The 144,179-nt window shown below is 37.4% G+C and overlaps 5 protein-coding genes across 5 annotated transcripts in view; 3 read left to right on the top strand and 2 right to left on the bottom strand.

The window, feature by feature from the left end:
- Nucleotides 1-22,257, top strand: part of LOC140756830 (tRNA pseudouridine(38/39) synthase) — a 23,902-nt gene extending 1,645 nt beyond the window's left edge. Inside the window, 9 exon segments of the mRNA XM_073092361.1 lie at nucleotides 4,303-4,504; nucleotides 5,165-5,334; nucleotides 6,925-7,134; nucleotides 13,226-13,236; nucleotides 13,288-13,429; nucleotides 14,716-14,865; nucleotides 15,482-15,663; nucleotides 16,018-16,112; nucleotides 22,222-22,257. Coding sequence (XP_072948462.1) covers nucleotides 4,303-4,504; nucleotides 5,165-5,334; nucleotides 6,925-7,134; nucleotides 13,226-13,236; nucleotides 13,288-13,429; nucleotides 14,716-14,865; nucleotides 15,482-15,663; nucleotides 16,018-16,112; nucleotides 22,222-22,257 — 1,198 coding nt within the window.
- A 6,512-nt stretch (nucleotides 22,258-28,769) lies between these two features.
- Nucleotides 28,770-79,974, top strand: LOC140756998 (uncharacterized). The gene is made up of 7 exons (XM_073092548.1): nucleotides 28,770-28,860; nucleotides 36,889-36,945; nucleotides 52,561-52,648; nucleotides 77,297-77,366; nucleotides 77,839-77,916; nucleotides 78,330-78,742; nucleotides 79,687-79,974. The coding sequence occupies exons 1-7, from the start codon at nucleotides 28,777-28,779 to the stop codon at nucleotides 79,857-79,859; spliced, it is 963 nt and encodes a 320-aa protein (XP_072948649.1). The 5' UTR covers nucleotides 28,770-28,776; the 3' UTR covers nucleotides 79,860-79,974.
- An 8,773-nt stretch (nucleotides 79,975-88,747) lies between these two features.
- LOC140756943 (uncharacterized) lies at nucleotides 88,748-103,505 on the top strand. Its single transcript, XM_073092483.1, has 20 exons — nucleotides 88,748-88,909; nucleotides 89,880-89,974; nucleotides 90,612-90,825; nucleotides 91,859-91,913; nucleotides 92,325-92,352; nucleotides 93,300-93,369; nucleotides 94,302-94,359; nucleotides 94,744-94,777; nucleotides 95,389-95,467; nucleotides 96,300-96,355; nucleotides 97,100-97,166; nucleotides 97,769-97,821; nucleotides 97,900-97,963; nucleotides 99,415-99,470; nucleotides 99,770-99,833; nucleotides 100,366-100,395; nucleotides 101,199-101,279; nucleotides 102,461-102,531; nucleotides 102,959-103,017; nucleotides 103,432-103,505. The coding sequence occupies exons 1-19, from the start codon at nucleotides 88,905-88,907 to the stop codon at nucleotides 103,012-103,014; spliced, it is 1,236 nt and encodes a 411-aa protein (XP_072948584.1). The 5' UTR covers nucleotides 88,748-88,904; the 3' UTR covers nucleotides 103,015-103,017; nucleotides 103,432-103,505.
- Nucleotides 103,506-103,794: 289 nt separating this feature from the next.
- LOC140756810 (keratocan) lies at nucleotides 103,795-113,733 on the bottom strand. The gene is made up of 9 exons (XM_073092346.1): nucleotides 113,715-113,733; nucleotides 112,989-113,156; nucleotides 111,126-111,340; nucleotides 110,072-110,272; nucleotides 109,388-109,575; nucleotides 108,603-108,807; nucleotides 106,858-107,042; nucleotides 105,687-105,826; nucleotides 103,795-104,873 (listed from the first exon to the last, which is right to left on the bottom strand). Exons 1-9 carry the CDS (start codon nucleotides 113,731-113,733, stop codon nucleotides 104,743-104,745), a joined length of 1,452 nt encoding a protein of 483 aa, XP_072948447.1. The 3' UTR covers nucleotides 103,795-104,742.
- Nucleotides 113,734-125,669: 11,936 nt separating this feature from the next.
- Nucleotides 125,670-134,876, bottom strand: LOC140756979 (tsukushi). Its single transcript, XM_073092525.1, has 10 exons — nucleotides 134,736-134,876; nucleotides 132,577-132,660; nucleotides 132,229-132,336; nucleotides 131,092-131,309; nucleotides 130,485-130,682; nucleotides 129,899-130,098; nucleotides 129,062-129,269; nucleotides 127,495-127,676; nucleotides 126,639-126,772; nucleotides 125,670-125,809 (listed from the first exon to the last, which is right to left on the bottom strand). The coding sequence occupies exons 2-10, from the start codon at nucleotides 132,653-132,655 to the stop codon at nucleotides 125,670-125,672; spliced, it is 1,467 nt and encodes a 488-aa protein (XP_072948626.1). The 5' UTR covers nucleotides 132,656-132,660; nucleotides 134,736-134,876.
- Nucleotides 134,877-144,179: the final 9,303 nt, after the last annotated feature.

Here is a 144,179-nt window from a genome sequence, read left to right as displayed (position 1 = left end):
TTGAGAGTATGATTTGAGTTTAGTTGTAACATCCTCCTTTACAGTTGTTATTTTTAGGTCTCTGTGTAGTTGGGAGTTTGTGATGTACCATGGGGCACTAGTCACCATGCGAAGCATTTTTGATTGGAAACGTTGTAATATGTTCAAATGTGTGTTTGCTGCAGTACCCCACAGTTCGGATCCATATGACCATATTGGTTTTAATATGGCCCTGTAAAGGAGTAGTTTGTTGCTTAGAGACAGCTTTGATTGTGTAAGGAGCCAATAAAGCTTGCGCAGATGTGTACTCAGAGCCTTTCTCTTGGTAAAAATGTGCTTCCTCCATGTTAGGCGTCTATCCAGGTGAATTCCCAAGTAGCGCGCGTCGTCCGACTGGGGAATTGTTATACCGTTGAAAACAACCGGGGGACATGTTGCATGTCTGAGAGAAAAAGTTACTTGAACCGATTTCGTTTCGTTGGCTTTTATTCTCCAGTCCCTTAGCCAGGCCGAAACCTCATCTAGACTTCTTTGCAGCATAGCTGATGCAGCCACAGGACTGGCATGAGATGCAATTAGGGCAGTGTCGTCAGCGAATGTCCCCAAGAGGACCCCATCTGTGGTCGGTAAGTCAAAAGTGTATATTAGGTATAGGATAGGACCCATTACGCTGCCTTGAGGGACGCCCGCCGTGATTTCTTGAAGATTAGATCTGGCTTCTCCCTGCTTTACGTAGAAATGCCTTTGTTGGAGGTAGGACTTGATGATAAGAAAGAAGTTGATTGGTAAAGCTTTTAGGATTTTGTACAGGAGTCCCTCGTGCCACACGCGATCGAAAGCCTGTGATATGTCTAGGAAAGCTGCTGAACAGTATTTCCTGTTTTCGAATGCATCGTTTATCTTTTCAACCAGTCGATGTACTTGCTCAATAGTCCCATGAGCTTCGCGAAAAGCAAATTGATGATTTGGTATCAGTTTGGATTTTGTAAGTTCTGGAGTCAGACGTTTTAAGATAAGGACTTCCATTATCTTTGAGGCAACCGGCAGGAGGCTTATTGGACGATAGGATGAGACGTTTTGTGGGTCTTTGCCAGGCTTTGGGAGGCACGTATTTTCGTACAAGGATAGCGTTATAAATTGCAGTAAGTAGAGCAATTGCATTGTGGGGCAGTTCTTTCATTACTTTTGTTGTAATAAGTTCATAACCAGGAGCCTTATTTAGATTGAGCTTTCTGATGGTGGATTTGACTTCTTTAATGGTGAACTTTTCTATTGGAGGTTCAAGCTGGTATGGTTCTGAAAGTGCATCAAGTACTTCATTTTCTTTTGTCGAGCCCGAAATTGGATTTGGAGTGAACACTCGTGACAGGTGCTCAGCGAATAGTAAGGATTTCTCTTCATCACTTTTAGCCCACGACCCGTCGTCTCGCCGTAGAGGCGATTGAAAATCGATTGCTCTTTTAAGAGATTTGGTTATTTTCCACAACGAGTAATCTGTGGCAGTTGTTGCATCTATTTTTGTCAAACGATCCTCTAAGACTTCGGTGTTTATGTTTAGGAGGATGTTTTTCACTTGCTTAGTTAAGTTGTTAAGTATTTCTTTGTCTTTAGAGTGTCGAGTTTGTTGCCACAGTTTCCTGGCTCTTCTCTTTTTTTGTATTAGATCAGTTACGATTTGCGGATACAAAGGAATGGTTTCAGGGGCTCTCCCGGGCGGTGTGGCATCCCAAGCAGCCAATTGGACACATTTGTTAAAGATCTCAACTGCTGTTGTAATGTCCTCCTCAGATTTAAGAGGAATATTTTTGTCCAGGGTGTTTTCTACGGCTTCTCTAAAGCGTTCCCAATCTGTCTTTTTAGAGTGTAGTTTGCAGGGTCTGGTGACTTCCACAAAGCCGTTTTGGAGTTTGGCTATAATAGCTGTGTGATCCGAGGATAGGTCATAAGTAGAGTAACAAGTCAAGGCAGAATTTGCAAGGCCCCTGGTGACAAAGAAGTCTACCAAGTCAGGTTTCTTTTTTGGATCAGAAGGCCAGTATGTCGGACTCCCAGTAGATTTGAAGCCTAATTTTAGCTGATGGATAGTTTTCATTAGCTCACGGCCCTTAGTGGTGGTAAGTCTTGAGCCCCAGTCGGTATGTTTGGCGTTGTAATCGCCTCCTGCAATAAACTTGCTACCAAGCTGTTTGAAAAACGACGTATACAACTCGGTTTTCAAATTGTGCTTAGGTGGAGTATAGAGGGCCGATATCTGCATTGGGCCCGAAGAACTTTCTATGGTGATAGTGGTCGCTTGGATTTCTTCACTGCAAAGGTGATTGTTTATATAGTGTTTAATATTTTCTTTTACAAGTATGGCAGATCCTCCGTGTGCAGCCCCGTCGGGGTGATTTGTGTGGTACATTTTGTACTTTGGTATTTTAAAGTAGCTTTTTTCGGTGAAGTGTGTTTCAGATATTAGCATGAAGTCAATTTTATATGTGTGCAAAAAGGAGATCATTTCTTGAGTGTGGTTTGTTAGCCCGTTTGCATTCCATAAGGCGAGGGTTAGGGGCTTGAGGGAACTTAATAGCGGGGGGGCAGGGTTGCAGGGCTGCGACCGCAGTTCGGACATTAAACTTATTAGTAGGTTTGTCATATTAGTCATCTGTTGCATCATTTGTTTGAACATTTCGATTAGTTCCGTAAAGTCGTTATTGCTTTCAGAAGATTTTCCTGGAAGTGGTTTGTGAGTATCAACCTTGATGGGTGCTTGTATTTGAGCTATTTGGTTTTGTTCTTTTCCTTTTTGTCTTTTGGGCGGCAGTGTCTCCTTCTGTTTAGGGCCATTGCGAACAGCATCAGTGTAGGTGTGGCTAAGCTGTTTTTGTGGGACTGGAGTAGTATTATTGATAACTACCAAATTAGGTTTGACTACCTTACTACGCAGGGGGGGGATATTTCTGCTTCTGCAGCTCCTTATAAACGGAACATCCTTTATAATTTGCAGGATGATTTCCGTCACATAGAGCACATCTGACGTCGTCAGATCGTTCCTTCCGCGAACACGCAGAGGATGAGTGACTACCAGCACATTTGATGCATCTTGGGTTACGACGACAATAAGACTTTGTGTGTCCATAAGCTAGGCAGTTAGCACATTGTGGTATTGTGCGCTTTGGTCTCGGGGGTTCTACCTTTACCCGGCATTGTAGAAGGGATTTAATGTTGTAGATCTCTTTATTGTTTGAGATTGGCTGAAGTTCGATCACAAACATGTGCAGTGGTGTTTTGGTTGTCTGATGTTCCAGATGTTGTGAGCGACGTGTCCAAGCTTTGCCAGGGCTTCTCTTATTTCTTCAACCTCTGTTGACGGATGCATATTTTTGAGGATGGCCTTAAAGCTCCTGTCCTGCTTGGGCTTTTAGGTGAAAAACTCAGTTCCTTTAGCTTCCAAGTCTTTGACAATAGTGCGGTAAGCATCGCTTGTTTTTGGGTTGTATTTTCACTTGGTCTTTAGGTAGGATTTTAATCTCAAAGAGGTCTGGCACAGTTTAATTGAGCAATTTAGTTAAAGGACGGATGTTTGTAACTTTGTCAATGAATATTGGTGGTGGCCTGGGTATTTTTTCAGTTGGTAGAGGTTGAGTATCCTCTTTGTCTATTTCGTTGTCAAGGACAGAGAAAGAGTTAGACGTTGATACAGGCTGGCTTAGCCAATACGTGTTGAGTTTGGATTGCTTTGGGCTTTTGTTAAGTTCAGGGCTGTTTCGTTGCCTCTTGCGGTTGTGGACTTCGTCCCACTTTGAATTTACATTGTTTTGATTGCCATGAGTTGCCACAGGAGTGACAGGGCTGGTTACATTATTTGTGTTACGGCTGCAGTCAGATAATGACTGCGATCTGGGTCTGTTAAACAGTCCAGGGTGAAAGACTTGTTGCGTCAGTTTGTTGTGTGTGTTTTGAGAAAAAGAAGTGGTTTCCATTGTTATTCCCACGAGTAGGGCAGATATAAAGGTCGCACCACCGGGTTACTCCCATTCCGGCAGTGAAGGCTATATACTTCAACGTTGGGTGGTATGGGAGACTTTCCGTTCCAGCTTAGTCCTCACGGGTAACAGCGCCTCTATGGCCGACCTCAGGTAGGAATGTCTAATACTATCTAGGGTTGATTACAAATGTATAGGAATACCTAATCCTATCGGGTTGATTACAGACAGGCAGCAGTAGCCACTTACCATCAGGTGGACTGCATGCTCGTCTGCTACTCCGATATTATAAAAAAAAGGTGCAGTAACGTAAATCTTAATATACACAACTATTCTATATCATTACTTTCTACAGATGTCACTACCGAAGAATCCTCCTTCGCATAATGTACTTCGGTTGGGACTACCAAGGGTATGTGGTACAGGAAGACACCGCTAACACCATCGAGTACCATCTAATGCAAGCGCTGACTAAGGCCTGCTTGATAGAGAGTCGGGAGGCTTCGAAGTACCATCGCTGTGGTCGTACTGATAAGGGGGTCAGTGCGTTTGGACAGGTGATATGTAGCATAATATTTTATATGTTTGCATGTGACTTTTGTAAGGTTTTAACGCTATATTGCCCCAGTGGCTTGTGGTGAGTTCCCGCTACTCGGCAAGAGATGGCGCCATGAGTATCCTGAATCACGCTATCGAAGTTTTCCAAACATCTTGTATATATACAAGCTCCAAACTGTGACTGTAGCCCACAGGAAGATCTTTGCCGAAGTTACATTCTTCTATTTTTAATTTTCGTTTTCAAGCGTTTTGAATTATTAATAATTTTTATTAATTTATATATTTTTTTTAAAGTTTGTTTTTTTGTATTTTTAATTTTATTTTATCGTGGCTTTTTTCATGTATCCCATCCCATGGTGGTATTTGTATTTTTACAAAAATTTTGTTCACTTTTCACTTCACTTCACTGTTTCACAATTAGGTACATATCCATATGTATTGTGTATTTATTTGTATAATAATCAATCCTACATATTTATTTTGTGCACACTATGTTAATGCCTTTCATATAAACTTTCCGACCATAAGGCTGCTAGAAGAAATTTCAGTTTGAAATAAGTACTATATTTCTTTTTGATGTTGTTTTTTATGCCTCTGCATACACAAATTTATAAATTAATAAATAACTTAAAAAAACTTTGTATCTTCTGTATTTCCAGGTGGTATCCCTAACAATCCGGAGCAAGCATCCCCCAGAGGAGCAACACAAACCCGAGGCCATATCATCAGAGATTCCATACTGCCACATCCTCACTCGATTGCTACCTAATGATATAAAAGCGATAGCCTGGATGCCGATACCTGCTGATAAACCGGAGTACAGTGCAAGGTAAAAGGTACAGTAGGTCGGTGGACTCCACAGGTACCACCGTCACACCTTTTTAATAATATAGGAGTAGCAGACGAGCATACAGTCCACCTGATGGTAAGTGGCTACTGCCGCCCATGGACATCTGTAATCAACCCCAGATAGGATTAGATATTCCTATCTGAGGTCGGCGTCAGATGCGCCGCTACCCCTGAGGACTAAGCTGGAACGCCTCTGAAAAGTATGTCTCCCTTACCACACAGTCAAACCGGAACACAGCAGCGCCTTACACTGCTGTTATTAGGTACAAATAGGTGTGGCGGTGGTGCCGCCGGAGTCGAACCACAAAGGGTTCTACCACCTTCCAAAACTTCCACCTGTTTCTCTTATAACAGTTTAGTGCGCTGGTGTGGTGATGGTGCCTTTGGTTTCGAACTTTGGCAAAGGGAGATCTCCCTGTGTGTTAGGTGATCATGTCCGGACAGCGGCCGCGCTCCGACAGTCTCAGTTCCCAGCTTGTATATGTACAAGATGTTTAGAAAACTTCGATAGCGTGATTCAGAATACTCGTGGCGCCATCACTTTTCGAGTAGCGGGAAGTCGCCACAGAAGCAAAAGGTTACCTTGTTATGTTATATCTGCTATCATCTTTGGGATAGTGGAATAATACAGGTGCCCTTTTTTATTCGTAATGAACTCGTTGGATTCCAGGGTAGGGAAATTGTTTTTTTTTTAAAATCTAATAAGGCATTTTTAGTTATTATTACAATCGGCTTCGTAACTACTTTCAGAATTTATAACTAATCCTTATAGTTTCGGATTTGGTCCTAAAGGCTCATTTGAAATATGCATTCTCTATGTTTTAATCTCGGCCGAATAGGCGCTGCTGTCCGGTATCCGGTCGGATAGTGTTTAGGTCGCCGGATAGGCCGGATACCGGATAGTTGCCGAATATCGGTTGTAATAATGTCAATTAGAAACATTTTTTTATTTATCATAAATATGTACCTATGTATATGTTTTGTAAATCTTAATAAACAACTATGAAACCGCAGGTTCGACTGCACCAAACGTCAGTACAAGTACTATTTCCCCCGCGGCGCACTAAACCTGTCCGCGACGAGAGCGGCCTGTGCGCACGTTTCTTAAAAATGAGCCTTTTCCTTTAGTTTGTCATTTATAGTTACTTCACAGAATTTAATCCTTATAAGCCACACTATCCGATGATGGAATAATACAGGCTGCTTTATTTTTAATTAAACTCATTTGATGCCCGGTTATAGAAAAGAAACGAATGATGCAATTTTATTTTTTTTATCATATTTGACCTCGTAACTCCTTTCAGCATTATTCGCTAATCTTTATAGTTTCGAATTTGGCCCTGAAGGCCCAGTTGAAAAATGTATTCCATATGCTTTAATCCCGGCCGGATAGGCGATACTCACCGGTATCTAGCCGGATAGTGTTTACGTCGCCGGATAGGACGGATACCGGATAGTTGCCGGATATTTAATATTTTTTAAATTAGATACATTTTTTTATTATTATAATAATGTAGGTATGTATATTATTTTTCGTGAATTCTTAATAAAAAGGTCCCTTAAACCACAGATTCGACTGCACAAAACGTCAGTACAAGTACTATTTCCCCCGCGGCGCACTAAACCTGTCCGGGATGAGAGCGGCCTGTGCGCACGTGGCCGGTGTGCACGACTTCAGGCATCTGTGTAAGATGGACGTTGGCAATGGTGTCACTCAGTACACTAGAGAGATTGTACGAGCTGATGTGTTGCCTGTTGGAGAGGAGAGTGAAGAACGTGAGTAGACCGCAGGACATTTCCTTTTATTTATTTATTTACTTTATTATACCTTAACTAACACTGGTAAGAATGGCATCACTCAGTACACTAGAGATATTGTACGAGCTGATGTGTTGCCGCTTGGAGAGGAGAGTGATGAACGTGAGTAGACAACTGCTGGGCATTTTAAGGTTCTGTAGGGAAATAACAAAACGTGTGCACGTGACCGGTGTGCACGACTTCAGACATCTGTGTAAGATGGACGTTGGCAATGACGTCACTCAGTACACTAGAGAGATTAATTTATTTATTTTTATTTATTTAATTTTGAAACACCTTAAACTAAGGGTAACAAGGGAGGACTTAATGCCTAATGGCATTCTCTGCCAGTCAACCCTGGGCGATGGCGACATTATGTGGTAGGCATTTACACAAAAGTAAAATAAAATGTAATATATTATATACAGGGTGAATTTTTAAAACGGGCCTTCAGGGCCAAATCCGAAACTATAAGGATTAGCGAAAAATGCTGAAAGGAGTTACGAGGCCGATTTTGATAAAAACTAAAACTGCATCACTACTTTTTTAAAATAACTTTTACCCTAGCCGGGAATCGAACGAGTTCATTTTGAAAAAAAATACACCCTCTATATTATTCCACTATCTGATAGTGTTGCTTATAAGGATCAAAATCTGGGAAGTAATGATAAATGACAAACTAAAGGAAAAGCCTCAATTTTAAGAAAATACATATTTTTTTATATTAATTTGGCAGTTAAGTTCCGCCATTCATAAATTTTACGTTTCCGCGTATTAACAATTTTTTGGCTCAATGTTTCAAATCATTCGAAATGGACGTTTTGTTCTTCAAGAATTTATATTTTTATGTCCATATAGTTAAGGTTACTTTTAGGACCATTATAATAGATTTAACTTGCTATGGGCGGAGATTCCTTTAATACAGATGTAAAATTGACAATTTGCGAGAATGTCTTTTTCGAGTCAAATCCGAGTGGTAACTTAACAAAGAGATATAGAAAATTATATTTACTGTTGAAACGTAGTTATAAACAACAAACAATAACAATTTACTATTTAATCACTTATCTATTTTTATTAAAAAACAAATCCTAAAAACGGCGGTAATTTACTTGCCAAACTATTACTTTCTCATACTAAGCCGTATGTCACGGTTATAACATCGAATAATTAGTTGATTAACCAACAAATTCTTCAATGGTATGACTTATGTATGTTTCGAAATAATTACACATAAATCATTTGTTATGTATAATCCTTAAGGATTAGTATGGCAATGTATGGAAAAATATGTATTTTCTTCAAAATTTTCCTTTTCCTTTAATTTGTCACATAACATTACTTCCCAGAATTTGATCCTTAAAAGCGACGCTATCAGATGGTGGAATAATATAGAGGGTGTAATTTTTTTAAAAATGAACTTCTTCGATTCCCGGATAGGGAAAAAGATATTTTAAAAAAGTAATGATGCAGTTTTAGTTTTTATCAAAATCGGCCTCGTAACTCCTTTCAGCATTTTTCGCTAATCCTTATAGTTTCGGACTTGGCCCTGAAGGCCCGTTTTAAAAATTCACCCTGTATACACATACATATACATATATATATACATACTAGTAACAATAATAAATATATAAAAAACATATAAACAATAATTCTGATATATAAAATATATACAAAACAAGAACAAATTAAAAATATGCTAAGTATAAAAGATCGAAAGACTCAAATGCTAGAAGGTGGTCGTAAGTAATGTTCACGAACCAATCTATTGAAAGTGCTCCTGCTTGGAGCTTGCCTGATGTTTTCGGGTAGGGCATTCCATAGCAGTATTGCCTGTACTGTGAAAGAATATTGGAAGAAGCCACTGTTATGTGGAGGAATACTGACTTTCAAAGTTCTGGAGGAACGTAGTCCACTGTCGTGAGACGAGGTGTGGAGATTCTAAGCGCTGATGTGTTACCTGTTGGAGAGGAAAGTGATGATCGTGAGTCGACCGCTGGGCATTTTCTTTTATTTATTTATTTACTTTATTATACCTTAACTAACACTGGTAAGAATGGCGTCACTCAGTACACTTGAGAGATTGTACGAGCTGATGTGGTACCTGTTGGAGAGGAGAGCGATGAACGTGAGTAGATCATTGCTGGGCATTTTAGGGTTCTGTAGGGAAATAACAAAACGTGTGCACGTGGCCGGTGTGCACGACTTCAGACATCTGTGTAAGATGGACGTTGGCAATGGCGTCACTCAGTACATTAGAGAGATTCTCCGAGCTGATGTCTTGCCGGTTGGAGAGGAGAGTGATGAACGTGAGTAGACGGCTGGGTATTTTCTTTTATTTATTTATTTACTTTATTATACCCATAGATAAGTAAAGATATCTCACCGCCTTGTAATTGACGAAGTCAAAAAAAAATCAAACAGCTTACGGGTTTCATGCATGTACACGAAATTACGCACACACTCACGTAAAACAGTTTACGGTTTTTCCCATAACGTTTCCGACCGTCGTGGTGTAATTAACGCGGAAAAATGCCGACATGTGCAGTTAAATGGTGCAAACACAGCACGGAATCTAAGAAAAAGCGCGGAGAAGTATCATTTCATTCGTAAGTGGTCTAAAAACTACATATTTTTAATATTTCACAAACACGAAAATAGATAACATTGACAGTACTAAGTGTTGCCAGTACCTCATTGTGAATTACTTTACATGTGGGAAATAACTTGCAAGTAAAATTAGATATTGATTACACCGGTCTACAGAATTTTTGAGCATGGGTTATACATACGTTATTTTTATTCCTTTTATACCTAGAAATAAGAAAAAGAACAGAAAATAGTTCTGAATTTACTTTTATGTGTACAAATTGGAAAATTCAAATCAATGAAAATATAGGGTCTTCTAACAAGGACTTCCGAACTTTGAAAGTTGATAACGGTCATCTTACTGAAGCAACATCTGTCAAATTAGTTTTAATTTATTCAGTTTGTTTTACCAAATTACTATGGACGATTATAGCATTCAACAACACGAACAAATAATAAAATTATTGTATCAAAAAGCTATTCTGTTCGGGCAACGCGTGCTACAATCGTCAGTTACCGCGTGTTCGCCATAATCGTCTTACCGACGGGACTATTCGCAATCTGGTGGATAAATTGAATTATACTGGGTCATTAAATGATTGACTAACATCCGTATATCAACGAAACGGAAGATCTGCCGAAAACATCACCGCTGTCCGTGAGAGTGTGCACTAGAATCTGAGACAGTCGATTTCCCGTCGCCCATAAGAACTCTGCCTTTTGCAGACCATAACCATAAAAGCCGTGCGAACATTTGAACGATGTTATATTCTACACATAATGGCAGCAATAGGTCCTTCAAACGAATAAAAAAATCGATAATATATCACACACAATTTGTTTTATATAATTTTAAAGATAGGAAACGCTCAATGAAAGACCCTATACATGAAAAATGGACACAGTTGATTTATTAAAAGATACACAAACATCAATTAATGATACATTCTTATAATAGAAGTTTTAAAATAGAATCCAAGTATTTATTAATGAACACTTAACAGTCGTTGGTAGGATAATATGTTTTCTTTGATTTTTTATCTTTGAGCGGATTCACAATACAAAAATAACAATCTATGCGATGATCACTGAGTATCCTCCAAATTCTTGGCACTGCAAACTTCATTGCTCTTTTTTCACCTCGGTACCAACCTACAATAAAACGTACCGTATTATAACTTAATTAAAGTTATTATAAAATAGTTATTAAAATAAAAAAAAATGAATATAAACTCACCGTCCAGAATATTTCTGCAAGTGTTACCTGACACAATATGTGAGGCTCATTTTTTATCTTGATTTTTAACAGGTATACAGTATACATATGGAAGTAAGTTGTTATGCTTCGGAAATCTTTAAATTTGTACATAAATCGTACTTTTTCCCTCTTTCTTTCATAAATTCGCCGCAAATATAACAAAATAAGTCGGCGTCTCGTTTACAACTTCTCGAAGTCATTTTGTACAGACTGATACAACGAAAAAAAAAATTAATTACGTTATTCCACTGAAATAAGCTATCACTTACTTTCGTACACAAGGAGCGATGCAAAAAAACACTACACTCCGCCCCCTTGCCACTCTTTTGACAACGTAAGTGTGTAAGACCGACTTTATTGGACTCGAAAATAAAAAAATGTTAAATTGCTCTAATTTTTATAAAAGCAAATATTTTCGATTTGTAATTTCATTTATTTATATATATTTGCTTATATAATGAGAATATATTAAGTAAAACTCATGCACAAAAAAAATTAAAAAATTGTTGACCTATGTTATGTGTTTTATTTAAATTTAACAGAAATAATAGCTACGTACGATTAACATTAAATTGAAATATTATAATATTATTAAATTATAATTACATTTTTGAAATATTTTTTTCAGTCGAATCATAAGGGGTAAATAATAATAATAATCACCTTCAAAATATTCATACGTAAATATCGACGTAACTTTTGCGTCACTTTACTTTTGGAAGAAATACATTGTTTCTTTCTTGTCAGTAACTTAATCATGGCGGACCAAACACGAAAAATAATGAAACAGTAATATCTCCTCATTAACTTGTGATTTGTGATTCCATGAAGCTTGTTTATTTATTATTTTTTTCGTTTAATTTAATATATTTTACTTTTTATTGCTTATTAGTTCTGTATATTTTTAGTTAATTTTTAATATATTTTACTTTTTATTGCTTATTAGTTATGGTGTGCGTTGAGTATATTTCATAAATAAACATTACTTTCGTAATACACATTTAATTTAATCCCTTTTCCCTTGCTACTCTAAGCGCCTACTAAATTATACTACTAAGAGAACAATTCGTAATGTGGTGTAGATACAGACGACGGGATTGGTCATTTTATTGTTTGAATTCTTGACAAATAGAACCTTTTTAGAGAAAGTTTACGTATAAATAACGAATACTACGTAATTTACATAATAAATAAATACGTATTTCAAACATTTTAGGGAGACTAGAACGGAGACGTGGCAACACTTTATTATTACGCACACAATTCCAACTGTCAAAACTGGCTTCATTTACTTGTATGGAATGAGTTATCTTTACTAATCTATGATTATACTATACCTTAACTAATACTGGTAAGAATGACGTCACTCAGTACACTAGAGAGATTCTATCAGCTGATGTGTTGCCTGTTGGAGAGGAGAGTGATGAACGTAAGTATACCACTGGGCATTTTCTTTTATTTATTTATTTACTTTATTATACCTTAACTAATACTGGTAAGAATGACGTCACTCAGTACACTAGAGAGATTCTATCAGCTGATGTGTTGCCTGTTGGAGAGGAGAGTGATGAACGTAAGTATACCACTGGGCATTTTCTTTTATTTATTTATTTACTTTATTATACCTTAACTAATACTGGTAAGAATGACGTCACTCAGTACACTAGAGAGATTCTATCAGCTGATGTGTTGCCTGTTGGAGAGGAGAGTGATGAACGTAAGTATACCGCTGGGCATTTTCTTTTATTTATTTATTTACTTTATTATACCTTAACTAACATTGGTAAGAATGGCATCACTCAGAACACTAGGGAGATTCTATTAGCTGATGTGTTGCCTGTTGCGAGAGGAGAGTGATTAACGTGAGTAGACCACCGGGCTATTTAGGGTTCTGTAGGGAAATAACAAAACCCTTATAGGGTCGTATGTGTCTGTTCGATTGCTGCAACCAATTTGCTCAAAAACTACTAGACTAAATGAGTTGAAGTTTAGTTCTGATAAGCTTTAGAGCACTGAGGACCAAGTTTTTTTTTGAACTGAGTTAATCTATGCCAAGTCAATCTATTTATTTAAAACATAAAAGATTTTCAATGTTGATATGGTCTCATAAGATGTTAAGTTAGTTAATAACGAAATATTTATATAGGACGTCTCTTAAGGTGGAACTGAATAAATTAACCGACTTGGTAACACATGGATCTCACAACTTTACGGTAGAAGAATTAAGTTGTGTGACTTGTTTTTTTTACAAGTTATGTTCTTGATGTCATTTTTTTGTTCCAGCCACAGCTATGTACTACCTGTTAGTGGAAGGGAATGCGTTCTTATGGCATCAGATAAGATGTATAATGGCGGTACTAACGCTAGTCGGTGAGGGTAAAGAGAAACCTGATATAATTACAGAGTTATTGGATGTTGAGAAAAATCCTAGGTATGTGGTAAATACTTGCTTTTCTATGATTTTGAATTAGTGAACGAGCATGTAATCCACCTGATGTTAGGGATGTGAAAAAAATAATCGATTTTTATTTATATTAGATCTTTTAAATCAAAGGTTCTTTGTATTTTTTTTTTTAAAAAATAATTTTCGAATTATTTCATATATGTATATACGTATATTTTTATTTATATTAATATATATACCTTATTATTGCTATTTATGGAAAACATATTTAATAATTATTATTTGTATTTGATAGATTTATTTATTTTTATATAACGTCGTAGTTATGTCTTGAAGTTACTTTCTTGTCTACCCACATGAAAACAATTGTATGTAGGTAAAAATAATTTAATATTAGTCTATTTTACTACATGTATGTTAATCTGTGGATAACTGTAATTGGCGTACGCTGTTGTTATCCCTAAGAAATAAATAAATAAATAGATTATTTTAAATAAATGAGTAGCTTCACAGGGTCCGCGACCTATTTTTTGGGGTGTATTTTCAGGGAGCATTGACTACCAAATTTTTGTGTGGAATGAAAGGTTTTGAAGGTGGTAGAACTCTTTGTGGTTCGACTCCGGCGGCACCACCGCCACACCTATTTCTACCTAATAACAGCAGTGTTAAGCGCTGCTGTGTTCCGGTTTGAAGGGTGTGGTAAGGGAGACAGACTTTTCCGAGGCGTTCCAGCTTAGTCCTCAGGGGTAGCGGCGCATCTGTGGCCGACCTCAGGTAGGAATATCTAATCCTATCTGGGGTTGATTACAGATGTCCATGGGCGGCAGTAGCCACTTACCATCAGGTGGACTGCATGCTCGTCTGCTACTCTTATATTATAAAAAAAAAAAAAAATAAAAAAAATCGATTATTTTTAAAATAACATTATTTTGAAGAAAGAAAAATCGACTATTTTGACTCCTCATATTGCTACTTGATGGTAAGTATCTATTGCCGCCCTTAGATATCTATAATCAATCTCAGATAAATCTAGAGTCCTACCTGAAGTCAGGTAGGACTCTAGATTTATCTGAGATCGATTATGATTATCTTATGGTGGACCTTGGCCTAACCTCATCATTATGAGAGGAGACGCCCAAGGTTCGAATCTTAGGTATCTTTAATTTTTCAAAGTTATGTGCGTATTCAAAAATCTCAAAGGTATGTGAAGTCTACCAATACGCACTTGACCAGCGCGGTGGACTATGACCTAATCCTACATTCTGAGGAAACCCCTGCCCAGCAGTGGGACAGTAATGTTTAATTATTTTCAGAACACCCCAATACCATATGGCACTAGATGTACCCTTAAACTTATTTCATTGTTTTTATGACTTGGATGAAAGTAATTGGGTATATAAAAAACATGAATTGAGGCAAATAATATCTGAATTGCAAAACCAATGGACTATTCATAATATAAAGTAAGTATTAATGTTGTTTTTAATCTGTTTTGAATAGATTTTAAGTATTTGAAAGGTAGTCAGTATTTTTTTTTATAATATAGGAGTAGCAGACGAGCATGCAGGCCACCTGATGGTAAGCTACTGCTGCCCGTGGACATCTGTAATCAACCCCAGATAGGATTAGATTCCTACCTTAGGTCGGCCACAGATGCGCCGCTATCTGAGGACTACGCTGGAACGCCTCGGAAAAGTATGTATCTTACCACACCCTTCAAACCAGAACACAGCAGCGCTTAACACTGCTGATATAACAGAAATAGGTGTGGCGGTGGTGCCGCCGGAGAGGAACCACAAAGGGTTCTTCTACCTTCAGAAATTCTACCATTTTACTCAACTGCGGAGGGTAATGTCTTTCAAGTGTATGTATGTCTCATTCTTTGACACGCTACAGCCTAAACGGCTTGACGGATTTTAATATATGAAGTGTCGTTGGATTTGTCTAAATTGTGGGAGTGACATAGACTATATTTTTAAGAAGACTGATTTTTGTTTTTATTATAATTACTAGTCAGGAGGCACGGCAGTGCCTCCGCCAAGTCGAGTATTATTATAATTTTATTTATTTATATTACAGGAGCACAATGATAAAGGATTGTTTAAAAGAATTGGAGGGAATGTACACTTCCCTACATCAGAAAGAGACAGAAGACAAAAGCGATAAGTTAGAGGGAGACAGAATTATTGAATACACCAGCGGTTTAATACCAGGCGTGAAAGCTAGAGCTTATAAACCACTTTTAGAACGACCGACTTGTCGTGAGTATTATATTTGTGTGAATGTATGTGTGAAGGTGGTAGAACCCTTTGTGGTTCGACTCCGGCGGCACCACCGCCACACCTATTTCTTATAACAGCAGTGTTAGGCGCTGTTGTGTTCTGGTTTGAAGGGTGGTAAGGGAGACAGACTTTTCCGAGGTGTTCCAGCTTAGTCTTTAGCGATCCTAAATAAGATAAGATTCCCACTCAAGGTAGGAATCTAATCTTATCTGCGGTTAATTACAGATGTCCATGGGCGGCAGTAGCCACTTACCATCAGGTGGACTGCATGCTCGCCTGCTACTCCTATATTATAAAATAAAACTTAAAATAATATTCGTTTTTTTATTGCAGACAGTCTTGAAGAAAAAATAGAGTATCAAAAACGTAAGAAATGTTAAAGAAAGTTAAATTTGATAAACCCTTTGCTAAAGGTCTTATTTATAAGTGTGAGTCATAATAAATATATTTATATTAAGTTTTTTGTTTTATTTTATTGATTCAGTTTCAGGTTTTAATTCTTCGTTATATTTCTAAGTTGGGTTTTTGTTTTGAGGGTTCCGTACCCATAAGGTAAAAACGGAACCCTATTACTATGCTGCTGTCTGTCCGTCTGTCACAGAGCTCTGTCTCTGGAACCGTAATAGATAGACACTCGATGTTTTTACAGAGTATATATAATGGTGGCCGCTATAACAACAAATACTAAAAATAAAAATAATTTCAAAATAAATGGGACTCCCATTTATTTCGAAATTATTTTTATTTTTACAATTTTGCACAAACTGCAATTTTATAGCGTTTTTCGCTTTATCTATAGAACCATCACAGGTAGATAGTTCCAATTTTCACAATGCATTCACTTCTGTGGCTGCTATGATAACAAATATTTAGAATAAGAAATTAATAAAAAAATGGTACGGAATATTCCGTGTGTGATTTCGACTGGCCAATTATTCTTGTTCCGTGCCCATACTAAAGCATGCGGCGATGTCGCGACATCTATTATCGAGTAGATGAAACATTTTAATAATAAACAAAATTGACAGTAGATAACTAATAATTTAAATATATTGACTTAAGTACGGACTGTAATATTTATTTATATTAACATTAAAGTCTATTTTTGAAGAATAGTTAGAACTATTGGTGTTTCAGCTTCGGACATCAACAACAAAATTATTTTCAACCTAATTACAGTGTTATTGTTGAGGTATATTTTGTTTCGAAGGAGTAATAAGGAAGACAATATCCGAGGCATTCCAATTTAGTTCTTAAGGGTAGTAATACATTTGTGGCCGATGTTAGGTAAAACTGCAACCATCTGCACTTAATTACCTCCAAGGGATTAGCACCTATATGTGGACGAAAGAGTATAGTATCTAATACAAGAAATGTGTACTATGTGCTCGTGTGCTAAAATAAAAAATGCCTCTTCAAACAAAACACAGTATTAAAACTTATGAGACCAAACAAGTAAAAAGGTTATGTCACTGAAAATTTATTTTCATAAATAATAACTTTTCCGAATTCGGTTAAAAATGGCGCTCTCACACTTATTTTTAATTGCAGTTTATTTTTCTATTTATCGGTAGATGGCGCCCGAAGTGCTAAATAAATTAACAGGTAATTATCCTGTGTACCAATAAGAATACAATCATAAATAATTAATTACGGATTAGTCAATCATACGAGTTAATCAATAACGTAACAAGTATTCGTTACAAAGGCAACATTGTAATATTATAATCATTCGACTACCACGCGAATATACCTCATTACCCTAATTCAACAGTACAGAACAATTAAGGTGCGGTAAAAAATAAGCGATCAGTCGACCTCTAAATTGAAGCTCAACCATTTTGTATCCGTAATTGTCGCTGTAATTATTATGGCATTGTAGGTGCATTGTACCTAGCGCTACGAACCGGCTAACTGGCTAGCGAGCGGTCAGTTAAGTAATTTTACTATCACGCGAAACATTACTTATGCCGTGTAAGGCTGCCGCGGACGAGCAGCGTATACTACGCGGAACAGCAAACGTTTTGCTGCATTATTTACGAAATGTATTTTTCTATTTTGGCTGTGTAATTTAAAGAGGGAAAAGACGTTCCGTTTTAACCTGTGCACTCGTTCGAAAAAAGTTGACTTTGACAGTTCAACGAAAATATTTTTATGACGTATGAATTATGTATTTGTTTTTTTTCTAATGTCGCAAGTTTTAACGAAAACTATGGGCTAAGAATTAGGATCTATCCGTTTGTCTAGTGTTATAATGTTAAAATTTTGTAATCTAGTGTGGTGTATAAAGTAAAGTGGAAAAGGATTTATCGCAAACTAGGTATGTATGTTAATTTAGTATTTCCTAGTTTTCTAATTTTGCTATCAAATTTAGTTGTTTATGTGTACTGAAATGAAGTTATTTTTTATCATTACTATTCTTTCGGCTTAAAATATATGAAATCTAGTATATTTATAAATATTACCTAGAAAGTTACCTATATGTATAATAAGTTTATGAATGTTGTCAAACTTTTAAACCCCTATTTAGGATAAGTATGAAAGTTTTTCAATTAACTTTCTACATAAAATACTTATTAGAAGGTTATGCTTAAGTATAAAAATAATCTAATAACATTAGAATCCAACATGAAATTTTTCCAAAAATTTGTAAATGCATTTTCTAAAAAATGTTTCTATAAGTCTTCAAGTTTATACTTTAAATAAACCTAACTTATTAGTTCAGCTTTTCCATGACAGTTCCTATTTCAAGGGTATCCTATATATCCTATTTTAGTTAACACTTCACTTTAAAATGGAACAAATCTTTTATTATCTGACTACGGTGGATAAGGGTTTTTAACCTTTTTTTAATTTTTTATAATATAAGAGTAGCAGACGAGCATGCAGTCCACATGATGGTAAGCTGCCCATGGACATTTGTAATCAACCCCAGGTAGGATTAGATATTTCTACCTGAGGTCGGCCACAGATGCGCCGCTACCCCTGAGGACTAAGCTGGAACGCTTCGGAAAAGTATGTCTCCCTTACCACACCCTTCAAACCGGAACACAGCAGCGCCTAACACTGCTGTTATTAGATAGAAATAGGTGCGGCAGTGGTGCCGCCGGAGTCGAACCACAAAGGGTTCTACCACCTTCAAATTATTTATATGTCGATACCTTAATTCGCAAATCAGCCAGGTCCACTTTTTATCAAAATCATGATAGTAAATGGCATTGAACGAAATCAATATAAATAAAAAAAACATTTTGACAAAAAGTGTAGTTGACAGATTTGCGAATTAAGGTATTTATGTGTATGTCTCATACTTTGGCATGCCCTGCAGCCAATCGAGCATTTATGATTTTAACATTTGAAGTGTCATCCCCATAAATAGTGGGGTGACATAGACTATAATTTTATGTAGCGTTGATGTTATTTAATAAAATTTACTTCTTGTAGTTGACGTCTTTTGGGAATAATAATAATTCATAATTTCATAATTCACACATAAACAAACACCATATTATGTCACATATATAGTTAAAGCAGTATTTCATGTTTTCAAACCAGTATATGCTTTGTTCAAAAAGTTTGAAAAATTGAATAAAAGTTCTTCTGCAGAGTTTTGTATGTAATTTTTTTTTCAAAATACCCCTTTTTATCTTTTTGATTTAAATTAAGGTTGTTACATGCTTATTACCCATTTAATAATATCTGTACAAATTCTGTATTTTTAAATTAAATAAATTAAAAAAAGGATTGTCAAACTGCTAGGTAAAGGTCTCCTTATAAAGTTAGAAAGCTTTAGGTCAAAATCTCTCTGGCCAAGAGGTTTGTGCCTAGGATTCATACTGTGGACCTGACGATTGAGAGGCAAGCAGTTTCCTGGTCTATCACTGTCATATCGATGTCATATATATAATATGGATCTCTGAAAATAATATTTCATTAATTGTTAGTCTGTCTGTCTATATTAGTCTGCGCCAAACTGCTAGTCCTCTCTGAAGTTGTTGCGAGCAGGTATAGTCATACAATTTGCTATGGCGATATGATTTATTTCTATATTCAGAGCGGACTAGCAGTTTTACATGGACTATTTTATACTTGCTATACTGGTGAAGGAAAATATCATTAGAAAATCTACACTCCTGAGAGCTCTTTAAAAAAAGTTCTCAGGTGAGTCATCATCATTATCATCATCATCATCAACCCATTACTGTCCCACCGCTGGGCCCGGGTCTCCTCTCAGAATGAGAAGGATTAGGCCATAGTCCACCGCGCTGGACAAGTGCGTATTGGTAGACTTCACATACCTTTGAGATTTTTTTTTTCTAAATCTGTCAGATATTCAGGTTTCCTCACGATGATTTCCTTCACCGTTTGAGCAAGTGATAATTAATTTCTAATATGCACATAATTTTTGTTTTAAAACCTCAAACCCCTCGATCGAGAGGCCGAGTTTCTTAACCACTAGGCTATCACTGCCGTTTGTTGCATGTATATTAGTAGACTTCACTCACCTGAGTGCATATGCATTTAGACAGTGAAGCCTGCACCCCTCTCTCACTCTGAGAGGAGATCTGCGCCCAGCAGTGGGATAGCAATGGGTTGACGACAATATATTGTATCGCAAATATAATGCCAATAATACTTTTCTTTTTGTTTCAGATATGGCAGCAAATTTCAAATTTCACTATAAAAACAAACAATGATATAAATATAAACCATTTGAAAATAACTATGTAATCAGTTTTAATATTACATAAAGTAATTCATAGTATTTAAATAGTTTTAATGTGGTAAATATGTGAAACTATTGTATTTTTATTTTTAAGGCCAGTACTAGAATTATAGATTTAGTTTTTATATAATGTTCGAGGTATATGCATTCTACGATGGATTTTTTATTCTATACACTGTAAGTATGTTTTGTGATACTATTATATATTATATTATAAAGAGGAAAACTTTGTTTGTTTGTTTGTAATGAATAGGCTCAGAAACTACTGGACCGATTTTAAAAATTCTTTCACCATTCGAAAGCTACATTATCCACGAGTAACATAGGCTATATTTTTATATGAAGTATATATGAGAAATTGATTTTGAAGCGGTACAAAGTTTGCTGGGTCAGCTAGTTTGTAATAAATTAAAGTATTACACTTTGATGGTGGTAGAATTCCCTGTGGTAAACGATTCTGTAGGCACCACTGTCACACCTATTTCTGCCTTATAAGCAGTGTTACGCTCCACACCCTTCAAACCATAACACAGCAACGCTATACAGCTGTTAGGCAGAAATAGGTGTGTCAGTGGTGCTGTAGAGTTGAACCACTAAGGGTGGAATAAGACCAACTTCAGAGGTGGAAAAAGAAATAAGCATGTCTAGCAGAAGGTCCGGGATTCAAATCCCAGGTACACACCAGATTTTCGATGTTGAGTATATTAGAAATTAATTATCAACTAAAAATCTGTGAGGAAACTACATGCTTAGAGTTCCACAAAATTATGTTCTAAATCTCACATTCGGAATGGAGAACAGAGTCCAGCAGTGGGACAGTAATTTTTTTCTTAATAATATTAGAGCAGAATACGAGCATGCAGTTCATTTGATGGTAAATGGCTACTTCCGTCCATGGAGATGTAATCTACACCAGATCGAGGTCTACCACAGATGCGCCGCTACCCCTGAGTACTAAGCTGAAATGCCTCGAAAAATCGTCTCCCATACTCTTCAAACCACACACAGCAGTGCTTAACACTGCTGTTATAACAGAAATAGGTGTAGCGGTGGTTTCGCCGGAGTCGAGTAAGAGTTCTACCACCTTTAAACCATCACAAACGGTTCGGTTTGCACGGTCATTCATGCCGCGTACATGCAAAATGTGGAATGAACTTCCTCCTGAGGTATTCCCGAAGCGCTGTGTCATGGGTTTCTTCAAGAAGGTTCTAAAAAGAGCTCTTCAAAGTCGGCGATGCATTGGCGACTCCTCTGGCGTTGCAAATGTCCATAGGCGACGGTGACTGCTTTCCACCAGGTAGCCCGTCTGCCTTATCGTTAGACACACATCTTATTAGTGATCGAAGACACACATATTAAAAAAACAGTAATGGTACGATAACGATAATTTTGAAGGTGGTAGAACCCTATGTGGTTCGACTCCGGCGGTACCACCGCCACACCTATTTCTACCTAATAACAGCAGTGTTAGGCGCATCTGCGTTCCGGTTTGCAGGGTGTAGTAAGGGAGACAGACTTTTCCGAGGCGTTCCAACTTAGTCCTCAGGGGTAGCGGCGCATCTGTGGCCGACCTCAGGTAGGAATACCTAATCCTATCTGGGATTGATTACAGCTGTCCATGGGCGGCAGTAGCCACTTACCATCAGGTGGACTGCATGCTCGTCTGTTACCCCTATATTATTTAAAAAAGAAACAGTTGCAAACTCAATGATTCTTTAATCAATGTCGTGGGTAACCAATGTCATTTTTTACTTGGTAAATTTAGTTGTGATCATTTGGATAATGGTTAATGACTGTGTCGTTGTCGACAGTTCATGCGGCAATGGTTCACGGGCACGGAAGATTAGCTGATGGTTTATATGGTGAGTTGTTTTCATATTGTTGTTTATTTTAACTTTTTTAATATTTTAAATGCGAAAGTTTGTTTTGACGACCTGCGTGGCGGAGCGGTCACCATACCGGTCTGACGCGCAGAGGGTTCGATCCCCGGCCAGACAGATATCTGAATGATGAATTTAGATTTCTTTTTCTGGGTCTGGGTGTGTGAATGTGTCATCATCACTGGGACGTCTTACCCCCCCGGGCGCACATATATTGCGGCAATGTCAACATAAGGGCGGTGGGCAGGAATTTCGAGTCTCGAGGGTACCCTCTTTGCCCGGGCAGATTCTCAGGTGGTCAAATGCCCCCTGGATTTATAATATTTATTCATAATAATATAATGTTATTTAAAACATTATAATATAATGAACAAGTATCAAAAATGGACCAACCCTACTGTTAAGTGGGTGGTTCGGTACTTATCGCGTCGTTACTACCGAGCTGACGGTCGGCCCCCTGGTGGTCGGGGGGTGTGAATGTGTGTGGGTGTTCGAAATACAGGGTGAGTTTTTCAAATAGGCCTTCAGAGCCAAACCCGAAGCTATAAGGATTAGCGAAAAATGCTGAAAGAAGTTACGTTACGTTAATTCACCCTGTATATACATACGCGCAGAAAACATTGCCCTTGCGCTTCGGAAACATCTCCCATCCCACCCTTAATTACCATCCCACGATATGTCCTAAGCTATTGACTGCGAAGTTCCATCATTAGCAAGCTACACATGACAGTATCCCCTGTCAGCGGATAAACGTTAAATAATTCCCCATTTGGTTGGGAATCTGAATAGTTTCCGCCTTTTGTGTAAATTCCCGGATTGCGCCGTTTGTCTGATCACAAGCGAGTAGCGATGAGCGAGCTAAGCGAGCTTTTAAGAGTACATATTTATTTCTAGCTTTCCTTTTGTAGCATTATGGTAGGAAACGAGGTTTGCAGTCCACCTCATAGTAAGTCGCTATGGCCGCCCATGGACATCTGTTATCAACCCAAGATAGGATTAGATTCCTACTTGACGTCGGCCACAGATGCGCCGATTCCCTTGAGGACTAAGCTAGAACGTGTGTATCCCTTACCACACCCTTCAAACCAGAACACAGCAGCGCTTAACGCTGCTGTTATTAGGTAGAAATATGTATGACATTGGTGGCGCCGGAGACCAACTACAAAGGGTTCTGCCACCAAAAGGGTTTAATTAAAAGGAGAGGAAAGATATTCGCTAGCGATACGACCAGTGCCTTATCGCGTTCCAATCCGAGCATGGACTAACGACTTTATAATTAGTCTTGCATAGACATGTTTTAATTAGTTTTCACTTATTCCATTCTAGTATAAACATATTGATAGGTAATATATAATTGTTGGAGACTTTGTGGTACGGTTTTTTGGGGGTTTCATGTATCGAAACGAAAGAACGGAACCCTTATAACATCACTTGGGATGTGTCTGTCTATTTTTGAATAATATAGAGGTAGCAAAGAAGCTTGTAGTCCACCTGATGGTGAGTATCTATGGACGTCTATAATCAATCCCAGATAGAATTGACGTCCTATTTTTTGAGGCCACTGGGGATGTTGGTAATCCTGAATAATAAGTTAGAATGAGGTGTATTAATGTAATTTGAAATATATCTTACTACATCGAAAATGGTAGAGCCCTTTTGACTCCGGCGGCACCATCGCCACACCTATTATAATAGCAGTGTTAGGCGCTGCTGTGGTCCAGTTTAAAGGGTGTGGTAAGGGAGACAAACTTTTCCGAGGCGTTCCAGCTTAGTCCTCAGGGGTAGCGGCGCATCTGTGGCCGACCTCAGGTAGGAATATCTAATCGTATCTGGGGTTGATTACAGATGTCCATGGGTGGCAGTAGCTTACCATCAGGTGGACTGCATGCTCGTCTGCTACTCCTATATTATAAAAAAAACATTAAGATCAAGTTTAATATCAGAACATTTTATACATATGTAATTGCCGCGAATACCATAACCCTAGCAGTCGAATTAAACGCCTTCAGATTAAGATAAACATCAGATGATTTTAGAGAGGATCTATAAAAATTCACACGGAGATCGCAAGGTCGCAGCTCTGCCCATCTAGTGATCTTGTTTTGAGGTTCGTGCTAATGGGACGGTGATTGTAAGTTGTGGAGTGTAGAAGCAAATAGACCGCGCATGAAGTCGCATGAATATTACTAAATTTTAATTTTAATTAAATTTAATGAAAGGTCAGTTGCTCTCCAGTGGAGGACGACCGTGCGGCTAGTTCTAAATTAGAACTACTGGGATACCAAATTCCAGGAACGCACGCAATTCCATTTTTTAATGAAACGTTTATTAATGATGTTTATTAAAATAAAGTGAAATAACCCAATGATATTTAATATCATAAATATAATGTAATAAAATGGATCAAGTGTAATGAAATAAAATTAATAAAAAAAAACAAGCGAAAATTTATTAATGAAAAAATAATAATATTAATGTAAGACATTACTTTTCACGTGAAGATCGCACGGTCGGAACTATGCCCATCTAGTGATCTTGTTTTGAGGTCCGTGGTAATGGGCGGCGGTGATTGTAAGTTGTGGAGTATGGAATTAAATAGACCTGACTTGAAGGGAATTCCGGAGTCTAAGAAACTGTATTTTATACTGTATTTCTATAATGTTTGAAATAATACGGGGTGCAATTACAAGAAATTAACGCCCAGACATAATTTAATAAGTTCAGAGTACACACAGTATATAATATAACACGTTAGTAGTATAAAGAACTTCCAATAGATGGCGTTACTTGCTACATAATTTATAACCACAAGGTGTGTATTGCGTACAGCTAAATATTGTAAGAAAGAAAAAAATAAATAACACAAAATAATAACACACACACACACACACTAACACACACACCGTGTAATACTTGGCCAATTAATTTATTTTTGTATCACTTATCGCTCATCGCTTGCACTGAGTCCACCTTAAGCTTTATTAGGCAGTGTCTCGACCTTACAATCTCTATGCATTTTTATTGGTCTCCTCGTAAAGTAATAGTTCATGATGCTTGCCGGATGCGGGGCGTGGAGACTGGTGGGGTGGCGTGGCGTCGCTCGTATTTCTGTAACATCCAATAATACAACCAAAAATATTTTTTATAATATAGTAGTAACAGACGAGCATGCACTCCACCTGACGGTAAGTGGCTACTGCCGCCCATGGACATCTAATCAACCCCAGATAAGGTAGAGTTCTACCTGAGGACGACTGCAGATGCGTTGCAGCAGAAATACCACACCTATTTCTGTTATAACAGCAGTGTTAAGCGCTGCTGTGTTCTGGTTTGAAGTGTGTGGTAGGGTGCCAAACTTATCCTAGGTATCGTTATTTTTCATTTACGTAACTTTATTTTCAGAGGAGTAGCACATCAGGTAGGAATGTAATCTTGTCTGGGGTAGATTATAGACGTCCATAGGCAGCAGTAGCTTACCATCAGGTGGACTGCATGCTCGTCTGCTACTCCTATATTATAAAAAGCTGATTTTTCAACCACTCATCACTAACTTAAAGATCCCCTAATAGTTTCAAATCATAACGTTCATAAACTGAGAAAATAGCCGTTATTAACAGACAGACACATAAACATTAATTATATGAATGTATAAATATCTGTATTAAGATGGAGACTGTATAATAAAGTTAACCGCGCGCGAATAAGGCAAATGGGACACAAAAACAGTTAGAAGCCACTCGGTTCTCTTGGGATGCGCGTGCACATCTCGAGTTGAGATTCCGTAAGATTCAATCCTTATCCTTACTCCTTACTTAATATTATAAATCCGAAAGTAACTCTGTCTGTCTGTCTGTCTGTCTGTCTGTCTGGTTGTCTTTTCTTCACGCCTAAACCACTGAACCGATTTTAACGAAATTTTGTACAAAGATAGTCTAAAACCCGAGAAAGGACATAAGATAGTTTTTATCCCGGAAATCCCATGGGAACTAGAGATGGCGATCGATTAATCGGTGAATCGATCTTTTGGACCAAAAGAGTCGATTATTTTAATCGATATTAGTAAGGATTAAATCGTAAACTATGCATTTGATCAAGTGATGATCTTTAGCAAAGTTGTTGTCCATGAGCCAACGAAGGTTTCAGAGTTGGTACGACCAATTTTCGCCAGATGGCGCCACTGTCATTCCAATGAAGGTACGAATTTTCAGTTTTATGTATGTTAGTATGTCATATTATTTTCTTTCAAACGCGGGCGAAGTCGCGGGCAAAAACTAGTACATTATATAGGGTCATTTCGTAATATACAAAATACTACATAGGGTTAGAGTTAGGTCTTATTTCGACAGCCTAGTTAGGGTTCCGTACCCAAAGGGAAAAATGGAAAAACCTCCGCTGTCTGTCCGTGTGCCACAGGGCTCTATCTCTTGCACCGTTGATAGACACTTGACTTTACTTTTTGTTTAGATAAAGGTGGGTGCTATAACAGCAAATGCTAAAAATAAAGACAACTTTTCAGAATGCACTCATCTGCTACGATAACAGATACTAAAAATGAATATAAACATGTTTTTTTTTGCTTTTGTATTTTTTCTCAGTTATTTTAATATATAATCCCCTACATTTTTTCATCAATAAGAGTTAGGTTAATTTCGGCCTTTTGTATTTAATAGTTTTACAATAATGTTTTAATAATTAAAGAAATAAGTAAATGTTAAGTTGGAGACTGTATTATAAAATTACCCGCACACGAATAAGGCAAATGGGACACAGAAACAGTTAGAAGCCACTCGGTGCGCGCGCGCATCTCCAGTTAAGATTTCGTAACTATATAGAGTCAGAATTCAGATTTATTCAGACTAGTTTTTAGGGTTCCGTACCTAAAGTGTAAACACGGAACCCTATGACTGAGCCTTGGCTGTCTCTCCGTCTGCTTTACAGGTCCGTCCGTCTTACAGGGCTTTATCTCTTGAGCTCTTAATAGATAGACACTTGATTTTTTTACAGAATATGTATAACGGTGGCCGCTATAACTACAAATACTAAAAAAAGCCTGAAAATATGCAAGGAATACAAATACTAGAAATAAAAAGGCTTGAAAGAAAATATGCAAGAAATCGCTATTTTTGGCGTTTTTCTCTTTATCTACTGAACCGTTGTAGATGGACAGTTCAAATTTTCGAAATTCATTTTCTTCTATGGCAACCCCCATTTATTTTTAACTTTTATTTTTAGTATTTGTTGTTATAGCGGCCACCGTTATGCATTTTCTGTAAAAAAAATCAAGTGTCTATCTATTCGTTACAGGAAATAGAGTTCTGTGACAGACGGACAGACAGCGGAGGCTTAGTAATAGGTTTTTATCCATGCGTACGCAACCCTAAAAATAGAACCCTATAACTAAGTCCCTTTATCTATCTGTCCCAGGGCTCTTTTGAATCTTTATAGATAGACAGTTTACAGAGTAAGGCTGCCTTATAACAGCAGTGTTAGGCGCTGCTGTGGTCCGGTTTGAAGGGTGTGGTAAGGGAGACAGACTTTTCGTCGTCGTCGTCGGTCGTCAGGGGTAGCGGCGGATCCTATCTGGGGTTGATTACAGATGTCCATGGGCGGCAGTAGCCACTTACCATCAGGTGGACTGCATGCTCGTCTGCTACTCCTATATTATAAAAAAAAATAGAAAAGTCTGAAAATAAGTAGGTCGTCATACAATGAATCTATATTTTTCGCCGTATTTCGCTTTATCTATTGAACCTTAATCGTAGAATAGTAGGTAGGTTTCACAAATTGACACATTTTTTACACTTGGGGCACGGAACCCTAAAAAGAGGTAGTATAGTAATACCTACAGTAGTGTACTACAGTATAGTAGTAGCATGGGTGTGACTGTGGTATTACAGTAGAGGCTAGCGAGGTCGGGTGTGTCTCTCTATTAATCATTGCACAACTTGGTTTGAGATGCGTTAGGCCAAGCGGAAGGCACGTCGGAATAAAGGAGCAAGCGGAAGGCACGTCGGACGAGATAATGTGTGAGTTATAGAGGTGAATTATAACATCATTAATCATTATCAAGGCCGCTCTACAATTTGTTCTTAAAAGATGCACATACGAATTAAAAATAAAAAACATAATCCAATTTCTTCAATAATAAATCTTATATAACTCCCACAATTTAGACGAAGCCAACGACACCTCACTTGTTAAATTCCGACTACCCGGTCGGGTTGTAGGGCGTGACACAGAATGAGACATACATACATACAAACATACGCACGAAAAACGTCCTCTAAACCTTAATTCATCATCATCATCAACCGATTACTGTCCACTGTTGGGCACGGGTCTCCTCTTAGAATGAGAAGGATTAGGCCATAGTCCACCGCGCTGGCCAAGTGCGTATTGGTAGACTTCACTACCTTTGAACAATCTTGATACACTAGCTATTTGGAACAACCTTAATTCACTATTGATTCTCAGGGTCTCAACAATATGATCTCAAAGGATGCGCGCACGCACCACGGATCGAGTTTTGCAACGCACAGCGAGGATAATCGATGTGCACGCCTCATTGCGGTAACCTTACTCTAATATTGATAATTATGTGCTTTGTATAAAGGAAAATATTGCTACTTTCCGTCTGTACCTCGTAGATCTAATTATAAAAAAGAATAAAATTAATCATAATTGTAATTAGAAATTAATTATCACTTGCTTAAACGGTGAAGGAAAACATCGTGAGGAAACCTGCATACCTGAGAGATTTATAAAAAATCACAAAGGTATGCAAAGTCTACCAATACGCACTTTGCCAGCGCGGTGGACTATGGCCTAATCCTTCTCATTATGAGAGGAGACCCTTGCCCAGCAGTGGGACGTTAATGGGTTGATGATGATGATGATGATGATGTAATTATAAAAACGTCGTTGTCGTAAACGTAGTTGTCGTGTGTAATTATAAAAATAATTGATGTCGACGAGTACAGATTTATGGTATCAATTTTGTATGTCGTTGTTAAAAAATCTGTTTTAATTTGTCCCCAAACGCCCCAAAGGAAATATAAGTTTGAACTAAAGAGTTATTATAAAAACAAAAAAATGTGAGCCGTCACGGGACGCCTGGCAGATGTGAAACATCGACATTATTTTGTAAAAGTAATATGCAGAAAAGAACATATTGTGATAGGAACTAAATATGTCATAATGATAAAATAAAATATTACGACTTTTTTCTATTTATCATATATATTTCATATAAAATATAGCCTATGTTACTCGTGGATAATGTAGCTTTCGAATGGTGAAAGAATTTTTAAAATCGGTCCAGTAGTTTTTGAGCCTATTCATTACAACCAAACAAACAAAGTTTTCCTCTTTATAATATTATTAGTGTAGAAAAAGTAGACTGCGTGTTCTTTCTCCTTGTATATTTTAGGATTCATCTGTTTCTTCAAGTTTATAAGTAAACATCTCAAGATATCTTTTAATGTGTATAGTCCGCGTGAAGCAGCTAGTCCGCTCTGAATATAGAAATGAATCGCGTCGCCATAGCAAATTGTATGACGACACCTGCTCGCAACAACTTCAGACTATATCTTTATACTAAATGTGTAAAAGATTAGCTGTTTAATCCCACGATAGAGATGCGCGCACGCATCTCGAATCGTATTTCGCAATATAAAGCACAGATTAATGGTAGTACACGCCTTACCTCGCCGACCTTACTCTAATGACCCTATGGCAGAGGTTCTCAAACTTATCAAATCTGTTAAAATATAGGATCGTGATATTATTTAAATAATAAAATCTTATTTTCTTAGCTCAGACACATCAGGAGGCACGGCAGTGCCTCCGCCAAGTCGAGCCAAAAAAGCGGCACGGCCGTAGCATTCTTTTCTCGAAGCAATTCGGCCCATTTTTGACCCCCTGTAACTTCGTTGCATATGAATTTATTTCTTCAAATATTTGACAAGAAGGGTTAACAGAAAAACATACCAAAGAGTTTAGTAACCTATGATAATACTTTTTCGATCATCGTAGATTACTAATATTTTTTACTTAAATGTAGATTATAATATTTATTATTTTCAACAAAATCAAATCAAAAATTTTTGTTCAAAGTAGATTCTTCACAGAACTCTTTTTGAACGTATATATCTACTGCCACTTCACAAGGTGTTTCGTTATGGAGAAGAAGCGGCGAAAGAAACTCCATAACACACATCTTTTTAGGGTTCCGTACCCAAAGGGTAAAAACGGAACCCTATTAACTAAGACTAAGACTTCGCTGTCTGTCCGTCTGTCACAGGGCTCCATCTTCGGAACCGTAATATAATAAATACAAATAAGAACCATAAAACTTATTTTATATATTAAAATATTATTTTAATTTTATTATACGTTGTTTACGTATCATTCATCATCACACCAACGCCATCCATTGTTGTTTCATATAACTAAGTATTATTGAAAATATAATATGGATAAAAATGTCGCTTGATGAAAATAAATGGGGGTACGATTAATCTCTATTTTTTAGCGTTTTTCACTTTATCTATTGAACCGTAATAGGAAGATGGGTATGATTTTTTTGTGTTTCTCATAGATTAGTAAAGATTACTCACTCCTAACAAGAAAATATACCCAGTTTTGAGAATTGAAACAGTTGCGTAAAAAATTTTTGCCACGTCTCCGTGCTAAAATGTCCCTAAAATATTTGAAATTATTATTATAAATTATTTAATTATCATGAAAATTACGCAGTATTAGTTATTTATTCGTAAATTTTCTCTAGAAATGTTTTTATTTGTCACGAATTCAAAAAAAGAACTTACTCTAATAAGCCATTTGCGGCTTCATTCAATTTCAAGGCGGCGAAGTATCTTTACTAATCTATGGTGTTTCTATGCTTGCTATATTAACAAATACTAAAAATAAAAACTGAAAATTTGGGGGTACGCAACCCTCCGTGTAAGTTCGATTCGCACTTGGCCAATTATTATAAAATTCGCTATAGAATCTATGAATCTATTTTATACAGAAGCTTTATCTCTATTTTTCATGTTTTGGACTTGTTGACTAGATTATAAATTATAATAGGTGAAAGATATTTTTATAGACATTTTTTGAAGGTGGTAGAACCCTTTGTGGTTCGACTCCGGCGGCACCACCGCCACACCTATTTCTACCTAATAACAGCAATGTTAGGCGCTGCTGTGTTCCGGTTTGAAGGGTGTGGTAAGATAGACATACTTTTCCGAGGCGTTCCAGCTTAGTCCTCAGGGGTAGCGGCGCATCTGTGGCCGACCTCAGGTAGGAATATCTAATCCTATCTGGGGTTGATTGCAGATGTCCATGGGCGGCAGTAGCCACTTACCATCAGGTGGACTGCATGCTCGTCTGCTACTCCTATATTATAAAAAAAAATGTTAAAATTTAGGGGTACAGACCCTTTTTGTGCAAGACACGCACTTGGCCAATTATTGTTATTAAATACGCTAAAGAATCTATGTATCTATTTATAAGTATAGATTTTCACCACGGTTTTATTAGTTTTACCTGTATGTAACGGAATCTTTGAACTCTATTTTTATCTGCTTTCAAAGGTCCGATTAATTAAAAATTTTGAAAACGTATTAAGAAACGATGACAACACATGGTTTTAACAATTTTGTCCCATTCTCCCATTTAGGATTGTCAGGATTCAAGATTTTCCTTGTGCGATTTTTGCGTGGTTCTTAGTTTTTAAACTATATTTATTATTTCCTACACATATAAGGCGGAAACAGACAGACAGACACACATTCATTTTTATATGTATATAGATGTAAGGTAGGTTGATAGCTCATCTTAACCTTCACCTACTAAACATCGTGATGTCGTGATCCGAATGTTTCGTTGTACTGAGCTTTCCGTAACACCCATAGTGCTTCGTCTTTGTTATAATATAGGAGTAGCAGACGAGCATGCGGTCCACCTGATGGTAAGTGGCTACTGCCGCCCATGGACATGTAAACCGTAAACCCTTGATTAGATTAGAGCCCTACCCGAGGTTGGCAACAGATGCGCCGCTACCCCTGGGGACTAAGCTGGAACGCCTCGGAAAAGTATGTCTCCCTTACCACACCCTTCAAACCAGAACACAGCAGCGCTTAACACTGCTATTATAACAGATATAGATGTGGCGGTGGTGCCGCCGGAGTCGAACCAAGTAACGGCTTGAGATTTACCTATTGAATCCGAATCAATATTCAATTCGGCGAAGGATCTACATAGCGAAAGGAGCGCACATTCGCCCTCTCTCTTACACCATAACACACAGCTAAGGAGAGACAAGGACGCCGAATGAGAACTGTATCGTGGGAACTTAGCATTTCGCTTTCACCGACGCACAAACTTTATTATATAGAGCGTTATGGGACATTATTGGGATGATTTCGTAAAAACAACACGCAACGTCTTAGACTACTAATTGAATAGAGTGCTAATCTGTAACAGATATTTAATAGACTCCTAAGATTTGTATAAAATCTCTATCTAGCGAATTAGCAAACAAACATGGTGACACACTGTCTAGCTGATGATACTGCCGCCCATGGACAACTATTGTCAATCCCGGATAGGATTAAAGTCCTATCTGAGATCAGCTACAGATCCGTTAGTATCCCTGAGGACTAAGTTGGGATGCCTCGGATGATTATGTCTCCTTTACCACACCCATAAAACTATAGCAGCGCCTAACACTGCTGTTATTCAGTAGAAATATTACATTTAATACAATTATAAAGAGTCTATTCAAAGCACGTGTTACATATTAGGCTCTATTAAATTACGAGCTTTTGCCCGCGGCTTCGGTCGCGTTACTTAGTAATATTTTCATCCCCTATTTTATCCCCTTGGGGGTAGAATTGATCAAAATCCTTTCTTAGCGGATGCCTACGTCATAACATCCACCTGCATGCCAAATTTCAGCCCGATCCGCCCAGTGGTTTGGGCTGTGCGTTGATAGATCACTATGTCAGTCAGTCACCTTTGACTTATATATATTTAGATTGACGTGAATTCTCTTAACATTGCATGCATGCATTATGCATGTATTATTATGGGCATTATGCGACGGTTTCAATATGAATTCTATGACATAAACGTAAACTTCCTAACAGGCTACTCGAAACGTCAGTATCTAAGGTTGCGTGCAAATGTCCGCGTGCAGACGTCGCTAACTAACTCGCTTACGCGTCAATCTTAAGCCCACTCCACATTCTCGCGAAAATGTGGCACGGGACCCGATTCGTATAGGCTCCACATTCTCTTTTCTCTAGCTTTTCTCGCGTTTTCGCGAGATTCTCGCGAGAATGTGTAGCGGAGTTTAGTATTTCATTTCTTTATGAATTTAATTAGAGATGTTCATAGTCCTTACAGAAGTAAATACTTTTTTAATGGGTATTTGACACTTTAATGCTCAAAAAAATGAAAATAAAATGGCGGCAATTTTCTTAAAAAAACATAGGCTTTACGTAATGGATCCCATGACTTAAGTCATTAAAATTAATACAATATAGCAAACGTCAAGTTTCTTAAAGGTAGCGTGCAAATGCCTGCGTGCAAACGTCTGCGTGCAATAGTCGCTCGCTAACTAACTCTATTACGCTTCAATTTGTGCGTATCACAGTCGCTGCCGGTGAAAGCCAGTTCCCACGCCGCTGAAATGAAATGAAATGAAATGAAATATATTTAGCCATCCCTTTACCGATACCTTCGCTGCATTGTGATTTCAACACGCGATACGGGCAGAACGTACATTTGTTATTTAAATGCTGTAGTATAAAGTTTGAAGTAGTTTAAAATTTACTTCTCTCTGACACACAAACTTTTTGACTTTCGATATTTTGCAAATGTACATTATTGAAATAACACTGACTTGTCAGGAACTCAGGATCAGTAACGTATCTGGGATCAATCTTAGTATTTCAATTCTTTATGAGATTAAATACAGTAGTGGGCAATCTCTGACTTACAGTATAATTTGTTATTAAAAAAAACACAAAAAGGCGTCAATTATCTTAAAAATAAAATAGGCATTATGCTCTGGATGTTATGACGTCATAGGCATTAAATTTATAGATTATCCCAAACGTCAAGTTTCTTAAAGGTAGCGTGCAAATGCCTGCGTGCAAACGTCTGCGTGCAATAGTCGCTCGCTAACTAACTCGCTTACGCGTCAATTTGTGCGTATCACAGTCGCTGCCGGTGAAAGCCAGTTCCCATGCGGCTGATCTGATTAGCCATCCCTTTACCGATACCTTCGCTCAATTGTGATTTCGACAGTGGTCATGCGATATAGGAAATATATTTTGGAGCGAAATTGTGAGAAGGATATGTGGTAGAGAGGAATATTTTTTGTTTGGAAGTTTGTACCAAGTAACAACGTAGAATTACGAGACGATACGAGAATTACGGATGTACGAGTATTATGAATAAATATTTTTATTAATGTTCCTTTTTTTTTTTGTTTTATTTTTAAGATTTTCATGTTATTACCACAATATTTATTTGGTAAGGTTTTTGGTACATTATTATTTTTAGTTTCTATATAGGTATGTAAGGGTCTTTAGAAAATTTAAACCGTAATCTCAATCCAATCTACCCACCAAATAAGTTCTCACAATCCTTTCAGAATTTTTCTTTAAAGAACTTTTATCCGAAAAGTTGTGTTTGGCGTTCGAACCTGGGACTTCTCAGGCCTCAAGGGATTATATTTTACAATGGAGTGTCAAATTTAAAATATTCTTTAAAAATGCACATTTAATTTTATTATTGTTATTATGTTCAATATTCGTTATTATTAATTTGTAGGTTTTCAGAACGAATCTCCAATTTAGAATGAGTAAATATATGGCCATTTAAAAAAAAAAAAAGTCTATGTTTTTCCTATCTAATTTCCTATCAACATTTTGCAATTCTCCATACTAGAAATCGTCAAATATCGTTCTTTGTTAGGCAAACTTTGTATGGATCGAGTATTAATAACGGGCTGTCGACAATATCAGTTTTAAACGTTTAATTACAGTTCAGATAATAATCACTTAGAATCAGGTCGATACTCGTTTTCTACTTTAAATTCTAAAAAAGAAACATTGTACTGTACATCGACAGGGCTCAATGTTATTGATTGGTAAAATCAGGGCCGGATTTAAATATGGAGGCCCTGGGGCACCCAAAGAGGAGGGCCCCAAATTATTTTTCGAATTAAAAGTAACAATTCTTTCCGTTAAGTCTTTCAAATAAATAATTTACCAATAAATACATTTATTTCGGTGTTTTCATTGAAAAAAATCACCTTATGTGTTGCTTATGAGTTTGACATTTGTATGTTTTTCTCTTTTTTGGTGCCCCTCTTGTAGAGGCCTTGGGGCTGTAGCCCTGTTCTCCATCTGAAATCCAGAACTGAAGACCATTATAGCATTTATTATGAGTTTTGTCGACATTTGGATTTTGTCGAAATTTTGGGGCCCCTTTTATAGAGCCCCTAAATACGGCCCCGAACACAATTATTGCATTTATCGTACAAAACGATCCGAGGGACAGTTCCTATTAACACCGCCAGCGGTCCGTAACCGATGACCCTAATACATTTGGCACGCGATAACGATCTATCGTTACTACGCTGTCACGGTGGAACTTGTGTTTTTATATATAATCCTGTTTTTTTTATACGCGGCTTTCATCATCAACCCACTGCTGGGCACGGGTCTCCTCTCAGAATGAGAAGGTCATAGTTCACTGCGCTGGACAAGTGCGTCTTTTTATAATACAGGAGTAGCGGACGAGCATGCAGTCCACCTGATGGTAAGTGGCTACTGCCGTGAACATCTGTAATCGACCCCAGATAAGGTTACAAACAACAAACAAACGCTTTCTACACTCACAGCCCCACACTAGGATTCCCCGTATCGTGGGTGCCGTACACACATAGACAAATACACAAACACCCAGACCCAGAAACAGACATCTAAATTCATCATTTAGATTTCTGTCTGGCCGGGGATCGAACTCGGGACCCTCTGTGCGTCAGACCGGTATGGTGACCGCTCCGTCACGCGGGTCGTCTAATCATCGTCGTCATGCCGCTACTTTTATACTAAGCTGTAAGTAATGCCTCGGAAAAGTATATCTTTCTTACTACACCGTTAAACTAGAGCACAGCAGCGCTTAACACTGCTGTTATTAGACAGAAATAGGTGTGGCGGTGGTGCCGCCGGAGTCGAACCACAAGGGGTTCCACCACCTTCAAAATACTAGCTTTTACCCGCGGCTTTCGTCATCAACCCATTACTGTCCCACTGCTGGGCACGGGTCTCCTCTCAGACTGAGAAGGATTAAGCCATAGTGCACCGCGCTGGACAAGTGCGTATTGGTAGACTTGACATACTTATCCGAGGCGTTCAAACTCACACCTCAGTAGCAAACTATCTGTGGCCGATCTCAGGTTGAACTTTATTCTTATCTGAGGTTGATTACAGATGTCTACCTGGTGGACTGCATGCTCGAATGCCACTTTTATATTAAAAAAAAACACTTATTTTTATTTTTCTTTGTTCCCAGGATGAAATAGAGGGCGCGGGGCGTCGCCACGACGCCGTGCTGCCCACTACAATGGAGGTAAGGCAATCATCAACCTTTGGAGGTTTTATTAAGAATTTCACCAGTTGAAAGAGACTGCTGAGTGGTCGATCATGTGTAATCAATCCAAAATAGAAAGAAGAAAGAAATAGCATTGAAGTTATCTGAAGTTGGCTACGCGGCTACCCCTGGGGACTATATTGGAACGCCTCGTCTAACGCCCATTAATAACCGATCTATCAAAATTTTTGCGTACCAAAGATAAAAAGACAATTTCTAGCAAACACAAAGTGTCAAATTTCTAGTTCTAGTTGCTAAACATTGGATAGATTGATTATTAATAACGGGCATATGTTGATCTCCTTTATCACACCTTTCAACCGACAGCTTAGTACCGCTGGCGACTGTTGAAAGATAGATATAAGTGTGACATTGGTGCCACATTAATAACTTATAAGAACTGCCTTTAGGACTTTATCGATATTAAGTAGCGGAAACTGTAAGACAAAGTGTGACAAAGGTGCCACTTTTAGAATTTATAAGATCCTCCTTTAGAGCCTATATAGAAGAGTTAAAGAGGTGGATTGTCTGTTTACTTCTATATCAATCTTAAGAGGTAGAATGTTTGTTAGTTATTTTCATCACAGCTACAATCCCTAACCAACTTTCTAAGGCATAAGACTTTCTTTCGTTATGAGGCAGAAATAGATGTGGTGCCTCTACAATAGAACCATGTTAAGTTCTTAGCAATTTTAAAACCAAAACGAGTTTGAAGTACCAATTAAGGTACATCTTAAATGTATGTAACTTTAACGTAACATCTTAAATGTATGTAAAATGTAACTAACAAAGAGTGTACCTTATTAAAGGTACATTGTTTGTTAGTTACCCACACTAAGTTATCACTTCTAAAACCAAACAGGAAACTTAAGTACAAATTAAGGTATTATAAGAAGCTAAAGTTTGATAGTTACTTTCATCAGAGCCCCATTCCCTAAACTTTCTAAGTATCGGCAACCCATCTGCATCACCGAGATCAGATAACTGACAAATGAATGGATCAATTAGGTGGCTCTGGGCTATATAGGGCGCTCTCGAGCGGCTGTCAAATTAGTGTTATGGGCCTCAGTATTGCGTGGCTCATTAATAGTTCTAACAGAAACTGGTTTTCAACCGAAACCGAAAGCGAAAACAGTTTCGGGTGCAACCGAATCTGTGAATCGAAACTGTTATTTGGTGTTAAATGCTTTTGAAGGTGGTAGAGTCATCTGTGGTTCGAATACTGGGATAATAGGACCAATAATAGGAAGGACCTCAGTCCTACCGCCACACCTATTTCTGTTATAACAGCAGTGTTAAGCGCTGCTGTGTTGTGGATTGAAAGGTGTAGTAAGGAAATCACACTTATCCGATTCGTTTCAAATTGGTCCGGTATGCTAGTTTGTTGAAATCGAAACTATTATTTGTAATTATATACTTTTGTAGGTAGTGAAACCCTTTGTGGTTCGACTCCAGAGGCCGTAACGCCACACACATTTTTACCTAATAACAGCAGTGTTAAGCGCTGCTGTGTTCAAGTTTGATGGATGTGGTAAGGGAGACACACTTGTCCTATGCGTTCTAACTTAATCCTCAGGGATAACTGACAAATGAATGGGTAAATTAAGTGGCTCTGGGCTATATAGGGCGCTCTCGAGCGGCTCTCAAACTAGTGTTATAGGACTCAGTATTGCGTGGATGTCTACTGTAGGCTCATTAAATTCAATTTCAATGTCCAATATTTGGTCAAATTTCTTCGGCAGATGCCCAGTCCACTCGTCAAATATCTTTGTTCAAGATCTTTTCTTATGTGCGTGTGTATGTCACTGAACTCCTCCTAAACGACTGGACTGATTTTGATGTAATTTGGTGTGTGTGTTCAAGGGGACTTGAGAATGGTTTATATTCACAATTTAGCCCGTGGGAAAAGGTTTTGTTTAATTAATTTTTAATTCGTAAGTAGTTGTTGATTTTGGAATGTTTCACTTTGGATTGCGGGCGAAGCCGCGGGCACCACTAGTATCTTTATAATTTGCGTAGTTGAGAAAATGGAAGAACGTGTAGCGGCTGTTTTTGGCAATTGTTTGTGGCCTGGACACGAGTTCTTTCAGCTGAACAAATCTTGAATCAAATGTTTTGCTAGTAAAATGCATGAAGACAAGCAATTTATTTGATCCAATCGTTTTAGTTTCGGTTGCAACCGAAGTCGAAATCGATATACTTATTTCCTGGAATTTATCATATTATTATTATTTACATTATTTCCTGAAATTAATAGATTAACACACTCAAAGAAGCACTGACAAGTTATCTACATCAATATATTTTTAGGGTTCCGTACGAAAAAATTAGGGATGCGCCGAATATTCGTTTGGTATTCGGTATTCGGCGTATTCGGCATCTTTTTTTCTATTTGTATTCGGCCGAATTATTCGGTTTTAGTGCCGAATATGTTCGGTTCGTGTATTTCTATTTTCTTGTATAAACGACATGGTACAGGACTAAAACACAAAACTTCTTATAAGATTTATGTTATATTATAAGTCAAACTCAAATCCTATGAAAATTTATGTTGAGTAAATCTAATATAATAAAGCGATTCAAACTTCAAATCAACATTTATTTTGAAACCTCAAGTCACACATTTATTACTTATTCTATAGTTCGTATAGTCAACATTTATTTTAAACGTAACATCAGTATTCATTTTTAAAACTCAAATCAATATTTTAAAGTGTGAATGAACAGACATAACTGGCAAATTGACAATAAAGAAATGATAAACCGAATAATTCGGCCGAATATTCGGTTCGGTAAAGGTTAAACCGAATATTATTCGGTATTCGGTTATTCGGTGAAACCACTATTCGGCGCAACTCTAGAAAAAATATAACAAAAGAACGGAGCCGCTATAGGATCACTCGTGTGTCCGTCCGTCCGTCTTTCACAGACAATTTGCTTTAAGACTTCCAGACAAAATGCCTTGAAATTTGGTACTATGCTTAACCGTGCTTTATTAATAATGCTTTATTAATTATATGTAAAAATAATGGCATTAAAAAAAAATTAAAAAGAAAATAATTATTTTTAAAATTAAAAAAGACAAACCCACTGAGTTTCTTACCGGATCTTCTCAGTAGAGGTCGCGTTCCGATCCGGTAGTAGTTTAAGAAAATATTGTAACTGACAATTTGTAAGTGCCGCCGTTGGCCTATACAAAATAAATATATTTCATTTCTTTTCATTTCATTTCATTTCATTTCATTTCATTTCATTTCATTTCATTTCATTTCATTTCATTTCATTTCATTTCATTTCATTTCGTGACCCAATCACGACCCTCATTTATTTTCAAGATCTTTTTATTTTTAGTATTTGTTGTTATAGCGGCCACCGTAATACATACTCTGTAAATTCAAGTGTCTATCTATTACGGTTCAAGAGATAGAGCCCTGTGACAGATTTCAAGACAGTGGAGGCTTAGTAATAGGGTTCTGTTATTACCATTTGGGAACGGAACCCTAAAAATACTATTTTTATCTATTATGGTCCAAGAGATAGAGCCCTGTGACAGACAGACAGTAGAAAAGGCTTAGTAATAGGGTTCCGTTTTTACCCTTTGACTACAGAACCCTAAAAAGGGCTTCCGTGCAATTCGATACAATTTAATATAGTGGGCGTTTAATACAAGGTTAGAAATTAACAAGCGGACATAACTCGGAATATAATTAAATTGTAACGGCCATAAACAACGCGGTCGGCGGCGTAGGATCCTGTTTTATGACAAACGTCGAGCGTATAGGGTCTAGTGCGCTAGGTAGGGCCTGTGACTCTACTTGGCACGTAATAAGAATTTTATTTTTCGGGTTCAAAGAACGGAATGGCACCCTAGTAATAAAGCTTCATTGTCTGACCGTCTTTCACAGGGCTCTACCTCTTGAACCTTACGAATTTTAACAGACATCTCTGCTAGATGACGTGTATTACTTAAATACTAAAAATAAAAATGATTGAAAATGAATGGAAGTCGTCAACTCATCGTGCAAGAAAACGCTATTTATCGGCGTTTTTCGATTTATCTATTCTAAGCATTCGCACTGTGTAATAGGTAGACAGTTCAAATTTTCACAATACATTTACTTCTATGGCTGATATAATAATATATATGCGGAACCCTCCGATTGTGAGTTCGACTCGCACTTGACAAATTATTCTTAATAGCTGTAATTGAGTTGAATGTGATGTAAACAAGTATATTTGTATCCACTAAACTCGAATAATTAATTATTAACACAAGCATTAATAATAAATCTTCCTTGACACGATAAATTAACTGTATAATGTACATGTAAAATTAGCCGCAATTACATAATTAGTTTAATGCAATGAATAAATCTCCAACACTGAAGAACAACTGACAATGCATAGCTTAAGCTTATTCTCGAAAATTCGTCCCCTAGGGAGATATATAGTCTGTTAATGCTTTTATACTTCAAGAAAAATGACAATTTTAAAACTATTTTCATTTTATTGTCAATTGTGAATATCTATAATTATAGAATATTTTTTGAATATTTGTCCCCTAAAGGGTAATCATGTAGCAGTGCTAACAAACTAAACAAATTATAAAACTTATAAAATGACAATACAGACAATACTATTACATTTATTAATATATTCATTATGAACAGGTTTGTGTTAAGGAATGAAACAGTTTCACTGCTTTAAAGGGTAATAATTATTATAATATTGACGAGTTATCACAATGGTCTCCGCGCCGACACGCTGTGCTGATTTTATTAGCTAATTTGGGTTTGGGTGTTTATTACTTTAGAAGGTGGTAGAACCCTTTGTGGTTCGACTCCGGCGGCACCACCGCCACACCTATTTCTACCTAATAACAGCAGTGTTAGGCGCTGCTGTGTTCCGGTTTGAAGGGTGTGGTAAGGGAGACAGACTTTTCCAAGGCGTTCCAGCTTAGTCTTCAGGGGTAGCGGCGCATCTGTGGCCGACCTCAGGTAGGAATATCTAATCCTATCTGGGGTTGATTACAGATGTCCATGGGCGGCAGTAGCCACTTACCATCAGGTAGACTGCATGCTCGTCTGCTACTCTTATATTATATAAAAAAAAACAGTGTAAAGGGCTGCTGTGTTCCGCTTTGAAGGATGTGGTAAGGGAGAAATAGTTATGTGAGGCGTGCCATCTTTGTCTTCAAGGGTAGCAACGCACCTGTGGCCGATCTCAGGCAGTAACAATTTATCATTAGTTGGATCGCGTGGTCGTTTGCCATTTCGTAATATACATGAAATTTTGAACAGAGATTCTTTAATAATATTTGTATGCGCTTGAAATATTTTTTTTTGCAAATTTTACCCCCTTTAGCCCCTAAGGGGCTAAACAGAGCTCGATTTTTAGTAAAATAATAAAACGGTTGTTTCTTTCCTATAACAGCAGTGTCAAATGATAATACACACTGAAAATCAGTGGCCGTGGTTCGTCGCGGTGAGGCTGAGTGTGGACCCTTTTGTTAAATTTTACTGCAGCAATGTTCTCATTTGAGAATCATGTTTACTATTATTTATGCCATATAATGTTGTAAGTATTATTTACAAATAAATAGATAGATAGATAGATAGATAGATTCTTTATTGCACACTTCAATAGAACATAACAATAGTACACAATTATATTAGTTAATTGTATGCAATAGGCGGCCTTATCGCTAAGCAGCGATCTCTTCCAGACAACCTATGCATGGAAAAGGTAAGGAGGGTAGTGAGGAAAGTGGGAAGTGTGTATCAAGTTAGGGAAGGAGTATTAAACATAGTATAGTTAATATAGTACACAAACAACAAAAAGAGAAATAAACACAAACACATGAAGCAAATGACAGAATAATAAATATTGATAGTAGAAAGCGAACATAATATCTTTTACATATATACAAATGACGATAGCGAGAAGGAAGGTCATGGATTTGAATATAATTTTATAACTTCCTTTTTGAAAGTATCAAGAGATTTAGCACGACGTTTGGAGAGGGGCAGTTTATTCCACAAGGTAACAGCAAAAGTAGAAAAGGAATTTTTGAAGAAGGATGTAGCATGAGAGGGAGTTTGGAGTGAGAGATTTGTGGAAGAGCGAAGACAGTGATCATGAGTAAGGTGGAGGTACTTAAAACGATCTTTTAAATAGGAAGGAGCATTGGGGCTAAACAGCACGCAGTAAAGTGCAGAAAGTATATGCACATTCCGGCGAAGTCTGATTGGAAGCCACTTGAGTTTAGTTCGATAATCGGATATGTGTTCATATTTGCGAATACCAAATATGAAACGAATGCACAAGTTTTGAAGACGCTCAAGTTTATTAAGTTGCTCTTCAGTTAAACCAAGATAGCAAACATCGGCATAGTCGAGAATGGGGAAGAGTAAGGATTTTGTTAACGCAATTTTAGTCGCCGTAGGGAGAAAGTTACGAAGCCTCCTGAACGAGCCAACCACGGAAAACATTTTCTTACTAACCTCATCAATTTGAGGTGCCCATGATAAGTGTTTGTCAAAGTATAAGCCGAGATTCTTGACTTTATCGCTATATGGTATGCGTAATCCATTAAAAGTTACATTAGGTAACACATTGAGATCAACTTTAGATAATAGGCGAGAACTACCTATTATACCTGTGTTTTACTAGGGTTAACTTTTAGGCCTCGAGCATCACTCCAAGCTAAAATACGAGCAAGATCATCATTTACCGAGAGGATGGTGCTAGGTAGATCTCCTAACGTAGTTCGCTGGTATATTTGAAGATCATCTGCGTAAAGATGGTAGAGAGAAGTTAAATTGTTACTTACGGAGTTAATAAAGAGCGAAAAAAGAAGAGGGGACAACACGCCACCTTGCGGTACCCCAGCAAGCATATCAGACCAAGCAGATTGAGTATCCTGTACCTGAATACGTTGCCGGCGACCATGCAAGTAACTTTGAAACCAGCCTATCGCTGTCAGAGATATGTTGAACGAGCGGAGAATGGACAAAAGGACATCATGGTCCACAGAGCTAAAAGCACTGCTAAAATCCAATAGCACTAAGACTGTAAGCTGTTGGTTATCCATGCCTCGGCGGATGTCATCCGTGATATGCAACAGGGCAGTTGTCGTACTATGACCGGGACGGAAACCAGATTGGAAGGGATTTAAAAGGTTATATTTGGATATGAAGAAACTGAGTTGTTGGTATACGAGACGCTCAAGAACTTTGGACAGAAAAGGTGGGATGGATATAGGACGGTAATCAGAGAAGCTAGAGGGATTGGACTTCTTTGGAATGGGGATAATTTGAGCTTCTTTCCAGATAAGAGGAAAACTGCATGTCGAGATGGAGTAATTGAGGATATAGGTCAAAATAGGAGTTATGATGTCAATGATAGGAATGATCATCTTACGACAAATGCCGTCACAACCAACGGAGTCCGAGTGGATAGTGAGAAGGCTCTGTTCAACATCACGATCAGTGAAGGCGCGAAATTCAAATGCCGGATGTCCAGGAGTGGCAAAGTTAGAAAGATAATTCAATGTCTGTTGTTTTTTTGCACTATCAAAGCAAGAAGTGGTGGAGAAATGCTGACATAGCAGATTTAAATTTAGATTTGATGGACACTCTTGGCGAGACTTTCCCACTCCTAAAGTTCTTAGAAATTTCCAGACTTTAGCAGAGTCTTTGTTTTGAACTGAGTTATAGATATGGCGTCGTTGTGCATCTCTACACACCTTATTGCATAGATTTCGGGCAGCTTTATATTTGTCAAGATTTTCATCCGTTGCATTCAGCTTATACTTTGACTTGGCATTGTTTTTCTTGGCACTTAGCAATTTGATCTCTTTCGTAAGCCAGGGGGCAGGTAGGTGTTTAACACGAACCGGACGAGCAGGGGCATGCTTATCCAATAATTGAATAAGTAGCGATGTGAAAAGTGCCACCTGTTCGTCAACACAGCTAGCAGAGCGTATCACACTCCAGTCCACTTCCGCCGCATCGCGGCGAAACTGTTCCAGATCTATGCTACTAAAATTGCGTTTAAGAAGTACTCTCGATTTTGCCTTAGGAGGTGACAATTTATAGGATAAATAAATCAGGTCATGGTACGAGAAAGCATCAGCAGCAAATTGACCATGTTTCCCAACACTCTCAGGAGAAGATACGAACATTAAATCTAATAAAGAAGGAGAACAGTTGGGAAAGTAATGTGTTGCAGATAGAGGAAGAATTTGAAGGTCAGCCGCTTCAATGACAGATTTTAGTCGGTTTGATCTGCTATCATCTTTAAGAAGACATGTGTTGAAGTCCCCCATAAGAATGACGTGAGAATAAAGAGGAGTATATTCTTCCACTAGTGTTTCCAAAGTGGGGAAGTAATTGCATGATGATAAGGGATTATAAAATACACCTAGAAGTAGTTTAGTATGAGAAAAGAGGACTTCCACAAATAGATATTCGGCTTCACTACCAGGTTGTGAGTGGCGTAATATTGAAAAGGGAATATGGGAACGAAGATAAATAGCAACGCCGCCTCCCGCCCGTTCAAAGCGATCGTTGCGAATAAGATGAAATCCTGGAAGTGAATATGATGTAGACGGAAGACAAGGTTTGAGCCATGTTTCTGATACGAGAATCGCGTGAATATGCTTGCTATCGAAAGTAGAAATCAAGTCTGTATAATGTGCCGGTATGCTTTGGGCGTTGATATGGCAGACATTAAAATTCTTATTAATATCCGCAAAAAGGGTCTTTAATGTGACATTTAAAGGAGGAATGCTTTCAAAACTGGCGTCACTGCTCGCCCCTTCTGACGCGGAAGAAAACGAGTGGGAACATATACTATCATCATTTCCGCAGTCGACTATCGACATAGCAGTCTATGTACTACAAATAAAAAAAAATAAAAAAAAATTCAAAATGAAAATAAAATTAAAAAGTAAAATAAATCAAAACACAAAAACAAACAAATAAAAAAACAATAAATTAAGCTTCATTTTACCCACCAGCAGCTTATTTTAAGAATAACAACAGTGATTTTAAGAAATAACAACAGAGTAAAGTAATCTCAGCAAAACTCAAGCAAAAAATAATACTAATAATAATTAAAAAAAAAACAAACAACACCAGAAAGTAATAGCAAAATTATATACAAAGAAAATTAATTACTACACTGAATCACATTTAACCGTCACCATATAGCCTTTGCACCAGGTGTCCAATTTATTGAATACAAAGTAAGAACTTTAGCTCAGTAGTGACACCTGGAGCAGAACGAGAAAAACAACTTAATTGTTAATGGCCAAAAGTGTGGTATCCATGACAGCACCATAGATAAAGAGAAAAACGTACGCGATTGGCTATTGACAACTAATATCATCTATGGACCAAGATAATAACAATTAATAAATCAACATAACCTTAATTACTGTACATGTATAATTTACAAACCTAAACAATAAACAGAATCAGCCAAGCAGTAAATAGTAAGATATTAATAGAATTCATACAAAATCAACTAAGCTAAGAAGAAATGACTGTACATAAGTAATAGTGGCAGAAGATTAATAGTTAATTAAGCGTGATAGGAAAGTAATAAAGAAGCGAAAACAAAACAACAACTTGTTACTTTCTGTGAGTCCTCTTTGGCCGCTGCCCTGCCTTGTCGTCCGACGTCTGACTTGAAGGGTGTGCTGAAGTAGCAGCAGCCGCCACTCCTGCGATGCCCTCGAGATCCACCAGGCTGTCCACTTGGTGGAGGGAGTCATCAGGAGCCAGGACATGTATAACACCACTACGGGTCCAGCATTTCGAGACACCGAATCGCTGCCTGGCCCGCATAAACACTGAATGCCGAGTTTTGGTCAAAAACTCGGACAAAGTGAAACCAGTGCCCTTGAGTTTCGTCTTGCCGAACCAAACTTTGTCACGAACGGGTACCTCACGGAACTTAATCACTATGGGTCTGGCCTTTTTCCCCGTGGGACGCCCCAGCCGATGACAACGGGTGATGGAGGACTTCGTGAACTCAGATACGTTTAACCTGTTATTGACCGAAGCCACAACCAGTGCTGCTGTATCCTCCGACTGCTCTTCCGGGACACCATGTAACAGGAGCATTTTGCGACGGCCTTTCATCTCCAAGCGGTCAAATTCTCTTCCGAGAAATTCGACTTGCCGCTGTACCGTTTCCAGCGCCGAGGCAATAAACTTCTTAAATGCCGTGAATTCAGAAGCTAGTGCGGATGTGGACGGTGCAGTGGAGCTACTTTTTTGTAGTTCTTGCTGGAACTCGGCCATGCGAGAGTTGAATAGCTCAGACATTGCAGTCAAGGTTCCCTTAAGCGAGTCCATTACGATCAGCTGATGTAAAGTGCAGTGTTGTGGAGTGTAAATAGTTAAGGACAATTTTGAAAGTAGCTGGTAGGTTTCGTGAAGTTTATTTTAACATCAGAACACTTATAACTGTTTTTTTTAATTATTATAATATAGAGTTCCAAAAATTTACGTGTCTAACTTTTCACACCTACCCACGAAAAGAAATATTTCTTTCTTTCTTTCTTTCTTTCTTTCTTTCTTTCTTTCTTTCTTTCTTTCTTTCTTTCTTTCTTTCTTTCTTTCTTTCCTTCTTTCAAATGCTTTTGTGATGCGGTTTGTATGTGTGGTAAGAGCGACATCTGCACGAGGCGTTTCAACTTAGTCGTCAAGGGTATCAATGTATCTGTAGCCGACTACAGGTACGCCTTCAATCTTTCTTTACACGGGGTTGATTACTGACACCCATACGGCAGTGACTACCATACCGCCATTTGATGGACCACCAAATTTTTAGGGGTCACTAAGAAGGTCGAGCCGTCCGGTAAGCAACTCCGGGAAGGACGGCGGTGTGGGTGGTCGCATACCGTCGTAAACACCAGACGGTATGGCGAGTCCTGGAGCTCACCTGGGTGGAGCCCGAAGGGGCAACGCGTTCAGAGGACTCCGGTTGCGTTCCGTAGGAGATCCCGGAGTCCTCTTGGCAACGTAGAGGACGGCCACCGGGGGGGTTTTAGTGCGATAAAAATCCAACATACCCCTGTGTCGCTCCCACGGCACCGGGTACCTTTTGAAGGTCTCCCCCAAAAAAAAAGGGGTCACTAAGAAAGGGATACTTATATGACATGGCGTTACAATTTAGTCCAGTAATGGCAACAACGCGTCTTATGTGGGGTTGATTGCAAATGTCCATGGGCGGCAGTAGATATCAGGTGGACCTCGTTTGGTAATTCAATTTCTTAAAGCATATTGGACTTAAGTCTTAAAGATTCTTCAAGTAGCTCATAACACTTATATTATAAATATTATCGAAGACTACCCATCCGTTGTATAACCACGTCATAGAGGAAATCGATTTCTATTCGCCAATCTCGACTCGAAACATCGGAAGTTACGAAAGCGACCGCGCCCGCGCCGCGCCCCTTGTAAGGTAGGGACGGGAGTGTGATGACGTTTTATCGATAACCACATTAGCTTGAAGCTATTTATTTAGTTTTATTACGGATATATCCATTAGTCTATCAGATAAGTCGTCAGTGTTGAGTATAGAGTGTTGTGACTTGAAGTTCTTGATGCATTGGCGAAATGTAAAAGATTATAGAAGACGTTTGCAATCTTCTAAAATTATGTGGTAAAAAAGAAACCTTATTATTAAGCCTCTGCTGCCTGTACGTCTCTATCTTCTTAACCATAATAGAAAATAAAGCTCTATCTAGCGAATAAAGCTTTATTTAACCGACTTCAAAAAGGAGGTGGTTCTCAATTCGGCCGGTATATATATTTTTTATGTATGTACACGAATTACTCCGCCGTTAGTGGACCGATTTTAATTATTCTATTGTGTATTTGTTATGGTGTAGAGACGAGGTGGAAGTTGGTCCCACTTAAATATGGTTAGGATCCATCTATGGGTTCTGGAGAAAATGAGGGGAACTCATGTAAATATAACAGCTATAACTTCGCCGTTTATGAACCTTTTTAATGCCTTGAATTTCGTGTGTGGACAATTGCTACAAGTTGGTCCCATTTAAATATGATGAGGATCAGAGTGGGTTCTGGAGACAAAACATGTAACTCCTGAACCGATGGGTATAATTGTTACAAATGTCAAATATAGTTAACGTTTACGTTGTAGTTTTTCTTGGTGAATTGGACCGAGCTACTCGCAGAGTTTACCACTTAGTTCGATTTATTTACTTTTCTGTCCCAACCGGTGAAGTCGGTGCTCATATTGGAAACGCTGTTTACGCCGTTATCGACCGAAATATATTGAGCGACTTCAGAACTATGTACTAAACCAACATTTATTTGAATTATTTTTTACCTTGTAGTGACATAGAAGTCGGTTGTATTTTTTTGTTCATTTTTTTTTCTTAACTGTAATAGATAGACGCATGCGATTTTTACAGTGTCTATATAATGGTGCCCGCTATAATATTAAAAAATAAACTTCAAAATAAATGGGTGTCGCCACACAAGAAACAAGAAACTATTTTTTGTTATTTATCGCATTATCTATTCAACTGTAATAAGTAGACAGTTCGAATTTTCACAAAGCATATATAGTTCTAAGGTTGCTATCATAACAAATACTAAAAATAAAAAAAAAATGAGAATTTGTTGCTACGGAACCCTCGCGAGTGGGACTCACGCTTGACCAATTATTTGGTAAATACATTTTTTTGAGTATTTCCTCAATATGGCTTAATTCGACGTATCAATTGCAAATTGCAATGCCAGTGCCACAAGCATATCAGCGCACAAAACGTATATACGTAACAACTAATTGGTCTTGTTGCACGCACGATACATATGTATGTATCGACATGTCTGTCTGTTTGTACGTCCTTATTCGGCGTTGCGTGCACCAGCGGACCGTGAAATACGGATTCTTCATTCTATTTACACTTGCTGTTGAATTACTGAATATATTATTTTTAATACGCCAACGAGGTAGCAGTCCATCTGATGGTGAATGGTCAATGTGGTATAGACATTCGTAATTGGAAACCTAACCCAAAAAAATCTTTGTTATAATATAGGAAGGAAACCCCTTCTACACCCGTGGAAGGTGGTAGAACCCTTTGTGGTTCGACTCCGGCGGCACCATCGCCACACCTATTTCTTCCTAATAACAGCAGTTTTAGGCCCTGCTGTGTTCCGGTGTTCTGCTAATATAGGAGATATTATAAAAAATATATATAGGAGTAGAAGACGAGCATGCAGTCCACCTGATGGTAAGTGGCTAATGCCGCCCATGGACATCTGTAATCAACCCCAGATAGGATAAGATATTTCTACCTGAGGTCGGCCACAGATGCGCCGCTACCCCTGAGAACTAAGCTGGAACGCCTCGGAAAAGTAAGTCGCCCTTACCACACCCTTCAGAACGGAACACGGCAGCGCCTAACACTGCTGTTATTAGGCAGAAATACTTAACTGAGGCGTTTCAACTCTTCAGCGGCAGCAACGGTAGGGAACGTACCCATTGTCCCTGTAGTTCCGGGACTAGAATAGAGCTACGGTATCCCCTGCCTGTCGTAACCGACTAAGAGGGGGCTTCCGGGGTTGCGGGCGGCAAGAGTGGGAGCTCGAACCGTCCAGTAAGCGACCCCGGGAAGGACGGCGGTATGAGTGGTCGCATACCGTCGTGAACATGATGGTGTGGGAGGAGCGAAAACTGTTCCCCAAGGCAGAGCCCCATCGGGGCATCGCGCTTGGAGGACTCCCGTTGCATTCCGTCGGAGAACCCGGAGTTCAACAAGCGTTGAGGACGGCCACCGGGGGGGTTTTAGTGCGGTAAAAATCCCACATAACTGGGCGTCGCTCCCACGTCCTCGTAAAGAAAAGAAAGAAAAAACGAAAGGTCACGTTTAGGGGGGGAGGGAATATTGAAAAATAACACGCTTATTCACAGGGCCGGGAGGCGGTCATTGGCTTTCATCAGGTATTCAATGTTTTTTTTATAAAAATCTTATGTTTTTCGAGCTGTATTTGAATGGGTACCGTAGTATGGGTACGTACCCATACGTTGCTGTCGCTGCAGACTAAATTGGAACGCCTCAGTTAAGTATGTCTCTCCTACCCTCCAAAAAGCAACACGGCAGTTCTTATTAGTTGAAATAATGCTTTAGTTACAAATACGAGTACCTACTATTTCCCAAGTTACACGTCAATCACACAAATTTATTCATATGAAACTATCGGATATCCCAAATTGTTTAATTACCTCATTAGTTAATACTAATTGATTCCTAATACCTATGTATTTTTTTGATACTTATGTAGCAAAGCGTGCGGTCCACTTGAGGGTAAGTGGTTTCTTCCGGTCTTTTATATGTGTAAAAAACACTGGTCATCAAATTGGTTACAAATATGTTGTTGTTGATTTTGTTTGCCCGAGGACTAAGTTGAAACGCCTCGGGCATATATGTAAGCCTTATCATATATATATATCTTGTATATAAAATTCTCGTGTCACAGTGTTAGTTACCGTACTCCTCCGAAACGGCTTTACTGATTTACTTAACCAAATTTTATAGGCGTATTCAGTAAGCCTGAGAATCGGCTACTATCTATTTTTCATTTCCCTAAGTGATAAGGGTTGTTCATCCTTTACATTTTTTTATTTACAGCTAGTTTTTTATAATATAGGAGTAGCAGACGAGCATGCAGTCGACCTGATGGTAAGTGGCTACTGCCGTGCATAGACATATGTAATCAACCCCAGGATTAGATATTCCCACCTGAGGTCGGCCACAGATGCGCCGCTACCCCTGAGGGCTAAGCTGGAACGCCTCGGAAAAGTATGTCTCCCTTACCGCACAGAGTACACTTCCTTACCTTATCCCTCAGCCTCGAATACGGCAATGATGTACACTACAGTAATTAGTCATCATCACTACAGCAGTGATAGCCTAGTGGTTAAGAAACGCGGCCTCTCGATTGAGGGGTCCGAGGTTCAAATCCCAGGCACGCACCTCTGATTTTCAAATTTATGTGCGTATTAGAAATTAATTATCACTTGCTTAAACGGTGAAGGAAAACATCGTGAGGAAACCTGCATACCTGAGAGATTTATAAAAAAAAAAAAAAAACTCAAAGGTATGTGAAGTCTACCAATCCGCACTTGGCCAGCGCGGTAGACTATGGCCTAATCCTTCTCATTCTGAGAGGAGTCCCGTGCCCAGCAGTGGGACAGTAATGGGTTGATGATGATGATGACAGTAATTAGTCAAAAAATGGTTTGATGCTGGTGACTTCGGTGTCAACCCAGAAATTATATATGCTGTTTTTGTTACATGTTTTTTTCTTATTTTATTCAATTATCCGACGAAAAAATATTAATTTTGTCTTTCTAATCTTATCTGAGGTTTAAAACAGACGTCTAAGGGCGGTAGTAGCTACTAGGTACTACTACTACCAACATCTGATAGTAAGCAGCTACTTGCCATCAGATGGACTACCTATTTATTTGCATTCTATATCGAAAAAAGAGGAATAATGCTATATATGTTGCTAATATTAGAATGTTCTATGTCCCCAGGCGTGCGAGCCACCTGTCCAGCTGGAGCCGGTGGACCTCAGCCTGAAGAGGCGGTCTCCGACGCCGAGGAGACGAACGCGCGGCTTTGGTATGTATCATCAGTAGCATCATTATCATCATCATCATCATCATCATCATGCTACTGCTAGGAAGAGCGGGGAGCTTTCTCAGAGTGTTTATGCTAAGCGTCGATTGATATATCGTTTATAACTTTCTGTTGTTAAATGTATTTTGGTTTAGGTTAGGTTAGGTTAGGTTAGGAAAAATGATGATAGCGATTTTTTTACTTAAGATTAAAAATAATAAAAAGGTGGTAAAATTACCCCTTACCCGCTTACCCTTACCCTTATTGTTACCCCTTACTTGATTATCTCGAGAACTAAGTTAGAACGCTTTATGTCGTCGTCAAACGTTTCTTCCTCATTACGCCCTTCTAGAACACCATAGTTCAATACAAAAAATATATACTAATAAATCACGAACATTCATCACTTAAGTACCACAAAAACATTTAGAGGTCGTACAAAACGGCAATGCAACACAATATTGACAGCAAAAAATCCGAAGAGCTCAGTCCATGCAACCCGTGCCAAAATATAAGGTTGTAAAATGTATCAAACCATATGACCAATAAATCAATACAAAATAATTTAGAGGTCACATCAAAGCATATAATGGCAATACAACATTGGCGGCAAAAAATCCGAAGAGCTCAGTCCATGCAACCCGTGCAAAAAATAAAAGGTTGTAAAATGTATCAAACCATATGACCAATAAATCAATACAAAATAATTTAGAGGTCACATCAAAGCATAAAATGGCAATACAACATAGGCGGCAAAAAATCCGAAGAGCTCAGTCCATGCAACCCCGTGCAAAAAATGAGACCAAATTGGTGTCATTGCGCCGTATTGGATTATTCTCATATTGTTATCATGCGAAACAGATGCGTTGCTATCCTTGATTACTAAGTTGAAATTCATCATCATCGTCATCAACCCATTACTGTCCCACTGCTGGGCACGGGTCTCCTCTCAGAATGAGAAGGATTAGGCCATAGTCCACCGCGCTGGCCAAGTGCGTATTGGTAGACTTCACATACCCTTAAGTTTTTTTTTTTTTTTAAATCTCTCAGGTATGCAGGTTTCCTCACGATGTTTTCCTTCACCGTTTAAGTTAAACGCCTAAGTTGAAACGCCTCGGATAAGTATGTCTGCCTTACCACATCCTTCAAACGAGAACACAGTAGCACTTAACACTGCTGTTATACGGCATAATAGTAGCGGAAGAGTCTCCGGAGTTGAGCCACTAAAGATTCTACCACTTTCTTAATGTTACCCCTTACTTGATTATCTTGAGAACTAAGTTACGAGTAGATCGCTTCATGTTATCGTCAAACGTTGCTTTCTTATCACGTCCTTCTAGAACACCATAGTTCAATACAAAAAAATGTATACTAATAAATCACGAACATTCATCACCCAAGTACCACAAAAACATTTAGAGGTCGCGTAAAACGGCAATGCAACACAATATTGACAGCAAAAAATCCGAAGAGCTCAGTCCATGCAACCCGTGCAAAAAATGAGGTCATTATGACGTCATAGCGCCATATTGGAATATTGGCATTGTATTTTTATCACGCGAAATTTATCGCACAATCACCTATCGTTTAAGACTCGTTTATATTGACGACCAGCGTGGCGGAGCGGTCACCATACCGGCCTGACGCGCAGAGGGTCCCGGGTTCGATCCCCGGCCAGACAGAAATGTCTGATGAATTTAGGTTTCCGTTTATGAGTCTGGGTGTTTGTGTATTTGTCTCTGTGTGAGTCTATCGCACCCACGATACAGGGAATCCTATTGTGGGGCTGTGAGTGTAGAAGGCTTATATTTTTTATTTTTTTCCTACGAAAGACATTTGACACGTCCTGTTATTTATAATATAAGAGTAGCAGACAAGCATGCAGTCCACCTGATGGTAAGTAGCTACTGCCGCCCATGGACATCTGTACCAACCCCAACCCCAGATAGAATTAGATATTCCTAGCTGAGGTCGGCCACAGACTTTTCCAAGGCGTTCCAGCTTAGTCCTCAGGGGCAGCGGCGCATCTGTGGCCGAGCTCAGGTAGGTATATCTAATTCTATCTGGGGTTGATTACAGATGTCCATAGGCGGCAGTAGCCACTTACCATCAGCTGGACTGCATGCTCGTCTGCTACTCCTATATTATAAAAAAGAAATCAAATTGAAATGACGCATACAATACATATAGTGGAATAAGATTAATCCTCGAACGTACCCACGAGATATCACTAGAGTTGCAATATTTAAACTGGCAATAAATATAAATAATTCAGGTAGCCAAGTCGTGTAATAATAAGTTAGATTGTAACATAATGCTAGCGTACAACGCTGTGGCAAATTATCTATAGATCGACCGGCTACTGTTTTGTGTGGTGCAAGATAGTAGCGGGTGGCGATTTGACGGAAAATGGCGAAAATTTAGTGCGTACAGTGAAACTGACGCTGTTGTAGGCTAGCGTGTCTGTATTATATGTATGTATTATATACCCGACGACCCGCGTGGCGGAGCGGTCACCATGCCGGTCTGACGCTCAGAGGGTCCCGGGTTCGATCGCCAGACAGATTTCTAAATGACGAATTTAGATTTCTGTTTCTGGGTCTGGGTGTTTGTGTATTTGTCTCTGTGTGTGTCCATAGCACCCACGATACAGGGAATCAGATAGTGTGGGCTGTGAGTGTTTTTTTAAAAATAAAAATAATTAAATAAAAATAAAAATATGTATAAATGTTTGAAAAAAGACGAGTAGAACACAATGTGCGACACGGAGGGGGGTGTAGTCCGCGCCAAACTCCTAGTCCGCTCTGAAGTTGTTGCGAGCAGGTGTAGTCATACAATTTGCTATGGCGACGCGACTCATTTTCTATATTCAGAGCGGACTAGCAGTTTTACGCGGACTGTACGCTACCACATAATTTTGTTATTTTTTTTTATTTTTAGTATCTCTTATCATAGCAGACTTAGAAGTAAATGCATTGTAACAATTCGACTGGTTAAGATTCAAAAGATAAATCGAAAAATGCCGAAAAATAGCTGTTTCTTCTAACGCGATCTTCATTTTTTTTTTTTCGTATTCGTTGTAGCGGCCACCGTTATATGTATAACTAACTCAGTAAAAAAATCAAGTATTCATTACGGGTCAAAAAATACAGCTCTATGAAATACAGACAGACAGCGGATGCTTAATAATAGGGTACCATTTTTACCCATTGAGTACGGAATCCTAAAAAGGTTAAACTGATTTTGGAAGGTACTATTACTCGAATATAGAAGCGCCCACGTCTAAATTGGTCTTCGCGTATTTTTACATACATATTTCCCATTTAGTCTCTGTCACTCCATGCATGAGGTACATACATTACACTGGCCATAATTATATGTAAATAATTAAAGCAGCCGTAATAATTATGATGATATATTGCGGAAAAAATATCTATAAGTCAGTAGCATACGTATTTCGCATGGTGCAAGTTATAAGCAACCAGCGTTTTTAATATATATATTTTTTTATAATATAAGAGTAGCAGACGAGCATGCAGTCCACCTGATGGTAAGTGGCTACTGCCGCCCATGGACATCTGTAATCAACCCCAGATAGGATTAAATATTCCTACCTGAGGTCGGCCACAGATACGCCGCTGCTCCTGAGGACTAAGCTGGAACGCCTCGGAAAAGTCTGTCTCCCTTACCACACCCTTCAAACCGGAACACAGCAACGCCGAACACTGCTGTTATTAGGTAGAAACAGGTGTGGCGGTGGCGTCGCCGGAGTCGAACCACAAAGGGTTCTACCACCTTCAAAATATGAATAAGGCTTAAAATCGCTTTATTGAGCTAATGTGCTTCTAAATTTTAATATATGTATCTGGCATTATTTTGTACACTATGACGTAATAAAACCTCTGTGGATGTGTGACGTAATAAAAGTTTAAATGAAATGGCTGGACCTAAAATTAAAGCTGAATTTGAATGTCAATTTGTTATAATGTCTCATTGTAACATAATGCCGCCGTATATTGCAATTGGAAACTATCTAAAAATCTATTATGTGTAGAATTAAGTGGTGCAAGTTATGAGCGATAAGCGTTTGACCATACAAATATAAATGAGTAAGATACTTGGTATTTTGACGACCCGCATGGCGGAGCGGTCACCTTACCGGTCTGACGGCAAAGGGTCCCGGGTTCGATCCCCGGCCAGACATATATCTAAATGATGAATTTAGATTTCTGTTTCTGAGTCTGGGTGTTTGTGTATTTGTCTCTGTGTGTCCATGGCACCCACGATACAGGGAATCCTAGTGTGGGGCTGTGAGTGTAGAAAGCGTTTATATATTCGTTTATATATACTTTTGGGTACTCTTCGATTAATCCTATTAAATTTAGATAACTTACAGAAAAAGGGCATAAGAAATGAAACATAACCTGCTAGTATTTCATAATATTGTGGCGATTTTCTGCAAGTCTTCCAGAGATGGCGTCACTAATATTTCTGAATCACGCTATCGAAGTTTTCTTAACATCTTGCGTATACAAGGTTTTTCTATAATAGGGAAGTAGCAAATGATCATGCAGTAAGAGGCTACTGCTGCACATGGATGTCTGTAATCAATCCCAGATAAGATTAAGATTTAAGTCTTTATCAAGTCGTTCATAGAGACGTTGCTACTCCAGAAGACTAAGTTGGAACGGCTCGCATAAGTATGCCTCTCTTACTATAATACCCTTCAAACCAGAAAACAGCAAAGCTTAACATTGCTGTTATGCTTACCTCCGAAGTTGTACCATACAGGGTTCTGTCACTGTCGAATAATAAAAGATCTTCGTAAAATCGTCGTCGTAAAGTCGTCATCAAGATCGTCATAGGCTAATCTGGTAGCGAGGACAAGTCTCTAACTCCGCCATGGATCTTCGACGAAGCGGCAACTTGAAAGTTCCATTGCGACCTCTATTTTTACATCTCTTTCACTTTGAAATTCAAGACCGACAGACCGATAGGTACTTCAAGAGCCTTTGGCGAAGCGTGGGATAGCGTGGTCGCGTTATGCTCGCAAAAGAGGACGCCGGACGGGCCAGGGAGCGCGCCGATTCCGCGCGGAGAAGGAAGCGCTGAATGCACAAATAGCGCCCCCCGGCGCGGTGATCCTGTAGTTCCGGGACTAGATTAGGGCTACGGTATCCCCTGCCAGTCGCAAGAGGTGACTAAAAGGGGGCTTCCGGGATTGCCGGCGGCAAGAGTAGGAGCTCGAACCGTCCGGCAAGCAATCCCGGGAAGGACGGCGGCATGTGTGGTCGCATGCCGTCGTAAACACCAAGTGTGCGGGAGAAGCGTAAACTGCTCCCCCCAGGGCAGAGTCCGACCGGGGCATCGCGCTTGGAGGACTCCGGTTGTGTTCCATCGGAGATCCCGGAGTTCTCCACCAAGCGCTGAGGACGGCCACCGGGGGGGTTTTAGTGCGGTAAAAATCCCACATAACCCGGCGTCGCTCCCACGTCGTCGGGTACCTTTTGAAGGCTTCCCCCTCGAAAACAAACAAAAAGGTACTTGAAGAGCCTCAGTGCTGTTCGTGGCATTTCATAATCGTCCTTCGTGTGTAAATCCGTAGAATCAGGGACCCTTGGAAGCCGGCGTTAGTTACTGCATTAGATTGATAATTTCGCAGAGATGATCCTTCACATCTTAATTGAATAAATAAAAGCGTAACATGATAAGGACAAAGTTAGAGTGCTAAATGCGTTTAATTTAGTTCCTGAGAGTCTTACTTTAAATCTCTTTCACTTTGAATTTTTGAATCTCAGGACCGATAGACCGATAGCTACTCTTAGTACAAATTTGGTAGTGTCCATGGCTATTCGAAGTCTTCCTCCGTTCTTGTGTAGATCCGTAGAATCGTGTACCGTGGGAAGCCACGATAAGTTACCCTAATAAATTTATAATTTAGCTGAATGAAGATGTTTTCTATCTTCTTAATTTAATAAGCAAACGCGTTACATCACAAGGACAAAGTTAAAATACTAAATGCGTTATCATTTAGTCCTTTGCGGAACTAAATTGGAACGCTTCATGTTCCTAACGATAACACTTTCTGCACGACACAAAATACTTAACTAACAGGAGACATAACAAGAGGGGCTATTGTAAATGAAAATGTATTCATGTTACCATAGAATTATATCTGTTACAGAAATGGTCTTGATATTATCGAAGCTTATGACGTATTAAGGTAGATCGATTTTTTTTTATAATATAAGAGTAGCAGACGAGCATGCAGTCCACCTGACGGTAAATGGCTACTGCCGCCCATGAACATCTGTAAAAACCCCAGATAGGACTATATATTCCTACCTGAGGTCGGCCACAGATGCGCCGCTACCCCTGAGGACTAAGCTGGAACGCCTCGGAAATGTCTGTCTCCCTTACCACACCCTTCAAACCAGAACACAGCAGCGCCTAACACTGCTGTTATTTGGTAGAAATAGGTGTGGCGGTGGTGCCGCCGGAGTCGAACCACAAAGGGTTCTACCACCTTCTAATAATGTTATTAAGTTAAGATAAAAACTACTTCGCAACAATCCGCTACAAATCCAATCCGTGTTTCGCTCCGTTTTGGAGCGAAACACGTGTTGGTGGTGGTGTGTATGGTGGTGTATATTTTTAATTTTTGCATCTGCATGCATCCTTTGAGGGAGGGAGTGTGGTACATACTGCATAGTTTAAAATATATACCATCATACATATTTGTAGCGGATTTTTGCGAAGTAGTTTTAATCTTAACTTATAGCATGGATTTCCGCAAAGTAACGCCTGATACAATTAAGTATCTATAATCTTATTTCTATTTTTTACATTTCTCTTTGTTTTCTTATTCTTACATATTGTGTGTTACTTCGGTCTATCTCTATGTAGTCATCGTCAACCTATTACTGACCCACTGCTGGACACGGGTCTCCTCTCAGAATGGGAGGGATTAGGCCATAGTCCACCGCGCTGCCCAAGTGCGTGTTGGTAGACTTCACATACCTTTAAGAATTTTTTTAAATCTCCCAGGTATGCAGGTTCCCTCGCGATGTTTTTCTTCATCGTTTAAGCAAGTGGAAATTAATGTCTAATACGAACATAATTTTGAAAGATCAGAGGTACGTGCTTAAGATTTGAACCTCGGACCCCCGATCGAGAGGCCGAGCTAAAACTATTTGGCTATTACTTTTTTATCTCTATGTGCGTCGTTATAAATAATCCACGTAATTTGGTCCTTCGAGCCAGATAGCAAGCAATAGGCAATGAAAGCATGTAAAACGATCGTGTCATGTCTGTCAGCTACTCACTCTGTGCGCCGGTGGGTTAGTTAATTAACAAGAGTGGAGGAGCCGGCTCTAAATTAAACTTGTAAAGACCGACGCGTGTTGTACTGTGCGCCGCGTACTGTGGTTTATCGTGTTGTAGTCTAGGGGTGCTTTTAGATAGTCTGCAAAGTATCCAATCTGTGAAATTCCGTTTTTAATAATATATCTTGAGTGCCAAAGATAGGAAAATGACAGTATCTAGTCTGAAGTAACTGTAAAGTACCGATCTATGGTAAGCAAAATATTGGATAGATTGATTATTAATAATGCCCATTGTTAATAAACAATCTATCGATTTATTGTGTATCAAAGATCGCGATTTGATTATTACTATTATGAAGTAACTGTCAAATATAGATCTTTGGTTAGTAAACCAGTGGATAGATAGCGCTAGACTTGTGGTCCGGCTCGAAGGACCAAAAGCTTACATGATCGTGTCATGTCTGTTAGCTACTCACTCTGTGCGCCGGTGGGTTAGTTAATTAACAAGAGTGGAGGAGCCGGCTCTAAATTAAACTTGTAAAGACCGACGCGTGTTGTACTGTGCGCCGCGTACTGTGGTTTATCGTGTTGTGGTCTAGGGGTAGATTTAGGTAGTCTGCGTAGTATCAAATGTGCTTGTCAAATTTTATTTTTAAAAATCTATCAAATTTTTGAGTATCAAAAGATCGAAATTTGATCATGTGTAGTATGAAGAAAGAATTAGCAAAATCGATCTTTAGTGGTGAAAAGAATGGATAAATCGATTATTAATAACGCCCTTTGTTAATAAGAAATCTATCTAATATTTTGTGTGCCAAAGATCGAAACTTGATAATGTCTGGTATGAAGTAACTGTCAAATATAGATCTTTGGTTAGTAAACCAGTGGATAAATAGCGCTAGACATGTGGTCCGGCTCGAAGGACCAAAAGCTTACATGATCGTGTCATGTCTGTCAGCTACTCACTCTGTGCGCCGGTGGGTTAGTTAATTAACAAGAGTGGAGGAGCCGGCTCTAAATTAAACTTGTAAAGACCGACGCGTGTTGTACTGTGCGCCGCGTACTGTGGTTTATCGTGTTGTAGACTAGGGGTATGTTTAGGTAGTGTCAAATCTGCTTGTTGAAGTCCGTTTTTAATAATCAATCTATCGATTTTTTGAGTACCACAGAACGAAAAATCACAATGTCTAGTATGAAAAAAATGTCCAATGTCGATCTTTATTAGATAAAACAATGGATAGATTGATTATTAATAACGAGCGAAAGTTATAGTGTGTGTACATTTTTTTACCGATGAAAAAAGGACAAGATTTTAATTTTCAAATTACACTTGTTCGATACTCGCTTAGGGAAAAAGATATTTTTTTAAATCAAATGATGCAGTTGTAGTTTTCATCATTAACAGCCCCGTAACTACTTTCAGCTTTTTCCGAACAAATTTTACACTTTGTTTCAAAGTTCATCTTGAATTCAGTTGATACGCTTAACAGAAGATCAAACATTAAACTAGGAATAAGTAGGGAAATATTAAAGTAGGCATTTCGTAAATTACCAACTTTCATAGATAACTCTAACATGGGCGACTCAATGTGCAAACTCCTTTCACCGGCGCCTCTCCGTGTACTGTACTTTACTGGTTATTTTAAGAAATACTTATACATACCTATATACTACTTCACGACTAGTATAGTCCGCGTAAAACTGCTAGTCCGCTCTGAATATAGAAATGAATCACGTCACCATAGCAAATTGTATGACTACACCTGCTCGCAACAACTTCAGAGCGGACTAGCAGTTTGGCGCGGACTGTATCTACAGTAGTATAATTTATAATATGCTAGTAGTGCCCGCGGCTTTCCACGCGTTTAACAAAAATAACAAACTTGTAACTGAAAATATGTACCTTCATTGGAATGACAGTGGCGCCATCTGTCGAAAATTGGTCGTCGTCAGAAACCTTCGTGGGCTCATACACAACTTTGCTATAGATCATCACATGATCAAATCCATAGTTTACCATTCTATTATGGACATATAGACAAACATTAATTTTTACATATACATAAGAGTAGCAGACGACCATGCAGTCAACCTAATGGTAAGTGGGCACTGCCGCCTGAAATCAACCCCAGGTAAGATTGAATTCCTACCTGAGGTCGGTCACAAATGCGCCGCTACCCCTAAGGACTAAGTTGGAACGCCTCGGAAAAGTATGTCTTCTCTACCACATCCTTCAAACCGAAACACAGCAGCGTTTAACACTGCTGTTATAACAAAAATAGGTGTGCCGGTGGTGTCGCCGGGGTCGAACCAGAGAGACCTTCGAACTAAGACTGTCATATCACCGTTTACTAGCTAAATCGTTGTTTATCCGCTAACATAAGGATGGCGATTCTTTTCAAAAAAGATCGATTCTTGAGTCGATTAGAATCGAATAATAAGTCGATTCCCAAAAAAATCGAGTCCCAAAGAATCGATTCTCCAAATTTAATCTTGAGTGTTTTCGAACAAAAAAGGGTTAAGATAGCGAAAAGAAGGGCATCAGAACCAAAGAAGCACTGAAATAGGTATCCGTCACCAAAAAATATGTATGACACATTCAACCAACTTCGATAAGATCGACTTTCGATTTTCTAGGATGAAAGATCGATTTATTGATTCGATCCATCACTGGAGATCGATTGAAATTATCGATTTTTTGGCCCAAAAGACAGATTCTTTGATTAATCGATCTCAGATCGCCATCCCTACGCAGTGTAGCACTGCTGTTATTAGGTAGAAATAAGTATGGCGGTGGTGCCGTCGGAGTCGAATTGCCAATAAAATTAATTTCTTTAGCATATCCTACATCCCAAATGGTTTGACAGATTTTAACATATCAGGTGTCGTTGGATTCGTCTAAATTATGGGAGATTTGACATGATATATGATGCAACGGACGCAAATTTGTGTCAACTATGGTGGAAGACACTTGACAGATATCATATTTTCTAATTAGCAAAAAAAGTTACAGATCCTGGTGAAGTATTCTATTACTCAAAATCTGTATTTTTTCCGTTCAAAAGTAACAAAAAAATTTTTTAATTTTGCGCCGTCCTATATATTTAATTGAATCCAGCTAAAACATTTCGATGAGATCAGAATCTACATTTCAATTGGTATTTACGCCCATCTGCTAATTGTACAAAAAATAAGGTTATTAAAGTTAGACCTGTTCTCCTTCACCTTTAGCGCAAATTAAATTAATTATAACTTGTAATAAACGAAAAATATCGGTGGATTGATAGCTTGAAAGATTGTCTATATCACCGTCACTGTTCCACAGCTGGGCGCGGGTCTCCTCTCAGAATGTGAAGGATTAGGCCATAGTCCACCTAGTCAAATACCTTTGAAAACTTTTTCTTTTTTTAATATGTCTCAGGTATGCAGGTTTCCTCACGATGTTTTCCTTCACCGTGTAAGCAAGTGATAAATTAATTTCTAATACGCACATAACTTTTGAAGAATCAGAGGTGCGTGCCTTGAGGGTTGGAACCTCGGACCGCTCGATCAAGATGGCCGAGTTAATAACCACTAGGCTATCACTGCTGATATCGATTGTTGATATGGATTATCGAAATATAGTGATCATGTCCGGACAGCGGCCATGCTCCGACAGTCTCAGTGTTCAGCTTGTATATATGCAACATGTTGAGAAAATGTCGATAGTGTGATTCAGAAACTCTGAACAGAAACTGAGTGATGAATTTAGATATCTGTTCTGGGTCTGGGTGTTTGTGTATTTGTCTCGGTGTGTGTCCATAACACCCACGACACAGGGAATCCTAGTGGAGCTGTGAGTGTAGAAAGCGTTTATTATACAAGAAACGTTTCATCCATTAACCAGCTTAGTGAAGGTCGACCTATATTGGAATCTTAGACCATACGCTCTACAATATGTCTAGGTTTTATTACAATCTACACAAACCAAGCAATATGAATGTTAATATCATGGTAACAATATGAAAAGCCGAGGTCAGGACGCGGATGCGCTGCAGGAACTTCGCAAAGGTCGTAATCTCGTTCTGATAGCGTAGGGATGGTGATCTGCGATCGATTAATCAAAGGATCTATCTTGTGGGCCAAAAAATCGATTATTTCAATCGATCTTTTCGCTGCTGTGTTCCGGTTTGAAGGAAGACTTTTTCGAGGCGTTCCAGCTTAGTCCTCAGGGGTAGCGGCGCATTCGTGGCCGACCTCAGGTAGGAATATCTAACCCTATCTAGGGTTGATTACAGATGTCCATCGGCGGCAGTAGCCACTTACCATCAGGTGGACGGCATGCTCGTCTGCTACTTCTATATTATAAAAAAACAGATCTCCAGTAATGGATCGATCTTTCATCCTGGAAAATCGAAAGTCGATCTTATCGAAGTTGGTTAAATGTGTCCTACACATTTTTTGCTGACGGATACGTATTTCAGTGCTTCTTTGGTTCTGATACCCTTTTTTCGCTATCTTAACCCTTTTTTGTTCGAAAATGCTGAAGATCGATTTTTGGAGAATCGATTCTTTGGGCATCGATTTTTTTGTGAATCGATTTATTATGCGATTCGAATCGACTCAAGAATCGATCTTATTCGAAAAGAATCGCCATTCCTATGTTAGCGGATAAACAAAGATTTAGCTAATAAAAGGTGATATGATAATCTTAGTTCGAAGGTCGTAGAACCCACTGTTCGACTCCGTTACTATTTCTGTTATAACAGCAGTGTTAAGCGCTGCTGTGTTCTGGTTTGAAGGGTGTAAGGGAGACAGACTTTTCCGAGGCGTTCCAGTTCAGTCCTCAGGGGTAGCGGCGCATCTGTGGCCGACCTGTAGGAATCTAATTGATTACAGATGTCCACGGGCGGCAGTAACCACTTACTATCAAGCGGACTGCATGCTCGTCTGCCACTCATCTCAAGTATTAGAGCCTTAAATCATCATCAAACCATCACTGTCCCACTGCTGGGCACGGGTCTCCTCTCAGAATGAGAAGGATTAGGCCATAGTCCACCGCGCTGGACAAGTGCGTATTGGTAGACTTCACATACCTTTGAGATTTTTTTATAAATCTCTCAGGTATGCAGGTTTCCTCACGATGTTTTCCTTCACCTTAGGCAAGTGATAATTAATTTCTAATACGCACATGTTCGAAAAATCAGAGGTGCGTGCCTGGGATTTGAACCTCGGACCCCTCGAGAGGCCGAGTTCCTAACCACTGGGCTATCACTGCGTTATTACAGCCTTAAATGTACAGAACTATTCCTTGTACTTGTACATTACGCAAAGTTTTAACGTAGCGACGTTCTCACGGTGGCTCGCGTCTGCCGCGCCCGACTGTACCGTTCGTTGAATAGGGATGGGTCATGGATAGACATCGATAATATTTTATATTAGAAGTTACGCTTTCAAACGCAGAACTGCTTCACATAACAAATAGGTGTGGCGTTGGTGCCTTTGGTCGAACCATAGCCATACCGTCGAACCATAGGTCTTAGGTTAGACCATATTTTATCTCTAAGGCATAGATTAGTAAAGATACTTCGCCGCCTTGAAATTGAATGAAGCCACAAATGGCTTTTTAGTAAATTATTTTTTTAATTCTTGACAAATAAAAACATTTTTTGAGAAAATTTACGAATAAATCACTAATACTGCGTAATTTACATACTAAATAAATAATTATTTCAAATATTTTAGGGACATTTTAGCACGGAGACGTGGCAAAAATTTTTTACGCAACTATTTCAATTCTCAAAACTGGGTACATTTTCTTGTTAGGAGTGAGTAATCTTTACTAATCTATGCTCTAAGGATAATTATTGAGAGTGCGAGTCGTACACACGGAAGATTGCTTACCACCAAATTTTAATTTATTTTTAATGTTTGTTACCGCAGCAGACATATATTACGGTTTAATAGATAAAGCGAAAAACGTCGAAAAATAGCGCTTTCTCGTATGGCAACCCCCATTTATTTTCAAGATGTTTTTATTCTTAGTATTTGATGCTAAAGCGGCCATCATTCTATATACACTGTAAAAAATTCAAGTGTCTATCTATTACGGTTCAAGATAGAGCCCTGTGACAGACAGACAGCGGAGGCTTAGTAATAGGGCCCCGTTTTTACGTTTGGGTACGGAACCCTAACAATATGCTTCACGCTCATAGATTAGTAAAGATTACTCACTCCTAACAAGAAAATGTAAGCAGTTATGACAGTTAAAATTGTGTCTGTCATCTATTTTCGTGTTTGAAAAATATTAAAAAAAAATGTAGTTTTTAGATCATTTACGAATGAAACGATATTTCTCCGCACTTTTTTCTTCGATTTCGTGTTTTTTTTTGCACCACTTAACTGCGCATGTCGGCATTGTTCCGCGTAAATTACACCATGACAGCCATTAAATGGCTGACAGAATTGTCAGCCGTTTCAGCCATTTAATGGCTTCCTTCCATTACAAGGCATTGAGATATCTATACTTATCTATGTTTACGCTAGAAATAAGTGTACCGATGGTGCCCTACCGGCCGAACCATACTAGCTCTACCTTTCAAAGGCTATGCAACTGACTCGATCACATATAAATTCAGTCAAATATTTCGTACAATGGAATATATTCGTATACCATACCACGGTAATGTGCCAGCCATTTCGGCCTAATAGTATTTGAAGCCAAATATGTATGCGAGCGCTAATTATTTGCGAGTTACGTGTAGTTTGTGCGGACACTAAACTGTTACCGAATCTGGGTTATGTGCGGTGTATGTCATGAGAGGTAGCGATTTTGATTAGGTGTAAAAAAAGATAAATAATCCCATCGAAAACATACGAGTAACTTGTAAAAAAACAAGTCTCACAACTAATTCTTCTATCATATCAAGTCGCTTAATTTATTCAGTCCCTACTTAAGGGATCTTCTGTCTTAAGTTATTCCGTAACTAACAAACCTTTTTTTTTAACGAGGGGGAAACCTTCAAAAGGTACCCGGTGACGTAGGAGCGACACGGGGTTATGTGTGATTCTTACCGCACTAAAACTCCCCCGGTGACCGTCCTCGACGCTGTGATGAGGACTCCGGGAAGGGAAGGAACACAAATGGAGTCCTCTAAGCGTGTTGCTACGTCAGGCTCCACTCTGGTGAGCATAAAGCTCGCCACATCAACTGGTGTGTGTGACGATATGCGGCCACACATACCGCCGTCCAACATGGAGTCGCTTGCCGGCGGTTCGAGCTCCCACTCTTACCGCCCGCGAACCCGGAAGTCCCCTTTTAGTCTCCTCTTCCGACAGGCAGGAGATAGGAGATAGAAATAGGAGATAGAAATCTGTAATCAACTCCATAAAAAACAAATTCCATTGGAAATTCATCGAATTCATCGGACATTTGCGAACTAATGATCTCATGGTCGCTGTACAGAATCACTTCATATAGAAAGTAGTCCCATGGGTCTCCTCTTAGAATCAGAGGAGGAGTCCAAGTCATAGTCCACCGCGCTGGCTACGTCCGAATTGGAAGACTTCGCATGCCCTTTTTTAAACTCTCTAATGTGCAAATTTTCTCAAAAGCTTTTTTTTCCCCGTTATAAATAACATTTAACAGATAAATAATTTGTTATAAATGCAAAGCTGAGGAGCGTTAGTTTTTTGCTACGAAGCTTTTAATGCTAACTTCCGGAAATATAGACGGATATGTTTCTAATTCCAAAATATTTCTATTTCTTCACGATGCTAACATTATCATAACCTAAACGTTTCTAAACAAATAAGAACATACATTTTTGTTATCAGAAAAACGCACACACGTAAAATTAATCACCCCGCTATAACTTATAACTTGGACCACACAAGTGTCTACTATACTCGAGATTAAGATATAAATAGCCCTTATTCTGACGGTAACAAAGGCTTTAATCATAGTATAGTTTGGAATAATTTCCATTGTCGCATAGTTCTGCTTAAAAGGCGGACAATGCTCGTTTCGTAAGACACTATCGCCATCTATTGGAGTGATGATAAATTTTAGTGTCATGATTTCCGAATTTAATAATTATTTTTAAACAATCTTTATATATATATTTCTTATGTGCGTGTGTATGTCACTGAACTCCTCCTAAACGTCTGGACTGAGTCTCATGAAATTTGTTGTGTGTGTTCAAGGGGACTTGAGCATGGTTTAGATTCACAATTTAGTCCGTGGGAAAAGGTTTTTTTAATTAACTTTTAATTCGTAAGTAGTTGTTGATTTTGGAATGTTTCACATTGGATTCGCTTCCATCGCAGTTTCAAATATTCTATTTTTCAAACCCGTAAGTGATAAGGGTTGTTCACCCTTAACATTTTTTTTATTTATATGCCATAGTATAGTTTGGAATAATTTCCATTGTCACATAGTTCTGCTTAAAAGGCGTACAATACTCGTTTCGTTAGACACTATCGCCATCTATTGAGCGCGATGATAAATTTTAGTAACTTGTTCCCAGACGAAATTTGGTTAAATTAGACCCCTTTTTCTAACACGTTTTAAATTTATATTCTAGTATTTATAATAAAGTCCGGCATATCGTCCCCGTTACCTCCGCGGCAGAGAGGAATCTATGCTGGGTTACCTCACGATAAAATGGACCTAGTGCGAGTCGGACTCGACGGTTTTGGGACGATATTTGGTCATGACCCCTGTGACTATCCCTGGGGCCGTGCCTGGTGGAGTCAAGTGACAAACAAAAAATATAGAAACCAATTGTGAATTTCCTCCCATTTACTAAGTCTATAAATGCTTGTTTTTATTTATTAAAGCTTATTAAAAACTGCCTAGTGAAAACCGCCCTGAGAACTTTCTACGTCGCTCCATTAGTTCCTACTCCATTATCATTATGCTCCGGTCCATTAATATAATACTATCACCGTACGGCCATACGATACTGGAGATAACCGAACACGACGATTGTTCTACTGATTAGACGGTGTTTGGTCTAAGTCAAAAGAGATAGCGGAAGCGGGGTTTAATCTGCTGCTAGAAATGACTTCTGAAAGTAGAGAGTAGAAATTTCAGGTTGTGTTTTCCGGGGTAATGTACTTTTTTTTGTACTCCATGCAGTCCAACCGGTTTGACGGATTTTAACACATGATGTGTCCGATTCGTCTAAATTGTGGGAGTAGCAAACGGTCATACAGTCCACATGGACATCTGTAATCAACCCCAGATAAGATTAAACTCCTACCTGAGGTCGGCCACTATTGCTCCGCTACCTCTTAGGACTAAGCTAGAATGACTGGAAAAGTATGTCTCCCTTACTACACTCTTCAAACTAGAACACAGCAGCGCTTAACACTGCTGTTATATCAGAAATAGGTGTGGCGGTGGTGCCGCCGGAGTCGAATCACGAAGGGTTCTGCATTCAAAACACCTGGACCGCTCGGTACCACTTACACTTGGACCACACAAATAAGTTTATTCTCACACTTTACTCTCTACAATTGCAACTCGATTTATACATTCGGTAGTCGCTGTTGCGCCACACTTACACTCGTTAGGGCTGTGCTACAGTACACTGAAAGCTATATACTTGCTATCTTCAAAAAATTTAATACTTATACAGATAACCCACACTATGATTCATTTTTAAAATTTTATAAGGTTACTAGTGGTGCCCGCGGCTTCGCCCGCATTTTAGAAATAATATGACATACATAAAACGGAAAATTTGTACCTGCATTGGAATGACAGTGGTGCCATCTGTCGAAAATTGGTCTTACCAACTCCCAAACCCTCGTGGGCTCTTGGACAACAACTTTGCTAAAGATCATCACTTGATCAAATGCATAGTTTCCGATTCTATAACTACTTACGAATTAAAAATTAATTAAAAAAAACCTTTTCCCATGGACTAAATTGTGAATCTAAACCATTCTCAAGTCCCCTTGAACACACACAACAACTTTCATCAAAATCAGTCCAGTCGTTTAGGAGGAGTTCAGTGACATACACACGCACATAAGAAATATATATATAAAGAGATACCTAAGTAGTAGTAGACTTTGTCTACTGGATGGTGAGGAGTCACTGTCGTCCATGGATATCTGTAAGTGCATATAAAACAAGGGTTCTACATATATCTAAAGGATGCGCTGTTTTTAGCGCTCTCGTAACGTGTTTCAATATAAGTGTCTGTATTTTTTTTTAATTTTTAAAGGAGTCAATGGGCGGTAATTGACACTTAACATCGTCGTCAATCCGTTACTGTCCCATTGCTGGATATGGGTCTCTCGAAGTGAGAGAGGTTCAAGCGATAGTCCACTGCGCTGCCCAAATACAATGGTAGACTTCATATACATTTGAAAACATTTTTTAAAGGACTCACTCTTTTTGATTTTGCTTCGCTGTTTAAGCAAGTGATTATTAATTTCACATCATAGTGTGGCGACCTCCCGCTACTCGACAAGAGATGGCGCCACAAGTATTCTGAATCACGCTATCGAAGTTTTCTAAATATCTGGCATATATACAAGTTCCGAACTGAGACTGTCGGAGCACGGCCGCTCCCCGGGCACGATGACCTAGCCCGGCGATCCCTTTTAGCATCGCTATCTCCTCGCGTTTACTGTAACCGATCCTAACCTAATCCAGATATCTATCGCTCTGTCGCTTCAATATTTTATCGCTTACAAACTCTATATCTTACACGGACATCGATTGGCTCCGATCGTCGAATTTATGTTCCGACATGTTCATACTAAATAGTGGCGTAGTGTTGTTTAATATCATAATAATGTATTATTGGGACATTTTGTGCTTATTACGAGTACTAGAGACTTTACAGGGTGCTCCAAAGCGGAATAAGATACTATACAGGATGTTTTTTTGCATTAGCATTTTTTTAAATGCTTTTTTTAAATGTTACAAGTTGTAGAGAAGTGTGAAAGCGGTTGAAGGCGAGTTTATGACTGCAAAAGAGTGTAAAAAATTAAGGAAAATTAATTTTTGGTTTAGTATTTTTTTTAAGTTTGTAAAAACATACTGTACGACATTTATTTCTCAAATTTACAAAAATATTTAATGTAAAGGGTTTTCATACTATATATTTTTTTTAATGTTTTTTATACTATTTTTATAATATAAGTTTATCTTTAGTAATTGCGCTTTCACTGTATCCAATCTTATAGCATCTCTAGATTTTCTAGATGTACCTTACAATGTTTTATAGCTTACGCGCGCCGTATCTCACACGGACATCGATTGCCCGCAATCTTCGGATTTATCCCCGGACATGTCTCTATGCTAAATACTACAATATTGTATAGAGCGGTTTTGTATGTTGCATTTATTATTATGTATTGATTTTGTGTGTGTGCGTGTGTGTGTGTGTGTGTGATTTGATATTGTTTGCTAATTTTATAAGTTCATATATGTGTGTATGGTATATATGGTATGTGTGGTGGTATATATGGTGTGTATGTATGGTATATATGGTATATGGGGATTTTATTTGAAAAAAAAAAATATTTTTATTTCTTTTTTTTTATTTTCGGTCCAATACGAGACGGAGTCCGTAACAATACAATATGATTATTTATGTTCTGTATTTACAAAAAGAAAAATCTCTCACGCTTTCAAAGTTTCAACGGTATTTAAAAAAATCACCCTGTATAGATGGAGACTTTATTTGATCATTTTTTGTTTTTTTTTCGGCCAAGTAAGAGTCGGTTTCCGTAGTAATACAATATTATTGTTTAGGTTATATATTTACAAAAATGTTTTTTTTACTCACTTACAATGACTTAGCGTAAGCCCGATTCACACTTGGCTACATATTTGTTTTCCTTTAAACTTTATACGATTTGTAATAAATCATGGCCAGTAATGGAACACAATATAATTGCTTTCAGCCAACATAACTTCAAAAACTTCGAACCCCGGACCTCCAATAATATAACCCGATGAGCCACCACTAAGCTGTCACCGTCACGCACACATAAACATCTTAATTACACCATAAATAAACTCCGGATAACCAATAAATAGTAATTAACGGATTATGTTATTCTCCATTTAATACTGAGCTGTCGCAATTAGAAAGGAAGATATATGTTTGTCTGTATGTAAATCTATTCTCTATGTATATATAAATAAAATCTATCTGTCTGGATTATATTAGTATCTTAAAATAAATATGTATTTTCTTCAAAATTAGCATTTTCCTCTAGTTTGTCATATATCGTGACTAATTTTTTCCCGCGGCTTCGCCCGCGTTTAAAAGAAAATAATATGACATACTAACATACATAAAACTATCCTATGTCCTTTCGCGGGTCTCAGACTATCTTTGTACAAAATTTCATTAAAATCGGTTCAGTGGTTTAGGCATGAAGAAGAGACAACCAGACAGACAGACAGACAGACAAAGCTACTTTCGGTATTATAATATTAGTAAGGATTTCCACTTCTTCATACATCATTACCAGAATTTGATAGGTACTTATAAGTGACACTCGTTCGATTCCGGGTTAGGGAAATAGATTTAAAAAAATGCAACGACGTAGTTTTAGTTTTTATCAAAATCGGCCTCGTAACTCCTTTCAGCATTTTTCGCTAATTCTTATAGTTCCGGATTTGGCCCTGAAGGCGCATTTGAAAAATTCACCCTGTATACCATAGATTAGTAAAGATACTTCGCCGCCTTGAAATTGAATGAAGCCGCAAATGGCTTATTATAGTAAGTTCTTTTTTTGAATTCTTGACAGATAAAAACATTTTTAGAGAAAATTTAAGAATAAATAACTAATACTGCGTAATTTTCATGATAATTAAATAATTTATAATAATAATTTCAAATATTTTAGGGACATTTTAGCACGGAGACGTGGCAAAATTTTTTTACGCAACTGTTTCAATTCTCAAAACTGGGTACATTTTCTTGTTAGGAGTGAGTAATCTTTACTTATCTATGCTGTATACATACAAGCTCCGAACTGAGACTGTCGGAGCACGGTACTCCTCAGGCATGATCACCTCTCCTGATGTTACCCTTTATCAAACATTTTTTTATAGTATAGGAGTAGCAGACGAGCATGCAGTCCACCTGATGGTAAGTGGCTACTGCCGCCCATGGACATCTCAAATCAACCCCAGAGAGGATTAGTTATTCCTACCTGAGGTCGGCCACAGATGCGCCGTTACACCTGAGGACTAAGCTGGAACGCCTCGGAAAAGTATGTCTCCCTTACCACACCCTTTAAAACGGAACACTGCTGTTATTAGGTAGAAATAGGTGTGGCGGTGGTGGTGCCGGAGTTGAACCACAAAAGGTTTCTACCACCTTCTATTAAATTATGTGCGAGTCATCATCATCATCATCAACCCATTATTGTCCTACTGCTGGGCACGGGTCGCCTCTCAGAATGAGAAGGATTAGGCCATAGTCCACCGCGCTGGACAAGTGCGTATTGGTAGACTTCACATACCTTCGAGATTTTTTTATAAAATCTTTCAGGCGTGCAGGTTTCCTCACGATGTTTTCCTTCACCATTTCAGCAAGTGATAATTAATTTGTAATACGCACTTAACTTTGAAAAATCAGAGGTGCGTGCCTGGGATTTGAACCTCGGACCCCTCGATCGAGAGGCCGAGTTTCTGAACCACTAGGCTATCACTGCTTTTTGTGTGTAATAGTTTAAATTCAAATTGCCAAATTTGAAACTATCTAGGTCCCAATATATTAAATCGGTTTCCCACGCATCGTCTAAGGCCCATGACACTATCTAAACTGGTTTTGTGTCGTGTCGTGACTACACACTGGTCAATTAGTGCACAGATGTAGTTGTTGGTGATCTTGTCTAGATTGAACGGACGGTACGTTGATTCGATGTTACGCAGTGTTCCGGGTTCGAGTCCCGGGCATAGATTAGTAAAGATACTTCGCCGCCTTGAAATTGAATGAAGCCACAAACGGCTTATTTTAGTAAGTTCTTTTTTTGAATTCTTGACAAATAAAAACATTTGTAGGGAAAATTTACGAATAAATAACTAATACTGCGTAATTTACGTAATAAATAAATAATTGTTTCAAATATTTTAGGGACATTTTAGCACGGAGACGTGGCAAAACTTTTTTACGCAACTATTTCAATTCTTAAAACTGGGTACATTTTCTTGTTAGGGGTGAGTAATCTTTACTAATCTATGGTCCCGGGTATAAAAAATTTAGCTGGTGTGTTTTGTGTGTGTGTGTGTGTGAGACGGGTAGAGAGTGTGAGTGGGTGAAGGTGTCAGTGTATATAAATGTGCGTGTGTTTATGTGTGTGCGCATTCATTGCCTGCGTTCGTGCATATGTATATGTGTGTATGTGTGTGTGTGTGCGTCTGTGTAAGTAAGTGAGTCTCTCTGTCTCTCGCTCTCTCTCTCTCTCTCTCTCTCACTTTCCGTGTATATGTGTGCGCGTACTCAATATTAAACAGTAGTTCGAACCATATTGGTCCACCTGTCCTACTGACACTAGCGAAATACTACCTCTATCCAGGCAAAAGCGCCTTAATAGGAAAAAACAGGAGAACATTCTTTACCAAAATACCCCTCGAGACGTGACACAGGGTGTTCCAAAAATGCCGTCGCTAACAATGGTATGCATCGGTGACTTGAGAACGCCGTGTCAAATTAGTGCACAGCCGCTATCGTTAGAGATCTCGGTGCGGCTTAGACGAAATTCTGTTTGCAAATGCTGTACACGGTAGCTTGTATACAGGGTGTCCCAAAAATATCAATATTTGATATAGAAGTGTAATTTTAATTGAAGGTGTTGTGATAATTTCTGCCCGTGGATATTTGTTACCTACGTAATTCTGCCCCTAAGGCCTGTAATAAAATTAATTACTGAAAATAGTATTAGGGTAATTTGATGACCCGCGTGGCGGAGCGGTCACCATACCGGTTGACGCGCAAAAGGTCCCGGGTTCGATCCCCGGCCAGACAGATATCTGAATGATGAATAATTTCTGTATCTTAGTCTGGGTGTTTGTGTATTTGTCTATGTGTGTGTCCATGGCATCCACGACACAGGGAATCATAGTGTGTCAAAGCGTTTAGTTATTTAGTGATTCTCGTTTATAAAGATGAACACTTGAAATTTTACAGAATTCATATATTTCTATAGCTATGATAGCAAATGCTAAAAATCGTAACTAATATTATAAATGCGAATGCGGGTTTTTTTGTGTTTGGAACGCTTTCAAGCCTTAAATATGTACTTAATATAAATCGGATATATAACCCATTGTCATAAAATCATCACATTTTTGGGATTCAGATAAGAACATAGGATAACTTATTTCTCGAAAAAAGTACCTTTCCCGACGGATAGATAAATCCTCTGAATGCGTGCAAAGTCGCGGGTAAAAGCTAGTAAAAAATTAATGAAAATTTCGTTGAAAGTTGAATGAATAGAATTTATTATCATTATTTCATTCACAATTTTAGAACACGCTGTGTATGTGTAGTCAAATTAGCCTGCGTAGATATCTGATGTATCCTTTAGGCTCCGTTCTATATTCAGAGCGGACTAGCAGATTGGCGCGGACTATACGAATCTTGGGGTTCAGATATACCACTGCCACATAAATTATTATTATTATTGGTATATTTTACAAAAAAATGTGATATTTATTTGATTCACAATTTTAGAACACGCTGTATATGTGTAGTCAAATTAGCCTGCGTAGATATCTGATGTATCCTTTAGGCTCCGTTCTATATTCAGAGCGGACTAGCAGATTGGCGCGGACTATACGAATCTTGGGGTTCAGATATACCACTGCCACATAAATTATTATTATTATTGGTATATTTTACAAAAAAATGTGATATTTATTTGATTCACAATTTTAGAACACGCTGTATATGTGTAGTCAAATTAGCCTGCGTAGATATCTGATGTATCCTTTCGGCTGCGTTCTATATTCAGAGCGGACTAGCAGATTGGCGCGGACTTTACGGATCTTGGGGTTCAGATATACCACTGCCACATAAATTATTATTATTATTAGTAAATCTACAAGAATATCACATTATTTGATTTACAATTTTAGAACACGCTGTATATGTGTAGTCAAATTAGCCTGCGTAGATATCTGATGTATCCTTTAGGCTCCATTCTATATTCAGAGCGGACTAGCAGATTGGCGCGGACTATACGAATCTTGGGGTTCAGATATACCACTGCCACATAAATTATTATTATTATTGGTATATTTTACAAGAATTATTTGATTTACAATTTTAGAACACGCTGTATATGTGTAGTCAAATTAGCCTGCGTAGATATCTGATGTATCCTTTAGGCTCCGTTCTATATTCAGAGCGAACTAGCAGATTGGCGCGGACTATACGGATCTTGGGGTTCTTCGGATGTACCACTGCCACATAAAATAATATTATTATTAGTAAATTTTACAAGAATATCACATTATTTGATTCACAATTTTAGAACAAGCTATATATGTGTAGTCAAATTAGCCTGCGTAGATATCTGATGTATCCTTTAGGCTCCGTTCACATTCAATTTCAGTTAGTTTAGCGTTAAGAAATCACGAATATGCCAGTATTAGACTCGAAGCCTAAAATGGTTAACTTTGAATGTGTTTACATCTTTGGTAAAGGGACATAAAAGGTGGTATTAATCTTGTGGTTGTTTCGATACACATTTGTAGGATTCAGTGGCAAAAGGGTAAAAACGAAACTCTATTACTAAGCCTCTACTGTCTGTCCATCTGTCACAGCAGATATAGACACTTGAAATTTTTACACAGTATGCATAACAGAGGCCGCTATAACAGCGAATACTAAAAATAAGTATAGTTTAAAAACTAAAAACCTTGCAATCGAACGATGAATATAATAATAAAATCGCACAAGGAAAATCTTTAATCCTGATTCCTGATTATCCTAATGAAGTGAAATGGATAAAATTATTAAAATCGTGTATTGTCATCGGTTCTTCATAGGTGTTCAAAATTTTAAATTAATCGGACCGTTCAAAGTGGGTAAAAATCGAGTTCAAAGATTCCGTTACATACACACATACATACATACATACATACAGGTCAAGCTAATAAAAGTTTGATAAATGAGAGTAGTAATACAAGAAAGCGAAAAACGCCGAAGTATTCGTTTTTCCGCCTTTTCTATTGAACCGTAATAGATACTTGTGGTGACTTCGGACCCCAGGCTTGAAAGACCGAATGTCAAAGCCACTGTGCATTGCGAGTAACATAGGAACTACTTATTAATCTATTGTGATATCCTCGTTTCAGGTTCCATCACTCCGACTTCGTCAAAATCAATAAAACTGGAGGAATCTACATCAACACAGCTGGTATTCGAGTGAGTTTCTTTACATATTTTCAATTCAATTTCAATTTCAATTCTCGCAAATGAAAAAAGACGAAAGTCCTTTAAACGTGGTAGAACCCTCTGTGGATGGACTCTGGCGGCACCACCGCTACACCTGCTTCTGTTATAACAGCAGTGTTAAACGCTGCTGTGATCTGCTTTGAAGATTGTGGTATGGAAGACATATTTTTCCGAAGCGTTCCAACATAGTCCTCAGGGGTAGCGACGCATCTGACGCCGACTTCGAATAGCAACTTAGTCTTATCTGGGATTGATGTTCTATCCATGGGCGGCAGTAGCCACCTAATCATCAGGTGGACTGCATTCTCGTCTGATACTTCTAAAAATACAGAAATAATCCATGTTACGATGTACCTACAAACTACGGCTCACTTCGACCCTTATTCTTGCTTGTACACAGTACCTACAATATACTGATTGATTATTGTATAAAATTTTACAGGTCCAGTCACCAAGTGCCCAAAATCAAAGTGGGACCGGACCTCCGAAGCGCTAGAAAGGCGAAACATCATACAAACAAGTAAGTAATACCTTCTTAAATATCTTCCAGCCTAAACATAGTATGTGTAAATATAAAATCAGTGATAGCAGTGGTTCAAACACGATCTCTAGATCGAGGGGCCTGAAGTTTAAAAAAAAGTTACGTGCGATTAGAAATTAACTAGTGATAGCCTAGTGGTTAAGAAACTCGGCCTCTTGATCGAGGGGTTGGAGGTTCAAATCCCAGGCACGCAGGCACCTCTTATTTTTAAAAGTTGCACATAACTTTGAAAAATTAGAGTATTAGAAATTATTTATCACTTGCTTAAAACGTCGTGAGGAAATCTGCACATCTGAGAGGTAAAAAACAATGTTCTAAAACTTATGTGGAATAAAATAAAAAAAATAACAAAAATTTTGTAACACATAATTATATTTTTTACATTTTTTCAGACTGAAACCCCCAACAACGGACACACGAAACCAACATACTCCCCACCCGATCCCAACGCTAGAGCTATCGAAACCGCCCTTCCTACCCCAGACTTTCCCCTTCCTACCCCCAATAAAACCAATGACAACGGACATCGAGATAAAAAACTTTCTCCTCAACACAGCACTACAGAACGCGCTAACCGGCTCCTTATGTCAGTTGACACAACGCAAGATGACAGCCCGCGCTGTCACCCAAGTGACAGACGTCAAAGCCATAGACAAAGTCACAGCCATAGACAAGAAAACCACAGACAAGCTAGAAGTTGATGACGGTCAGAATAAGCGTAGATTGCACAAATGCGATGTGGTCGGTTGTCATAAGGTGTATACGAAGAGTTCGCACTTGAAGGCACATAAACGGACGCATACGGGTAAGTGTGTGTGTGTGTGTGTGTGTGTGTGTTCAAATCAGAACACAGCAGCGCTTAACACTGCTGTTATTAGGCAGAAGGTGTGGCGGTGGTGCCGCCGGAGTCGAACCACAAAGGGTTCTACTACCTTTGCAACTGGTCCAACAAATGAATTCAAACCAGAACCTTCAAACCTGTGTTCTGGTTTGAAGGGTGTGGTAAGAGAGACGTATTTTTCCGAGGCCTTGAAGCTTAGTCCTCAGGGGTAATAACGCATCTGTGGCCTAACTCAGGTAAGACTAATCCTATCTGGGGTTGATTACAGATGTCCGGGGGCGGCAGTAGTCACTTACCATCAGGTGGACTGCACGCACGTCTCCTATGTCTATATTATAATTAAAAAATTCGATGTGTAAATTTGCTAAACTGAGAATCAGGTCATAAATTAAAATTAAAAAATTCGATGTGTAAATTTGCTAAACTGAGAATCAGGTCATAAATTAAAATTAAAAAATTCGATGTGTAAATTTGCTAAACTGAGAATCAGGTCATAAATTAAAATTAAAAAATTCGATGTGTAAATTTGCTAAACTGAGAATCAGGTCATAAATTAAAATTAAAAAATTCGATGTGTAAATTTGCTAAACTGAGAATCAGGTCATAAATTAAAATTAAAAAATTCGATGTGTAAATTTGCTAAACTGAGAATCAGGTCATAAATTAAAATTAAAAAATTCGATGTGTAAATTTGCTAAACTGAGAATCAGGTCATAAATTAAAATTAAAAAATTCGATGTGTAAATTTGCTAAACTGAGAATCAGGTCATAAATTAAAATTAAAAAATTCGATGTGTAAATTTGCTAAACTGAGAATCAGGTCATAAATTAAAATTAAAAAATTCGATGTGTAAATTTGCTACACAAATACAGGTGATAAATTAAAATATATTTCTAACTATTTCCAGGAGAGAAACCCTATCCCTGTGGATGGGCAGGTTGTGAATGGAGATTCGCCCGATCAGACGAGCTGACACGTCACACTCGGAAGCACACCGGTCATAGACCATTCACCTGCCCGCTGTGTAGGCGGTCATTCGCCAGGTCTGACCATCTAGGACTGCATATGAGAAGACACTGAGAATACAAATAGTAATAGATACAAAATATCCCAAATTATACATTACAACATGAATTATACATGGAATACTAACTTTAATAATACTAGGAAGAACACGAGTCTCAAATCGGAAAATCTGGCCTAGCGAATGACCGCCTGCAAAGCGGCAGGCGGTCATTCGCTAGGTCTGACCACTTCGGGCTGCATATGAGAAGACATTAAGTAGAAAACTAGTTTTAGTGACGAGATATAGAACATCGGTCATAGACCGTTCACCTGCCCGCTGTGTAGGCGGTCATTCGCCAGGTCTGACCATCTTGGACTGCATATGAGAAGACACTAAGAACTATTTTAAGACATGGCTAAGTAAACACCGGTCACAAACCGTCTATCTGACCTTGCAGACGGTCATTTGCTAGATTTTACCAACTTACACTGTATATGAGAACAAACTGAGGAGAAGAATAGAATTAAAAACTATGTACCCTATATTATACATTGCAACATGAATTTTACAGAGAATACTAATTTTAATTTCTTTGGGAAGCACACCAGTCACAAATATGATGATGATTTCACATATTATATTGTACATTACTACATGAATTACATAGATAATTATACATGGACTTTAATGATGACTAGGAAGAAAATCGGTCACACACCGTCTTCCATTTGCCACATCTGAGCACTTTGGACTGCATATGAAAAGATACTGAGTAGAAAAACAGTAATAGATACAAAATATCCCAAATTATAAATTAAAACATGAATTATACAGGGTATACTAACCTCAATAATACTAGGAAGAACAGCGGTCACAAACCTTCTATCTGACCGCCTTGCTGGCGACCATTCGCCAGTTCTAGCCACTTTGGGATGCATATGAGAAGACATTAAGTAGAAAACAGCGGTCACAACTCTTCTATCTAATCGCTTTACGGGTGGTAATTTGTAAGATCTGATCACCTTGAACTGCATATAAGAAGACATCAAACAGAAAAATATAACTAGAATTTACAGATCCTAGATTATACATTACAACATGAATTATACAGAAAACACTAACTTGAATGATATTAGGAAGAATATCGGTCAACACTCGTGTATCTGACCTCTCTACAGGCGGTCATTCGCCAGGTCTGACCACATTGGACTGCATGAGGAGACACTGATTCAAGTTATACATTTAAACATGTATTATACAGGGGTTTTTGAGTTTAGTAAACTAGGGAAAAAAACCTTGGACTACACATGAGAAGACATTAAGTAGAATATTAGTATAATCTAGGATATATAGTTTCTACTATATATCTCAGATTATACATTAAAACATGACTTGAAAAAGCACCGATCACTAACCGTCTATCTGATTGTTCTGCAGGCGGTCTTTCGCCAGATCTGACAAGACATTAGTAGATTAATAGATGCAAAATATCCCAGATTATACATTAAAACATGAATTACACATTGAATTCTGACTTGAATGAAATTAGGAAGAAAAACGGTCACAAAAATATACAAGAAATCCTGATTTACTTATAATTATACATTGAACAATTAAAATAATTAATTATACAGGGGATTAATACAAAGGAAATAATAATAAAGGGTTTAGTTGATATTTTAATTATACGTAGAAATTGGATTATACATCTCATTAAATAATTAGTTATTTTCTATTAGTATAAAAAGAGATACGTAAAAGTCACAAACACATAACAAGAAGGAATTGATTTACATTAATTGGCCATTTATTTTAAATAACAGTTTTATTTAACAAATTATACAATGATACCCGAATTATACAGGGTACTTACAAAGATAGGGATCGCATACGGTTTTTACGGATAAGTTTAAATTCGTGTGGCATACTAACAGTTTTCTTTTCTGTTCATGTTGAAAGAATGAATAACGTTTCAAAAACAGGATTATACCAATGTTAAAAACCTTGTCAGGAAATTATCTAGGAACCAACTTTTTATATCATCATATCATCTTATATAGTCATTCCAATTACTAATGTGTACTTGTGTGTAGTCGAATTCATAAAGGTTACTTCAAGTAAATTAAATAAAAAAACATTTTTTTGGTTACTTGATAAATTCAATTCTATTTTATTTCACAATAAATAGTGCTTGAAGTTTTAAAACGCAATATTGATTGAAGTATTATGAAGTTGGCGGCAAAAATATAAATACATTTATAGTCCATTTCAATGATACAATTTTTAAACTTTGTGTGATCAAAATTACAATTTTAATAAAATTAGGAATTACAAATTGAAACCCAAAATTACTAAATAATTTATTCAATTTGAAAGCATAGATTAGTAAAGATACTTCGCCGCCTTGAAATTGAATGAAGCCACAAACGGCTTATTGGTAAGTTCTTTTTTGAAATCTTGACAAATAAAAACATTTTTAGAGAAAATTTACGAATAAACAACTAATACTGCGAAATTTACATAATAAATAAAAAAATATTTCAAACATTTTACGGACATTTTAGCACGGAGACGTGGCAAAAGTTTTACGCAACTATTTCAATTCTTAAAACTGGGTACACTTTCTTGTTAGGAGTGAGTAATCTTTACTAATCTATGTTTGAAAGACAAAACTAACGCTATTATGACTATAAGATACAGAGAGAGAGGAGATTTCTTGAGATGTAATCTCATTTTACATTGCACTTATTCAGTGGCATTATTATAAACTTAGGCCAGTATAGAAGTACTAAGTGTTAAATATTAATTATATTTTATTGTTAAAATGTAATGATAAAGTTATTTTAGTTTTTAGGAAGTGCTCTCAATAAATATTATAAGCTAGAAATGGTTAATCTATTTCTGTTTTTCCATTTTTAAAGTCCTGTCAATTAAAAAATATCACCATTATTTTAGGAATCAAAAATGGTAAAAAATACGAAGGAGTTTTTTAATATAAAATTATTGGACACGTAGCTTATATGATGACTTATTTTTGAAAGAGGTATGTTCTACTTAACAATTTCAGACCTACTAGATAGTTCCCATTTAAAAACAGATTAAGACTAAATATCTGATCTAGTACAGTATAAAGGAAAATTATCTACTAATGTATACATTTTAAGTATACAAAATATATACGTTCTGTATATATTCTGATTCATGATGATCTATAAGGGTGAGCGGAAAATAGTAGTTTTAACTTAAAATATGTACCTTATAATTATATTTTAGATGTAAATTATGACTTATATAAAAGTACCTAAAGTGTGGTGATTTATTTACATGAAATTATATGTATATGTAAACACAAAAGACATATCAAGTAGAAACGCCATGATTTGTGTGATACGATAAAATTAAAATAAATTGTAAAGGAGTTCTTAAAGGTATGGCCGATATTTGTCCAAGCGTATCGCCAATATTGGCCTTGTATAATGCGAGAAATGTTTTAAATAAATTGTAAAGGAGTGCTCAAATGTATGGCAAATAATTGTTAAAGCATATGATCAATATTGACCTTTTATAATGCGAGGAGAAATTTAGATTGTAAAGGAGTGCTCAAACGTAATGCCAATATTTGTCCAAGCCTATGGCCAATATTGGCCATGATATTGGTGTATAAATAACTATTGTTTTTTATGTCTAAATATGTTTTAGGATGATATGTGTATGTGGCATGTCTATTTGATATATCATTTGTGAAATGGAAACGTGCTCAAAAATAAAGTTCCACATGAAGCTAAATCCATACAGGGCGTTCGTGGCAATATTAGTAGTGTAGGAAAATTCCTATTTTTTATGTATATTTGGTATTTTTTACTTGTACTTATTAATTTAAGGTTTTTTCTCCAACTTAGTCTTTAGAGGTAGCGATACGTCTGTGGCCGACCTCAGATAGGATTTAAATCTTATCTGGGGTTGATTACAGATGTCCATACGGCAGTAACTCACCATCACGAGGTGTATGCTATTAATGCTTCCATTTAAAAAGTGTAATTTTTGGCTTAATTTAAACATTACTACAAAGTTCGAAGTTGTAACATGACAAGTTGTATGTTACACTCGACTTATATGTAATATTCGTTTACGAGCGAACATTACAATTGAATGGTCTCGGTCAGTATCTACCTTTATGTTATAGATTATACATTACAATTATTAATAATAATTATATCATTGTTTTGTTTCAAATGTTTATTAGTTATTATCTATATTTAGTTAAATAAGGCCAGTGTATTATTTTATATAGTATAGTATAATATAACAATTATACACAGAATTAGAGTTAATATATTTTTGTAGTTTATAAGATATATTGTGAATAGGGGCCAGTATTTTTGAAATTATAATCGTAGTATAAGCCAACGTTATAATTTTAGGAATTATACAAATTTAAAGTGTTTAAAGAATTTATGTAAAATTGATCTCAAATTGGATTCCTTCTCTACATACACTGTTTTTAAATTGTAAATTTTGATCTCAATTATATCTACTTACAATTATTTTTTGCAAATATTTTTTTGTGCTTAAAAAAGAAAAAGATAATTGTTATTCAATTTTTTGTTTATTCATATTTCTAACAATTGTGCAATTGTAACTACATTTATTAAATATACAATTCGTTAATTTATACATTTTCAAATTGCAACTTATTATTTTGAAAGCAAATATATTTGACAAATTAACTTCACTATGAAACTTATTTTTTTATCTAATTATAAGCACGGTAATTAAATATACAATTCGTTAATCAATTATACATTTTCAAATTGCAACTTATTATTTTCAAAGCAAATACATTTGGCATCTCTACTTCAGTATGAAATTTTAATATTTTATTTGGGTGTACTCTATTTTTTACGCAATTATAACCACATTGATATAATATATAATTCGTTAGTTTATAAAATTTCACATTACAACTTATTATTTTCAAAGCAAATATATTTGACATCTCAACTTCAGTATGAAACTTTAATATTTTATGCAATTATCTTGCACGTTGATTAAATATACAATTCGTTAATTCATACATATTCAAATTGCAACTTATTATTTCCAAAGCAAATACATTTGACATCTGAATTAATATTTTTCTAGGCATAAGCACGTTGATTATACAGTAATTGAATAAAAAGACATTTTCAATTTGCAACTTGACGAAAGGAAATATTTGACATCTCAACTTCAGTATGAAATGTTAATATTTTTAGTATATTCATATTTTTTGTAGTTATAAGCACGTTGATAATTATACGGTTAATAAATAATTATACATTTTCAAATTGTATAATCGTATGAAGTACCTTAAGAATGAACACAGCATTTTCGCCGGCCAGTAAACGAAAAAAATGTACTATTTTAGTTTTTAATGGATTCCTATTTTTTTAATCGGTATTTTTTGTAATAAGTTCGGTTAGTATTAGAATAAGTTTAAGAGTTTTCAGTTATGTTCAGGTTTATTTTATTTGTGTTTTTGTTTCTATTCATATCTACAGATGTGTCAGTTTAAGGGTACTGCCCTTACCATGAGTTCTTACGTTTTGACAAATATGACTGTTTTGGTATTTGTTTACGTATTTGCCCATACAATTTCCAATCAGCGCCCCTAGCGGATTGTTTCAGAACTATAGTGTCAGTAACGTAACATTAAATGTCTAAATTGACAAAATGGCGCTTTATGTTTTGTCTCTCTGTTTTGCGAACATGTGAGGCAGACAAAAAGACTAGCACTTACTTATTGTTACGTTTACTCAGTCTACTGAAGCAAACGGAACAGAATAATGGATTGTGTCAACGTAACGTAAAATTGTTTGATGTTTTGAAAACTCATGGTAAGGGTACAGATCTGATTTTACCCGACTGCGGAGGGTAATGTTTTTCGAGCGTATGTATGTATGTCTCATTCTTTGTCACGCTGCAGCCCCAACGACTTGACGGATTAACATATGAGGTGTCGTTGGATTCGTCTAAATTGTGGGTGGGACATAGGCTATTTTACCAGTCCGTTTTTATAATACATTTTCAATTTATTACATGTGGGTAGGCAGCTTATTATTTACTTAGTAACAATATCTCAACCCAAACGAATGAATTGTTTTGTACTAGATAAATCTGTTTATCATGCGTCAAGAATCTTTTGTTTTTCTTTTGGAGATATCCGCTGATCTCAGTTCGTATATATATGAAAACTTCGATGTTTAGAAAACTTCGATAGCGTGATTCAGGATAAGAGTGGTGCCATCTCTTAACGAGCTTCAGAATGGTACCATAATCATAAATGTTGTACAATGTCTGTAAATGTGAATAGAACCTTATTTTTTAAAATATGAGTATATATGTATATCAAAATTTAATTCTGTTTTTGTATGTAATCAAGTTAATACTTGTCATATATGAATACATATTTAAATAAAGATATTATATGTATAGATTGAAGATTTTAAAATTGTTAAAAAATAAAAGTCACTATTCGCACTCACACACATATAAGTAAAACGTAAGACACGGTGATATCACGCACACATCAATAACGAAATTGAACCAATTTTGTGAACCCCATTTTTAGATGTCACACTAGACGAACATATAATATTTTTATATTTAATTCGGATATTTTATTTTGGTTTTATTTTTAAAATAAATTCATTGTTATTTTAATCGAAACACATTGTTGCTCTATCAAATGTTTATATGTATATTTTGTTGTAATATATATTTTACATTGATCTACTAACATATAGATGACGTGTTTGGATTATAAAAGTTTATGAGAAAGAATAAGATCTACGAAATAAAATAGTGTGTGCATAATTTTGCAAAGATTACTCTGTAAAATGAAAAAAATACATTTAAAATATTTCAATGCTTCAAATTTATTTTTATTTTTAGGGTAACAACGAATGCCTAAAAACAAAACTAAACAATTTATTATTATTTTTTTTTCGATTTTTCTTTTTCAAAAATTTAGCACGAAATGTGGTGTCTATATTTTTAGTAGGTCAATGTTATATTTAATGTAAATGAAAAATTTTGGTGCTGGATAATGTGGGTCTCTAAAAATAGTTTTTTGCTGTATAAATGTTATTGTTACTTATTTTGTTGTATAAATGATAACAAAAGGTTATTAATTGCTAAATTTAATAATAATAAAAACGCAATGTATACTAGAAAAAATATGACGTAAAGATAATTGAACAAAATTTTGAAGATCGTTTTTTTGGCAAAAATATACAGTAGTTAATATTTTCATTTAAAAATTTAAGTTACATGTAAAAAAATATTTTAGTGACCTGCTTTGTTTTGAAAATAAATGATTTAAAAAAAATGTTATTTTTATTTCTTCATCATAACAAGTTGAAAACGTCGTCATCATCATCAACCTATTACTGTCGCACTGCTGGGCATAGGTCTCCTCTCAATGTGAGAGTAGTTTAGGCCAGCGTTTCCCAACCTGTGGTCCGCGGACCCCTGGGGATCCGCGAGTATATGTATGGGGGTCCGCGGTGTCATCTCTGGACCATACATAAATCGCTCATTAAATGCAAAAGGGCCGCTTTACTGCTTTTTTTCAACCACAGACGTTTGTGAAAAGGAATTCTCTACTCTTGTTTATACAAAAAACAAATACAGAAACAGATTATAAGTAGAATCTGATTTGAGATTACAGCTTAGTAGCAACATCAACCCGAATATCCCTGATTTAGTTGCAAAAAAGCAACACCAATCATCACATTATTTCTTTTTCTAATTTTTCATAATTAACAGTTATAATTACCTTCTGTATTTGTTTTTTTTTGTCATATCTGTAATAACTAAAATAAATACCTAATCCGTTTTTTGCTGTTTATTTTATTAAGGGGTTCGTAAAAACTGCTTGATTTCCTAAGGGTCCGTGGAATGAAAAAGGCTGGGAAACGCTGGTTTAGGCGATAGGCCACATCGCTAGCTAAGTAGTGTGGTTTGGTATACTGTGCATACCTTTGACAACTTTATTTTTACAGGACACTTAGGCCGCAGGTTTCGTTACATTTATTTTCCTTCGCTACACAACAACAAACTAATTAACACTACACAAAAACAAGTTATAATTTTTAAGCGTTATTCAGAAAATTTGAAGTGCATGCCTGGAATTTAAACTCCGGAACCTCAACATAAAAGTAATTACAAATCACTAACTGAGCCAACAGTAGTTCTATTAGAAAACAATCAATTTCAAAGTTCAAATCGCTATGTTGCAATACCTCTTATAAGCTTCTTCATCACACCATTCAAATTGGAACAACAGTGATTAAGGGCTCGTACACAAAACTGCGATGCGACGCGATGCGAATTCGCAACGCAGAAAATTGCGACACGAATTGCTGCGATGCGATATCGTGCGGCATACCGTCTCCCAGGGTGACCATTCTTTCGACAACCGTCAACCGTACGGAACGTATTTTGAAAATTAGGTCGTGACATGGATCGTAAAAAGAAGTGTGCACTTTTGTATTTGCTTAGGAGATACAGGAAAGAGTAACAAAGAAAATTTTGGGTTCATCCATTTATCATATATCATTTATTTTATATTTAGTTTCCCAAAGAACAGGGCGCTCCTCAACCAGTAATATAAAAAAAGTCAACTACGTACTTTGTCATTTTTTACATTAAAGTATACGTCTTCCCACCCAACAAATACAAGTCTGTACGTCTTCTCCACACGCTGTCTCAGACCGAACTAAAAATGGCGTCAACAAGTGTGACGAAACATCGCAGGAATGTGCGATGCGAATTAATTCGCAAGTTCTTGCGATGCGTCGAGGGAGCTCGCAGATTTTTGCGATGCGACGTCGCATCGCAGTTTTGTGTACGAGCCCTAACACTGCTGTTATTAGGCAGACAGATGTGGCGGTGGTGCCGCCGGAGTAGTACCTCTTTTACTTTTTAGACAATAGCGATCAAGAGAAAGATAAAAGAAAGAAAAAAGTGTCAAAAATATTGTTAAATTGGTGTCAAGTAGAAATGCTAAATTTACGAGTGTAAAAAGTTTGTAAAAATGTAAATAAATTAAAAAAAAAGCTTCCTTTATACCAAAAATGGCGTACGTAACTATATTATTTTCAAATGATCTAATGCACAATCAAAAGTTACAGCTTCTAGCTAAAGTCTGAAAGCTTATGGTTGATTGGTGTGTGGTTCGACTCCAGCGGCACCACCGCCACACGTATTTCTACCTAATAATAGCAGTGTAGCACTGCTGTGTTCTGGTTTGAGTATGGCACAGTGAGAGACACGTTAAGTTAGGGTAGTCATTTTAATTCGGTCTTCAGCTCATCTAGGTCGTAATCGTGGCCGGAATCAGGTAGGACTCTTATCTGAGGTAAGTTATAGATGTCCATGGGCGACAATACCAACTTACCATCAGGTAGACTGAATGTCAGTTTGTTCAGTCAGTTCAGTTAATAAAAAGTAGATCTTGTGTGATATTTATAACCTTTTTATTTACTTCGCTGTGCTTAGGAGAGGTCTTTCACAGTGAGGCGTTTAGATAGCCGTTTACATAGCCCACCACGCTGGCCCATTGCGGTTTAGTAGACTTCACACACTTCAGATTTTACTGAAGAATTCTCGGGTGTGTGTGTGTTACATTTCACAGTTTATCTTTAATGTTAAGCAAGTGATAAATATTTCCTAACACACGCGTACCTCTAAGATGCAAAGATCTAACATATCTGGGATTCGTAATTCGGACCTTCAGATTTAGTGTTCCACTTTCAAATGAGGCTCTACACTATCACTGCTAAAACGGTTTTTTGAGAAATTTATTGTAAAATGTATTTTACCCGCGTGGCGCAGCGGCCACTATACCGGTCTGACGCGCAAAGGGTCCAGGGTTCGATCCCGGCCAGACAGATATCTAAATGATGAATTTAGATTTCTGGGTCTGGGTGTTTGTGTATTTGTCTATGTGTGTGTCCATGGCACCCACGACACAGGGAATCCTAGTGAGGGGCTGTGAGTGTAGAAAGCGTTTATTTATTATTATTTTTTTTCTTTTTTTTTCTATGTAGTTGCGAGGTGTGCCAACACTGCGACACGTCGGTTGAGCCGGGAGAGGGCGCTCTGCACGATGGATTGAGCTATCACACACACTGTCATAATTGTTGTTAGTAATTAATTAAATTAAGTAATGAGTCTCTCTTCAAGAACAGTTGAAGGTAGAGCTCTTTGTGGTTGACTCCGGCGGCACCACCGCCACGTCTATTTCTTTCTAACAACAGCAGTATTAAGCGCTGCTGTGTTTTGGTTTGAAGGGTGCGGTAAGGGAGACATACTTTTCCGAGGCGTTCTAGCTTAGTCCTTAGGGGTAGCGGTGCACCTATAGCGAACCTCAGGTGTGAATCTAATCTTATCTGGGGTTGACTACAGATGTCCGTACGACAGTAGCCACTTACCATCAGGTGGACCGCGTGCTCGTCTTCTACTTCTATATAAATGTATTAAAAAAATGGATCCACACCAAACTTCTAGTCCGCTCTGAAGTTATTGCGCGCAGGTGTAGACAGAGAGCCAATGCGGTCGAACACAACTACAAGCATATACTCCGTAGCAACGTAAGGACACACTAACGCAGCTATGTACCCGTGGGCGAGAGCGGGCAGCGGAGGGTGTCGGGGACGTCCGGTGCTGTCTTCGTCCCGTTAATATCTACAACTTGCTGTTGCGACGCACTCGTTTCTATATTCAGAGCGGACTAGAAGTTTGGCGCGGTCTCTACGTGATATTAAACATTTAATTCACAGTCGTTTGCGGCGAAACCGATCTACGTAACGCGGAAACCTTCCGCGGCGTGATCTTCTGCTCCGGTTGCTCGCAACGCATCTTCCAGGGGTGCTCCACAGCGCGCCAGGGCAAGTTCCTGAAGGCGAAGCGGAGATCGCCGCGCCGAAGACGAAGACGCAGCGATAGAGTTATAATGCCTGAGAATGATTCTGAGTTGTCGTACGAATCTCGCAGGTTGGAACGATTGTCCAATGCATCGTCACCGAGTCGATACCGATAATTAATCTCGGCGCCGAAGTAGCGTACACATACATTTACTATGGGATGACGGTGCTCGGGTGACGGACGTGCGGTGGACAAGCTGCTATAGCAAATGTATGTACCCTACTTCGGCGCCGTCATTAATTATCGGTATCGGCTTGGTATCGTGGTTGGTGGACAAACAGCGTAAGGCGTATCCACCGCACCGTCACCGAGCCGATACCGAGAACGAGATTATTACGGGCCGATTTTAATATGTCGTGACGGCGATGGTTTGTCCACCGCGACCGATATCGCCGGTTTATTTTGTTCCAGCTGTCACGCGTGTGACGGCAGTGTATGTACAAGTTGCAATGTGTTTTATATATTGCCGGCACATCGGCCCGTCAAAATCTCGGTGCCGATCTAATCGAAATATCGGCTGCCGGGATGACGGTGCTCGGGTGACGAACGTGCGGTGGACAAGCTGCTATAGTAAATGTATGTACGCTACTTCGGCGCTGTCATTAATTATCGGTATCGGCTCGGTGACGGTGGCGGTGGACAAACGGCGTACCTGTTGTTGAAACACTCAGTGGGGATTCCAATAACACGATATATCCTTCCATAGTTATCAACATGTAGGTACAACAATCAATTCACTAATTGATCAAGACAGCTTTACAAAAGACATTGCAAAAATCTTAAAAGAACTCTTCGTGGGTATTTCTGCTTAAAACGTGCTGGGTTATGGTTTGAAGGGTGTAGCAAGGGAGACATACTTTTCCGAGGCGTTCCAACTTAGTCCTCAGTTGTGTTGTTAGGGATATTTACCCGAGCCTTTAGATTATTTAGTTCTCTTTGAAGGTTTCCCCCTCGGGAAGAAAACAAAAAAAAAATGGGTAGCAACGCATCTCTAACCAACCTCTGGTAGGACTAATCTTGTTTGGGGTTGATTGCAGATGTTGATGGGCGGCAGTATCCATTTACCATTACAATTTTATATTAATATCGTTTTATTTTGCAGAAATTTTAACAATCGTGTGCCGTCGATGCATTCTCATGTCATTAATAAGACAAAAGTAAGTACAAAATTAAAATAATTATTATAGTTTAAAAACTAAAAACCACGCTAAAATCGCACAAGGAAAATCGTTAATCCTGTTTCCTGATGATCCTGATGAGGTGAATGGGATATAATAATTTAAATCGTGTATTGTCATCGGTTCTTGATAATTGTTCCAAAAAAATTTGAATTAATCGGACCGTTCAAAGTGGGTAAAAATCGAGTTCAAAGATTCCGTTACGTACATATGTACATACATACATACATACATACATACATACATACATACATACATACATACATACATACATACATACATACATACATACATACAGGTCAAGCTAATAAAAGCGTGGTAATTACAATTTGAGTTTCGCATAATTTTGTTGAAGCTATTTTTTATTACAAAATTCGTTTTTTGTTTCAGGCAGCATTTCTCAAAAAGGATAGTGCAGGTTAGATTTTTATTTCATTTACTTTCCTCTTAGATTAGTAAAATACATAGATTGATCACTCCTAACTAGAAAGTATAACCAGTGTTGAGAATTGAAATTGTGTAAATAAAGTGTTGCCACGTCTCACGTGATAGAATGCATATAAAGCTCGTTTATGTCTCGAATGTATAATGTCTCGATTCTACGTTGAATAATAAAAGAATGTATAATGTCTCGATTCTACGTTGTCCCTGAAATATTTGAAATACTTTTTTTTATTTATTATGTAAATTAGTAAATGGTCTCTAAAAATGTTTTTTATTTGTCAAGAATTAAAAAAAAAAACGACAAATTCATCCTTTTGTGACTTCATTCAATTTCTAGGAGGTGAAGTATCTTTCGATTTTACTTACCTAAGACTTTCCTAATAATTAATCTCAGACTGAGTGATAGTGACAATACTAGCAGTGATAGCCTAGTGGTTAAGAAAGTCGGCCTCTCGATCGAGGGGTCTGAGGTTCAAATCCCAGGAAACACCTCTGATTTTTTAGTATCTAATATGCATATTAGAATTTATTTATCACTTGCTTTACGTGGAAGGAAACCACCGTGAGGAATCTTGCATAGGTACCTGAGAAAAATTAAAACTTAAAAAAATAGTTCTTAGAGGTATGTGAAGTCTACCAATATGCACATGGGCAGCGCGGTGGACTATGGTCTAATCCTTCTCATTCTGAGAGGAGACCCGTGCCCAGTAGAGACAGTGATGGGCTGATGATGATGACAAGTGATAGTGAAGCACTGCCGAGTTAGTAATCGATATATAGTCCGCGTAAAACTGCTAGTCCGCTCTGAATAAAGAAATCAATCGCGTCGCCATAGCAAAATGTATGACTACACCTGCTCGCAACAACTTCAGAGCGGACTAGCAGTTTGGCGAGGACTATAATATTATATCTTTTACACAGAGAGAGGTACTACCACTTACGTGACGCAAGAAACCTTGAAACGTGCGAGAAATCACGAAATACGTCGAACGTGAGTCTCTTACCTAATTAATGTACCAATGTATCCAAATAAAAATATTTCTTTCTTTCTTTCTTTCTTTCTTTCTTTCTTTCTTTCTTTCTTTCTTTCTTTCTTTCTTTCTTTCTTTCTTTCTTTCTTTCTTTCTTTCTTTCTTTCTTTCTTTCTTTCTTTCTTTCTTTCTTTCTTTCTTTCTTTCTTTCTTTCTTTCTTTCTTTAAATGAGTATGCACCTGATGGTAAGTGGCCACTGCCGCCCACTAGAGGTCTTAAGTTAGAAATAACAGGAGTCTTCCTTGAAGTCACACACAATTTAAGTTGGATTATCGCTCTATACTCACGCTCTGTCGAAATGTAATAATTGTGTTTTTAATAAACAGTTTCGTTATTTGTGGCAACATTCCACCGCATTTGAAGGTGGTAGAACCCTCTGTGGTTCGACTCCGGCGGCACCACCGCCACACCTACTTCTGTTATAACAGTAGTGTTAAGCGCTGCTGTGTTCTGGTTTGAAGTGTGGTAAGGGAGACAGACTTTTCCGAGGCGTTCCAGCTTAGTCCTCAGGTAGCGGCGCATTTGTGGCCGAACTCAGGTAGGAATACCTAATCCTATCTGGGGTTGATTACAGATGTCCATGGGCGGCAGTAGCCACTTACCATCAGGTGGACTGCATGCTCGTCTGCTACACCTATATTATATAGAAAAAAAGAACAAAATATATCTATTCGTTACAAAATTAAAATAATTGTTTATTCAAACAAATTTAATCTGCTTAATACTCGTAGTATTGTGATAGATAGAGATCTTTATCTAGGGATTGTGATATGTTAAAGAATAATAATACAATTTAATATAATAATTACAATTACAATAATTACAATACAATTACAATAATTACAATTACAATTACAATAATTTATATAATAATTACAATTTATTTTTCAGAATCCTGCCCGCACCCGTTAAGCCAAGAAAAAAACGAAAAACACACAAACATAAACACGTAGGTTTCTATGTAAAGCAGAATCGTATTAATAATGCAAATTCCGTCTTATATTAATTATGATTAAGATTTATTAATTATTTGTATTTATTTATTATTTGTAATTACTCACTAATATTTGAAGCTGAGTGGTCTAACTGCATTTTAATAATTTTTGACCTATCTCTATTTTCGTAATTTAAAAGTGTTGTATAGTCCGCGTAAAACTGCTAGTCCGCAGAAATGAATCGCGTCGCCATAGTAAAGTGTATGACTACACCTCCTCGCAACAACTTCAGAGCGGACTATACACTTTTATGTTTCTCTATATTGTAAATCGTTTTTTGTAGATAGGCTACTCTGGTTCTAACAGCCTCATTTGATCTTAACTGCATATTTTTTCAGCATAAAAACGATTGCAGTGACCTAAGGATAGCAGGTACCAACTTTGATACTTTATTTATATTATTATTGTGATGGTGGGAATTATTTATTTACATATGTGGCGACCTCCCGCTACTCGTCAAGAGATGGCGCCACGAGTATTCTGAATCACGCTATCGAAGTTTCTAAATATCTGGCATATATACAAGTTCCTAACTGAGACTGTTGGAGCACGGCCGCTCCCCGGGCACGATCACCTAGCCCGGCGGGAGATCTCCCTTTGCCAAACATATAATAACTACATCACGATTTAAATCATATAAAAAAGAAATAATATGCTATAACATTATTTTTAATTAGTATTGTCCGCGTAAAACTGCTAGTCCGCTCTGAATATAGAATGAATCGCGTCGCAATAGCAAATTGTATGACTACACCTGCTCGCAACAACTTTAAAGCGGACTAGCAGTTTGGCGCGGACTATATTATTTTAATTAAATTGTATTGTTACTTATTATTAACTATTTACGTGCGCTTTGTACTTTGTTTAGTAAGTATTAACGAATCATTTAGTCACCCAGTAAGCTGGCCATGTATATAATTTTTCCTGTACATACATCGCTATGTACTCGTACCTAACAATTATTACGACACTACTTTTTACAGAACTTGGTGCATCAATCGAGATAGCTCATGTTGCGTTAAGAAAACCATCTGAAGTGGTCCCTGTTATTATCAAATCTGAGTTAGTATTCATTTTTATAATCATCATCAACCCATTATTGTCCCAATGCTGGGCACGGGTCTCCTCTCAGAATGAGAGGGATTACGCCATAGTCCACCGCGCTGGCCAAGTGCGAATTGGTAGACTTCACATACCTTTGAGATTTTTTTTACAAATCTTTCAGGTATGCAGGTTTCCTCACTATGTTTTCCTTCACCGTTTAAGCAAGTGATAATTAATTTCTATTACGCACTTACATTTTGAAAAAATCACAGGGCGTGCCTGGCATTTGAACCCCGACCCCTCGATCGAGAGGCCGAGTTTCTTAACCACTAGGCTATCACTGCTTTTAATTTTTATAATAATAACTACGTTTTCTTTGTCTTTTGTATGATACTCAACATTTGTATTAATTGTTGGTTTTAAAATGGTTTAAACTTATAAATCAAATCAAAACATTTTTTTTAAATTCAAAATAGGTTCTTTACCGACCACTTTTTGTTATTACAACTACCTGGGGGGTTACTACCATCTCTTAACACAATATTATTTTAATCATACTTCTTTTTTGCAGGAAATTGTAACTTTTTAAGCAAAATATGACAATTTCAGTTGGTTTTTACAATGGATAAGCGAAAGATTAATAAGGGTTTAAGTTTGTTCATCTATGTATGACGGAATATTTTAATGTTTTAAGGAGGAAATAAAAATTTCCTGAACTATGATGGTTTTTAAAAGATGGTGGTAGGCCCCCTGCACTTCACAAGGTGTTTCGTTATGTAGAAGAGTGGCGAATTTTCATTATTTTATTTCATAATAAATTTAATAAATAACCATTACCTTGTATTTTCAGGACCTATTTAAAACCTTTGAAGACTCAAAGTCTATCGGATCTGAACCAAAAATCTGGCAAGTAGAATTCAATATTTGAGTTAAATAGTTTGTCTACACCATCTATACTAATATTATAAAGAGGAAAACTTTGTTTGTTTGGTTGTAATGAATAGGCTCAAAAACTACTGGACCTATTTTAAAAATTCTTTCGCCATTCGAAAGCTACATTATCTACGAGTAACATAGGCTATATTTTATATAAAATATATTTGACAAATAGATTTTGAGGCGGTACATAGTTTGCCGGATCAGCTAGTAGTTAATAAAATACATATATTTATGTCAAATATACTTAATATAAAATGGCGGTATTTCTATATTTACCTTTTATTCATTCGTATTTCGTTAATTTACTTTAAAATTATAGATTAGCAAAGATTATATACCTAACAAGAAAATATAACCAGCTTTGACAATTGAAATTGTCACTGTCATCTATTTTCGTGTTTGAAAAATATTAAAAAAAAATAGTTTTTAGAGCATTTACGAATGAAACGATTTTTTGCGCACATTCTTCCATTTCGTGTTGTTTCGGCATTGTTCCGCGTAAATGACAGTCGTAGATGTAATAGGAAAACGGTCAGCCATTTTACCTTGGCTACCTTCAATTGGCTATCTTCAATTACAAGGCGGTGTACAAGATATCTTTACTAAACTATGTTTATAATACATACAGTATTTAGAAACAAGTTATTCTTAAATCAACGATCTTATTATTTTAATGGACTTTGTCTAAAATGAAAAAATAAAAAATTACAGATATATCCGGAGACAGCAATAAATGGAAAGAATCAAGTTACACCAGTGGTGGAGATTCAGTGAGAACGTATGTTAATTAAAAATATTAGTTTAGGAGTGTAGTTAGTGTCTGCTATTCGTCAAGAGATGGCGTTACACGTAGTTTAAATAAAGTATTCATGTTAGTTTTTGCTACTCGTCAATAGATGGCGCTGTATGTAGAAGTTATAATTTAAATTAGAGGCCGACTAAACGGTCAATTATTTTGTGCAATATTGCGAATTGTATAATATTATTGACCGTTTAGGGTTAATATTGAAAATTGCGCAAAGATTGAACGAAAGTTTGAGCGTGTTTAATTTTTAATGCGCCATCTTTTTTATTGCATCGTGTAGGGTCAATATTGCGCAATATTTTACTCAAATCAATTTTATTTTAAATAAAGATAGGTTCGTTACAGAGCACTTTTTGAATGTCAATACATATACCGCCACTTCACAAGATTTTTCGTTATGGCGAGAAGAAAACATTGTGCAGTTTGTATTATTGTGCAATATAATTGCTCATTTGGAGTCAGAACGCTTTCAATCTTATTGTACAATAAAAAGTATTGTCCAATGTTATTAAAGGTCTAGCCTTATGCAACTTTAATATGAAAAAAATAGGCGTTTGTTTTATTCTTTTTTTCAGACCTTGGATGCAGAGACGGATTGGAAGCATTTTAAAAATACCCCTTAAATGTTGTAAGTATCCCAGAATTATTAAGAACTTACAATTTCTGTTTCCTTTAATACATAATATGATTATCTTTATTATTTCAGTCAAAAGGAATATTATAGATCGAAGTTCTCTCGTCAGTGTTCTATCAAACAGCGAACGCAACAAGTGAGCTATTTATTTATTTACATGCCAACAGCAACATACACAATACATTATATAGTACTTAGTAGTACACTATACTAGTATTCATAAGAATAAGGGTCGTATGAGTGCCAATTATAGGCATGAACAACGTTAGTTTATATTTTATAATTTGTATGATACAAATCGAACCGTACGCAACCATTATAATGCTGACTGAGCATGGTAATACTGAAACAACCGCAACTGTTGCCCACGAGTTTCGATCTGTGTCATTTAAACATGATATAAGTGCTATTTATGTGCTAAAATTTTATTTTTTAAAGAAAATAATATATCAGTACTTGATCGATCGATGAAAAAGTATGAATGTAATAAGTAAAATCAATAAGTTGCACAAGAAATAATTTATCAATAAAATGTGCAACTATTTTTTATTAATGTGCGTACAGACTGCTGCAACGTAACATGCAGTATAAGAATTTACCGTCCACATTGTTGCAATGTATCATGCAATGTAACAGAATTCCCATTGTGTAGACGCCTTACGCGCACAAACCGTGCATACTATGTGCGCGAACAGAGAATTTCAACTCGTGCGCGAACAGAGAATTTCAACTCGTGCGCGAACAGAGAATTTCAACTCGTGCGCGAACAGAGAATTTCAACTCGTGCGCGAACAGAGAATTTCAACTTGTGCGCGAACAGAGAATTTCAAATCGTGCGCGAACAGAGAATTTCAAGTCGTGCGCGAACAGAGAATTTCAAATCGTGCGCGAACAGAGAATTTCAACTTGTGCGCGAACAGAGAATTTCAAATCGTGCGCGAACAGAGAATTTCAAGTCGTGCGCGAACAGAGAATTGCAACTCGTGCGCGAACAGAGAATTTCAACTCGTGCGCGAACAGAGAATTTCAACTCGTGCGCGAACAGAGAATTTCAACTCGTGCGCGAACAGAGAATTGCAACTCGTGCGCGAACAGAGAATTTCAACTCGTGCGCGAACAGAGAATTTCAAGTCGTGCGCGAACAGAGAATTGCAACTCGTGCGCGAACAGAGAATTTCAACTCGTGCGCGAACAGAGAATTTCAACTCGTGCGCGAACAGAGAATTTCAAGTCGTGCGCGAACAGAGAATTGCAACTCGTGCGCGAACAGAGAATTTCAACTCGTGCGCGAACAGAGAATTTCAACTCGTGCGCGAACAGAGAATTTCAACTCGTGCGCGAACAGAGAATTTCAACTTGTGCGCGAACAGAGAATTTCAAGTCGTGGGCGCCGCGATCCAGCATTTGTCGGTTTTGAGGTCGGAGAGGTAGGCCGTTTGTCCAACGCACCGAGCCGATACCGATAATTAATGACGGCGCCGATGTAGCGCCGTTAAGCCACCTTTAAGTTGTCGTTTTCATTACTTTTTTTAAATTTTATTAATAAAAAAAATAATTTAAAGTAATTTTGAATTAATCGTATTTCAGATGTGCTCTAAGGAAATTAAAAATTATGTTTAACGAAGATATACTTGAACATCAACGTAAGATATATCATATGTTTAATTTATTTTTATTTACCTAACAAATAACTCGCGCTAATATTTTTATAAGAATATATGCTATCTATTAAATTATATATTTTCCAAGTTTTTAATGACAATAAATGTACTTATAATTAACGATCTTTGATAAAGTTTAGTCCGCGTAAAACTGCTAAACCGCTCTGAATATAGAAATGAATTGCGTCGCCATAGCAAATTGTATGACTACACCTGCTCGCAACAACTTCAGAGCGGACTAGCAGTTTGGCGCGGACTATACTTAAACATATTGTTTTCAGGAAACGGTATAAAGAAATTATATTCCACGTTAAATCGCAGGAATGTGCCTTATAAATTGGGATGGTATGAACTTCTTTTTGTTTTGTATTTACTTACAATATATAATATTAAAAAATAATTATTTAATTATATTAAATAATTATTTTTTAGTTTTATATATTCTTTGTCAAACATTTTTTAATTTGTTCTTTTATACCATAGATTAGCAAAGATTACTCCTCCTAACAAGAAAATGTAACCTTTTGACAATTGTCACTGTCAATGTCAATGTCTGTCAATCTATTTTCGTGTTTGAAAAATATAAAAAATGTAGTTTTTAGATCATTTACGAATGAAACGATATTTCTTCGCACTTTCGATTTCGTGTCTTAACTGCGCATGTCGGGATTATTCCAAGTAAATTACACCATGACAGCCATTAAACGGCTGACAGAATTGTCAACCGTTTAAGTCATTTAATGGCTTCCTTCAATTACAAGGCGGTGAGATATCTGTACTTATCTATGTTTTATACAGAAATCACTCAATACATGAAATACTATATAGGATGCTTGGTGTGGATTCTTTAATTTATTTATTTTAACTCTTTTTTCAGGCCGAATACAACTGTAAAACCTAATAAAAGGTAATAAAAATATTTACAGCCTTTTTTATAATAATGACTAGCTGAACCAGAAAACTTTGTGTTGTCATATAAATAAAAAAATATTAAGGGTGAACAACCCATATCATTTAGAGATATGAAAAATAGATAGTAGCCGATTCTCAGACCTACTGAATATGCATATAAAATTTGGTGAAAATCGGTAAAGCCGTTACGGAGGAGTACGGTAACTAACATTGTGACACGAGAATTTTATGTATGTATAAGATAAGCTCAGACAGTACGTCTAAACCAAAGCTGCCCCTAAGAACTGAACTCGACAATAGCGCCACCTATCGGGTTAAAATACTAATCAAATAACTATTTTGAAATTATTAAATTTATAAAAATATCAATTACATAATCTGATTGAAACCATTTCAACGGTATTGGAGATTGGATTGGAAAAGAAAAGTATCTTTCAAACATTTCTGGTTATATACAGGGTGAATTTTTCAAATGGGCCTTCAGGGCCAAATCCGAAACTATAAGTATTAGCGAAAAATGCTAAAAGGAGTCACGAGGCCGACTTTGATAAAAACTAAAACATTCAATTTTTTTTATCATATCATTCGACTTTTTTTAAATCTATTTCTAAAAATCTATTATTAAAAAATCATATTCTGGGCTGAATTTTTTTAGTCAACCCATTTGCAATATACTTTTTGACATATTTTATTTGATATAAAAAAGGTTTCATCCATTAAGCAGCTCGGTGAAGATCGTCTTATATCGAGATCTTCTACCATTATGAGGATATAATTCTGTCTGTCGATTTTTTACAGATGCAAGCACTACGAGAACTCTCACAGTTACAGATGCATGCGGAATCAAGTTATGAGGCTGGCAGGTCCTACACGAAGCGAGTAAGTTTGTAAGAAATAAATGCAATTTTATTAAATAAAACAAACGAAAATGTTGCTTACCTGATGTTACGAAGATACTGCCGCTTATTGACACCTTAAATAAATAAAGCACATAAATTTTACACACACGTACAAAAACTCTATATTCTTTGTCCATAAATTAATTGTTATTATTATTATATTCTTGTTTGTTTTTGTAAATCGATTTTTATTAAGATCTGTCGGTAAACTGGGACCGCTTACTCTTAACTCCCGAATAAGATCTTTGGGAGTAGGGAGCGGCTGAAAAACAGCGCTGCGCGGGTTTGGGGGCGTTCAAGTATTACGTAACGCAATTTGGGGGGAGGGGGGGTCTTGTAAAACGTTAAGAAGCGTTACAGGGGCGGGAGGGGGTCTTTCTTAATACACGTTACGTAACATTTTTTAATAAAATAATAGAGAATTAAAACTCCTAAATTGGCAACCCTTTTCATTTACGTTTTACGGGGAATCCCTTGAATGAGTGGGTTCGTTAACTCGGTAACGTTTAGAGAGGGGGAGGGGGGGGGTATAGAAAAACGTAACCCCCCCCTCCCCCCCTTGTAACGGTGCGTTACAAGGGGGGGAGGGGGGGGGGTCTAAAATCTTCAAAAATTGCGTTACGTAATACTTGAACGGCCTCTTTCTACCCCGCGTTAGCTAAAGCCGAGCCACTTCCTATTGCCCCATTGCATGTATGTTAAAAATAAATATTCTGTTATGTATCTGCAGTCTATTTTCTTTTTCATGTCTATGGCAATAAATTATTTTATTATTAAAAAAAAAAAAACAAAAGGTAAAAATCAAAATGAGTAAAAAAGATCGAAAAAGAACAAATTAAAGGTGCCATTTCTATTGAAAAATTTTGTGTATGTGACCAGTCTTACTATGATGAGTCCAAGGTCACAAAATCACTATTAATATATATTTTTATATAAGTAGAATTACCTGAGGTCGTCCACAGATGCGCCGCTACCCCTGAGGACTATGCTGGTACGACTCGGTAAAGTATTTCTCCCTTACCACACTCTTCAAACCAGAACACAGCAGCGCTATACTGTTGTTATTACAGAAAACAGTGTGACGGTGGTACCATCGGAGAGTTAGAAACGAACCACGAAGGGTTCTAGGACCTTCTCACTTCTAATTTTATTCTGTTTCAGATTAGCAGTTATTCGGGAGAAACTTTTGAACGCTGTTTCTCCAAATAATTTAAAAAATATTATTGAATATAGTGAGTAAATTATTAATTAAATATATTTCTGTTTTTCTTGTTCAAATTAATAATCATACATAGGAACCAGATTAATTAATTAACAATAATTTTTGGTTCATAAAATGTCACGGAATATTGAAGAAAATTAGTTAAAATCTCTAAATGAAATTAATTAAATACAGAAATATTATGAAATTTAATAATGATTTTAAAATATTTGGTAATTATTACACATTGGCCAATATTTAAACTTGACCAATAGAATATACCTATTTGACAAATAGATAATAGATAATTTAAATTTAATTCAAATTGAAAAATTTATGAAATATACATTAATAATGAAAACAATAAGACAAGTGTCAAATAGATAATTAATAATTTTATTGATAGACAGATTATTGATAATATTCGTCTAATTAATAAAGAAATATTTGTTAAACAGATAAGAAATACGTGGCACTATTATCAACACAAGCCTTTAGAAGAAATTACTCTTAAAACGTACGAATTTTGATTATCTTTTAGATAAGTCTCTGAAGTGATCTATTTTATGGCTTTTATTTTGAAATTGCTTACTTATGCAATTTTATAAGGGTACACACAGAAATCCACATATCGATACCTTAATTCGCAAATCAGCCATCTCCACTTTTTGTCATTTTTTTTTATTTATTTTGATTTTTCAACGCCATTTACTATCAAAATAAATAAAAAAAAAACAATTTGACAAAAAGTGGAGTTTGCTGATTAGCGAATTAAGGTATCGATATGTATAAGAAGATTTTTTAGCTTTTTACATACTTTTTGATATTAATGTTGGAGTGCTTCAAGGAGCAATTTTAGGTCCACAATTAAAAAAATAGGTTACTATGTAGTAATTGGGTCAAAATTTTAATATAATGCTTATTTTTACAGATGATTTTCCAATAGTGTTATCATTGTTATTGAAAATGTATAAAGGAAGCTCAAGAAATAAAATTAAAAACAGTTATTGTACCTCATTTATTCCGAATATTTTTTCCGTATTTATTTTGAAAATTTTTGACAATAAGCTTAGTTACTTATCAGAGCCTTCCTCTTAGTAGTAAATTATTTTAGAAGTTATGCTTCTCTTGGCGCGTCTATAAACTTAGTGCGATGTAAAACATCGCCGTTTGCTTAATTTAAATTTATTAAATTAAAATTTATTTACTATTTTTTATTTTTTATATAATTTAAATTTCAATTTATTTACTATTTATGCCATAGAAGTATGACTTCTTATATATCGCCGCGTTGCAAGAATAATGGCACAACTCAAATTCATTTTTCGGTCAAAGATACAATTTAATCCCGAATATTTCGTATTTTAATGTGTCCTAACAGTACTGTGGTTATATACATAACTAACTACTTATAATTGTATTTATCATTATTTTAATTCTCATTTATATATAAGATTTCGAAACAAAAACATTATTTAATTTCAAAGTGGCTCTCCTGGAAAATTACCCTTTTTTACTTGTGCCATTATTCTTGCAAAGCAGCGATATGTACAAAAGTAATATCACGTCTTATTACTTAAAAATACTGGGAAAGTATATTATCTCTTTTTGTGAAGTTTGTGTTTCAATTTTAATTATCTTTATTATATTTTTATACGAAACTTTAAAAAAGTAATCATGAGTTTAGTAAAAACAAAAACTTTGTTAAGTAACTACACCATTTAAAGAATCATACACGCAATTAAATAAGTGTTCATACAAATACACTTAAAATAATTCTACACATCCGTTGTAACCTATTTATTTATCTATTTATTTGACGACCCGCGTGGCTAAGCGGTCACCATACCGGTCTGACGCGCAGAGGGTTCGATCCCCGGCCAGATAGATTTCTAAATGATGAATTTAGTTCTGTTTCTGGGTCTGGGTGTTTGTATATTTGTCTCTGTTTTTGTCTATGGCACCCACGACATAGGGAATCCTAGTGCGGAGCTGTGAGTGTAGAAAGCGTTTTAAAGCGTTTAAACATAAGGACTTCCACTAGCAGACTAAGGAGGGAGGGGGGAAGCTTAGCAGGTGTGATGCTGGGAGGTCTTCAAAGGTCTACTTGTGAAATTCATTAATTTCGAAGACTAGGAACGATTACACAAGCTGCCGACCGCTACTGCATTGTAGATCAAAGATTTATAGACATCTACAATTCTACACACAATGATCCTATTTAAATAATCTAGACTTAAAATTAAAAAGCATCTGTCTCCTCATCGTCAAAGTAATGTTGTTTGGTGTTCATCTTCTTCCTACATCTCGCGAAGTATCCCTTCTTCCAGAGAATAACGAGAATCAGGACTATTGGGAAAGTTACTAGGATTCCTGGAAAGAAAAACAGATTAGAGATTATCTAAATAGAAAAGTCACACCTAAGACCTATTGGAATTCATATCTGTCTTCATAAGAGCCAGTCAAATTAGATTTCTATCAAAAGTCCGCCACTTTTTTTTATATAATATAGAAGTAGCAGACGAGCATGCAGTCAACCTGATGGTAAATGGTTACTGGCACGGCCATATCTCTAATCGACCCCCAGATAAGATTAGATATCCACCTGAGTTAGGCTATGGATGCGTTGTTACTTCTGAAGACAGCTGGAACACCTCGGAAAAGTATGTCCCTTACCACACCATTCACCAGAACACAGTAGCACTTACTGCTGTTATTAGGCAGAAAAAACTGTTGTAGGGAGCCGGAGTCGAACAACAAAGGGTTGTACTATATTCATTATTTGCTGCACTGCCAGTGTTGAAAGCGCTATACTTAAGGGTTAGGACAAAAAGGCAAACTTGAGCAAAATGTCCAAAGCACACTGTACAATGATAAATAACAAACAGTCCAAAAACGCAAGTTGTCCAAACTTTCGCCACTAAATAAGCTTTTATGATGCCAATTTTTTAATGGATTAAAAAGCTCATAGAAATTTAGATGCCTTATCATCAAGTCCTTATTGTCCCACTGCTGGGCACAGGTCTCTTCAGAAAGAAAAGGATTAGGCCATAGTTCACCGCGCTGGCCAAGTGCAAATTGGTAGACTTCACACACCTTCGAAATCTTTTATAATTTCTCAGCTATGCAGGTTTCCTACGTTTTCCTTCACCGTTTAAGCAAGTGATAACTTCTTAGATGTCTCACCAATCATAATCCCGTATAAAACAGCGGTCTCAGTTGTAGACCCATCTGTGAGATTCTCGCTTGACAGACAGACCAGGTCCTTACGAGACTCGTAGAGCTGAGCGAAGGTGTAGCCTCTGTAGTCATCTGGCCTCCTACAACTGAAGAATGAAGGAACATTTAATGAATATATTCTCGTCTTATTCTTTGATCTTTCCTCACAAATGCGATTTTTTAGAGAATGTAAGACCAACCAAAGTATTCAAGTATTAAAGCTACTGCCGCCTGGACCTCTGCAATGAACCTCAGAAAAGATTAGATTCCTATCTGAATTCGGCCACAGATGCGCCGCTATCTAAGGACTAAGCTGGAATGTTTCGGAAATGTTTGTCTCCCTTGCCACATCTTTCAAACTAGATCACAGCAACGCTCAACACTGCTGTTATTAGGCACAAATAGGTGTGACGGTGGTGCCGTCGGCGTCGATACACAAAGGGTTCTACCATCTTTATGATTATAACCGAAACTGAGCTGGCTAAACTTTCTAGTCTCTATATTTGATAGAAATATCAAATGAACATGAAATCGATCTGCCAGTGATTTGCAATTGCTGCTTGCGGACATTTAAAATCAACCCCAGATATGATTAGAGTGCTGCCCGAGGTCGAACTTTCGTTAGTTTGACATCCAATAAGTAATTTTAAATCAAATCAAATTATTTGATTTGATTATTTGAAGGTGGTAGAACCCTTTGTGGTTCGACTCTGGCGGTACCACCGCCACACTCATTTCTACCTAATAACAGCAGTGTTAGGCGCTGCTGTGTTCTGGTTTGAAGGGTGTGGTAAGGGAGACAGACTTTTCCTAGACGTTCCAGCTTAGTCCTCAGGGGTAGCGGCGCATCTGTGGCCGACCTCAGATAGGAATATCTAATTCTATGTGGGGTTGATTACAGATGTCCATGGGCGGCAGTAGCCACTTACCATCAAGTGGACTGTATGCTCGTCTGCTACTCCTATATTGTGAAAAAAATAAATATATGTGCAAGAATAATGTTTTTTATAAATTTCACTTTACGAAATTTCTCGTGATATCCACGACATATTTTCTTTTTCTTCGTAACATACTTAGCCACTGATGGTCACCCATCCAACTGTTGAAAACATAAAAAGGAGTACAAAACTTTACTCACATCATCTTATTCGTGGTAGTGTTAGTAACAGTCGTCATGATGATGGGAACCAGGACATCCATCATCCACTGGTTGGTGCAATCACAGAGGTACGGGTTAGCACTGAAGTCGACCTTCACGAGCTGGTCCCAATGACCGAGCATCTTCGGGTTGATCTCGGATAGATTATTGTTGTTGAGATATAACTGGGGTAAGAAAAAATACTTATTGTTTAAAAACTAAAAACCACGCTAAAATCGCACAAGGAACATCATTAATCCTGATTCCTGACCCTGATGTGTTGAATGGGATAAAATTATTTAAATCGTGTATTATCATCGTTTCTTGACTGTACAAAATTTGAAATTGATCGGAACGTTCATACTTAGTGGGTAAAAATCGAGTTCAAAGATTCCGTTTCATACGTACATACATACAGGTCAAGCTAATAAAAGCGTGGTAAAAATTACTTATTTTAAGTAACATAAAACTCTGAACAATAAGTCAGTCATACTTAATTAGATCGTAATTGAACAAATGATTTGTGGTAGAACCCTTTGTGGTTCAACTCTGGCGACACCACCGCCACATCTATAAAATGTCTGTTATAACAGCAGTGTTAAGCGCTGCTGTGTTCTGGTTTGAGGGGTGAGGTAGGGAAGACATAATTTTCCGAAGCATTCCAGCTTAGTCATCAGGGGTAGCGGTGCATCTGTGGCTGACCTCAGGTAGGAATATCTCATCTTATCTAGGGTTGATTATAGATATCCACGGGCGGCAGATTTCACTTATCATCAGGTGGACTGCATGCTCGTCTGCTAATCGTATATTAAAAAAAAATTAACATTCCTATTGTGTTTTGGTAGATAGAAATTAGATAGATAATTGTTTTATTTTGGCATGTTCTGGCAATCTTTGACAGTCAAAACATGGGATAGATTAATTATTATTCACGGGGGGGGGGGGGGGGGGGGGCGTTAGTCGTCAGGTGTGGCAACGCATTTGTGACCGGCTTCAAGATGGTTCTATCAAAAAAAAATCAAAAATATTGATGAGAAACATCTATAGCCGCACGTAAAACCGATTTCTGGCGTGGCCACGCTATACGATGGTATATATATACAGTCTATATGCAATAGTGTGTACGGTGTGGCGACGCGTCGCCATGCGCAATGTCACGATTTGAAATAAATTCGTAATTTTTTGTATTTAATGAAAATAAATGTTTATTCAATAAATAGTCATCGTTATCTGGAAAAAATCGTAATATTTTATTTTATCATTATGACATATTTAGTTCCTATCACAATATGTTCTTTTCTGCATATAACTTTTACAAAATAATGTCGATGTTTCACATCTGCCAGGCGTCCCGTGACGGCTCACATTTTTTTTTTTTATTTCTTTAACATATACCATAGTTTACATAATAAGGGATTTGGAGTTCTAAATAGAATTAGTCAGAGATGTCCATGGGTTGCGGTGTCCACTTACTATTAGGTGGACTGCAAGATTTTTGATACTCCTAAAAAAAGCTATGAATAAAGAATTTATTTGACGACCCGCGTGGCAGAGCGGTCACCAGGCCTGACGCGCAAAGGGTCCTGTGTTCGATCCAAGGCCAGTCAGATATGAATAATGAATTTAGATTTCTGTAGGGTCTGGGTGTTTGTGTATTCGTCTATGTGTGTTTCCATGGGACCCACAGATCATCCCAGTGTGGGTAGGCAACGTATTTAAAGCGTTTTATGTTGATTTTTGTTTACCTCTTCAAGCAGCGGCCACCTCTCAATTCCCAAGTCATCTTCCCACTCCAGAAAGCCAGGATCTATGACCGTTAATCTAGGGTTATATCGTATGTGTAACACGACCAGGCTCTCTAGACCTGCCAATGCACCAGCGGATATTGAACGAAGACTACTGTGCCGGCAAAGGTGGAGCTCTTGTAGTCTGGTCAGATTTGATATTGCTCTGAAAATTAGAAGATTTCAAATTTCAGAACCTTCAGTCATTAAAATACTTAATATAATTGCTATGTCTGGTCTTTACAAAATAAACTCTTAAAATGCATTCAATGTTTTTCAGTATCATATATAATTTTATAAAAATAGACACTACCATTTCATAGGAATTAATTTTAATTCTTTTTTTTTGCTAATTTGGGAAACTGTTATGCCGATATTGATGCGATTTTCTACTTTTTCTTGTTCGAAATATTTTTTCCAGTAAATTTTAGTTTTACTGGATAAAAAAATCCACATTGCAAACTTCTATTACTGCCAATTACCACTTCATACCCATCGACGTTGTCGTTTGAAATATATTTATTACATAGGTACCTAAAAAGTATTTATTTTTCGCTTTATAACATCTGTTACTGATTCTCAACAGAACGATTAGCTGAAGTCAATTACAGATTACTTATTATTATTATAGAAACATCTTGAAAAGAAACCACAGTCTACAATTGTATAATATCGTGTCATTCGTCAATAGTGAAAAAGTATACACAACGCCATCTATTATCGAGTAGCGGAAACACAAAACTTACGTATTTTTCGGTAATGCCTGTATCGGGTTTCTATCGAAGTTTAAATACAACAAATTGACTGCTTCGGTAAGCACTGCTGGGATTGATGTAAATCTGTTTCCACTGAGGTCCAGCCTCTGTAGCCTCCTCTGTCGTCGTAATAGACCCTCTGGGAGAGACTCTAGGTCGCATTCACTGATGCGCAACTCCTGGAAAGCAACAAAATTCATTTTTTTGTATTCTCTACATAAGTAAGAGTAGGACATGAATATAAGTAGGAGTATGCAGTCCACTTGATGGTAAGTGGCTACTGCTGCCCATGGACATCTGTAACTAACCCCAGAGAAAAATAGATTCCTATCTAAATTGGAACACAGTTGCACCACTACCCCTGAGAACTAAACTGGAATGCCTCAGAAAAGTATGTCTCCATTACCACACCGTTCAAACCGGAACACAGCAGCGTCTAACACTGCTGTTATTAGGTAGAAAACGTTGTGGCGGTGGTGCCGCCGCAGTCGAACCACAACGGGTTCTACCTCCTTCAGAACCTGGAGCTGGAATACCTCGGAAAAGTATGCCTCCTTTACCATACCCTTCAAACCAGAAGACAGCAGCACTTAACTAAGTGTTATTAGGCCGAAGAAGTTGTGGCGATGGTGCTGGAGTCGACCACAGAGGGTTCACCTTCAAACCCATACGTACCCTCAACCTTGTCAAATCAGCGAGCGCACTCATAGTGATCTGATCGATGATGGCCAGAGGGTTTCCACTGAGGTCCAGGGTGGTCACATGAGGCATGAATAGGAACATATCCTGGGATAGCGAATGTATGTCGTTGTGGGCTAGACTCAGGTATCGCAGCTTTAGGAAGGGCTGGGGCTTCTGACCTTCGTGGAAAATACCCTGGAAAACAGAAATAAAAGATTAAAATCGTCTGAAATGAAATGGAATGAGATTAGAAAGTGATAGGATAGAATGGGATGGGATTGGACGGGACGGGATGGGATGGAATGGGATGAGATGAACGTAAGGGAATGGAACAAAACCTAATAGCCTATTGGTTAAGAAACACGGCCTCTTGATCAAGGTGTCCGAGGTTCAAATCTCAAGCACCTCTGATTTTTTCAAAGTTATGTGCGTATTAGAAATTAATTATCACTTGCTTTAAACGGTGAAGGAAAATATCATGGGGAAACCTGCATACCTGAGACATTTAAAAAAAAGTTTTCAAAGGTATGTGAAGTCTACCAATTTGCATTTGGCCAGCGCGATGGACTATGACCTAATTCTTCTCATTCTTTTTTTTTATAATATAGGAGTAGCAGACGAGCATACAGTCCACCTGATGGTAAGTGGCTACTGCCGCCCATGGACATCTGTAATCAACCCCAGATACGATTAGATATTCCCACCTGAGGTCGGCCACAGATGCGCCGCTACTCCTGAGGACTAAGCTGGAACGCCTCGGAAAAGTATGTCTCCCTTACCACACCCTTCAAACCAGAACACAGCAGCGCTTAACACTGTTGTTATTAGGTAGAAATAGGTGTGGCGGTGGTGCCGCCGGAGTCGAACCACAAAGGGTTCTACCACCTTCATGGAGACTGGGAGGAGACTCGTTCCCAACAGTGGGAAAGTAACTGATGGTGTGTGATTTATTTCTTACATATTAAATTTGAGATTGATGGATGAAGTTCGCTTCTAATTTGGATCTTAGACAATATTTTTATTTTAAGTAAGATGTTATGAAACTTACAAAAACATGTTTTCCAACAGCCGAAAAGGAGATTTTATTCCTGCTCAAATCCAAACTGACGATCTCTTTTAAATTTGAAAAAACTCCATCTGGAAGTATTTCTATCTCACAATTGGATACATTTAACTTCTTGATAGGCAGTTCGCTTATCTGTGTTAGTAATATAAATAAATTCCTGCTGAGATCCACTTCTGTGATATCCATGTCTTTTAGGCCTGAAATAAACAATATATCTAATAAATAAAACGATAAGAATGATATAACCTATATAAATCAAAGATGAAAACAAATCAGGAGTAACAGACAATGCCAAAAATTAGTTTACTTCTGGTCTGGTTAACCTGTGGCTGAATTTTGTCTATGGTATGTATACTTTAATTCCCGTGGTCTATGAATTTTTAATTCTCAACAGTTGAGATGCTAGGGTCGATTGATATTCACGAAAAATCAGTAAAAAATACGATGACATTGCTCAACAGATAATTTTTCCGAAAAGAATATTTCACATTTATTAAAATTTAAACTCAAACCAATTTTATTAAAATGATGGATTATGATTCTTAGGTCCTCCAATACAGTTGACGCATTTCCTCCCAAAGAACCATCATCAAGGTACCAAACATTAAATTTTGAATTTAGTTGTGTAATAATTGGTTGTATTGCCAGACTAAAAATTACCGGGCCAAGAGGGTCGCCTTGCTGACATCCCACACATGATTCAATGACATTATCACCAAATAATAATTTTGAGGTGGTTCCATAACATTGCCACATATATCCGAAAATGTCAGGCATTTCTTAAAAAATACTAATTTTCAGCACGCTGTTATTGTTCATAGGTATGAACCGAATCAATTATCGTTACTTACACTTAAACTACTATCCTTCCCCCTCAGAATTCCGCTTCGACCGGGTACATATCTTTAAAAGGAAAAATTCTATAGCAAAAGTTGATAAAGCTTAAAAATATCGATTTTTCAAAGTCTTTAACCAAATGTGCGGACGCGGGCACTCGAAAAAATCAAACTAGTGTAAATTTTATTCTTTGGAACCCTAGAGAATAATTTCCCACAGTGGCACTGAAATCTAAAATGGGTCGGCTTTACGAATTAGATGATTTCAAATGGAATAACTCTTCTATATTCACAGATTTGTTATTAAAGGGTTTGGTGAAAAGGAGTACTATTTACGATATTGTGAAGAGCTCCCGCTACTCGATAACAGATGGCGCTACCTGTTGCATGTTATACGCTTGCTTGAAAAAAAAATGCAACGTAGCCACGCCTACGACATCATAAATTCTATTTATAAAATTAAACAAACAAACAAGCAGTCCATCTGATGTCTGCCCATAGACAAATCAACCTCAAATATGGTTAAAGACCTGGCTAAGGCCTGCCTGAGGACTTGGAATGCCTCATTTCTCGTTTAAGTCTCTTTGCCGCACCCTTCAAACCAGAACACACCAGCGCTACACTGCTGTTTAAGGTTTGAAATAGGTGCAATTATGGTGGCTTCGGAAACATTACATTACATTACATTTAATATTGTGGCGACTTCCCGCAACTCGTCAACAGATGGCGCCACGTATTTAACTGAATCACGCTATCGAAGTTTTCTGGGTCCCTGGGTCCCTGGTTCAATCCCCGGCCAGACAGATATTTAAATGATGAATTTAGATTTCTGTTTCTGGGTCTGGGTGTTTGTGTATTTGTCTATGTGTGTGTCCATGGCACCCACGACACAGGGAATCCTAGTGTGGGGCTGTGAGTGTAGAAAGCGTTTATTTATATAAACAAGCCCCGTGTTCTTATAAAAACCTTAAGAAAATCTTTTATTTATATATTTACTTTAATATCTAACCATTCCAGTCATCAGCATCAAAGGGTTTCCTTAGTTCGCGGTTGCTGCAGTCGACTACACCGCCGCTGCAGTTGCACTCATTGCAGATGACATCTGACACGGGGATTGCCGGCAGTGGGACTGCTTCAGTTGTAGTGACTGTCGTCAACTCCGTGGCAGTTTCTGTACCTGGGAATTATTACAAATATATATTTTTCATAAAGAAGGAGCGAACGAGCATGCAGTCCACCTGATGGTAAGTGTCTTTTGCCGCCAATGAACATCTCTTTTTTTATAATATAGGAGTAGCAGACGAGCATGCAGTCCACCTGATGGTAAGTGGCTCCTGCCGCCCATGGACATCTGTAATCAACCCCAGATGGGATTAGATATTCCTACCTGAGGTCGGCCGCAGATGCGCCGCTACCCTTGAGGACTAAGCTGGAACGCCTCGGAAAAGTATGTCTCCCTTACCACACCTTCAAACCAGAACACAGCAGCGCGTAACACTACTGTTATGAGGCAGAAAGAGGTGTGGCGGTGGTGCCACCGGAGCCGAACCACAAAGGGTTCTACTTCCTTTCAAACCACGACGTATGATAACCACGTCGATACTTTGAGAACCTTTTTTTAAGATCTCTCAGGCTTTTGTAGCATTCCAAAATTGAAGGTTTTTGCCCCCGTACGGTTATTCACCTCGGTTTTAAAACAATCACAGAATAGTATAAAAAAGGGCACAGGTCAGACATATAGGTAGTTGAGTCATATTAGAAGTCATAAGCTGAAAACACCCAACTGGTAAGCAAAAAATAAATATTAATAATAAAGATCGTATACCTTATGAAAATTCAATTTACTGATATGAGTATATCTACACTAATATTATAAAGAGGAAAACTTTGTTTCTTTGTTTGGTTGTAATGAATAGGCTCAAAAACTACTGGAGCGATTTTAAAAATTCTTTCACCATTCGAAAGCTACATTATCCACGAGTAACATACTTAGGCTATATTTTATATGAAATATATTTGATAAATAGATTTTGAGGTGGTACAAAGTTTGCCGGGACAGCTAGTGTTTTATAAAACGAATATTTATTTTTATAATATAGGAGTAGCAGACGAGCATGCAGTCCACCTGATGGTAAGTGGCTACTGCCGCCCGTGGACATCTGTAATTAACCCCAGACAGGATTAGATTTTCCTACCTAACGTCGGTCACAGGGGCTACCCCTGAGGACTAAGCTGGAATACTCGTAGCTCAGAAAACTATATCTCCCTTACCACACCTTTCAAACCAGAACACAGCAGCGCTTAACACTGCTGTTATAACAGAAATAGGTGTGGCGGTGCTGCCACCGAATAAAACCACAGAGAGTTCTACCATCTTCAAAAAAACCTTGAAATTAGCATTAAAGTTGATACGAAGGAAACAGAATGATTTAAAATTGTAAATTAATATACTTTTATGTAAAATATTATTTTGTTATAGTTTCTTGTTCTTTACAGTAAAAAACCTTACAAATACGGAAATGTAATAATTATGCCTATTTAACTTTATTACAGAAAGATATTTAGAATAAAATTAACATATACAACAAAAAAATAAACGTATAATCATAAAATTTAAAATGCGAACAAGGTCTCAAATGATATTATGAATTTCACTATCCACACGCTTGGCAAGTCTCAACAAAGTCACAAATGCAAAGGTGTGGATAGAATGTTTGAGTTCATTTGTGTACCAAATAGTATGAAACAAATTTCATCATCAAACCATTATTGTTTCACTGCTGGGCACGGGTCTCCTCTCAAAGTGACAGATTAGGCCATAGTCCACCGCGCTGGCCAAGTGCGTATTGGTAGACTTCACACACCATTGAGATTTGTTATTTTACACGACTCATGATGCGAAGGCTTTACGATCGAAACATTTTTTTCGCTTCATTTTGGCGGCTATTTTTATCATTATAGCCTTGATAGTTCACGGAATCAAGATATTTTGCATACTATTGTCGAGATAATTTAATGGAGATTAATTCCATACTTTTTAAAAATTGATTTACTGCAATAGAATTGGAAAAAAACACCAAAATAGGTCAAAAAATTTTCCTGTCCGTCATGTGTGAAACCTGAAAACACTGTAACTTGTGAAAAAATCCATCATTTGAGTTAATTTTTTTTTTTTAATTCTAATCGACGATTGTAGGTCACTGAATGCGAATGATTAATTAATTCAGTGTCGTTTAATTGCAATTAATAAAAAACGAAAACTACAAGACTGTATATCTATAGATATTATGTACATTTATTCCACCAGGGGCGCTTGTGCAGTACCTTCTTCCTACTACAGCTGTTTTTTCGGCAATTATTTCGGCAATTAATTTTGAACGACTTAAGTTTTTTTTTTTATATTTCATAATTAAATGAGCATTATGAGTCGTGCACTTTTGGATTTTCCAAACTTTTTATTTTTATCTCTCAGGTGTTTCCCTTCACCGTTTAAGCAAGTGACAATTAATTTCTAATACGCACATAACTTTGAAAAATCAGATGTTGCACGGGATTGCCAATCATCAATCAATGGCATCAATTGCCTAGGAAGGTGGTAGAACCATTTGTGGTTCGACTCCGGCGGTGCCACCGCCACACCTATTTCTGCCTAATAACAGCAGTTTTAGGCGCTGCTGTGTTCCGTTTTGAAGGGTGTGGTAAGGGAGACATACTTTTCCGAGGCGTTCCAGCTTAGTCCTCAGGGGTAGCGGCGCATCTGTGGCCGACCTCAGGTAGAAATATCTAATCCTATCTGGGGTTGATTATAGATATCCATGGGCGGCAGTAGCCACTTACCATTAGGTGGACTGCATGCTCGTCGGCTACTCTTATATTAAAGAAATAACAAAAATACGTACAATTTTTACCTAACCCAAGGTTGTACCTTGAACTCTGACAACCGTATAAAAACATAAAATAAAACAATAAAATAAATACGTGATCTATGAGTGGAATAAAACAGGTAACAATTTAAAATTTTAATTTTAACTAGTAGACGTTTTTAAAAATTTAAATGTCCTCGAACTTAGTCGTAAGAAACAAAATAGTTATAGTCCGCGCCAAACTGCTAGTCCGCTCTGAAGTTGTTGCGAGCATGTGTAGTCATACAATTCGCTATGGCGACGCGATTCTTTTCTATATTCAGAGCGGACTAGCAGTTTAAGCGGACTTCAAAAATGGTTCTGTTACAAACAATATAATCTAATAAATAAAATTCTCGTGTCACAATGTTAGTTACCGTACTCCTCCGAAACGGCTTTACCGATTTTCACCAAATTTTATATGCATATTTAGTAAGTCTCAAAAATCAGCTACTGTCTATTTTTCATACCACTAAATGATAAGGGTTGTTCACCCTTAACATTTTTTTATTTATATGGCAACACAACGTTTGCCGGGTCAGCTAGTAACCCTATATTATTTTTTTGGCCAAGTGCGAGGTCGACTCGCACTTGGCCAATTATTATCATTTTTCTGTTGTTCAAAAATATTTTTAATATACAGACAACAACCATTACGATTTTAATAATATAGATAAAGATGTAAAAATAGATCAATATTCAACGTATAGAAATTCCATGAGAGTAATCCTACAACGTATTTTATCATAAGCTACAGGGAACTACGTATATCTTATCTTTTAAGATAAGAAATATCGATCCGTTATATATTTGTTGACAAATATTTGTGTACAATCCATGATTGAATCGATTTGAGGGTGATCGAACCCAGGAGGCACTAGTGTCACACCTATTTCTGTATAATAGCACTATTGAACACTGCTGTCACAGATCTGTGATCTGTGATCTGGTTTGAAGGGTGTGGTAAGGAATACTTTTCCGAACCATTCAAACTCAGGGGTAGCGGCACTTGTGGCTGACCTCAAGTAGGGGTAAACTTATCTGGGGGTATATTACAGATGTCCATGGGCTGCAGTGGCCACTTATCATTCGGAACACTGCATGCTCGTCTGCTATTCTAATATTAAGTATAAAAAAGTAATCGAATCCGTTGTCTTTCGACTCCGGAAGCATCACCGCCACATCTATTTCTATTATAACAGCACAGTTTCGCTTCTTTGTTCTTGTTTGAAGGGTCAGGAGGCATTTACATTTGGGAGGAGCGAAAACTGCTCTCCCAGGGCAGAGCCTGATCGGGGCATCGCGCTTGGAGGACTCCGGTTGTGTTCCGTCGGAAATCCCGGAGTTCTCCAACAAGCGATGAGGACGCCCACCGGGGGGGGGGGGGGGGGGGTTTAGTGCGGTAAAAATCCCACATAACTCGACGTCGCTCCCACGTCGTCGGGAACCTATTGAAGGTTTCCCCCTCGATAAAAAAAAGGAGACATTTTCATTAAAACTTAATATTTAGGGGCAGCACTAGAGCCTGGGCTGAAGGCCAGGGAAACCCTCAAAGCATTTTGCCGACCTCCGTACACAATCTATTTTTTTATCGATAAAAATTTATAAATATTGAAATGACTAACCAAAAAAGGTAGTTGTACCTACTCACGAGGAAATACACCATGTTTGTATAAATTATTAAGTTATAACAGTCCTTGAAATAAGTATAAAAAAGGTCGTCGAGATATAATTAAGATCTTTAGCAAAAGTCTTGTTGACGGAATCTTTAAATATTGCCTTAGCAATTGACGCAAGCTTCTAATTTTGCCAGAAGAACAAATTTTTATTCTTGCCAGGGACGCAAACTTTTAATTTTGTCAGGGGCTCAAACTTTTTTCCCTGTATTACCGGAACTAGAATAGGGTTACGGTATCCCCTGCCGGTCGTAAGAGGCGACTAAAAGGGGGCTTCCGGGGTTGCGCGCGGCAAGAGTGGGAGCTCGAACCGTCCAGCAAGCAAGCCCGGGAAGGACAGCGGTATGTGTAGTCGCATAGCATTAGTGAAAAAAATCCCACATAAGTCGGCGTCGCTCCCACGTCGTTGGGTACCTTTTGAAGGTTTCCCCTCGTAAACAAAAAAAAAATATGAAAAAATGAAGAAATTATGTACGGAATACAAAATTTCAATTTTACCAGGGGCAATTTTTAAATATTGTCAGAGATGCTTTTAATTATGCGAAGGGCTCATGACCCACGCTGATAGTAATAAATTTAAATAATAAAATAATTGTTTAATTCATTCGTTATTACAATTATATATAAAACAAACATTTATTTTATGAAATAAATAGTGTCTATATTTATTATTATTAAAATAAAAATAACTAACTTAAAAATATTTTAAGTATTAATTAAGTAAGTTAACTTTGCTAAGCTATCGGAGCAATACAGGGATAAATAAGGGTGGAATCTCTCTAATAAGGGTTCACTCTAATGAAAAAGGGCTAAATACATACCATTTTCATCCTGGGCACTAGTAAATCCTACTAAAACTATTAGAAAACACACTAAAACTCCACTTGACAACATTTCAGCACTTAGTTTAAAGTCATACTGATCAAATTACATAGATAGGGCTGGTTGTAGAGTATTAAAAATATAGAGGCGGTAGCATAGATTAGTAAAGATACTTCGCCGCCTTGAAATTGAATGAAGCCACAAACGGCTTATTAGTAAGTTCTTTTTTTGAATATTTGACAAATAAAAACATTTTTAGAGAAAATTTACGAATAAATAACTAATATTGCGTAATTTACATAATAAATAAATAATTATTTCAAATATATTAGGGACATTTTAGCACGGAGACGTGACAAAACTTTTTTTACGCAACTATTTCAATTCTCAAAACTGGGTACATTTTCTTGTTAGGAGTGAGTAATCTTTACTTATGTATGGGCGGTAGTGAAATATTTTTTATTAATATTGTAAGTACATGTCGACCAAGCCAACTAGACAAACGGGTGGAAAGCTGCCTCTCTCCCCGAGTACCGCCTCATGCCCCAATCACATCCTAGTACTGTTTGCAGCTAAACTCTCACTCTCACAATTCACAAATAATTTCTGGATTATATTTTTTGTATTTTTTTTTTATATATAGTATAGTAAATATATTTGATAAATATATTTGATAAATGCCTATGTTACTCGTGGATAATGTAGCTTTCGAATGGTGAAAGAATTTTTAAAATCGGTCCAGTAGTTTTTGAGCCTTTTCATTACAACCAAACAAACAAACAAAGATTTCCTCTTTATAATATTAGTGTAGATATGCAGTCGCGGACAGCCTAGCGATGACTATAACAAAACCTTTTTATCGATGAGTTTAATTTTAAAGTAATATAAATCAATAGGTCTTTTTTCCCATGAACATGATGCCTCTACACTATTTTGACATCATTACACTATGTCCTACCAAAAAAGTTTTATCGCCTAGATAAGGAAAATGGAAAAAGGAGATAAAACTCTATGGAAACGGTTGTAAAGATTATAGTTGAATGAAAATTGTTTCTTCTAATACAGTTCCGAGGCCAAAATCGTGACGTTGTAATCTTAATCTTTGATCAAAATTGAAGTAGAACTAAATGCTGCATCTTTACTCGCCAAACATCAACAAATTGCCACAAATACAAACGTGTGGATAGAGTGTTTGTGTAGCAAATTGTCCAAAGTATGGCAAAAGTGCACAATATTTTCGTGTTCAGTCGGAGATTGAGAATAGTTCCCTCCATAACAAAACACCTTGTGAAGTGGCGGTAGTTGTATAATATTAAAAAAGTGCTCTGTAAAGAACCTATTTTTAATAAAAAAACAGTTATTTAATTTGATTTGAGTAAAAATATTGCGCAATACTGACCCTTTACGATGCAATAAAAGATATGGTGCAATAAAAATTAAACTTGCTCAAACTTTTGTTCAATCTTTGCGCAATTTTCAATATTAACCCTAAACGGTCAATAATATTGCACAATTCGCAATATTGCACAATAACCTAACCTACACCTGAATCCTAACCTAACCTAAATCTAAACTGACAATTTGTAAGTGCCTCCGTAGGCCCATACAAAATATAAATTTCATTACATATCGATTCTTTGCAAGAATATATACACAAGTACAAAAGACAATATTCCAGGGGAGCCAGTTTAAAATTAATCGATGTTTTAATTAGAAATCTTTTATTTAAATGAGAATTAAAATAATGATAAATACAATATAAGTAGTTATGTATATCACCACAGTACCTTTTTGTTTTTTCTTTTTTTTCTTTTCGAGGGGGAAACCTTCAAAAGGTACCCGACGACGTGGGAGCGACGCCGGGTTATGTGGGACTTTTACCGCACTAAAACCCCCCCGATAGCCGTCCTCAGCGCTTGGCGGAGAATTCCGGGATCTCCGATGGAACACAACCGGAGTCCTCCGAGCGCGATGCCCCAGTCGGGCTCTGCCCTAGGGGGAGCACTTTACGCTCCTCCCGCACACCTAGTGTTTACGACGGCATGCGACCACACATGCCGCCGTCCTTCCCGGGGTTGCTCTCCGGACGGTTCGAGCTCCCACTCTTGCGGCCGGCAACCCCGGAAGCCCCGTTTTAGTCGCCTCTTATGACAGGCAGGGGATACCGTAGCCCTATTTTGGACCCGGAACTGCAGGGACAAAGCAGTGATAGCCTGGTGGTTAAGAAACTCGGCGTCTCGATCGGGGGGTCCGAGGTTCAAATCCCAGGCACCTCTGATTTTTCAAAGTTATGTGCGTATTAGAAATTAATTATCACTAAATAATGCTAAATGGTAAAGGAAAACATCGTGAGGAAACCTGCATACCTGAGAGATTTAAAAAAAAATTCAAAGGTATGTGAAGTCCACCAATACGCACTTGGCCAGCGCGTTGGAGTTATCCTTCTCATAATGAGAGGAGACCCGTGCCCAGCAGTAAAGATTTAAAGATTTATTGAAACAGGAAACATTTTCACAATTTGTACATTCGTAAACAACTGCAATAGTAAAAACTGTGTCGCAGCTGATTACGCCCCCTCTGAACATGAAGGAAGTTTGTTCCAAAAGCTATACAATACGGTTATAATCTAGGTAAATATTCTATTACATGTATTACATTTCAAGTAATTGATTCTATACTAATACTGTTAGGATAGTTACAATATTAACTTAACGTGTGTGTGTGTGTGTGTGTATGTGTGTGTGTGTGTGTATGTGTGTGTGTGTGTGTGCGTGCATGTGTGTGTGTGTGTGTGAGAGAGAGAGTGAGTGTCAACCAGAAATTAGTGTCTCAGACTCATCATAAGAAAGGTTTTGTAAATATTTTGTAATTTTATTTTTGCATTCCCAGAGAGAGAGAGAGGAGAGTAATGGTTTGTTGATGATGATTGATGAAGAACTCATGGTGAGGGTACAGTGTAGCAAACAAACAAACTGACATTCTAAATTATAATATTACTTAGGATTTACGTCTTATTATTAGACACAACAACATAATTATTTAATTATAACTCGCTGAAATCATATCTGCATTTAGTAAACTACTTTTAACTGCAAAATCCTTGGACGTATTTCTATGTGACTGAGATAGGAGAGTAATGTTTTTAGGGTTCCGTACCCTAAGGGCAAAACGGAAACCTTTTACTAAGCCTCCGCTGTCTGTCCGTCACAGGGCTCTATCTCCTGAACTGTAATATATAGACACTTGATTTTTTATAGAATACTAGCTGACCTGGCAAACGTTGTGCTGCCATATAAATAAAAAAATGTTAAGGGAGTACAACTCTTATCACTTAGGGGTATGAAAAATAGATAGTAGCCGATTCTCAGACCTACTGAATACGCATATAAAATTTGGTGAAAATCGGTAAAACCGTTTCGGAGGAATACGGTAACTAACATTGTGATACGAGAATTTTATATTACAGAATATGAATATTTTTACTTTAATTTTATACTGTTGTGTGTTCTTAATAGATAAATAGATAACGTGAGAGATATAACAACAAATACTAAAATAAAAACGTTGAAAATAAATGGGGGTAGCCATACAAGAAACCGCTATTTTTCGATGTTTTTCGCTTTAGCTATTGAATGTAATGGGTAGAAACTTCAAATTTTCACAATGCATGTGCTTCAATGGCTGCTATAATAACAAATGCTAAATTTAAAATATATATTGGTGGTACGGAACCCTCTGTGTACGAGTTCGACTCGCTCTTGACCAATTATTTTAAAATATATAGCTTTTTGTATTTCATGCTACGGAACCCTATATGTACGAGTTCGACTTAGTCCATTGAAAAGTTACATTTGGGTATGCATTTGTCAGAGGACGCAATTTTATTTTTTTAATGTGTAGGGGGGGTCAGTAGAAGCTTAAGTTCAAGTTTGTGGGGTCGGCACCCTTGTCCCCCGGCCGCCATCTTGAAAAAGGGGGTGCAAATGGTTTTCGCGCTGTATCTCGTAAACTACTTACCCTACAGAAAATTTAATTAAACATAAAATGTAGCAAATTAAATTTCCTACAATTTTATTTCTATTACTTTTTATCGTCAAGTGACCAACAAAAAAGTTATAAACAAAAATAAATGAAAATTTTGTAACAAATTTCCTTTTGGAGGTTATAACTTTTTTTCAGTTCATTTTACAATAAAATGACATCATAGCAATTTTGTAGAGGGTTTTTCAACGAACAATTTCCTCTATATAATTGTTTCATTTTATTTATTTATCTAGGTTTTACAGCGCTCCAAACTTGAACGGATTCTCGAATGCTCATAGGGATGCAATAAAAACTAAAAATTAGGCTTACTTTTCTATCTATATTTTTTTTATTCATACAATTTATTATGATCTTAACATTCCTATGCTATTATTAAACTATGTTTGACCCTTTTACCCACCACCAATGAGGTAATCCACGGGCAATTTCTAGACAAAATAATGTTATTTATTATTATATATTGAAAAATGTCTATCAGTTATTATTTTTTCATTCTCTTCGATGGTCCAGGCTGCGAGAAAAAATCTGAATCAGTATCCGAGGTGAATTTTTGTAGTATAATGGGAGTTGGTATAGGCGTCATTGTCGGTAATTCATCTTCTAATTCATTTTCTTCAAGTAATGTTGATATGTCCACGATGTTGCTGCAGCTTTCACCACCACAATGGAGGCAAACTGGTGAACATTTAAGGCCTGCTTTTCGGCAACCGCACGCACTTCCACAATTTCCTTTGCATCTGCAAAAGATTAATTTCATAAGCTCGGGGGTTGCTGGAGGCTTGGAAGCTTGGATTGGCATCCAAAATTTTCCATGCTTTTTCCAGCCCCATTCTTCTGGATCACAATATTTACCGAGCCATAACTGAATCTGGTGATACACTCGGAAACTGTGGAAACGGGCTGCATCTTGTGTTGGAGGAAGTGAAGAGAGATTAAATGCATTTTTTGTCACTGTCTTAGCAAATCGTTTGTATCGCAGAGTGTCTAGAGTATCGTCTTTATTTCCGCCATATAAAGAGACGAAAAAACGTTCGCCAACAACACTGAGTAACGATGACTCGACTTTCTCACTCATAAATAATTTAGTTCCACTTGCTAACTCTGGATGCTTCTGCAAATTTTTTATAAATTTGACTTTGCCCATGTTATACGCTGCTGACGTTGTGTCGGAGAAGGCATGGAGAAACAGTAAATTCTCAGCTATTCGTCGTCATATTTAAAACTTGAAGGACAGTACAATTGTTCGGACGTACGCCCTTTTGAAGGTTTTAAAAAAAATACATTTGTTTGATTCCTTCCTAATGCCGTCAGCAGTACAAGGATGTCGATGTCTTCTGCTATGATTGTCACCGAATCATATGACTGTGATGCAGCAAGCGCACAACGGACGATGACTGCATCTGCATCCGATTCAGCCTGGTCGACAGTAAAATCCACCTCTGATAGAGTTACCTCATAGGTGGTGGGTAAAAGGGTCAAACATAGTTTAATAATAGCATAGGAATGTTAAGATCATAATAAATTGTATGAATAAAAAAAATATAGATAGAAAAGTAAGCCTAATTTTTAGTTTTTATTGCATCCCTATGAGCATTCGAGAATCCGTTCAAGTTTGGAGCGCTGTAAAACCTAGATAAATAAATAAAATGAAACAATTATATAGAGGAAATTGTTCGTTGAAAAACCCTCTACAAAATTGCTGTGATGTCATTTTATTGTAAAATGAACTGAAAAAAAGTTATAACCTCCAAAAGGAAATTTGTTACAAAATTTTCATTTATTTTTGTTTATAACTTTTTTGTTGGTCACTTGACGATAAAAAGTAATAGAAATAAAATTGTAGGAAATTTAATTTGCTACATTTTATATTTGATTAAATTTTCTGTAGGGTAACTAGTTTACGAGATACAGCGCGAAAACCCTTTGCACCCCCTTTTCCAAGATGGCGGCCGGGGGACAAGGGTGCCGACCCCACAAACTTGAACTTAAGCTTCTACTGACCCCCCCTACACATTAAAAAAATAAAATTGCGTCCTCTGACAAATGCACACTAAGGCCTAAAAAATGTAACATTTCAATGGACTAACTCGCACTTATCTGATTATTATTAAAGTGTTGCAAAACCAGTAATTATTTATCATTTAATAATCGAGTAAAAATACTCATAAAATTTTAATTAATAGGTACGTACTCATAAAATAATATGATACTGTATGGAGATTGTAGACTTATTATTTATGCAATGTAGGGATTAATTTGTTGCGAATTTACTATTCATTAAAAGTGGTTACTATAAAACTAAGCTGATATTAAACACTTTGTATGTAATCGTAATAAAGTAATTTATAATGAGTTTAAAGGTAGAACACATTGAAGTCCGACTCCGGCGGCACCACCGCCACACCTATTTCTGTTATAACAGCAGTTTTAAGCGCTGCTGTGTTCTGGTTTGAAGCGTGGTAAGTGAGACATACTTTTCCGCGTTCCGGCTTAGTCCTTAGGGGTAGCGGCGCATCTGTGGCCGACCTCCGGTACGAAAATCGAATCCTATCTGGAGTCGATTACAGATGTCTATGGGCGGCAGTAGCCACTTACCATCAGGTGGATTGCATGCTCGTCTGCTACTCCATATTATAAAAAAAAAAAAAAATCAGAGGCGCGTGTCTGGGATTTGAACCTCGTACCCCGCGTTCAGAAAATCTAATTTTAACCACTAGTATGTCACTAGAATTGGTTAAATATTTTATTTTTATACTCAACTCATTAAATAAATAATTTATTTATTAATAGCAATATCATACGTGCAATATGTCTGAAACAATAATAAAAAAATGTGAGCCGTCACGGGACGCCTGGCAGATGTGAAACATCGACATTATTTTGTAAAAGTAATATGCAGAAAAGAACATATTGTGATAGGAACTAAATATGTCATAATGATAAAATAAAATATTACGATTTTTTTCCAGATAACGATCACTATTTATTGAATTCGATTGCGCATGGCGACGCGTCGCCATACCGTACACACTACTGCATATAGACTGGATATATATACCATCGTATAGCGTGGCGACGCCACGGCATGCGTCGCCACGCCAGAAATCGGTTTTACGTGCGGCTATAGATGTTTAACATCAATAAAACAATAAAGTAAACAATATTAAAATTTATTTCATATATTAATTTTTATACTAATTACAAACATAACTTAATCTAAATGTAATAACATTATAAAAAATATATTTATATGAATTCGTCGGCAGGCGCCCGCTTATAAAACGCGCGGGAAACATCAGTGGGTCCTCGAAGACCCATCCATGCGAAGTAGCCACGTCGCCACATCAACATCAGGCCCAGCATTATGGGTACAGCCAAGAGCACACCTGGGGATAATGTTACATCTATATATATTTAACGTTAAAATGGTAATTGAGACGTGTACCGCCATCTAGTGTCGAGTAGCTAAGATCGCCACAAGTTAAAATTATAATTATGAATGTTTGTTTTATCTGCTAGACAATTTTCATGCTCTAAGTTAAACTAAGATGTGTTAAAGTATAAGTCATTATAGTAGTTAAATAGCACAAATGTCAAATAAATGATAATTTGGACCTTAAATATTATTTTATTATGCTATGATGGAAGATTGTTAATAGCGTGATCTAGTTTATGCACAGCGCCATCTGTTGTTCAGTAGCAAGAAGTTATTATGTTAGAATTATAAATGTAATATAATAGCTCTGCCTAATACTTTATTACTTTACTCATATCTAAAGCATGTGCTGATGGGGGTTTTCTAAGCACATAAGGCGTTCCAGCGTTGCTTCAGTTGCAATTAAACTAATCCGTTACTAATAAGATTAATGAATGATAAATAAGTTATTATAATTACTGTTATAAATGGGAAACTACATAGATGTCACTACTGTGTCTAAAATGCTAAGCAAAGAGAATATAACCACTACGATGCTAAGCTGGCCGAATAGAAAGAAGAAATGGTTGATGACCTCGATGACGATAACAGGAATGACAGATGGGACAGATGTCTAAAAACTGTGGCGTGGTTATTGAGAATTGTTTCTTTAGAATTGGCTTATTGCGTGTTGGATATGTCAATGTTGTAATATTACCGCACCATTAAATATTGTTCTGGTTTATGGTCATGTTTCCCCTAATTTATCTCCGATTCTAATATTACTAATAAGTTCTTACCAATTAAAGTTCCCATAAGGATAGCTCCATCGCGTTCAGGGCGGTTCCCGTATTTGTCCACACAGCGCATGGTGCGGTGGATATCGTGAAGATGCTTCATGGTGTAACCCCTCATTTCTATGGGTTCTGTGCATCTGTAAAAAAGATAAAGAGATACATCCACTTAGAAAGCAAGGAAGATAATCTTACACAAAAAGGTTTTACGTGGGTCTTGAAATTCTTGACTGGCTGCCGAAAATTACACAATTGGGCACGAGTCTCCATAGCGCAAATTCAGTAGCGGACGAATTTTTACAATCTTGTACAGGGTCCGATTTGGGAGCAGTTTCCCCAGGGCTCTTTCAAGTCAAAAGCTCCCACAATATAGATAACTAGCTGACCCGGCAAACTTTGTACCACCTCAAAATCTATTTATCAAATATATTTCATATAAAATATAGCCTATGTAAGCATAGATAATGTAGCTTCCGAATGGTGAAAGAATTTTTAAAATCGGTCCAGTAGTTTTTGAGCCTATTCATTACAATCAAACAAACAAATAAAGTTTTCCTCTTTATAATATTAGTATAGAAAAATATCCAAATTTCGGCGGGTTAGCCACCTTCGCGATTTTTTCAAACAATTATTTTTTCGCATTTTTATGTAATAGTTCCACTTATTAATTATAAAATTCTTTCTTGAAATTCTTTTATTCGCTGGCATTACTGTTTTGATAAACTTCAACATAAAATGTTTCTTTTATTCGGAAAACAATTCGGAGCCAAATCTTGCAAGCAAACGAAACAATATCCTTATTGTATATAAGGTTAGAAGTTAGAAATCTCATTGCTAATTATTTTACTAAAGAAAAACTTACACCATCTTCTCAGTAGCGTTTTCATTCTTCGCCTCGATGGTAGGGACGAGGTGGTCGACCATCCACTGCGTTGAGCAATCACAAAGGTATGGATTGTTCGAAACATCCAGCCTTTCAACCAAATCCCATCTGGATAGGAGACGGGAGTCGATTTCTGTCAAGTTGTTTGATTGGAGATACAGCTGTAAATAAAGATTTTTTTAAACAATTGGTAAATATATATATATATATATATATATATATATATATATATATATATATATATATTTTTTTTTTTGTAGTAGCAGCCAGTACACTGATGGTAAGTGACATCTATAATCAACCCCAGATAAGATTAGATTGAAATCTGATGTTGATGCTACCTACTAAAGACTAAATTGGAAAACCTCGAATAAGTATGTCTACCGTACCACACCCTCAAACCAGAACACAGCAGCGCTTAACACTGCTGTTATTCGGCAGAAATAGGTAAGGTGGTGCCATCTGAGTCAAACCATGAAGAATTCTACCGCCTTTAAAAGTGCTACAATCCTTTCACAATTTCTTGTAATTCAACTAGAAACTAAAACCACATACAAATCCTTTCAGGGACACAAGGAGTGCCAGGTTAATTTGTTATTATTTTAGAAAAGTTGTTTCTTCACAATAAAAAAATAACATAAAAATTAAGATATTTGTACTGGAACACAAGGCATTCCAAGTGAGTCTACAGTAAAATCTAACGTAGAAACCTAAAATAGCTCTGAGGCTACTAACTATATTAGAAAATAAGACATTCCATCACTTTACATTCACTTTAAAGGTGGTAGAACCCTTTGTGGTTCGACTCCGGTGGCACCACCGCCACACCTATTTCTGCCTCATAACAGCAGTGTTAAGCGAAGCGTGTTTTGGTTTGAAGGGTGTGGTAAGGGAGACTTAGTCCTTAGGGGTTGCGGCGCCGGGCGTATATAACGCCCACCGACGCAGTGTCCCTGTAGTTCCGGGACCAGAATAGGGCTCCGGTATCCCCTGCCTGTCGTAAGAGTAAAAGGGGCTTCCGGGGTAGTGGGCGGCAAGATTGGGAGCTCGAACCGCCCGGCCAGCGACCCCGGGAAAGACGGCGGTATGTGTGGCCGCATGCCGTTGAACACACCAGAGGATGTGGCGAGCTTCTGCTCACCTGGGAGGAGCCCGATGGGGCAATCGCGCTTAGAGGACTCCGGTTGCGTTCCCTGGAGATCCCGGAGTCTTCAACGCAGCGCCGAGGATGACCACCGGGGGGGTTTTAGTGCGGTAAGAATCCCACATAACTCCGTGTCGCTCCCACGGCATAGTGTACCATTTGAAGGTTTCACCCTCGTAAACAAAAAAAAGAGGTTGCGGCGCATCTGTGGCCGACCTCAGGTAGGAATATCTAATCCCATCTGGGCTTCTTTGCATACGTCCATGCGCGGCAGTAGCCACTTACCATCAGGCGGACTGCATGTTCGTCTGCTACTCTATTATAAAAAACTAAAATATATTATAAAAAACTAAAATAGTTCTGCGACGCAACTAACTAAATTAGAACATAAGGCATTCCAACCTCTTTGATCAGCGGCCAGTCGTACGTCTCCCCGATATCGTCTGGTCTCGCCAGCGCTTTAGGGTCAATGTAAGTTAGTTGAGGGTTATAACTCATGTGTAGCTGTTGCAGATTTTCCAGGCCACCCAATGCGCCAGCGCCAATGCGTTTCAAATGCTTCATGTTACACATATGGAGTTCTTTGAGCTTCCGGAGGCGGGGGAAAGCTCTGGAATTAAAAGTTCTATATAACTGCCATAAAAAGATAACAGCACCATCTATCTAAAAATATCTTTCGTAGCAACCAAATATACAAAAATATTTTTTTTTTTCGAAATAATTTCATATGGAATGATTTAATTCGTTTAGAAATAATTTAATTTAATTCATAATTCTTAACAGAAATTGCATTTTTAATTAATTGTAAGTAAAGAACATGTTAGTAAGTAATGATTAGACTTTATTCGAAATTAAAAAAACGCGCGCCATACTGTTTCCTCTTAGACAAAAATCTGCCATAAAGTTTCTAATTTAAGTTTTGAATTATCGAATCCAAAATTATGTTTCGTATAGATACAATATTTACCTAAAGGTAAGTACCGCAAATACGTATTTTACTTTAGAAATGTTCGTAATAAGTAAGTTTTTTAAATATGCATTATGAACTAGTGGCATTGCTTACATCGCTACTTCATTTTGAAACATGTTCTTCAGAAGCAATGATAGGTTATGGTTTTTGTTCAAAAAGTGTTCTATAGAAATAAATTTTAGCCATGAACTTGATAAATACATATTTTGCTTAAAATGTATAAATAATAAATATTAAATATAAGTAAATAATAAATATTAAATACTAACGGGTTATCCTCAGAAGTGACTTCCAACTCTGTGATCGGATTTTGATTTAAGTTTAAGTAAATTAAATTCTTAGTCTCCTCTAATTCCTGAGGAACGATCGTGAGTTTGTTGTCGCTGATGTCCAGCCTCTCCAGGTACCGTGGGGTATGGAGGAATTTGTCCGGGATCTCTTTTAACTGACAGGAACGCATTCGAAGAACCTACGATTTGTTTGGAATAGATTACAGTGCCATCTTTTGGTGAGTAGTGTTTACTAAATGTATTTGAATTAATAAATATATTAAAATATGTCATTTACGTTATTGAATTTACAATACAACGTAAAAGTCTTAGTTAGTATTATATTGATTAATTAAACAGTTCTTTGGTAATCCTGAAGCGTGATAAGTAATTAAAATATAATAATACATAATTACAATTAATTTTACAATTTTTAATTATTTTCAAGCCCAACTCAATTAATTAATGTATATTAAGTACAGAATTAATTCAATTTAAACTTCTATAAAATTTCGTCAGTTCTTGAAAACCACAAAGCAAATTCGAGATGCGCAATAAAGATTTCACATATTAATAACTAAAATACCTTCAAATTTGGTAAACTGGAGATGGCGATCAGCGTGACATGGTCAATGGTGGTGAACGGATTGCCACTAAGGTCCAATTCTGTTAGTTCTGGCAGATGCTCGAAGAGGTCCTGGTTCAGCGAGTGCATGTCGTTGTAGGCGAGATTAAGGATCTTCATGGACGCGAGGGGTTCGTATTCTTCTGGGGAGAATCGGCCCTGGAATAAGTAACAACTTTACTAACATCGTCATTTTCCCCTATTTTACCTGTTCCTTGGTTTCAATATTTCAAAGCTTTTTAATAGATTGGCAAGTTTTGAGGCCTTAGTGGCTGTTGTTGGAAGTTTATAACTTCAATAACGAGGTTCAGTGGGAATAGCGCCATCTATTATCGAGTAGTAATACAACCACTACTTTAATATTTTTAATAATAAATTAATTATAAAGAATAATGAGAGCAAACGAATAAAAATAAAAGCAGGTTAATTATTAACCTATAATTAAGCTATTGCTGTACTATAAAAACGTTAAAGAATTAGATATGGTCAAGTTTGAACTCATTAAAGTTACCATTAAGAAAAACTTCATCTACTCGTCAATAGATGGCGTTACATGTATAAACATTACCTCGAAAGCATGTGGACTGAGCTTCGCAGCGGTAAGCTTGTTGTGGCTAAGGTCCAACGTGGTCATCTGCTGCAGGTCTTTGAAGCTCGCGTTCTCTATAAACTCTATAGAGCAACGCGAGAGGTTCAACACCTGGATTGGTAGCTCTGCGATCGCTGTTATGTTGGTAAACTTGTTCTCGCTTAGGTCTACCGTCGTTGGTTTTAGTTCTTTTAACACTGGAAGTAAAATTATTTTTATAATGTACGAGCTTTTACCCGCGACTTCGCTCGCGTTACGAAGTAACATTTTCATCCCCTATTTTATCCCCTTGGGGGTAGAATTGATCAAAATCCTTTCTTAGCGGATGCCTACGTCATAACATCTACCTGCATGTTAAATTTCAGCCCGATCGGCCTTTGAGTTATATATATTTGGAACTACGTGTAATTAGTGTAATTAGTAAATGTAATTAATTTAAATATAAAAAACTATATCACTTATAGTTCCTCTTCGATTCTTATAGCAGCCTCAATATACAGGGTGAATTTTTAAAACGGGCCTTCAGGGCCAAATCCGAAACTATAAGGATTAGCGAAAAATGCTGAAAGGACTTACGAGGCCGATTTTGATAAAAACTAAAACTGCATCATTACTTTTTTAAAATAACTTTTTCCCTAGCCGGGAATCGAACGAGTTCATTTTGAAAAAAATGCACCCTCTATATTATTCCACTATCTGATAGTGTTGCTTATAAGGATCAAAATCTGGAAAGTAATGATTAAAATAAAAACATCTGTGTTTTAAACACAGTACGAACGGTATTCCATTGTCTTAATTCATTAAAATTTCTTCAAAACATAGGAATGGAGAACAAAATTATGTATTTAAACAACACTTTTACTTTTTTCGCGGTGTTTGTCTACACTAATATTATAAAGAGGAAAATTTTGTTTGTTTGTTTGGTTGTAATGAACAGGCTCAAAAACTACTGGACCGATTTTAAAAATTCTTTTACTATTCGAAAGCTATATTATCCACGAGTAACATCAATAGATTTTGAGACGGTACTAAGTTTGCCGGGTCAGCTAGTATATTATATAAACTTACGTATTAGAACAAGAAAATAATAGTAAAATTGCTAAAAATGTAACTTACATTTCCATTCTTCCAAATTAAAGAAGTCTGTGAGGCTCTGGTCGAAACAATCCACTTTATTTGTTGAACACGTGCATTTTCTGCAAATTCCTGTATTTCTCCAGTCCACTAAAATAAAAAATACCTTCTTAAAACTATATTTGCTATTGCACGCTAGATGTCACTACTTGAATTAACTTTTTTTTAAAACATGAAATAAAAATCAAATACTACATGCTAATGACATCAATATTATGCGTTTAATGAACCTAAATTAATTGTAATTCATGCAAGAATATTGCAAAAAAATATTTTTTACTGTAATATTTATTCAATTACTTCTACTCAACGCTAGATGGCGTTACTTACCGGCATTAGTGACATTGTTAGCTTCGGCGGTTACAAAAATAATGGCGCTCAAGAATATAAAAATAATTCGTTTTCCCATTGTAGCTGAAATATAAAAAAATAATCAATGAGTAATCAAAGGATTTTAATTGTAAACGTTAAGGAATATTAGGTTATCTGTGGCTATCTTTATCAACATATTTTGTTATCTGCTCAGTTCCGTATGAGTAATACATTTTCCAATAATATTTTGAGTGTAGCTCAGTAACGTGGGATAGTAATCCCACTGTTGGACTCAGTTCTTAAGATGGTTTTTCCCGGAGACTAATATGGAAGATAAGCTGTTCTATTGATGTGTGTGTCTTTTTTGTAATATAGGATAAGCAGACGAGCATGCAGTCCACCTGATGGTAAGTGGCTACTGCCGCCCATGGTCATCTGTAATCAACCCCAGGTAGGATTAGATATTCCTACGTGAGGTCAGTCACAGATGCACCGCTACCCCTGAGGACTAAGCTGGATTGCCTCGCAAAGCTATATCTCCCTTACCACACCCTTCAAACCAGAACACATCAGCGCCTAACACTGCAGTTATTAGACAGAAATAGGCGTGGCGGTGGTGCCATCAGGGTCGAACCACAGAACACCTCGACCTCGGATAGAAATATCTAATCCTATCAGGAGTTGACTATAGATGTCCATTTGCGGCAGTAGCCCCTTAACATCGGGTAGACTGCATGCTCGTATGCTATTCTTATATTATATAAAAAAACATATATATACATAGAATTCACTCATATCTCTTGACTAAAACAGTATCTTATCTACAAAAGTTGATTTAAGTATTGCTATTATTTTAACTAATATAACTAAAATAGTTAATAACTAACTAATAATAGTTTATGAAACTGTACGAAACAATAAAACAAAGACTTTCTATGCATCATTTCCTGCAATTATCTAATCTTTGAATCTCGATGATACAATCTTCGTTTGCGTATATTTTAAAAAGGTTAACAGAAAATGTTCCCGGATTAAGATAATCATTATCATCGTCAGAAACCCATTACTGTCCCACTGCTAAGCACGGGTCTCTCAGAATGAGAAGGATTAGGTCATAGTCCACCGCGCTGGCCAAGTGCGTATTGGTAGACTTCACATATCTCCGATTTTTTTTAATAAGGTCTCTCGGGTATGTAGGTTTCCTCACGATGTTTTCCCTCACCGTTAAAGCAAGTGATAATTATGTTATAATTAAGGATTTAGAATAAGTGATTACGGATATAAGAACGAAGAAGAAAGAAGAAGAAGGATTTTTTTATAATATAAGAGTAGCAGACGAGCATGCAGTCCACCTGATGGTACGTGGCTACTGCCGCCCATGGACATCTGTAATCAACCCCAGATAGGATTAGATATTCCTACCTGAGGTCGGCCACAGATGCGCCGCTACCCCTGAGGACTAAGCTGGAACGCCTCGGAAAAGTCTGTCTCCCTTACCACACCCTTCAAATCGGAACACAGCAGCGCCTAACACTGCTGTTATTAGGTAGAAATAGGTGTGGCGGTGGTGCCGCCTGAGTCGAACCACAAAGGGTTCTACTACCTTCAATAGATTAATAATAGAAGAACGTTTGATAAAAGTATTTTTGATAAATAACAGTGTTCCGGTTCGATGGGTGTGGTACGCCAGACAAAAAGGCTATGAGGACTATGTTTAATACATAGTCCTCAGAGTAATAAGAGATTGGATAGTTTTCAAGCAGAACTGCTCTACTTGGGGCTGATTATAAATGTCCTTACGGCCACTTACATACATAGTACATACATACATACACTCACATACATACATTTAAGTCCTTAACTAGTAATTATTATAATAAGAAACAACTACTTAAAATTATATCCTATGTCACTCCCACAATTTAGACGAATCCAACGACACCTCATATGTTAATCCGTCAAGCAGTTTGGGCTGTAGCGTAACAAAGAATGTGACATACATAAATATATATGACATATATAATAAAAAATACGCTCGAACAACATTACTCTCCACAGTAGGCTAAATAACAATAGAAAATAAAAACAATTTTAATTCTAATAAAATTAAAATGGCGGTCTTATCACTAAACACCAATCCTTCATTCACAAAGAAGTAATAAAAGGATAATAATTACCGTATTACTACCAAAAAACACTTTGAAATATAATATTTATAACACTTTATACATACGCATTACTTTAAAACACTTTGAACGCGAAAAACACTTATATTAACACACTTTTGACCAATATTCGAGGTGATACACGAAACATAAGTAAAATGGCTGACAATCTATATCTTATCATATTTGTACGCGTTATCAGTGGGTATGGTGTGGTGTGAGTGATAGCGATTTCATAGCATGTAGCGGAAAATAAGTTTCCATAAAAGTTCTTCATTTACATGAAGAGCGTATAAGAATAACAGTGATAGCCTAGTGGTTAAAAAACTCGGCCGTTGATCGAGAGGTCCGAGATTCAAATCCCAGATACGAATTTCTGATTTTTCAAAGTTATACGCATATTAGATATTGTCACTTGCTTAAACGGTGAAGGAAAACATCGCAGGAAAACCTGCTTCCCTGAGAATTCTTCAAAAAAGTTTTCAAAGGTGTGTGATCTCCATCAATCCTCACTTTGCAGTGTGCTAGTCGAACCATCTCATCATATCACGTTATTACCTAGTATTCATTCTATACAATGTTTTGCTTATAAAAATCGTCATTTGACTATGTGTACCTGCTTGAAATTGCCGCATTTTGATCTTCACCAAGTCCTATATTTTGGTAGGCATAGTAGGTAATAGAATTTAATGACGAGTCTCGTGTCCAGCTTTGGATTAATAAAACGCTTTCTACTCTCACAACCTTGTGTCGTGGGTGGCATGGACGCAACGAATACACAAATACCCAGACATAAAGCAGACATCCAAATTAATTATTCAGATCTGGCCGATCTGGAATTGAACCCGGATCCCTTTGCGCGTCACACCGGTATGACAATTGTACGCGGGTCGCATGAGTTGATGTTTTAACCGCTTCCGCTATCACTAAGACCCTACAATTATTTTATATCAGAAATAAGTCATACCTTTTACTATGTACTCATATAGTTCGAAGAAAAACAAATTAGATTACTGGGAAAATCAATATCAGGAACAGAACACATCACATCTATATTAATAACTTTATAATCCCACTGCTGGGCATACTAAGTGTGGTAATTTTGAAGGTGGTAGAACCGTTTGTGGTTCGACTCCGGCGGCACCACCGCCACACCTATTTCCGTTATAACAGCAGTGTTAAGCGCTGCTGTGTTCTGGTTTGAAGTGTGGTAAGGGAGACAGACTTTTCCGAGGCGTTCCAGATTAGTCCTCAGAGTTAGCGGCGCGTCTGTGACCTAGTAGGAATCTAATCTTATCGAAGGTGGATTACAGAGGTCCATGGGCGGCAGTAGCTTACCATCAGGTGGACTGCATGCTCGTCTGCTACTCCTACATTATAGAAAGAAATGCAGTCCATCTGATGGTAAGTCACTGCCGTATGGAAGATGGTAAGGATCTGTAACCAACTTCATATCGGACGGATCCTACCTGTATGTACCAAGATGGTGGCCTTATCTTATATATAAAATTCTCGTGTCACAATGTTAGTTACCGTACTCCTCCGAAACGGCTTTACCGATTTTCACCAAATTTTATATGCATTTTCAGTAGGTCTGAGAATCGGCTACTATCTATTTTTCATACCCCTAAGTGATAAGGGTTGTTCACCCTAAACATTTTTTTATTTATATGGCAACACGTTTTCCGGGTCAGCTAGTATTATGTACTTTTAAATCTTTGGTCAGTGGAGATTTTTGCCCACTTCTGGGCTCGTATATTTTGCCCACGGGTGGGCCCATAAACTTTGCCCACTACTGTGTTTCGTAATTTTTTGTCCACTATTGAGCCCGTAAAATTTGCCCACTGTAGAGCCCCGTAAATTTAGCCCACTACTGTGCCTCTTACTATTTGCCCATTGCTGGGCTTGCCCATATATCTACTAAATACTTTAACTTCTATAATATTGGTTTCTTAAGACTTTTAATAACACGTATAATATAAAAATATTTTACAATAACAACTTGTAATCTTTAAAAAGATTAATTTTACAAAAGATTTAATCAAGACGACGTCAAAAATCCCCTAACATCCCCTAATTGGTTGCGTCACCCCACAATAACAAGGACTTAGTTCCGCTACTCGCCGCGTGGCGCGCGCGTGTCGTCTCCGGTGTCGGTTGATTCTATTGTTCATATATCCTGCCGTCACGTCTCAAAATCTTGAGAACTTGGCTTAGATGAGTAAAATAGATAGATCACTCCTGACAAGAAAGTGAAACCAGTTTTGAGAATTGAAATTGTTGCGTAAATAAAGTTTTGCCACGTCTTTGTGCTAAAACGTCCCTAAAATGTTTTGTAATATTTCATCATCAACAACCCATTACTGTCCCACTGTTGGGCACGGGTCTCCTCTCATAATGAGAAGGATGAGGCCATAGTCCACTGCGCTGGCCAAGTGCGTATTGGTAGACTTCACATACCTTTCAGATTTTTTTTTTTTTTATAAATCTCTCAGGTATGCAGGTTTCCTCACAATGTTTTCCTTCACCGTTTAGCAAGTGATAATTATTTTCTAATACGCACATAACTTTGAAAAATCAGAGGTGCGTGCCTGGGATTTGAACCTCGGACCCCTCGATCGACAGGCCGAGTTTCTTAACCACTAGGCTATCACTGCTTGAAATATTTATTTATTACATAAATTACGTAGAATACTACGTAACTAATAAGTAACTTCTACGTACATTTGCTTTAAAAAGGATTTTATTTGTCAAGTTTATTTGTCATTTATTTTTTTAATTCAAAATAGGTTCTTTACAGACCACTTTTTGAATGTCAATACAACTACCACTTCACAAAATAATTCACAAATCATCCTTTTGTGGCTTCATCCAGTTTCAAGACTGTGATAATATCTTTCTATTTTACTTGTCAAAGGAACTTGGTAACACGATACGTTTCAAAGAAATCACCCTTTAGCGCGGTAGTGTGTTAAGATTACCCACTTCCTTGTAAATTCGTTGTATTTACCACGCTTTTATTAGCTTGACCTGTATGTATGTATGTATGTATGTATGTATGTATGTATGTATGTATGTATGTATGTATGTATGTACGTAACGGAATCTTTGAACTCGATTTTTACCCACTTTGAACGGTCCGATTAATTTAAAATTTTGTACTTATGAAGAACCGATGACAATACACGATTTTAATAATTTTATCTCATTCACCTCATCAGGATCGTCAGGAATCAGGATTAACGATTTTCCTTGTGCGATTTTAGCGTGGTTTGTAGTTTTTAAACTATATTTTTTATTTGTATTGTAAATAAGTGTATTCGTTTATTAGTAAATAAAAATAGTGTATTGTAAATTGGTACTTGACGACCCGCGTGCCGGAGCGGTCACCATACCGGTCTGACGCAGAGGGTCCCGGATTCGATCCCCGGCCAGACAGATATCTAAATGATGAATTTAGGTTTCTGTTTCTGGGTCTGGATGTTTGTGTATTTGTCTCTGTGTGTGTCTATGGCACCCTCGACACAGGGAATCCCAGTGTGGGGCTGTGAGTGTAGAAAGCGTTTTTTTTAAGTTACGTCTTGTATAGAATAAATTATTTTTTATAATATAGGAGCAGTCCACCAGTCAAGAGGCTACTGCCGCCCATAAACATCTGTAATCAACCCCAGATAAGATTAGTTTCCTAAGGAAGGTCGGCCACAGATGCGCCGCTACCCCTGAGGACTAAGCTGAAACGCTTCGGAAGTATCTCTCTTACCACACCCTTCAAACCAGAACACAGCAGCGCTTAACACCTCTGTTATAACAGAAATAGGTGTGGCGGTGGTGCTGCCGGAGTCGAACCACAAAGGGTTTTACCACCTTCAAAGTTTTAATGTATAAAATAACTAGCTATTACCCGCGTCTTTGCTTGCAATACAGGTATTTATCTACCCCTTGGAACCGTACTTTTTCAAAATAAAAGGTACCCTATATCCTTTTCTGACCCCCTTACAAACAACAAAACAAACTATACATAATTTCCTGTCAACCAATATTACGTAATTAAGTTGTTAAAGTGTAGCAACAAACACACTCACATAGACATTTATAATTATATTTTTACCCGATGGCGGAGGGTAATGTTATTCGAACGTATGTACGAGTATGTATGTCTCTTTGTCACGCTGCAGCACAAACGGCTTGACGGATTAACATATGAGGTGTCGTTCGATTCGTCTAAATTGTAGGAGTAATCAAAGCTATATTAATAAAACTACGGGTTTTTGTATTTTAGGGTTCCATCCCCAAAAGGTAAAACGGAACCCTATTACTAAACCTCCGCTGTCTGTCCGTCTGTCACAGGGCTCTATCACCTGAACCGTAATAGATAGACACTTGAATTTGTTACGGAGTATGTGTAACGGTGGCGCTATAACAACAAATACTAAACATAAAAAAGGTTGAAAATAAATAGGGGTCACAATACAAGAAACCGATTTTTTTGGCGCTTTTCGATACCATAAAAGTAAAAGTAAAAGTTCAAATTTTTACAATGCATTTACTTATATGACTATTATGATAACAAATAGAAAAAAACATATAAAAACAAAATTGTGTGGTAGGAAACCCTCTGTGAGCCAATTTGACTCGCAAATGGCCAATGATTCAATACAGGTCATCATCAAATCATTAAACATATTAATGATAATAATAACACTATCACTAATCATATCTATGAGGATGTCATTAATTAATATTAAATTAATAAAAATATAAAAAGTATAAATTTAAATATAAAAAAATATTAATTAATATGAAATTTAATTTAAAGTTTTCTTACTTACTACATTACGTTTTAATTAGTAATAAATAAAGATCCGACTTTATTTATTCAAGCGATAAATTCCCAATCGCCTATCGTTCTCCGTTTAGGGTCAAACCTAACCCTTGCTTTGTTGTAAAACTCAATTATTCCTGTCAAAATAAATTTATCGCACAAGTAAGTTAATAAATTGACATGATTGATGCCACGTGCATGTAATTCTGAATTTGTGCTTTGTACAATAACTCACTGAATTATTTACTTTTATAACATAATAATAGTAAAAATAGAACGCTAAGTAAACTAAAATTAAACTAGAAGTAAATTTATTTTATTTTATTTATTTATTTATTAAAGGTTCACCAACGTAGTATACACTTATATAAATTACATTACAAAAGTTAGAAAAATAAGTCGTGTACCCACAATTGTAGGTGAACACGGCATTTACAGAATAGACGCTCTAGTAGATTTAAATATAATGATAATAAGACTACAATTTACATTAAATACAAGATAAGAATATATATTACACAATTTTATACAATTAATAAGAACTTAGAAAAATTAAATATATTGAAATTAAAATTAAATCTAAAATTAATACATCGAAATTAAAATAATGTCAGTAGTAAAAAATAGACTATGAATAGATTTTTCTAATACAATAATTTTACTTATAGACTATTGAATTAAAATGTGATAAATTATCTTTGGATTAATTTGTATATAAAATAAAAAAAAATTATGTAATATGGCTATATATAAATAAAATTAAATTATAAATAATAATAAAATTATACTTATAAATTAAATGTAGTAAATTATTTGTGACTTATTAACAAACTTACATCGTCAATCCTTTGTCCCTCTGATGGGCACGGGTCTCCTCTTAGAATGTATGATTAGGCCATAGTCCACCGCGCTGGCCAAGTGCGTATTGGTAGACTTCACATACCTTTGAGAACTTTTTTTACAAGATTTCTCCTTTTCCTTCATATTTAAAGCAAGTGACAATTAATTTCTAATACGCACATAACATTTAAAAATCAGATGTGCATGGGATTTAAACCTAGGACTCCTCGATCTGAAGCCAAATTTTCGTACTGCTTAAATATGAGGCGACTTTTACGCTCGGTATTAATAACCAACCTATTTATTTTTGTGGACTAAAGATCAGACAATTTCTGGTATAAAACTGTATATTGTCGATCAAAATTTTGATAATTAAGAATCAAAATCGATTTACACAATTAGAAATTAATTATCACTTGCTTAAACGTTAAAGGAAAACATCATGAGGAAACCTGCATATCTGAGAAAAATTAAAAAATAAAGTTTTTAAATGTATGTGAAGTCTACCAATTCGCACTTGGCCAGCGCGGTGGACTATGGCCTAATGCTTCTCATTCTGAGAGACCCGTGCCCAGCAGTGGGACAGTAATGTGATGATGACGAAAAATCATTGGCAGACAATTTGGCAGACAAAACATTGGCAACACCACTTAATTGTGCAACCATAACAGACCACTACAAGTGAGTAGGTACTTAAGTATAGTAACATCAGATATAAAAACCCTTTTGCCCTTTTATTAAACAAATTGTCCGATAACAAGCCCCTTCAAGGGTTTGGGCGTGATGTTTCATAATAAACACTTTCTATACTCACAGCCCTACAGGGAATCAGAAGGCCGGGGATCGAACCAAGAATCCTTTGCCCAGTACCGCTCTGCCATGTGAGTTGTCGAATACTAAACTTACAAGCTTATAAAAAAATCTAGTAATAGGTATATTTTGAACATAGTAAACCCCTTCGTGGTTCGACTCCGGCGGCACCACTGTCACACCTTCTGTTATAACAGCAGTGTTAAGCGCTGCTGTGTTCTGGTTTGAAGTGCGTGGTAAGGAGATACTTTTCCGAGGCATTCCAGATTAGTTGCACCGTTCGAATATTCAGTGCTTTGTGTTTTTTAAGACTTACATACTTCATCAACCCATTATTGTCCCACTGCTGGGCACGGGTCTCCTCTCAGAATGCAGGATTAGGCCATAGTCCGCCGCGCTGGACAAGTGCGTATTGGTAGACTTCACGCACCTTTGAGATTGTTTTTTTTTTATAATCCACTGCGATGGCAAATTGCGAATCACTATACAAACCTTTGAGAAGTTCTCTTAGTATACAAGTTTCCTCACGATGTTTTATTCACCAATAAACAAGATAATTAATTTCAAATTAGAGTCTGGGATTTGAACGCGGACCATCCGAGTTTTTTTAACTGCAATCACTACATGTACCTACGGTGAAGGGTAATTCCCTGATGCCACCCTTTATGTTGATACAACAAAATGTGTTACGTGTTTTATCACGATCTGTTAGCCCTTCAGATGAGTCTCTTAATTACTGTGGCTCGTGGGAAAAGGTTTAAGATTTAGCTTAGACTAAGTTTTACCTACGGTTCCACTCGTAATATATGTTTTGATCTATCCCTCGGTTTCGGTAGGTACCCTATGCCCTTTTCTGTACGTTTTACATTTTTTACAAAAATGACTGCTTTTGTATTTGTTTGCGTATTTGCCCATACATTTCCAATCAGCGCCCCTAGCGGACTGTATCAGAACTGATTGGAAACGTATTTAACGTAAACAAATACAAAACCAATCATTTTTGTGAAAACGTAAAAACTCAAACAAATGGTAGGTACTAAACACACAACATGTTCTTTTAGGTATATTTTTCTTTTTAGGTATACCTATTAATATAGGAGTAGCAAACGAGCATGCAGTCCACCTGATGGTAAGTAGCTACTGCCGCCCGTGGAACTGTAATCAATCCCAGATAGAATTAGATATAGCTGAGGTCGGCCACAGATGCGCAGCTACGCCTAATAGCGCAGCGTTTAACACTGCTGTTATGAAGCAGAAATAGGTGTGGCGTAACTATGGCAGAAATAGGATGGCAGAGGCAGGACTGGCAAAATGCCATGGGGCCCTGGCCTGACGGGGCCCCCGGGTAGACGGGGCCCCCGGCCCGAAACGCTGCGGAATTCTGTGTCTGCACACAGATGTGTGCAGACAGAATGAAGCAATAATAGCCTAGTGGTTCAGAAACTCGTCCTCTCGATCGAGGGTAGCGAGGTTCGAATCCCGGGCACGCACCTCTGATTTTTTAAAGTTATGTACGTATTAGAAATTAATTATCACTTGCTAAAACGGTGAAGGAAAAAATCGTGAGGGAACCTGCATACCTGACAGATTTATAAAAAAAAATCTCAAAGGTATGTGAAGTTTACCAATGTGCACTTGGCCAGGCTATCACTGATTCGTGTGTCCATAGTATCCACGATATAGGGAATCCTGGTGTCCAATTTTATTATTCAGATTTCTGTCTGACCGGGGATCGAACGCCGATCCCTTTGCGAGTCAGACCGGTATGGTGACCGCTCCACGGGTCGCCACTTCAATTTTATAAAATTAAGTATATTACGCTTTCCAAAAAGCTCAATCGGCTAAGTGAAAATTATGGTTAATCAAAAAATTTGAAGGTGGTAGAACCCTTTGTGGTTCGACTCCGGCGGCACCACCGCCACACCTATTTCTTCCTAATAACAGCAGTGTTAGGCGCTGCTGTGTTCCGGTATGAAGGGTGTGGTAAGGGGGACAGACTTTTCCGAGGCGTTCCAGCTTAGTCCTCAGGGGTAGCGGCGCATCTGTGACCGATCTCAGGTAGGAATATCTAATCCTAACTGGGGTTGATTACAGATATCCATCGGCGGTAGTAGCCACTTACCATCAGGTGGACTGCATGGTCGTCTGCTACTCCTATATTATAAAAAAGATAAAGGTATACATATGAAAATAGCAGTCAAAAGAGTAGTACATACCTACATACCAGTTATAAAAAAGCGTGTAAAAAGCAAGCAGAGCCACATGCAAAGCCTGTACAACAGATTCGCTAACAAACGGCAGAAAGTGACCCCAAATCTCTCGAGTTGATCCCTAATTGGGGGTCCCTGATTGGTGGAAATTGTCATGACGCGCGCAGGAAGGCCTCTGATTGGCTGGGGTGAGAGGCCACGCCCACTGGATAAGGGTGAGAGGTCGGGGGTGCAGATTAGCAACTAAGAAAACTTGATGCTTGGATATTTAGTATTTATGACTCAGATTTTTTTAAACAAAAAGATGTGATAGCTTATTGGTTAAGAAGCTCGCCTTTGGATCGAGGGGTCCGAGGTTCAAATCCCAGGCACGGCTGATTGTTTAAAGTTATGTGCGTATTATACCTAAACTAATTATCACTTGCTTAAACGGTGTAGGAAAACATCATGACGAAATCTGCGTACCTGAGAAATCTTAAAAAAGTTTTTAAAGGTATGTGAAATCTACCAATTCGCACTTGGTCAGCGCGGTGGACTATGGCCTAATCCTTCTCATTCTGAGAGGAGACCCGCGCCCAGCAGTGGGACAGTAATGATTTGATGATATATTTTTAATAGAAGGTAAAATTTATAGGTATAGGTATTTTTTATACAAGTGAATTTGTGAAGGTGGTAGAACCCTTTGAGGTTGGATTCCGGCGACACCACCGTCCAGCTATTTCTACCTAATAACAGCAGTGTTAGGCGCTGCTGTGTTCCGGTTTGAAGGGTGTG

The sequence above is a fragment of the Epargyreus clarus genome, unplaced genomic scaffold (assembly GCF_041222505.1).
Source record: "Epargyreus clarus isolate Ecla_fem2 unplaced genomic scaffold, WU_Ecla_fem_2.2 ptg000036l, whole genome shotgun sequence".
NCBI classification, from domain to species: domain Eukaryota; kingdom Metazoa; phylum Arthropoda; class Insecta; order Lepidoptera; family Hesperiidae; genus Epargyreus; species Epargyreus clarus.
This window is presented reverse-complemented; position numbering and strand designations above follow the sequence as displayed.

Coding starts and splice junctions, on each gene's coding strand:
- LOC140756979 (XM_073092525.1), bottom strand. CDS start 132,655: ATGGGAAAACGAATTATTTTTATATTCTTGAGCGCCATTATTTTTGTA. Junction 129,270..129,898: donor GTCACTTCTGAGGATAACCC/GTTAGTATTTAA, acceptor TTTTAATTCCAG/AGCTTTCCCCCGCCTCCGGA. Junction 127,677..129,061: donor ACTGGCCGCTGATCAAAGAG/GTTGGAATGCCT, acceptor CTTTATTTACAG/CTGTATCTCCAATCAAACAA.
- LOC140756998 (XM_073092548.1), top strand. CDS start 28,777: ATGATCTCAAAGGATGCGCGCACGCACCACGGATCGAGTTTTGCAACG. Junction 28,861..36,888: donor GATGTGCACGCCTCATTGCG/GTAACCTTACTC, acceptor CTTTGTTCCCAG/GATGAAATAGAGGGCGCGGG. Junction 52,649..77,296: donor GAGACGAACGCGCGGCTTTG/GTATGTATCATC, acceptor TCCTCGTTTCAG/GTTCCATCACTCCGACTTCG.
- LOC140756810 (XM_073092346.1), bottom strand. Junction 110,273..111,125: donor CTGTTGGAAAACATGTTTTT/GTAAGTTTCATA, acceptor TCTGTTTTCCAG/GGTATTTTCCACGAAGGTCA. Junction 105,827..106,857: donor ACTACCACGAATAAGATGAT/GTGAGTAAAGTT, acceptor TTCATTCTTCAG/TTGTAGGAGGCCAGATGACT.
- LOC140756943 (XM_073092483.1), top strand. Junction 94,360..94,743: donor AAACACACAAACATAAACAC/GTAGGTTTCTAT, acceptor ATATTTTTTCAG/CATAAAAACGATTGCAGTGA. Junction 97,167..97,768: donor GGTGGAGATTCAGTGAGAAC/GTATGTTAATTA, acceptor TCTTTTTTTCAG/ACCTTGGATGCAGAGACGGA.